At 48.7% G+C, this 138,747-nt stretch overlaps 1 protein-coding gene across 1 annotated transcript; it reads right to left on the reverse strand.

Moving 5' to 3' along the window:
• Positions 1-5,937: 5,937 nt before the first annotated feature.
• IQSEC3 (IQ motif and Sec7 domain ArfGEF 3) lies at positions 5,938-109,139 on the reverse strand. Its single transcript, XM_042993743.1, has 14 exons — positions 108,586-109,139; positions 77,158-77,241; positions 54,995-55,274; positions 42,413-43,542; positions 40,241-40,402; positions 24,461-24,583; positions 23,835-24,001; positions 18,543-18,682; positions 17,297-17,422; positions 15,240-15,339; positions 14,902-15,063; positions 11,980-12,072; positions 9,637-9,686; positions 5,938-6,372 (listed from the first exon to the last, which is right to left on the reverse strand). The coding sequence occupies exons 1-14, from the start codon at positions 109,137-109,139 to the stop codon at positions 5,938-5,940; spliced, it is 3,606 nt and encodes a 1,201-aa protein (XP_042849677.1).
• Positions 109,140-138,747: the final 29,608 nt, after the last annotated feature.

Consider the following 138,747-nt stretch of genomic DNA (forward strand, 5'->3'; position numbering starts at 1 on the left):
TCCATCCATGGCTTCCCTCAAGGTGGCTCCACAAGGACACCATGGGTGGCTGGTAACTGAGTTTCATCCCAGGTGTCATTTGTTGACTGGTGGTGATTCCTGAAAAGCAGTGGTCAATTAGCCACATCCGTCAGGGCTGGGGAAGGAAGGTAGGTTCGCCAAGGTGCACAGTGGTCTTCTGCCTATCCTACTGGATGAGAAATCAACCCTACTACAGTTTTGTGAAATTCACGCTGAGGTCGGAAAAGGTGCCAATCCCAGGGCCTTGTGGGTAATGGGCCATGGAGTCCATGCTGTTATATTTTATTTATTTATTTAATGTTTATCTATTTATTTTTGAGAGAAAGAGAGAGAATACAAGCAGGGGAGGGGCAGAGAGAGAGGGAGACATAGAATCTGAAACAGCCTCCAGGCTCTGAGCTGTCAGTGCAGAGGCCCACGCTGGACTCGAAACCAAGAACCATGAGATCGTGACCTGAGCCCAAGTCGGACACTTAACTGACTGAACCTCCCAGGCACCCCCTATTATATTTTAAATTGCAAACCTGAGTCCCCTTGGTTTGGGGTGACAGGTTAGACAGGGAGGGGGAAGAGTGCTGCCTGTGGGCTCATGGCACCCTGGGGTGGGCTCCTCCCCATCAGGAGTCAGAACCATATGGGAGCCCTGGGTCTGGACAGTAATGCCTGGTGGCAGGACAGCATTTCCTCACTGTGGGTGTTTCTCTTCTGGGGCCTGCACTGGTGGCCTGGGTCCTCCCGCTTCGGCCCAGCCCTTAACGCCACCCCCACCCGGCCTGCCTCTGGAACAGCCTGACAGCCTGCTTTCAACCCACCTCCTTTCCCACTGATTATCATGCCCATCTGTCCGGAGTTTTCCAGGAGAAGCCTAATTTTATTATTTCCTCAGTGTAAGTAGTTCTTCAAATGCATTTAAGTAAGAGATAGTAACAATTTTCATGTAAGTAAATTCATATATTAGGAAATATCTCCGTTTCTGCCTCAAAACACTGGCCATTCAACATTGTGGAGATGGTCTCTGAACTGCTCACCTGCCCTCAGACCTGACCTTGACCTTGTTGAATATGCCTCCCCTCAGAGGCCTTCCTTGACTGTTCACTCTGACACAGCCCTTCCCTGTCACCTCTAGCGTGCCAGCACTCACTATGTGAGAGTAATTGGTCTGTTTGTGTGTGTGACCACTCTGTGTGAGCTCCCGGAGGGCAGGAATTTTGTCCCATTCACTGTGTACCCCCCACCCCCAGGCCGGGGCCTGGTGCATGCTGGGGCTTCGTAGCCTTGTTGACTTTCCCTGGATTCTAGCACTGGCATCTCGTTCTGGTCCATTGCTCTCAGCTACAAGCCTATCCATCCCTGTCTCCCTTATTGGAAACATTCTAAGTCAATGGCTGATGAGTTTGAGTTTCCCCCCAAAGGGTCACTACCAGGGAGAGTCACTGGCCCTGGCTCTCCAGCCCTGTGGCAGATGGATCCAGGGGCCTCTGTTAGAGACAATGGTCTTCCTCTCTTGCTGAGCCAGGAATGGCCGTTCCTTCCAGATGACCTCAGGGGTCGGCAGGCTTGGAGAATGGTGGCTAGCCTGTGTTCTCACACAGCAGCAGCCCTTTTGGCCTTTGGCCCTCTCCCAGGCCTGGGCTGAGTTGGGTCCCCTCAGGGGTGCTCTCGAGGGGCCTGTCCTCAGATTCTTGGGTCAGAGAGTTCCCAGGATGGGACAGGTCCTAGCTGGCCCCAGGCTGCTCCTGGAATTTCCCGTTTCCTGGAAGGAGGGTGGAGGTCATGTTCCTTTCCACTTTTGCAGGGGATAATGGGACCCAACCTGGGGAGCTGTCTGGATTTCAGGGTGTTCAGGGTTCTGGTCACCAGGAGAGCTGGTTGCCCTCTTTGCAGGTGTCCCTGGCCCCACCATCTTGGCTGGTTGCTTTTTTCCCATGGTGCAGTGCCTCTGATGCTTCAGCTTTGCTGGAAGGCTCTCTCCTCTCTCCTCTGCCAGGAGAAATCACTCTCTGTGAAGCCTCTGTCCATGGAGCCTGATGTGAGCACTGCATGTAGCTGTGAATGCTGGCCCAAGCCCCTTGTGTCTCTCCCTAGCCCTGATTTTCTTGTTTTCTCCTGCATTACAGCCACCTTGTCTTCGTCTTATCCTGCCGCCACCAAATCTCAGCATCCCCTCCAGCAACCCACAGATGTTTGCACCCCCACACTCTGTGGTTCCGTGTACCTTCCCTAGTAGTGTTCCCTCAGTCCCTTCACTTGAACCTGGTGCCCTCCACACAGGGCTTGTCAAAGCAGACCTGTGATTGGACAGTCAGGCTTTGGGGGGTTGACCATGGTCAGTGGGACCCTGGGTCCCCAACATGCCCCTGTTCTCCATTGCAGAAAGTCATGCAGGGCAGATGCGGTCCTGGTCCCTTGTCTCTCACTCTACTGAGATGCACACTGCCAGTCATGGGGCCTCCTCCCCCCAAAACTGTTCCGGTCTCCACGGTTAGGTGCTCTCTTACCTGGCTGACAGGTAAGTTGGTGGGGTCAGCGCCCTGGCCCTGCGTCCCCAGCTCTGACCCATCATATGACCCCCCACACCCAAGTCTCCTTTAGTTAAGTTGGGGCTTCCTAACCATGTCCCATGGTGGCACAGAGGTACCTCCTCCTGGGGTGAGGGGTGACATCACTGTGGCCAGAAGAGAGCAGACTGGCAGTCCAGCACTCAAAGACCTCAGGTCGGAGGGCCTCAGAACAGCCTCTGGCTTTGGCCTCTGGACAATCAGACACTCTGATTTAAAGTGGGACTTCCCTCTGAGAGAACAAAACAAATGCAACCAACACAAAATTTGCTCAAGTGACATATTTCAATATAATCTCTAAAACTCTATGAATTGAACAGATAAAATACCTCTGGGCTATTTTGTTACAAAATATTTGCCATTTGGATTAGTCGCTGGGTGCAGCCACCCTGCCTTTCCCTAGAGAGGTTTCTCTCCAGCGGGGTGAAGGGGCATATGCAGGGAGGTGGGGTGCAGCAAGAAGGTATATACAGCAGAACACAGGGACAGATGGACGGATGGTTACCAGGGAAGCCTATTGGACACAAAGACACATTCTGGCAGGCTGTGGGGGCACAGGTGCAGGGGTGGGGGGTGTCAAGGATCTCAGGGGTCAAGGGCTCAGGGCTGATCAATACGTGTGCCCTTGGAGGCAGGCAGGCTTCCAGCTCAAGCTGCCAGGGCGGGTCTTACTCCAGGTGTGGGGTGGGACTTGCCTGAAACCGTGTGGGAAAGGGAGTTGTATTTCCCATTCTTGATTCTGGAGTTGGGGCCAGATGGATAAAATTGAGCAAGGGGCCCAGATCCTCTAAAATAAGGCCTAAAGAGTTGATAAAGTGGGGCCACCCTGGGGTAATCGGACATGTACCCAGGACGCTGTCTGGGGGCCCAGTCAGCCCTCCATTGCCCCCACCATCTTGGGAGCCAGGGGGAGCCGAGTGCATCTGCAGCTGGGCTCACTGGGAGAGCTGGAGGCTCTGCCACGGCTGCTGCCATGGGAGGAGCAGGAGGCTTATCCCAGGTCTTTGGGGATGAGGCTCTGGGGACAGGTCCAGCGGTGGGTCTCAACTTTAGCCTGTTGGCTGATCAGGGGAGGGCGGTTATAGGCAATGGGAACTCTTGCTTCCCCAACAGTGAGCGGGTCCCATTGCACCCCGCTTCAGGCCATCAGGAATTAAAAGGTCCTCATAGCTTGGGCTTGGTGCCACGTGCTGCTGACCCCAGGCTGGTCTGCCTCCTAGGCCAGGCCTCCCAGTGCTGCCACTGCAGTGACGGGGGGGAAGCCCCCACCTGGGAAAGGGGCCCTGAGATGCCTGAGCATCTGGGTCCTCAGAGAGAGGCTCCAGGCACATGCCAGCCCTGAGGCTGGTCCTGACCTGGAAGGTTAGGGCTGTGGCAGAGGTGGGGGGAGGGGCCAGTGTTGGCACGCCCATCAACAGGGAGGTGGGCGCTGTCAGCGAGAAGCACTATGTGAGTAGGTGACAAGGGGATCCGATGGCTGAGACTGTGTCCCTTCTCAGCAGCTCTGGCACTCATGGTCCCCACCCTATGAGCATACTTAGCCGCCTCACAGCCCCTCTTCCTCCCTGCTGCCTACACTCCCTTCCAGCACGGCTTCTCATTTGAGCTTCATCCACTCCCTCCTGAGTCCCCGACTCCTGCGGCCTAGGCCTGCACTTTTTAAGGGTGATCCTTGCCTTGGCCAAGGGCACCAGAGGGGACTGAATCCTTGTGCCCCATCTGTCAGCCAGAGTTCCAAAAGGCTGTGGACTGGAGCCACCTGTTATAGAGAAGACCCAGGACAGGGGCCAGGGCAACAAGGACGGGGGACATTAGCTGGGCAGCCACTGAGGGAGGAGGCAGCAAATTGGTCACAAGTTATGGAAACCAGGCTGACAAAGACACAGCCAGAAATAAACTCACTGGGTGACATCATACTGACGTCTGGGTGACCACACACACACACACACACGCACACGAAACTAGGTCATCTGGAACCTCCTAGAGTGGGGGAGGACTCTGTGCCTCCTAGCTGGCTCAGGGCACTCCCTTTAGGGCACAGGGTAGGCATCAGGAAGAAGCAGATTCACTTTAGACCTGCCCGATATTCACTGCCATCTCTTGGCATGCTTTGATAATGGGCTCCAAGTGGGACAGGATCTTAATGAAGGACAGCAACGAGCTCTTGGCACAGGACTGGAGAGTCCAGCCTGGTTTGGGACAGAACTTCCTTGAAAGGCCTAGGATTGGGGCAGGCTATGCTGCTGCCCCAGGTCTTTGGGGCTGGGCTGCCTGGGTTCCGTGGGGTCTCATAAAAGCTGACCTGGGAGGTCAGCCAGCCCAGCTTGGCTCTCCTTTGCAATTGTGAAGGTGAAGGGGTCTTTTAGCCACTCCTACTGGAGGCAGGTCTGGCACCTTCTGGGGTGGGGGAGGGGGGTCAGGGATTTAAAGGCTGAAGGGCTGGTTTGGGATGGCAGCAGGGGGCGTGCAAGCACCTCTGGACCACCTGCTCCTCTCACCCGTGGATGTGTGCAAACCTCTCCTGGAGGCCACAGAAATCATTCAAGAGGGAGTCTGGACATGGGTCCAAATTCTACCTCTGCTGGCTGCATTTGTCCCTGGGCAAATCACTGCTCCTTCTCCCTGTTTGTACTTCCACATTGGAAGAACCTGTGTGTGTTTAAGTCCACGCCCTGGGCACTTTGCATTGGCCAGGTCATATCTGGGGCTAGAAAACGAAGAAACCCTTTTAAAAGTTGGATTTTATGGATGTAGGACCTCACGATTCCATGGCTCTGCCGACTTGATCTTTCCCTCTTAACCTTTCTCAAAACTTTCCTGAAGTCTGAGCAGCCCTGGGCAGGCAGGGCCCAGCTCCTGAGAAAGCAGGAAAAGGCCCCGGGAGGAGGCAGAGGGTGTGACCAAACTCCTGAGACTGCTGGGCTTTGGGGTGCAGCAGAGGAAGCCTCCTTACCTGGCCTGAGGCCTGGGGCCTAACACACTCAAGACTCAGAAGCCGGTTAGGCCCTCAGCTCTTGCTTTCTTCAGTCCATGGCCCAAGTGGCCAGAGTGGTGGCAGGAGGAAGAGGAGGCCTGGACGTGCCTGGCTGTGTGGGGCCCCAGGAGAGTGAGGTGGTGTCTCCAGATTGGGGGGAAGGGGTGCTCAATGGAGTGAGGAGAGCAGGGTTGGGCGAGGCAAACCCAGGTGCCAAGGATTGGGATTCTCTTTCCAAAATGATGGTGATCAGTGACCAGTAGTGCATCGTGCCAGGGCTTGGGGAGCAGCGAGCAAAGGGGCAGTGGGGGCTGCTGGGTGCAGCCGAGGGCCCCCCAGCGGCCAGCCCTCCTGGGACAGCAGCAGGGTGGGGGGGGGCAGAGTCTACACCAGGCTCCTGGAGCCGCTGGAGTAGCGGCGCCGGTGCAGCAGAGAGCCGGGTGGGCAGTACTGGTGGGGGTGGTTGTAGGGGGGTGGGGGCGGGGGCAGCGGAGGCTGGTGGATGACCTTGACTGGGGAGCCTGGGCCACCCAGGGGTGTGGAGCCACAGGAGTCGGAGGAGGACGAGGTGTAGCAGGAGAGAGCCTGGCTCAGCAGGGGCTCCATGCGGGCCAAGCAGGGCTTGTCCAGGACAATGACCTTGACAATTTGCTGGCATTGCACCAGGGTCCCGGGGGGTGTGGGTGGCAGCGGTGGCAGCGGCGGGGGCTGCTCCCTCAAGGGGCTAGGCTGCGGGTCTGGCAGTGGCACCGGCGCTCCCCTCTCGGCCCCCAGCCCGGGGTTGTGCTGAGACGTTTGAAGCCTGTTGTGAATTGACACCTAGTTTAGAAACAGCCAGAGAAGCATGAAATGTTACAAGACTAATTCCCAGCTGCTAGGACTGGCTACCCTGAGCCTCCCTCCCCACCATTCCTGTCTCCTATGCCCCTTGGAGGCTCCCAGCCCTCACCTGGACCCACCATCTCTCCACCCACCTGGAGGAAACCTGACTGCTGAACCCAAGTGCCGACCCTGGGTGGGGAAGGGAGAGCCCGTCTCCTCACCTGTGAGATGGGCACCTGGGCCAGCTGCCCCTAGGGTTCTGCAGTGCTCTGCGATCACATTTCACAGGCAAACCTCTCTCTGCCTCCCTCTCTACCACCTCTGAGCTTGGAAAACAGGGGAAATGGTCTTTGCCCCCTCCTTGCCTCTCAGAGCTGTGTTGAAGGACAGTCAGTCATCTTTGAGCCTTTCAAGCCCCCTCCTCCGCCCGCTTTGTTAAAGGAGAAGCTTCATTGTTCTGTCGAATTACAAAGGTGCCCAAACCCAAAATGCCAGGGCCCCCTGAATACGTGATCTGGACCTACCGGATCCTCCTGGATCCCCAAGGCCAAAACCATGCATGTGAAAGCAGCCCAGACAGCCAAGGCAAGAGTGTGGTCCCTAGCTGCCTTTCTGGGCCAGCCTGCGTCCCGGTTAAACGTGTCCCGCTGCAGGAGAGGGTACCCAGAAAGGACTCTAATCTTCACCCCCTCTCTCAGCCCCTGGAAGTCACTGTGAACCAGCCTGGCCTCCTCTTGCTGGCAGTGGGAGGTTGAGGAAATGGGAGGAAGGGAGCTAGCACCTTCTGGGAGGGGAGGGGTTAATTCCTCACCCTCCAGCTCCCCAGCCTGTAGGTGCGACATGCCTCAGTCCCCTTCTAACACCTGGCCTTCTGGAGTGGCTGAGATCTTCACCCTGAGGACCCATCCTACTGCCCTTGGGCACCGTCACCCAGGATGGGCTGCCTAGAAGAGCACAGAGGGGGAAATCGATGCTGTAGGGGAGGGGCCTTGATCGCCAGGCCTAGACCAAGATGGCTCAGCTCAAAACTATCTCAGAGACCTAAACCAGCAGATCCTATTGTCGGCAGAAGGTGCAGTCTCTGGGCCTGTGCCCTCCCCTTGGGCTGCTCCACAGTTCCCCAAGCGCCGGCTCCGTCCGCCCCTTCAATATCCACATTGCAGGCTTTGCTCTTCCCTCTCAACCTCCAACCTTGGCAGCATTTTCTAGGCCTGAGATTCCCCCCAATGAAACGAAGGAGCCCCCGAGTCCCTCAGTGCCCTGCCAGGACACAGGGCAGGCACAGGGCATTGTTGGGGCCCACCTTCCTCCTGGGGAGCCCTCTGTGGACCTCATTCTGACAGAAGGCCTCTGCCCCCTGCTGCCAGAGGGCACTGGCTCCTTGCCCCACCTGCATGGATTCTGAGTTATTCCCCACGAGAAAAGTGGCCTGAATGGTGGGCGCAGGCTTTCTGCCCTCCTGCTCCCCCAGACTGTACAGCAGAAGTCTGACCGCCCTAATCCAGATCCCCTGAGCCTGCCTTCTCTTCCCACCTGCCGTGACCCTCCCGCCCACACAGCCCCGCAGCTTTTGGCTCCTCCTCTTCTTCACTTCTCGCTTCCTGATCCCCTCCACTGTCTGCATCTCCCTCATCTCCACCCCAGCCTGGATCCCGTATCTCTAATGGTAAGTGAGCAGCAGGAAGTGACAGCAAAACATTCATTTTGACCCCCTTCTCACCTTCCTGCTGATGAAGGGGAGAGAAAAGAGAGAGAAAGAGAGAGAAAGAAAGAGAGGAGATGGAACATGAGTAGCAGGTCAGAACAGCTCAGAGAAGATGGAGAAGCGCCTGCCAGAGGGGCTCGGCCAGGCAATGACGAGAGAGGGCAGAGGACAAGAGAGCTTGGGGTCCAGCTGAGAGGCCGGGAGCAGCGAGGCTGCCCTCCGTGCAGGGGAGCAGAGGCTGGCAGGGCCCTGGGGCTGGCTGGGGGTGGCAGCCTTGCAGATAGCCACATGGCCCTCTGGCAGGGTGGGAGGGGAGAACGGGCCATCAGGTCACTTGTCCTCCCTGGGCAGGTCAGGCTAAGGCACGGGCACGGCTGGTAGAACAAACCGGAAGGCTGGTAACTTTGTGTGTTTATCTGCAAGGCTAGAGAATGGGCAGCTGCAGGAAGATGGGGAGAAGAGGGGGCAGGGGATGGAATACCCACCCTGGGGGCTTGTCAGCTGCCGGGGCAGGAAGCTCCTCCGTGTAAAGGTGCCTCCTCCAGACACAGGTGTGTGGGGGGTGGGGGCCATGGGGAAAGAGGGAAAACAGGGGCTACCCCTGGGGTGGGCAGGCTCCTCCCTCAGACCTCTAAGTGGGGGCTCCTCCAGCTTGGGGTGGGGCTGGGAAAGGAGGTGTCTGTGTGAGAAGCTAGTAGTCCCTGGAAGCCTGGCAGAGGCGTGGGAGGGGAAGGCTCACTGGGGAGCAGTGGGGGAGGACTGGGCCCCAGCAAAGCTTGTAGGGGCCACTGAATGCCCCCCAGGTGACACTTGGGGGCCTGGCAAGGACCAGCTTCTGTGGCTATGTGGCTTGGGGATGGGCACCCCCCCACACACACGGACAGTCTTCAAATTTACCTGCTCCCCACCCCCAGTGAAATCCCTAGGATGACTCAACCCTGTTCTGCCTCATCAGCTCCTGCACACACCCCTACGCCATGGCCAGCTTTCCAAATGGACCAGCCGGTCCAGGGAGGAGCTCCACCCTCTCAGCTGCCCCCTCCAGTTCTCCACCTGCCCCAAGAGGCGGCTGAGGGCAGGATCCGGGGTGGAAGTGGTCACTGGGGCTGGACTTGAGGGGTGAGTCTCTGGAGGGGCGCAGGCTCCCTCCTATGGAGGATAGGACAACTGAGGAAAAGGGAACAGTGGCTTCCCTGATAGAGCGGGTACTAGGGGGATCAGTGAGCGATCTGCTGGGGGAGTGGGTTGGGGGATGGGTGGGGTCGCTATGGAGGTGGCATGGGCATCTCTGCAGGTGTTGGTCTGGGAGCTCGGCCTCAGAGGGCACTCAGCTGGGGAATGGGCAGAAAGTGCTGTGGCATTATTAGGTGCTGGAACAGTGGCATTACCCATGCTAGCAGTAACTTTTAATTGTATCTCTTGAAATTGGTAAAATGGTGAGTCGGGCTGGGGAGGCATTGATTAATACCTGAGAAGAGAAACAACAGAGACAGTGAGAAGAAGGACAAGCGGGGGTGCACGGAACCACTCACCTGGGCAACCAGGCCTCCACTTACCTCCACCGTGCTCTCCACCGGCTTCTCCCCCAGGGCAGCTTCCCTTTTGGCTTTGAATGCAAAGAGCACAGGGCTCACTCTCCAACCAGCCCGACACAAATCCCTGCCTCTCCCTCCCAGCCCCCACCCCACCCCTCCACCCCCAATACCAAGCATCCTTGCAGTTACACGTTGTGGCCAGAAGACTCTGGGTACCATGCCACTCCTGACGGAGGTGCAGCCCCAGGGCGGGGGCTAGAAGTCGGAGCCCAGTTCTGCCACTTAGCTGTGCGACCTTGGGAGTCCAGCCTAGAAGATCTCTGAGGTTTTTTAAGCAAGCATTACTGAGTCTCAGCAAGCATTGCTCAGTCTTGACAGCCTGAGCCACTGTCAAAGGTTCCCCGGTATGGACTGTGGAAGTTGGTTTTGCGGTGGCATTGGTTCTTGGCTCTCAGAGACACCAGGAGGCTCTGCTGTGTGTTTGTGGGCACTGCACTAATCTGCCTCTTTCAGCCACAGGCACCTTGAGGGAGGGGCCGTGTTCCTTTTGTGTTTCTACCCCTGCTACTTGGCTGAGTGGTGGGGATTCAATGAGCGGGGACCTGTAGAACACTCACCACAGGGCCTGGCATGCTTAGCTTAAGCTTAGCTGATGATGGCTGTGTAACTGCTGCTGGGGCATTCTGACTGGGCCAGCACAGCACCGGGGACCCTGCAGATCTCTAGGGACATCGTGGTAGCTTTTTTTGGCTCAGTCGCTCCTGGCTCCCACCCCTGCCCCCAGCAGGCCACCCAGAGCCCCTCTGTTGGAGCCCCTGTGACTTCTCAACACAGTGTGCATGTGTGTGTGTGTGTGTGTGTGTGTGCTCACGCATGAGCAAGTTCCCTTGCTGTGCTCATCGCCCTGCTTTCTGTAGCACAGAGGGAGCTCTGCCGTTATTTGGAACCTAGGAGAACCCCACTGGGGAGGTGACTGATGGACCAGGCCATGGAGACATGCATCCTGGTCTGATTGGGGGGGTGCAGCTTCCAGAAGAGGCATGCTGGGATGCAGAGTGGGGTGGGGTGTCAAGTGCTTAATCACAACTGAAGTTTGGCTCTGGAGTTTCAACAGCTGTGCAAACAAGCAGCGACTCGTATACTGTGACCTTACAGACATGAAGGGGCCGGCTGAAAAATCAGGCAGGGTGGAGAATTATGACTGCATGATGGCAGGTCAAACCCATACACAGAAGATGATATCAGAGTGAGAATCTCCATGCAGCTAAAACAGCCCCAGGTCTTGTCTGGAAAATGAATCTCATCTCCTAGCTGAGTGACCAGTGCTGTGATGCTGTCTGTCCTGGCATCACGGTGTCATGGCTGTAATTGAGGGTTGGGGACCAGCCTGAAACCCACCGGAGTGTCTCAGCTCAAGCTAATGTCTTGCTGGAACCCTGGTCTTCTAGTGCTTAGCAGGGGACACACAGCAGGCACCCAATAAATGTTGGTTAAGTGAAAGAACAAATGGCTGAATTAATTAATTAGTGAACAGTTCTGATGGTTTGCTGGGGGTTTGTTGGGATGGGAGTTAATTCTCACGCCATCTCTCCCTCTAATTTTTATTTGGGACTGCAGAGTGGGGGTGGAGGTAACTCTTCCCATGCCCCCTGTGGGTGGGGGTAAAGATGAGGGGCAAGAGGTAGAAAGTAGGAAGATGTCCATGGAAGAAATAAGGCAGGTCTAGAAAACGTGGCCAAAGGTGGTAAAAAAAAAAATCTGAGGCTGGCTTGATGTGTCTGGAGTGCATAAGTCAATTTGAAGAAACCATTTGGGAAGTTAGGTTTGGAGGTTTATCTGGGTTTGGGGGCAGGCTGACTCTGGCCTGGGAGAGGACAGCACTCGTGGCTCCTTAGGGAAAGGACTGGACGGGCAGATCAAGATTTCCAGACCCTCCTGGCCACCCTCCTTACCGGGCTCATGCTGCTTCTCTTTACTACACCTGTCACCCCCTCCAGTGAACCGGAGTCCCCAGACAGCCTGGGTGTGGGTGGGAGGGGGTGGGTAGGAGGCTCCCTGACTGGGGTTAGGGCTGTCTTGGCCTGACTCCTCCAGGGAGAATGGTTGTTTTTCACAGGGACCCAGGGCCTCAGGGCAGCATGTAAATCGACACATTCCTCTCACCCCTTCCTTCTCACTCACACCACTAAGGCCCATGAGATTAAGCCTGGAGCTCCTAGCAGAAAGAAATGGCCGTGGGAACAAGTACTTTCCTCACCCCAATTCCCCAGGAACCCCAGGCCGGGGGCAGAGGGTGGCCCCCGTGCAGGCCCAGGGCCATTGTAGGCCTGGGGCCTGGGACAACGGAGCAGAACCAGGGCTCACCTGTAGGCGATCCGTGCTTGGACTGTGGGTCCACCTGTGCCCCGCTGGACTTGAAGGACAGCGTCTTTGCTCCCTGCTGCTTCTCCAGCTCCCCTGCAGGACAGAGAGGCCCGTGAACAGAGAGGAACCCAGCCTCAAGCACAGTGAGGTGGAAGAGGAATGAGGAGAGAACAAGAAGAGGGGGGCTCCCTGACATGCTACAAAGTGTGGCCTGAGTCTGGCACCCCACTTCACAGCTAGAGCCTCGGTTTCTCCATCTCTGTGTGGGGGGAAGCTATTAGCTGCTTGAATGTCAGAGGCAAAAGAGAGGGCGGTGGGCTGCTTGGGTCTGAATCCTGGTTCTGGGGCTTCCTACCTGTGTGGCTTTGGACAATTTACTTAACCTCTCCATGCCTTACCGGAGGGGACAGCGGTGCCCACTTCAAAGTGCTGTTAAGAGGATTACGTGAGGAAATACATCAAAGCCCTTTAGAACGAGGCCTGGCTGGAGGCAGGTGCTCAATAAATATTAGCTTTTATTATAGCAGAAACAAATTACTTAGACCAGTGGACCTCGGTGATGGCTGGTGACAGCCAGCCTGCCCACCTTGTGCCCAGCAGGACAGACCTTCCTCAGGGTTTCCAGAGCTCTCCCAGGGAGGAGATTCCCCACCGAGGGTATCGGTGGGGTGCAGTCCGTGTGGCCAGGGCATCTGTCTTGTCCACAACCTTGACCCCTCTCCCTAGACTGTCAACCTGTTCCTTCTCGTTCTCTCGGCGGTGTTAGAGAAGCGCCAGTTACCATCCTCAGAGGTTTGACGATTATTAAATCACTCCTTCAGTGTCTCTTTTCCAGGAGACATAACTCAAGTTCCTTTGATTAAGGCCACTCTCCTGGGTCCCATTTTCTGTCTCTCTAGTTGTCAGGAAGCCAGGGACACTGGACTGCACACTCCAAACCAGAACAGTTTGTCCTGACTGCTTGAAGTACACCACCAGTCAATACTTGATACTTCTCCTGAATGGGGGGTCATCCCTCCCTGGAAAAGGGCTGTCTTGGCTTTGGAGAAATTAGCATCGTAATTATAAGCACAGAGTCTGAGGACCTTGGTGCGAATCTTGCTTTGTCATGACTGTGTGAACTTGGACAGCTTCCTTAAGCTCTGTTACTCTCCTTATTTGTAAAATGAGGACAATCCTACCTGCCTCACGGAAAATTGTGGCAGGGATTAAACAATATGATAGGTCTGGCATTAAGCCCAGTACCGGGCATGTAACGCATGGTAGCTGTTACTGTTTTCATTTTCTTTTCTACTTCCTTCCCTCCCTGCCTCCCTCACCAGTACTTCATCTTTTCTCAGCTGTTACTTCCAGCCAGACGTGAGGCTCTCTCTCTGCTCCCCTGCCCTCTAGACAGCAGGAGATGATATTCACTCTTGATATACTGCTTCTGGCAATGTCTACTCCTTTGTACTTTGGAAGGGACAGGGATGCCGCTCCCGGGCTGATGGGGGAAAAGGGATCTCTTCCAGCAAGCATGGGGCCCATTGGTGTGCTATGCCTCCCCAGGGCTGTGCAGAGCCATCTGTAACATTTTGACAGTGACAGAAGTGACATTTGAGGGTGTGTCCTTGAGCATGTTCAAGATCAACAGCCAAAGTGGCATCTCTGAGCATCCAGTCCAGCCGTTGAAGAGTCTGTCTGTTATCCTGCTGAGCTCTCGGTTGCCCCCAGAGCGCAGACAAGGGAATGTACACCCCTACCACCCAAGCAGTTACCGAGTTGTACGGTCTGGTCTGGTGGGTTTTTGTTTCAACCGGATTTAGCGGTTTCCTGACGATCTTATACACGGCACGTCTTCTGTCGTTCTCAGAGGAGAAACTACATGAGCCTCAGAATCAGACTCAAACGCAAGTGCCACCTTCTCCACTTCTAATACGCACGCCCTTAAACACATCCCTCAGTGGCCCTGGGTCTCGTCTGTAAACTGCGGACAAGCACCTACCTTGCGACCTCACTGTGAATGCTGTAGGCAAACTGCCTGGCACGTAGTAGGTGTTCCAAAAACGCTGATTAAAAAGCACTGCCCTGTCATGTTGGTCCCCTGCTCCCAAAACTCCCACTGCCTTTCCTATTGCCTAATGCGTTTATATTAATTTAGAACCACTTTCCAACAGAGTGACCGTATAAGGCAGACCTGAAGTCTGTCTGTACTTTCTGGTTTAGTTTCTGAATCCATTCTTACTAAACTTCCCGATAAAGGCGATCTATGCTTAAGCAGCAAAAGCCTGCAAGTGGGCACAGCTTGCAGGCCACTGCCACTCTTTTCCTAAACCACAAAGTAACTGGCAAACCACCCGGACCTACAAAGACCCCTCATAGTTTCTACAATGCCTGAATTGGAACAATCAAGAATCAAGGCATTCCTTAGGGGGAAAAAAAGACAACTCCTAGGTGAGGGATAGTCAGAAAACCAGGCTGGACTCTTCAAAAAGACCATCTCATGAAAAAACAAAGTCGGGGGGACTATGATTCTAGATTAAAAGAGATTAAGGAAAATGACACAACCAGATGTAATGCGTGAATGTGACTGGATCCAGGGGGAGGGGCTGTACAAGGCAGTTCGGTGGGAAGAGAAGCGCCTGGGTCGCCAGGCCTTTTGGGTTTGCCTCCTTGCCTTGGTCGGCTGGCTTGGATGTGTTGCTCAAACACCACAGAGTCCCCTGTTCCAAGGGGCACCCCCACAGCCCCACCGGAGCATGTGCACCTCGCTTTAACTGTGATGGTGCAGTGGGGCCGGGGTGGCCTCGGGATGGCAGGAGTGTCCTCGGCTCACCCCACACTCGCTCCACAGTGGGGCAAGGAGTCAGACTTGTGCCGCAAGCAGCCTGTGTTCCCCGCTGACCCTGAGCCCGCCTGCCCACCCGGCCATCGCGTCCTTACACTCTATCCGGATCTGCTCCAGCTCTGTCACCTCAGCGATGGATTCCTTCAGGTCCTCCACAAACTTCTGCATCTCGTCTGAGCCCAGGGCACAGAAATGCAGCACCTGCTTCTTCTCAGAGCCCGAAAGCGGGGTCACCAGGGTGATGCCATGAGAGTAATCTGGAAAGCAGACCCCAGGCCCCCACGGCCATGAGCAGCAGTGAGTGAGGCAGGAGCCGGCCCAGTGTGGAGAGTTGGATGGGGCTTTTGGGGTGCTTACCCCCTTCCCCCTCCCTGCAGCCTCCAACTTCTCCCCAATACCCTTGGCCACATCTCTGGGGCCGAGGGAGACTCACATTCATTCTCAAAGAGGTGGAACCCCATGCCCAGCAGGCCCACTGACTTGCAGAACGTGTATGTGGAGGAGCTCTTCTTCTTCGGGCAAAGTTTGAGAATCTGTTCAAGAGAGGGAGAGAGACATGCACTGAGTGTGTACACACATGTGTGCACACTCAGGCCCACGAGCACACAGGGACACAGGTGAGCACACACCCAAAAAGAAACATGAACACACGTGCACGCTTATATACTTAGGGTACATTCACACGTTGACATCCACGCATACGTACACACACACACACACACACACATATAACAGGTATATAAATACACATACCGTATCACAATATGGGGTTTCTTGTATTGCATAAAACCCCTCAGTGGCTGTTCCCACTGCACTTAGAAGTGCACATTGCCCGCCTCTCCCCATCTGGTCCCTGCCTCACTCTGGCTTCATGCTCAAGCCCTGCTGTCATCCTTTCCGTGGCCTGAATAGGGCCAGCTTGGTCCTGCTGCAGGCCCTTTGCACATGCTATCCCCATTCCGCACCTCTCCCTGCGGCTCTCTGCATGGCTGGATTGCTCTCATTACTTAGATCTGAACTCAGATGCCGCCTGCTTAGAGATCTCCTTGAGCAGCCCATGGAACAAACAAAAACAAACCAAACCACATTGGCCCTAACCCCAGCCCCTCCTTCCTCCCTATCCCGTCATTGGGTTTCATCGTCTTCACACCACCTTTTTCCCAATTTGATACTATCTGGTTTATTTGTTTCCTTCATTATTTCCTATCTCCCTCCCCAACTAAAATGGAAACTTAGCCAGTTGCTCAGTACTTAAACACTTCTTCAGCACCTTCTCCCAGCTGGGCCCTGGAGGCACAGGAGCACAGAAGCCAGAGAGAGCTGTGCCCCCAGAGTGCCTAACAGAGCTGCGGAGCAAGACCGGTCAGGGGGTAAACCAATGGATTGATCCATAAAGCATAATAAGCAGAAGAAAACCAAAGTGAAGGAATAAATAAGGTAATTCCAGAAACTGACAAGTGTTAAAGAGAATGAAATAGGGAAGGAATAGAAGGTAACTGGGCAGGCTACCTTTTGAGGTGCACAGGGAGGGCCTCTGGGAGGAGGTGATGTTTGAATTGAGACCTGAATGAAGACAGGGAGGTGGCTGGGCAAAGTCTGGCAGGGTGGTGGCAAGAACAAAGGTCTGAGATGGAAGGAGCCTGGCCCTTGGGACTCAGCTCTGGAGACCAAGGTGCCAGCGCAGGCAAGCTGTGGAGTGGAGGGCGGGGAGGGGAGGTCAGAGATCCAGGAGGCCTCCAAGTGGGGGGTGCGGGCTTCCTTTGCCTGGCATGGGAAACATGGCAGATATGAGGCCCGATTTGTACTCTGGAAGGATCACTCTGCTGCTCTGTGCAAGGTGGAGCTCAGGGGTGGATGGTTAGATGTGGGATAATTTTAGAGATAGTGCCACCATGACTCATGGATAGAGAGGATGTGGGAGACGAGGGAAAGACAGAGACCCGATGGTGTTCACTGCTGTTTCCCAGCACTTACAAAAATGCCCGGTACATAGTTGACCCTCATTAAATATTGTGGAATGGATACCTATTCCAAAGAACAAAGAATGAGTACGCCACAGACATGCACACACACATGTGCACACACACACACATGCACGCATCCCCTGGGCCCCAGGCAGCGCAGGCCCCGCTCAGGCCCACCATCCCCCACTGGCTGTGGGACGAGAAGCACACCCCTGTCCTGTCCCGCCCCAGGTTTCCTGTACTGTGGGAGAGGCTCATGATCTGTGATCTGGTTCATTCCCACCATGACTGTGGAACCATAAACAAATCACTTGACCTCTCTGAGCCTCAGCTTCATAACTTACAAAGTAGCCCTATGTGGCTAAGCAACCTCACCCCCCATGATGGGACAGTGTCGTGCAAGAGGAATCAGCCCCTGACTGTGGCATTCTGAGTGAAGTCTCTGAGGCCTTCCCCGCCCCTCTCTGGGGTCAGGGCTAAGGCTGAGCTGGGCAGCAGGTGGCCCCGGCCTGGCCCGTGTACTCACCACCAGCAGGTCGTTGAAGAGGAACACCTCCCTCTGATGCGCGGCCTGCTTCTGCAGCTTGTTGACATCTGTCACCTCAAAGAGCCGGCTGCAGCAGACCAGGCGGCGGTGGGGCACCGACAGCACCTTCAGTGGAGGCAGGAACTTAGGGGAGGAGCCCTGGAGCTCACAGTCCTCCCCACCCCATAGCACCCACTTTCTGGGAAAGCAGATGGAGGCCAAGGCTTCTACTGCAAGGCCTGAACTTGACCCTAACCGTCCTCTCTCCTCACCGGGGCTCTTTCCCTCATCATGCTTCTTGGGGAGCAAGGCTTGGGGAGAAGCGTTCATCACACTGGAGTAAGTGAGATGAAGGCACGGGGAATGGAAATTGAAAAGAGCTTCCAGATTGGTCAAATCTGGTTGCTGTCAACCCCCATGACCCAGGCTGCAGCCTGCAAAGTGGCCCCTTTGTCCCTTTCTCTACCGCACACCCAAATGCAAGTGTGCAAGAGGGAGGGGACTGCAGGGATACCTCAAATCTGCTGTGTGTAAAACAATCTACTGCAGACCTCGGCAAGAAAGGCTCTGGGCAGAAAAGGGCCATCCCTGCAGAGAGAAGCTCAGTGTAGAGCTCAGACGACATCCTCAGACTGCTTCTTAGGCCAGCAATTTAGGGAGGAGAAACTGGAGACAAATACCAGAACCCACTCTGCATGCTTTCAGTTTATGGCATGAAGAGTCTCTGCTGACATATGAATAGTAAACTACAGAGAATCATTGCCAACATGGACCATATTGCCTGCGACACAGGTCACAACTAAGGGGCACACCAGTGGCTTACCACAGTCTAGAGCCTACTTCAGCCTCTTTCCTGTCTTCTATTCAGTAGGATCATCCAGGAAAGCCCAGTATCCATCTCATCCTAAGTCTCCCCATCTGGCCATCCAGATGCTTCAACCCTAGACCACTGGGCAGCCTTTCCCAACATCTCACCTCACCCTTTCTGCTGCCGTAGCTGGTAGCACTGAGGAAGTGAGGTAAGGGAAAACGGAGGGTGCAGTGTATGGCACAGAGTAAGGACTCAATTACTATGAAGTGAGCAAATAATGGAAAAGTGTTCCTGAAAGGGAAGGAGGAGATTGGGAGATGTCAGCTGGTCTTGAGACAAAGGCAGGTGCGAGATGGGGGGGGGGGGGGCGCCTGGCAGCCATGGGAGAGGAAGTGGCTCCCACAGGGTGAGTGCTGTTCTGTGGTGGGCACTTACCGTCTTCATACCCACAATGGACTTCTCCACCTTGGTGACATACGTGACATGGTCCTCATTGGACTTGAGCTCCTTCTGCTGTATCCTTTCATAGATGCCCACCACCAGCTCCCTGGGGATGTCAGCACCGTCATCCACACCTACCAACATGGCAAGGGAAGGGGAGGTGAAGGAGGCAGAGGATGGAGGTGTCAGAGGCCTGCAGCCAGAGAGGGGAAGCCCCCACCAGGCTGATGTTCTGCAGGGGTGGCCTTGATTTTGCCCTGTCACTGTTGCAAAACCTTCAGTGACTGGCTTCCCAGCCCCACTGAATTAAGGACAGACTCCTTAGCCAGGCACCAGAACTACTACAATATGGTCCCAACACACTTTTGCAGTCTCATCTCCTGCTGTTCCATAACCAGAACATCCACTCTCACCTCCCTGGTCTCTTTCCTCATCCTCAAATACAGCCTCCATGTTCCCACGCAGGGCCTCACTTCTGTAGTTCTTCTTGTGCTCTGTGTATTTGTCTACCCCCACCCCACTCCCTGTCCCCCATGAGAACAACTTGAAGGCTGATATTGTCTTTTTTTTTAAGTTTTTTAAAAAAATCTATTTTGAGAAAGGGAGAATCTCAAGCAGGCTCTACACTGACAGCGCAGACCCCAACATGGGGCTTGAACTCACGAACAATGAGACCATGACCTGAGCCAAAACCAAGAGTCGCATGCTTAACTGACAGAACAACCCAGGTGCCGAGCTGATGTTCTGTCTTATTCTCTCTTGGATCTCCTCCCTCTCACACCTAATCCCCGCCCCTGATTAGTTGTTAACTAAGAATATGTGACAAGATTCTTCCCTCACTGGGAGTGTGGGGAGGTGGTGGTGGTTACATGTTAGGTGAAGAGGAGCCAGACAGCCCCCTGTAGCAATGCAGGTAAGGACACTCTACTCCCATCTCCTACTTCATAGTAATAAAACTCCAGGAACAAAAAATACTAGCAGGAAACATACTGACTTGGAAACAAATTCTTTGGGAGGTAGAAAGAGAAGCCATAAAAAATTTCTTCATTCTACCTTTCCTAAATCTTTTTTTAATGACTATATGCTTCTCTTATAAGACAGAAACATTCAAAATAAAGCAACTTTGGCAAGTGTCCTCAAAGGAGATTTCCTACCTAGTGAGATGACATTATACCTTCTATGAGCAACTCTTTGTATCAACCCCGTTTCTTCCACATCTGATCTTGGTTCTTCAAGTCAGGCAAATTAGCCCATGCAGCACCCCTGGGGGCCTAAAAGACATCAGGCTGGGGGCAAGAAAGAGCAGGGACCAGGACTGAACACACAGAGGCTCCCAGCCGGAATGGCAGGTTGCACACCTGTGCTCCTTCTGAATATTCTGGTCAAAGGGAATTTTTTAAAGAGGCATATACACACAAAGAGAAAGAGAATGGGGGAAGAAACAAGGGCACCATATGACCTGGAAAGTGGATGCATGAACAATCCTGAGAAAGTGGAAATTGAAGCCGGCCGAGAAGTTACAAGCTATTCAGCACACCACAGAACCACCAAAGGGCTCTGGAATGGGTGGCAACAGGAATCCCACTTTTAGTGGAGGTCAGGCTGGAAACAGGAAAATAGGTTGATAATAAGTCTAAAAAGGATTTAGATCTCCCTGTCCCTTCCTCTGCTTCAGCAGCGGACTGAAGGTCAGTCCTCTGGAAGAGGTGAACCAGGAACTCTGGGGTGGGGGCACCCAAGCCCAGTCCAAGGTGGGAGTCTGTGCTGAAAACTGGAGCATGGAGTTAATGTCTATGTATTAAGAGACCCTCTCAATCCTTCTTACCCAAAAGATCTTAGACTATTGGCAGCCAGACTCGTACCCTCTGGTCAACAGATCGGACATTTCTCTTCTGGGGAATCAACCAGCACAAGAGAAAAATCTGAAGATACTGCAGTAAGGGTGTCCCAATGAAACAGCTCAGTTTAATCACCGTATGAAAAGGCCCACCACTCAGAACCCCCCACCCATACTCACAGAGTTTTTAATCAGCCTTTTAGCTCACTCTTAAATATTTGATAACAATCAAGTTTCATCAAATATATATGGAAAGTCTACAACACAAGAGAGAAAGAAGTATGGGAAAAACAGAAAAAGGAAGCCAGAAGAAATAGAGGCAAGTAGGGAGTAACCAAAACAAACAGATACCATCAGAGATATATGAGAAGATAGTTGCATCTACAAAACAAGACTAAAATGCTATAAAAGGGGAATATTTACAGAAGAAAAGAGTTATTAAAAATGAAAAATATGACAGCAGAAATGAAAAAATTTGTAGGAAACTCGCAAGATAAAGCCAAGGGACATCTTCAAGAAAGTCCAACCAGAAGATGAATATGGAAAATAGAAAACTGTAAAAATTAGAACATCAAACCAGGAGATCTAACATCTGAATAACATGAGTTCCAGAAAGACAGTACAGAGAAGATGATATCTGCACCCTCATGTTCACTGTAGCATTACTTGTAACAGCCAAGAGATGGAAGAAACCTATGTGTGTATTGAGAGATGATGGATAAAGAAGGTGTGTGTGTGTGTGTGTGTGTGTGTGTGTGTGTGTGTGTATAATGGAATATTAGTCATAAAAGAGAATGAAATCTTGCCATTTACAACAACATGGATGGAGCTAGAGGGTACTATGCTAAGTGAAACAACTCAGAAAGAAAAACACAGTATGATTTCACTTATATGTGGAATCTAAATGCAAAACAAATGGACAAAACAAAATAGAAACAGACTCATAAATACAGAGAACAAACTGTTGGTTGCCGGAGGGGAGGCAGGTTGGGGGTGGGCAAAATAAATGAAGGGGATTAAGAGGTACAAGCTTCCAATTATAAAATAAATTGAGTCATGGGGATATAATAATGTACAGCACAGGAAATACAGTCAATAATACCGTAATAACTTTGTATGGTGACAGATGGTAACCAGACTTATCATGGGGACCATTTCCCAATGTATAAAAATATCAAATCTCTATGACATACACCTGAAACTAATAGGACATCAATTATACTTCAATTTAAAAAAGAACCATAATGAGGCGAAACATCAGGAAAATTTAGAAGACAAAGGAGAAAGAGAAGAGCCTGTACATTTTCAGAGAGAGAGAGAGAGAGAGAGAGAGAGAGAGAAATAATATGAAAAGGTGAGGAATTGGAATGGCAGAGTAGCACTGTCCATTAAAAGACAATGGAGCAATGCCTTCAAAATTTTGAGTTCAGTGTTTCCAATCTGGAATTCTATGCCCAGCCAAACTCCCAATCAAGAGTGAAGGTAGAAAACAAATATCCAGACACACAAGTTCTCAAAAATTTGCGGCCAATGTACCTTTCGTATGGAAGAAAACTAAAAATGAGCCAGCTATGAAATCTAGGATACGGGAACCAAACACAGGAACAAGACAAAAGAGGTGCCCAGATGATGGTGGAGGGAATCCCAGGTGACTGCATGCAGCTGGCCCAGCCACCTGTTGAGATAGGAGCAGAGACTAGAGGCTCTTGGGAGAGAGACCTCAAGAAGAATACCTCTCCGTGTTCCACGTGCAGAGAGGAACTTGACACTTAGGTTGGGGAGTTTGGAGATAAATCAGTGGCAGGCATGTAGACAGTTGAGCAAATGGGAAAAGAACACAAGTATTCACTCCATGGAAAGGAGAAATAGAAAGGGTTTGTAATCATGCTATACTTCAAGACTCAGCTTTGAACTGTGTTTACCTAGTCTTTAATACCATAAACACTGACGTCACAAAAAGAATGCTACAGCTGTAAGAAGATCATGGGGATTCAGGGTAGTTTTAGTGGGGGTGGGTTGGGGAAGGTGGATCAAAGAGGGCTAATGCTCATGTTCTATGAAATTGCTATGGTCTGAATGTCTGTGTTTCCCTTCCCCCTTTCACATGCTGAAATCCTAGCTCCCAAAACTGATAGTATTAGGAGGTGGGGCCTTTAGAAACCAAGTTATAAAGGTGGAGTCCCCGTGAATGGGGTCAGTGCCATGTAAAAAGGACCTCACAGAGCCCACTCCTTCCACCAGGCGAGTGCACTATGAGAAAGCCCCAGCCGGAACCAGGAAGCGGGCTCTCACCAGACACCAAATCTGCCAGAACCTTCATCTTGGGCTTCCTGGCCTCCAGAACTGTGAGAAACACATGTCTGTTTATAAGCTACCCAGCCAGTAGTATTTTGTTATAGCAACCCGAACGGATTAAGATATAAATTAATAGATAATGCTTAACATTTTTAAAAATGAACAAGTAGCAGTGTATAAAAGAAAGCAAAGTATAGATACTATTTCATCCCATCTATATGAAATTCAAGAGCTACACAACTAGTCAATGGGGACGGAAGGTCAGGAGCCTTGGCATTCTGACAGGGGCACTGACTGGGCCGGGACATGAGAGGATGTTCTGGGGCCAGGGGAATGATCTGGAACGAGAGCCGGCTGTGATCACACATGCATATGAACATAAACTTCATCATGCTTTCAGATTTGTACACCTTACAGTTTGCTTTCATAGCAATTTAAAAAAAGGAATAAGAACAAAAAAAAAAAAAAGGAAGAAGAAGCACGTGGTTTCGCGATATAGAAGAAACACGATAAATGGCAAAAAGAACGTTGAGAGTGGCAGAAGAGTGGCGACAGGGGCAGGGACTAATTTTTTTTTTGTAGCAAGCCGTGTAGAATGATTTGACTTTATTAAATGATGTGCATGTATAGCTTTGATTCCTTAAGTGCTAAAGAAGAAAAAAAGCCAGTGAGTTGAGTACACATCACATCCTGCCAGTTTAGCTCTGATCCCTGCTAGGTGGTGCACTATGTCATTTAGAGAAGGACTTGGCTGCTGGGTGCCATGAAATTATCTGCAAGGCTGATGTCCATGGACCCAAGACCTAAAAGCCTCCGTCTGTCGTGCGGTGGGAAGGGCTGGCACACATAGGCGCCAGCTGTGTGGCCGGGGCCTAGAAGTCAACCAATGGAGGACGTTCCACGGAGGGCAAGGGGCATTGCCCAGGGGCCCTTGCCGGTTGATGTAGGGCAGTGGCCATGACTCCTGGAAACTCCCCCAATGCCTGGCATGCAAGCAACTTTTCCAGATGGCTGTGTGTGACTGGGACCACAGAGCAGTGTCCAGTGCCCCTGGCTGCTAGGGTGACAATCTACAGTCAGCTCAGACACAGAATTCACGCTGAACAGAACGGAGCCTGAGCAGCAGCCTCGGCCCTCCTCCCCATCCTCCTTACCTCTCAGGTTTCGGATAAAGTCCTCTAGCATCATCTTCCGGTCGGGCTTGATGTTGGGGCTGTACATGTCGGTGTTGAGGAGGATGATGGCAAAGGCGAGGATGAAGATGGTGTCGGGGTTGTGGAACTGCTGCACCACCTCGGGGTTGCACATGCAGTAGCGCTGGCTGCGGTGGGGACACAAGCGGGGTGCTGAGGCCCTTCTTCCCCTTCCCTGGGCTCCAGAAGTGGGAAGTCGTTGGGGGGACAGATGCCACTTCTCTGAGGGCATCGGGTCCCTGTAGCCTGGCCCTCTTCCCCACTGAGGGGACAGGGCCAGTGTCACACAGCCATGGAGCCCATCACCACACCTAGATGCTCACCAAAGACTTGCTGGTCCATGGGGATGGGTGGGATGCACCCTGTCTACCTGGAGGGCCCCGGCGCTGCTCTAAGCCTAGAGAGCTCAAGGGCTCCTGTCCCTTTTCTTTCCTTCCCTCCTCTGCAGCCAGCCCCCCACCCTTCCCCCCCCCGCCACCAGGAGGGCTTCTCCCAGCCCCAGATGGACCCCCCAGCATCTCTGGTGCCCCACATCCCAGGCGTGTGTTTTGAGGGCTGTGTGAGGGAAGCGGGGATGGGGGTCCTACCTGAAGGCCTCTATGAGTCGCTCTACCTTCTGGGCTTCCCCCTGCACGCGGATGTGGGCCTGGAACTTCCGCAGGGCCTCGTCCAGCTCCATGCTGGAGAAGTCCATCTCGTCCACCACACAGCTGAGGGCAGGTCGGGAGGGGGGGTTCTTGAGGAGAGGTCAGCCCCTAATCCTCTCTCAGCTGGAGGCAGCTGAGGAGTAGGGTGCAAGGTGTAGCCCCCTTTCCCACTGGACCGCCCACCCTGGTGGCCAGGATTCTCCCTCTGGTAACCTAAGAGGACCCTCCCTTACACCATCTTTCCTCCAGCACAAGAGCCCTGGGAGGCAGATGGCTGACTGCTGTCTCCATAGCTAAGAACCGGAGACCCAGAGAGGCCAGGGGGGCTATCCAGAGCCACACAGCCAGAAGGAGGCTGATCTTCCACCTCTAGCTCCCAGCTCGTCTCCTCTCAGCCTCAGAGGGTCTCAGAGTCAGGCAAAGGTTTGAAATAGGAGTAAGTGCAATTTACTTATCTGCTCCTGTCCTGTTAGGAGCCTAGTTTCTCTGCCCATTTGGGCTTCCAGGTGACGGACCCCTCCTCCCGTACCACCCCTCGGGGTCTGCCTCAGGCCAGATGGGAAAGGAGTGAGCTCATCCTAAGCAACCTTGCAGCCAAGGAGCCCTGAGCTCTCAGGGAAGCTGTGGCCTCTGAAGAGTAAATGACAAATCAGCCTAATGTGGGAGGGGAACAGTGTGACAAACACGGCCGGGTTCTGAGCCTGGGCCTACCACTGAATTTTTTGTGTCTTTTGGTGAAGACTCATCTTTTAGAGCCTTGGTTTCTTTTTCTGAGGAGGAAAGAGGTCAGAGTCCTGCTCCCCAAGGGCCCTTCTACCTCTGAAATGCCACCTCTATCTAGCCCTGGAGAGTTTGCATCTGAATGTCTCCCTGCAGTGCCTGGGGAAATGGAGGTGGGGACGTGAGGCAGTGTCATTCCTCCCAGGGCCCCTCCTGTCCTCCTGCTGCCTTGCCCTCCTTTGGGGTGGCCTGTCCCCAGGGCCATGAGCAGCAGGCAGGGATCCAGGTCTGGCCAAGCAGCAGCCCTGATGTGCCTGAGAACTGCAGACGCTCCCACGTGCCACCAGGCTCCCAGAGCCGACTTCCCCCCTTTCTGCACCCGTGCTGTGGTCCAGCCTCCTCTCTCCTGGCCGTTTTATACCCAGCCCCACAATGCCTGCTGGGGTCAGCAGCCCCTCTGCTTCCACAGCCCCGGCCGCCACCGCCACAGGGTCACAGCCTGGTCGCTGCCTGCCTTCCTGCCCAAAAAGGGGAGGCGAGCTCTGGGCTCGAGCCCAATGTGTGGCTTGGTGCCCAGCATACCGGGGGACTCAGAGAACATTTGCCCAGTGACCGTGTGAGCAGAGGGACGAGCCCTAAGCAGGACCCACTTCCTCCATGATGCCAGCGCCTGTGCAAGGCCCACCACCTAGGAGACTCAGAGATCCTGACTCAACCCTGGCTCTGGTGTCAGTTTTTAGAAGGAAGCAATGGGAGACAGCCACACAACAGTGGTCAGGGGCCTGGTGGCCCCTTTCAGGGGGGAACAGGGAGGAGAGAGAATCACTGAGACTTCTAGAAAGGGGAGGCTAGGAGCCCCCCTCTCGGCTCCCACAGGGGAGATGGCCATCTTCAGGCTGGGAGCCCATCCTCCTCATAGTCAAGCCCAGCCTCCTCTCAGACTTGTCTGCCTGGATAGTGAGAGGGAGGGTGGCACTGGGGGACCGAGGCAAGAATGTGGCCCAAGTATGACAAGTGGCAATGTCAGTGTCTGGGTGTTTGAGACAGAAACTGGTGGTAGCAGCCCCCCGGGTCCAGCCTGGGGAGAGGTTACTCTGATTTCTCAGCAGTTCTTATCGTCCTCCCTGAGCACTCCCAGCCTGGCAAGTGAACCTCAGGAGCAGCATCATGGGGCCCACACCCATGTATCCCCTAGCCCAGCACAGCCAGGAGTTATGAATCGTGCATGACCGACCCAGACAGCGAGGCCGTCAGAGGAGGTGAACCAGTGTGGTCCTGCAGCAAGGGGACCAGAGCTAGAGCCGGGGAAGCAAGGATAGGGAGGGAGGAGACAGACATAGAGGCAGTGAGAGACACAGAGGATACAGAGTCAGGTCAGAAAGACCAAGAGAACAGGGACAGAGAGAGAAGGCAAGAGAGACAGAAAAGGAGAGGCAAGGAGGCAAAGAGGAGAGAGAAAGACCCACAAAATGGGGGAGACGGAGACAGAGAACAAGAGACAGAGACGAGGGGAGAGACAGAGACAGAGAGAGGAGAGAGAGGTGGAAAAGGACAGGAGATGGGTGTGGAGGACAGTACAACAGACTGGACAGGGGTGGGTGTTGCTGGGCATGGAGCAGAGGGGCCCCACCCACTCATCCTGGCCCCCGCCTAACTCGTCAAGGCCCAGGGGGAGGGCAGTGGGCCCCAGGCTGGCCAAGCCCGGAGGACCCCAGGATGGCCCCCGGCCCCCCAGCCTGGCGTCCAGCTGCTGCCCAGGACTCGCCCCATCAGCCTGTCCACCGCACCCCTACCTGGCCTCCATATCCCTCAGAGTCTCTGTCCTGTGCCCCCTGTCCCAGTGCTCCAAGGGCGTGACCACCTGAAGCCCGGGCACCGCGGTGGGGGCCACCAAAGGAGGCAGAGGGGCAGTTGGGAGAAAGTAGGATCTGCTCGGCCAAGCACGATGGCCTAGTTTCCAGGCCTTCGCTCAGGTGACACGTAGCCCGCACGCGCGTTCGCTCGCTGGCTCGCTCGGGGCTGCGGCTAAAAGCTCCAGGAATGAGCCCAGAGCCTGAGACTCAGCCAGGTGGAAACGCCAGCGCACAGACTGGGGAGCTCTGAGTGAATCAGTCACCGGCGGGGGGGGGGGGGGGGGGGGGGGGGGGCGGGAAGGACTTCATGGGAGGATGCCTGGGCCGTGGGGCTGAAAGTCTACATCTCAAAGACCCCGTGTGAGAGTTGCAAAGTGGCTTGTTAAAATGCAGCTCCCTGAGCCCCACCCCAGATCTACCCACTCGAATATGTAGAGGCGGAGCCTGGGAATCCGCATTCTTCACAAGCTCTCCAGGTGTTTCTTAAGAACTGAAAGCCAGTAGCTGAGCTGAGTGCAAGGGAAGGAGGCGGGTCCAGCCCAGGTGGAGCCTTTGCAAAGTGAGTCCAGCAACTCACGGGCCACCAGGGCAGCAGCTCAGGGGCACTCGTGCGTCCCTGTCAGGCTCTCAGAGGCTGCTTCTGCAGAGCGGTGAGGGAGGAAAAACGTGGAGACGGATGCCGCGCCCCCTCCACACACATGTGGACACACACATGTATTCCCGCCTTACTCCGTGCAGTTGCCAGCTTGGGGCATCAGTGTTCAATGCGGGCAGTGTCCTGGGGCTCTCAGATCCTGGGGAACAAATCTGAATGTGTTCTGCAAAACCCACAGACAGGAGGGAAAGAGCTGTGTTGAGTGACAGCAGGGCACTACTGTCTCCAAGGAAACAAATGCCTTCCTCTCTGTAGAGTTGGGCTTTGGGCCAGGTGACCTCTCAGGACTGCCCCCGCTCTCTGAGAAGGGCCCAGAAGCAGAACAGACAGAGGGCTCCCGGACAGCAGGCGGCCACAGCACCATTTCTGGCTGGCTTTGGAATAGAGCTGGCAATGACCGATGACCGACTGCTTCTCTCCCTCCTCCCAGCGAACCACTGTATACCTTCCTGGTGGGGCCTGTGGTCTGGGCTGAGGCTGTGCTCTCTCCTGACAGGCCTGTCCCGGCAGCCCCTCACCTCAGGGGCCTCTGACATCCTGCAATCATCCACAACTCTTTTGCTCCTCCACTCAGCCTGATTCTCTTTTCTCTCCCGAGGTACAAGCCCAGGCTGCACCGTGACCCAGTCCCTGCTCCTCTTCTCTCACTCTTTCCCACGGCTTCTCTTATTATTATTTTTTTAATGTTTATTTTATTTTTGAGACAGAGAGAGACAGAGTGCGAGTGGGGGAGGGGCAGAGAGAGAGGGAGACACAGAATCTGAAGCAGGCTCCAGGCTCTGAGCTGCCAGCACAGAGCCTGACGCGGGGCTCCAACCCACAGACCGTGAGATCATGACCTGAGCCTAAGTCAGGCGCTCAATCGACTGAGCCATCCAGGCTCCGCCCCCCTCCCCTCGCCGCCCCCCCCCCCAACCCACGGCTTCTCCTATTTTGTTGTGTCTACCAGTATGTAAAATCTCCTCTTCCCCATCTTTCTTTGACACCCTGCAATTGTGGTGGGGAGCAGATTGTTTGACAGTTTTCCAAATCCACCCTGTGGCCTCTACCCAGGACAGCCAAGGACATCAGTCCCTCTTTGATCATTTTTAAGGTGAAAAACATCACATGTTTCTGGGTTGTCTTTTCTGGTGTATAATCTCCCCATTTTGCAGAAGGCGAAACTGAGACCACAAAGGGGCTTGCGCCAGGCTTCCTGCTCTTGTGAGGCCTCTTCCCCCAGGGGCCGTCTCCACTTCAACGGGGGTCCAACACTAGCGGGGGAAGCGCCCTCTGTGCTCATGTTACTGAGGATTGTCACTAAGTGCACCCTGACTTCATCTTCTCTCTCCATCCTGTGCGATATTAACCATTATCCTGTTATTTTGTATTACATGTGAAGAAACCAGCTCACAAAAGAGCTGCTCCTGCAGGGGGAGCTGCACACATCACATGCCTTGCTGGCATCTCCTGGGCCAGGCAAGCCTGCCTCCTTCCCCATCTAGTGTTGATGCCCTGGGGGCAGCTGTCTTACCCTGATGCCTGGCTGGAGCCAGTGAGGGGCCAAGGGGAGGGACAACTGGGCACCATCATGGTCACAGTCACGTGCTGGGAGTCACTTCACTATTGGCAGTCAGCACAGAAGCTGTGGGGCCATCCCTCAGTTTCAGAGCTGGCCTGGGCACCCAGAAGCCACAGCAGGGAGCAATCCCCAACCCCTTTCCTTCCCCCTTCCCCTCTCTGGTGCTTTCTCTGGCCCCTGGTGGTGACTTTTTTCTTTCTCCCCTCCCTCCCTCCCTTCTTTCCTTCCTTCCTTCCTTCCTTCCTTCCTTCCTTCCTTTCTTCTTTCCAACAAACATGCATTTCCTCCTGTATGCAAGACGCTGTGCTTGGGACCTGGTGTAAGTGACAAACAACACAAACACAGACCCTTTCCTGGTGAGAGAGAAACATTATACACAGAGTCAAAAATAATCATTTCATTGTAATTGTGGCGAATCCTATGTAGGCAAAGGACAGGCTTCCGTGAGAGGACAAAATATGTATTTCATATTTTGGAAAGGCCCCTTTACGGACATGACATTGAGCTGAGACCTGAATGATGAGGAGCTGACCAAGGGAAAGGGAAGGGTGGGGGAGCTTTCAGGCAGAGGGGGGAAAGCATATGCTAAGGCCCTGTGGTAGGAAAGAACTTCCAAGGACCTAGAAAGGTCAATGAGTCTGCAATGCAGAGAGTAAAGGGGACAATGGAGAGTGGCAGGCTGTGGGGCTAGAGAGGCAGGCAGGGGTTTGACCAGACAGAGCTCTGTGAGTCACAAGAGGATTTCGGAGTTTAGCCTGAATACAACAGGAGACAATAGGATATGATCAGAGGAGTGATACGAGCCAGTTTGTTTTATGAAGATTTCTCTGGCTACTGGGGGAGAATGAGTGGAAAAGGGATGGCAGGGAACAAGAATGAAGCAGGGGCCCTGTTAGGATGCTACTGCCAAGGCCCAAGTTAGGGCTGATGGAGCCTAGGCTAAGGTGGAGACCAAGTGGATGGGCGATCTGAGATACATCCTCGAGGAAGAACTGATGGGAGCGGGCAATGGAGGGAAGGTGGGAGGTGAGGAAAAGAGGAGTCAATGGTGAGTCTCCAAGCCCTGGCTTGAGCACCTGAGGGCCTGGTGGTGCTATTTTTTATGCCAAGTCCATGATGGGATGGACACATATGCTGAAGGAGAGACCGAGACTGCAGATTTGGACACGTTATGTCTGAGATGCTCTTTCCTGGAGTACCAATTTAGTATCTACTAAACCATCGTCCTTAGCACCCAAAGTCTTGTCTTTCCTATTTTACAAATTATAACCCTGCCTGGACCCTTCTTTGCCTCCAGTCACTACCCCTTGCCTCTACTCTTCTTTGGAGCCAAACTGCTAGGTGGTCCCTATGCCTGCTGTCTCCACATCCTCAATCCCATTCACCTTTCAATCCGCTCCAGCCAAGCATCTACCTCCAGCATTCCACGGAAACTTTGCTTGTCAAGGCCACGCTGGCCGACATGTTGCAAGTCCAATGGCACCAGCTTTTCATCCCAGCAGCCTCTGGGCAGCACCGACATGCTAATCATTCCCTTCTTGAAACACTCCTCTCTCTTGCTTCCCTCACACCACCCTCCCCTAGGTTGACTCTTTCCTCCCTGAAGGTGCACCTCCTTCATGAAGGGCCTCCTGCTGCACCTCTATCTTAGGACTAGACACCAGGCTCCTTTTCCCCTCTTTTTCTTAAATGACTTTTTAAAAGTTTATTTATTTATTTTGAGAGGGAGAGACACACGGGAGGGGCAGAGAGAGAGAGACAGAGAGAGAGAGAGAGAGAGAGAGAGAGAGAGAGAGAGAGGGAGAGGGAGAGAGGTTAGAATCCCAAGCAGACTCCACACAGCAGAGAGCATGATGCAGGGCTCGAACTCATGAACTGTGACATCATGACCTGAGCCAAACCGGTAACCATCTGAGCCACCCAGGCACTCCTCCCTTCCTGCTCTTAACAACCTCTCTCTAGGTGGCCTTACCCAATTCGCTGGCTCTGAATGTCCCCTTCGACAGCTCTTAAGTGTTTCTCTCTTGTGATGCATTCACCCTTTTAATTTTTTTAAAAATTTTTTTTAACGTTTATTTTTTTTTTTGAGACAGAGAGAGATAGAGCATGAACGGGGGAGGGTCAGAGAGAGGGAGACACAGAATCTGAGACAGGCTCCAGGCTCCGAGCTGTCAGCACAGAGCCCGACATGGGGCTTGAACTCACGGACCGCAAGATCATGACCTGAGCCAAAGTTGGCCGCTTAACCGACTGAGCCACCCAGGTGCCCCCACCCTTTTAATTTTATTATTAGTCACGACTAGTTAATTCTTTTTGGTTGATCTGTATTGTTTATAAAAGACAACGTTGCTGAGTCCAGAGGGCACACGTAAACCATAGACTCTGCATTTGATTGGAAGTTGACCAACACACTTCTGAGTGCCTTGGTTGCTGAATTCCCCTGGGCGCTCTGGTCTGAATGGCAGTCACGGGGGCAACACTCACAAGACCACAGGTTGTGCTGGCATCTCTTGCAGGGAAGTCAGGCTGCCCGCATTTCACCTTTCAGCTGCTATTTAATATTTTAACATGTTCTCAGTAAATACCTGACACTGTCTGATTTGAGGAATTCTTCAGATGAAATGTCCCCAAACCCAGCATCTCCCCTCCCAAACTGAATAATACATGCATGTTTATTTGGTATAATTTCACAAATTACCCTAGAGAGCCTGAGAGCACAAATATATTCACATGCAAAGACTGTTCCAAATCCTTAACAGCTCAGGAGGCTGTTTGCTGCGATCTGGCTGCCTCTGCTCTCCTCCAGCCTGTCACCTGCCTCACCATGTCTCCAGGCTCCGAGGACTCCTCCTGCCTGGGCCACTGCCCAGGCTAAGGGTCTCCTCCTTCCTCAAATTTCTCCCCACGACTGTGACTGCAGTAGCCTCCCTAACTGGCCTCCCTGCCTCCAAGTCATGTTCCAGAACAATCCTTCCAGGACACCCATTTGGTCCTGCCACTCACTCCTTTGTTTATATTTTTCAAGGGCTTTCCACATCCCTAGCATGAAGCCCAAGTTTCTCAGCCGAGCAAGCAAGGCCCTGTTAGCCACTCAGCTTCTGCCCCTTTCACGTACCGCCTCCCCTCCTGCAGTCTGGCTCTCAAGCCTACATGCTTTTGCACACAGTGTTCTTTCTTCTTGCCGCCCAACCCCTACCTGGAGGTCCCTGTTGAGCGATCCGTCTCTCTAGGAGTCCCCCTCGACCTCCATGCTATCCCAGACAGGCGTCTGTCCACCAGTGCAGGTGTCTCCTGTGTCATAACATTTACCTGCCTGTCTTCCCACTCGGCTCTGTGCTCTTTCCGGCACAGGCAGTTCTTTTCCCCTCTGCATGTCTGGCGCACATACGAATTCAATAACTGTTCCCGGGATGAATGAATGCGTGAGTGAGAGACCAGCTGGGTGAATGAATGGGACCTTGAGCATGTGCTCGGCTGGGGAGGGAGCCCAGGGGCCTGAGCTTCTGGGAGCTCTGCCCGGCGGTCCAGGATTGCCAGGCCTGCTTTGCCAAGGTCATCTGGAGCTCACCCCGAGACTGGACGGAGCTGCCCATGAAATGGCCCTGCAGATTCCAGACCGTGGGCGGTGAAGCAGGGTGGAGTACATGTGCTTCCCACTTCCTTCAGCCTCACGTGCAGGTGAGTGAGTGATGAGAGCCAGGGCTAACTGGTGCCCATTAAACCGCTTCCAACCGAGCACGGCTGCACCTGCCCAGGGAGGTGCCGCTGCGGATCCGCAAATGAGTGAATCAGGGGAGCAAAGCTTCTGTCCAGGCCTCCCTCTCTCTCTGCCCTGTGGCAAGTACCTCACAGGGGCTGGGCAAGCAGAAGCACAGATGTTCCCTGCGTCTGCATACACAGGTACGATCTGGCATAAAATTGTTTGTTAATACTGATCAATGCGTGGAGTCAGTGTGTTGCAGGGAAATGAAGCGTCATACACGACTGTGATCAAAATGAATTTCGTCATCTCAATTTTTTTAAACGATAGCAAGACAGCGTCTGGCAGACAAAGGAACTGACTGGGAGCTGAAAATAGGTAATGATAGCAGCAGGGATTTTTAATTGGCCAGAAGAGACAGCAAAGATCTGGAAGGTGAGGCGCACGCAGGCTGAGGCTCGGCAGAGGTGCATGTGCTGCAGACGGCGGTGGGGCGGGAGGGTCCGGGTGGGGGCACTGGCCCTCGGGGAGGAGACTAAGCCCGGGTTTCAGGATTAGGATGGAAAATGAAACCGCCTACTGCCATGGGATATAGGAACCTTGGTTTTATTTCTGCAGTTCTTGGCTCATACAATTCAATTAAAAATATCCCCATCCACCAGAGAGTTATTTTTGTTAGGCACAACTCATAACATGCCCAACAAAGGTCAAGGCTTTTTGGAAAAGTGCAACGTGGCTCAGAAAATAGAGCAGAAGGGAGCTGACGCAAGAGGACCTGCCAGCGTCCCTGACGGTGACATGGGAACAAAGAAAAATCTCGTCGGGGAGGGCCCCAGAAGGGATGGCCGCCAGTCACACCTTGAGGACTCAGGAACCAAAAGAACGAAGTTTAAACTACCCAAGTGAATTAGAAGTCAATGTGGATGTCTGAGGTGATTCTCCCTTTGCTCGGCCTGGGGCAGCATCCCTGTCTGCTGGGGGTTCTCGAACTTGAGTGGGCATTAGAGCCCCCTGGCAGGCTTGTTAACCCACAGTTGCTGCCCCCAGAGTTCTGACTGAGCGGGTCTGGGCCGGAGTCTGAGAACTGACATTGCTAACAGCTTTTCAGGTGGTGATGCTGCTGCTGGCGTTCCGGGGACCACACTTGGAGAACCACTGCTCTGTGCCATTAACAGTGGGTGGAATGAGAAGTCAGCTGTTGGTGTCAGACACCCTTGGGGTTGAATCTGGCTCCCATCATTTAGCCTTTTTCAGTTCAGGTCCCTTAGCCTCTCCATGCCTCCCTTTTTCCATCTACAGAATGGAGCAGACAACTATAACATCTAGTGGGCAGGTGGTTATGAGTTTTGAAAGAGACATTTTATTATATAAAGTGCCTGGTCTGTAACAGAGCTTAGGAAATGACAGTTTTCATTAGGCACCTGGAGACCAAGTCTGAGTTGACATATCAAGTAAGTGAGGTTGAAGTCCATTCTAGCATAGGTATTAAGACCTTTCCCTCATGAACAGTTCCATCTGCCTGAAATTCCATCTCTAGACATTCATCTGACTCCTTAAAATGTCCATCTATCAGGGAGAGGGGAAACTGGTTCTAGCTCAGACCTCTTGAGATTTTATGAATCAGTTTCTCAGTCCCGCTTTCTTTTCAGATGAGCAGAGTGAGCAAAGGTGAGTCAAGGGACGGGATAGTACCTGATTTCATTCAATCTGCCACTGGCCAGGGGATTAGTCATTTCTTCTCTCCCGGCCTCAGTTTCTGCCCGGGTGAGATGAGACGGCTGGACCAGCAGGCCGTGCAAGGGGTCTTCCAGCACTACATTTCACTACTGGGGTCTGACAAAAACTACAAGGCATTTGGACCACACGTCCCTTGAGATAAGGCACAGGGGAGGGCGGCTTGGGTTATAGAACCATTGTGCCTGCCATCATTGATCTCAGCCATTGGTTAGCTCTGTGATTGTGGGCAAGCTACCTAACATCTCTGTTCCTCTGCTCCCACGTTTGGCACAGATCAACGGCACTCACCTCACAGAGCTGCTGTGAAGACGGAATGAGATTTTGCATGTATGGGTCTTGGCGCAGTGCCTGCTGGCACACAGCGAATGCTTGATAGATGTGAGCTGTCAGTGTTATGTCTCACAGCCTGCTCAGTCGCAGCTGGCCCTCCTAAAAACCCCAGGAGAATGTAATCTCAGGAAGCCCCTTTCCTAGAATCCTGCTCCCTGGAAATCCCACTTCAACGAGTGGTGGGTTGAAGCCACACCTGAGAATCGCATAGGGATGTCAAGAGCCCTCCAGAGCTAGGACCCGAGCTATCAGGAAGGGGCTGGGTGGTAGGTCTTTGTATGAAAGCCCAAGTTAGATGCTAACATGACCAAGCCAAAGGGAGTCTCCACTCTGGACTTGTTCACCCCATGCTTGGGGTCCAAAAATCTCCACTATAGGAGTAAGTGGGTCTGAAATGTTCATGACTCTTTATTGTTAAGGAAAATCTCTCATCTGTCAGTGTGTGTGTGTGTGTGTATGATGGGGGTGGGGGGGGCAAGGGGGAAGGGCACTGGAGAGGTGAGGGGTCAAGATCATAAACTTAAAGACTTCACTTTCAGAAGAGACTCCCACCTTCCATCCCCCTGGGCGGCCGCAGTGTCAAACTTTCAAAGCAGTGGAAATAACCCCAAAGTCTATCCCTGCCTACCCGGGGCCTCTTCCACCCTCCTCCAGACCCACAGGGGTCTGCATGGGCCCCAGCTTCCTCTCTCCTTCAGTGGAATTCTTCAGAAATAAAGTAACCATTCTGAGGTTACACGTGACACAATGGGCAGGATATTCTCAAGTAATTTCTTCCTAGCCATGAAAGGCTAGAGCCTTCCAGCCTGTTGAGTTTGACAGACAATCTGTCTTCATTTCTGAATGTCCCCTAAGAAGAACAAATCTGTTACACTCTGGCCAACACATTTCCAAGGAAATGAAATAATGCAGTCTGACTAAAATGTCAAACTCTAATATTGAACAAAAGATGGGAGTAGACACAGTGAGAGAAAGAACACCCAGGAAACTCTTCTGGTAACCCAACCCAAGAGCTGCCCTTCGCACACTGCTATGGAAAGGACAGACACTGCTGCCCTTCATGTGTATGTGATTCACATTGGAAAAGATCACCCAGCCCAGAAAAGAGACCACTCACAGCCAGCGTGGAACATTCCCCCGTCCACTGGCCTTCAAACCTGCTGAAGCGAACATTTCAGAAGGGAAATAGAGCAGAGTCAAATTTCCCAGCCATGTGAAAACAGAGAGAAAAGCTTCCAGCACCAACGGATCCTAACCCCATCTGATGTCTGGCTCCCTCTGCTAAGCCAACACTGCCCCTCTCTCCTCCGCATCAGAGGGGGCTTCCCCAGAGTGCAGGATGGTCCCCAAAGGAGCTCTCCCTTCCCCAGCAAGCTTCAGCATGTTCTCGTTGTCCGGGGAATAGACCTGATCCCAAACCAGACATGGGGTAGTCTGAGGTTTCCCTGGCCAGGGTGGGGAGGTGTTCAATGCCTTGTGTTTTCAAGTGGGAGAAATAATAACAGAAATAGCTAATATTTATAAACAACTTCCTAAGCATCAGTCACTGACTTAAGCACTTTACATGCATTTAAAAATTTTAACTCATATGACATGGGTAATATTTTTCCCATTTGACAAGTGAGGAAACAGGCTGGTTTCTCCTTTAAAAACAAACCAAAGCTGGGGTGCCTGGATGGCTCAGTCGGTTAAGCATCCAACTCTTAATTTCCATTCAAGTCATGATCTCAACATTCATGAGATCGAGTCCCACATCAGGCTCTGTGCTGACAGTGCAGAGACTGCTTGGGATTCTCTGTCTCTCCTTTTTTCCCTCTGCCCCTCCCACTCACTCTCTCTCTCTCTCAGAATAAATAAATAAACTTAAAAAAATAAGATTAAAAAACCCCAAAACTTTCCTAGGTAACCAGTGGAATGGATGTGGCCCTTTGAGCTCAGAATGTCTTCTATTATTATCTGATAAATCCTGGTTAAATACATTCCTTCTTGGAGTGTATCTTCCATGGAAACAGGGTACTAAGCAGTGAAGAGATCAGCTTCCAAGGGCACCAAGGGTCAGATTCTGGAGGCAATGTCACCACATCAGATGTAGGTGCTCAGACATAAGTCAGCACCTGAGGTGGATTCTGCTCAGCCCCTTCTCTCTTGCCTTCCTCCACAGGCCCACAAGCAGTTGGTCGTGGTGGGGGTCCCACCCCATCCCCTACTAGAAGCCTCCACCCTCTCCTCTTCTTGCCTGGCTGCATCTTGGAGAGTGCTGGGGCTGGGGCTGTCTCAGTCTCCAAGGGGTTGGGTGATTTATGTCCTTTTATTCAGCAAGCAGCTTTGTACAGAACGGACGCGACATGCTGAATGTCACCAGGCGGGGGCAGGGAAGCTGTGTGGAATCCCAATGAAGCCTTTTCAGCCTGAGCGAAATGGCACTGGTGACTTTGTTACTGTGTGTTTTCTCTGGTGGGAGGAAGGAAGAGGTAGCAGACCCTGAGAGGGTGCAGGATAGCTGGCTTGGGTGGCAGGGAAACCCTCCGAACCCCAACGTCTGGCTCCCCGGCGAGTGCCTGCCCTTTCCTGGCTCTCCATCTCCTGTGGGCGCCCCACAGGAGACAAGCCAGCCGGTCAGCAACGCGCACTTGGGTGAAGAGGCTCCTTTCTGTGGAGCTCTTAACGTGTAGCGGCTGAGCGTGCCAGGGTCTCAGCACCAGGGGCCTGCATGGCTGCAGAACAAAACACGAGGGGCTGAGGCACCCACTGGGGCAGACTAGGGCTCTGGTCTGCACTCCACTCTCCTGAAACCACAATGCCTGCTGGAGGTTCCTTGGCCCTTTGTCTCCTTTCCATACTCCTCTCCTCTCTCCCCTTGACACCTGGGTCTGTAAGTTCCCCCCAGCCCACAGCCAAGCCTATTCCTCACTGCCCCCATCCCACATTCCCATGGGTGCCCAGCTCAGCCCCATTCCCAACACGGAGTAGGCACTCAACATCTGTGGAACGAATGGAGAACTCTGGTCCCCCAGCACTGCTCTGGAGCTTGCGGGCTGCTCTGGGATGAGCTGGTAGCATGACAAAGCATGACCTGGATGTTTAGGGCAAACAATTCTGCATGATCCCAGTGTGCTACAAAGGCCCTGAGGAGTGGGAAAGACCACAGATTCACAGGAGTCGAAGGGACCTCTGGGAGCACACAGCCCGACCCTCCCACTTTACAGGTGAGGAAACTGAGGCCCAGGGGAGGCCTCCCAGCATGGGAGGATCAGAGCCAGGGTTCAGAGCAAGCCCTCTCAGGCCCGGCTTTCTCCTGCCACCACACACTGCCCTCTCATCCAGAGCCAGATCCCCACCTCAGCTGCTAGCCGGGTCCCCAGCTTGGGCTGCAGTGCTAATCTGTCTCCAGCCGGCACACTCAGTCTCCCGGGGAGGATGGTAATCAGTTTGCACTGTGCTGTGGAGGCACCACTGGGGCTGGAGGAAAAGCATGTGTTCCTAGCACTCCAGGTCACTGTGGGCCTAGCAGGTCAGAATTTCAGGGCCAGACACACAGGGACTGGGGAAGGCAGAAGAGACAGCAGTCAGTCAGGGCCTGTGCCCCCAGAGCAGAGAGACAAAGCAGGGTCACCCAGGGGTGGGGCAGCTGGGAAGAACTAAACAATGAGGCATAGCCCCCCCCCCATGCCCCCTCCTAGGGAACAGAGGAGTAGAACGGGGACAAATAGCCAATGAAAAGGCCAGAGAGATGAACCAGATGGGAGAAAACACGGTGAGGAAGGAGACAAAGAAAACCTGATCTTTCTCCTCTTTCTATCATTTCCTCAGGGCATCCCCTCAGGGCCCCCTGCATAGCAGAGGTAGTGGTGGGGAGGAAGGGGAGCCCAAGGGAGAGGGAGAGGAAAGGAGGGGGAGAAGGAAACCCTGCACACCTATCAGTTTACTTTTCTTTGCAGGCACTCAGATCATCTTAAGACCTAATGGAGGGGGGCGGGGTCTGAATGTCCAAAGCTGCAGAGAGAGGCAGGACCTGGGTTCAGTCAACTAAGGGGCATCCGGGGATTTCAAGGTCCCTCAGCTGGGTCCAAGCCCCTGCTCTTTGGACTGTACTCAGTGAAACAACTACCAGTGAATTTAGAAATGTGATAGGGATTCCAGAGGACAACTGGTCTACCCCTCATAATCCAAACCCTCCACTCTACAGGCGTGGAAATGCAGGCCCAGAGAGCAGGGACTTGTAGAAAGACACAGCACCAAAACTCCTTCATAAACAGAAGCCATGTCTCTGAGCTCCCACTCCAGGGACACGGACAACCCTGCCAGTCAGCCCATGCTCCCAAACCCTTGAGCAGGAGCCCCCTGCCCCCATGTAGCAGGCCCTTGTTGTTCTGAGAGCAAGTACAAAGGAAAGAGGTCTCTCAGTAATACTTCTGAGGAAACACTTCTGCTGACTACCCAAGAGATAGGGGGGAAGTGGGGCGAGGGGGGGGGCTTCTTACATCATGGTGACCTTCAAGAAGGAAGTGAGCTTAAGGAGACTGGATCAGGCTTCATGGGGCCTCACCCTCTCTTTGCCAGGGAGAGGTGGCTCCAAGGCCCCAGGGATGCCACCCCATGCCCTGTGGCTCCCGGGGTGGCGAGTGTGAAGAGACTCTCATGTGCTCAAGCCTCCACATGAACAAAGCTGAACGCAGCAGTCCCCTCATCCTGCCCCTATCTATTGATCTTGGTGGTAAATATATCTTTACAGAATCACTCTATTTCTTGCTCTAAAAACCCTCAGTCTAACTTCTTTTTTCTGCCTCCTGTTTGCCTCCACCAATATGACACTGAGTCCATTTGGGGAGCAGACCAGCCTCTGGGGGCTTGGAGGCGGGGCAGATGCCCGCTAGAGGGTGGGCTGAGGCCTTTCACCAGGCAGAGATGGCCCCAGTGCAGACATAGTCCCCTTCTTTTCCAGACTCACTCTCTTGCCCCCTGAGGGTAATGGTCTCCTTTGACCATTCCTGTACCCCTGGTTCCTTCAATGGTACCCTGCCAGAGGACGCTCAGTAAATGTCTGCAGGACTTTGGAGGGGGAAACAGAGGCTGGTCAAGATTGGGCCAAGACTCCAGGGGTCCTGCTCACTCCCCTGCATCCTAGGGGACCCTAGGTGGATGGGCCAGGGAGAGGGGCACTCACTCCAGCACATCGCGGTTGAACTGCTTCTTGCTGTTGCCCAGGAACTCCCCGATCATCTGCCGGCTGAGGCCCTTGCGCTGGAGCAGGAAGTGGGCCACTCCAATGGGGGTGTCAGGGATGAAGCCTCGGGAGATCAGGAACTGGATGCCTTTGTCCGGGTTTCTAGGGGTGCGGGTAGAGGTGGGAAGAAGGAGTAGAGAGTGAGCCAAGGCCATCCATGACTACTTTCTTCCAGCCCATGGAGCCCATAAAGGTGCCTGGAGGTTTCTGGGAAGAATTCCTATGAAATGCTAGGATTCCTTCCACTGCAGAGGGGCTCTGGATCCAAAGCACCTCTCTCCAGAGCCTCACCTTCCTGCACACCGCCCCCCCCCCACCACACACACACACCCAGGAGTGAAGGTAGCATGGGGAGGGAAGGGGTTGGAGGAGGTTTGGCCAAAATGAGTGAATTCCAGAACAGGTGGAGAGGTGTTCTTCTGTGTTCCCTGAGGGCCCTGAGTCCTGCCACCAAAGCCCTTCCTCCCTGTCTGTATTCTGTTGTCTATACTCAGTTCCCAGCCTGGAATCTGGAAGGAGGGTGAGACTGAGGGACTGAGGTGAGCTCTCCTACCACACTGTCCATAGTGTCCATAGACTCCTGCTCTCCACCATTTACTTTCTCAGGCTCCAGTCTCTACATGTGGGTGTGGGTGCCATGTCTTCAGGCAAATGTACTCACAGTGTGGTCTGCACATCCATGCTGTTCCCTGAACTGTGTCTTATTGGTTCAGGAGAAGACAAGTACAGAGAGAGAGGGTAAGCATTTAGAACCTTTTATAGCACTTTGACATTTTCAGGATAACCAAGCATGTGATTGTTTTTCTAGCAGTTCATTTTTATTGCATTTTACAGAAGTATCAGCCCACAATATGTCAGGTAAAAACCCAAACTGGTCCTTCACCACAGATAGTTTGAGAAGCACTATCTTGAGGGGTCGCAGTTATCTGTGTGCATGTGAGCGTGCACGCAGAAGTCGTGCTGTGGAGGTGTGAGGGTGGGGGCTGGGTTCACCAGGGGGCAGCCTGACTTGGAGGAAAGAATGATGGACCAGCAGCCAGACCGGCCTGAAGCTCACCGGCTACGTCACTGTCACCGTGTGCAACTCGCCTGACCTGTGTGAGCCTGTTTCTTTTCTATAAGATGGCACAGTAATGCTACCTGTAGATATTGTTCAGAAGTTAGCAAGATGTCTTATGCAAGGTGAGCCATGAACAGGCGCTATTCCCTCTAGAATACAAGCTTCTTGAGACTGGGGGATGCGTCCTACCTGTCTTTGTGGTCGCCATGTCATGGCACTCAATAGATAACAGCTGAGTGAATAGATGCACGTCCATGTGGCTGGAAGGGGTGTTCTATTTCCTGGCTCAGGGCTCTGAAGGAAGGGGTGAATGGAGGGTGGAGATGAGTGAACCTATACTTGAGGCTTCCATGGGAGCAACATGTGCTTGCCACCAGCTGTATACATTCTAGTTGCTAGGACAGTTTTGACTGGGTGTCTGGCTGGGGATGCCATTTTTCTGCTTCCGTTCTCCTGTTCTCTTTCTGTCCCCCCTCTGTTTGCTTCACCCCAGCTTCCTTGTCTCCCCCTTTTATCCATGTCCCTCTCCTGCCTTTAATCTGTATTCCTTATTCTAGGTCTCTCCTCTCCCACCCCACTGGCCTTTGGTCACTGCCTTCTCACCCATCCTCTCCTGTCTCCTTGACATCATCCCCAGAAGATAATGCTGTTTCCCTAACTCCGGTCCTACCTGAATGATTTCTGCTCAATCCTCATACGACCGGTACTATTATTCACTGAATACTGTATTTTTTTTTAAATTCTCTCGCTTTTCAAGTCCTAGCTTCATCGTAAGCAGTAATAGTGGTGAAAGCACGGGGCTTGATGTGTCGTTTTGTCCCTAATCCTTAAAATACATTTGTGACAATGGAAAATAGAACGTGTATTCCTACACAGTGTCTCAAGGAGCAGGCACGGCACACAAACGCCACGTGAGGGGAGGGAACTGGGAGGATGAGGACAATTACCTGGCTCCCTGCTCACCTTTACAGGTCCTCCCCCTCCCGCCCCCGTCCCCGCCTCTCCTTTGCGGCCTGGGAGTCCCTTGAGCTCCAGGGCCGGTGCTCACTCACATGTTGAAGAGGTTGAGGCCGATGCGATAGAGCCGTTTGCGCAGCGTGTCTGTGGAGAGCGTGGGCGACTTGCAGCTGGCGGGGTTCTCGCAGTGGTAGCGCGGCAGGCTCAGGATCATGGCCTGCAGGGCCTCCTTGGAGGCTGAGGCCGATGCTTCCGAGCCCGACTTGGCCGACTTGGTGGACGTGCTGCTGCTACTCAGCTGCTCCGAGTTGTCGCCGGCCTCGGCCTCCGTCTCCTTCCCCGCCTCCCCGGCCTCCTCCTCCTCTGCCTCTGCCTCCGAGACCGCTACCGCGGCCCCCTCCACCACGGCCTGGGCAGCCCCAGGTGGGTGCGCGCCCAAGGCGGCGCTGGCTCCGGCCTCTGCGCCCGTGTTCTCGGCGGGAGCACCCCCCTGACCCGCGGTGGGGGCCTCGGGGGGCTCCTGCCCCGGGGCTTCGCCCTGCTCCGCTTTGCCCGCCGCCGCGGGCTCTGCCGGGGCCTGGGCGGTCTGCGCGCCCAAGCAGTTGGCCACCGACAGAGCCGTGGCGGAGGAGACAGAGATGTTCTGGTTGGCGATCTGCACGGTGACATCCCGGAAAGCCATCATGAGGGTGCTGCTGTGGCCCTGGGGCAGGCCGGCGACCTCGGCGGCCTCTTCCCCGGGCGCCGGGCGGGCGCTATTGAGCTCCCGCATCTCGGCCTCCAGGCCCGGTGGCCCCGCGCCCGCGTGCAGGGCCTGGTGGAGTTGGTAAGCGCCGCTCTCTTGCAGGGAGCACATGGTCTTGAGGCTCCAGGTGCTCAGGGCGTCGTCGATGGACTTGGCCAGGGACTGCACCTGCTCGGTGAAGGAGTCCTCCAGCTCGGTGAGCGTGCCCGCGAAGGTGGGCGGCAGGGAGGGCGAGCGCACCAGCGGCAGCCCCATGAGGCCGTAGCCCTCCATGAGCGCCTTCTCGGCCGCCAGGCTCTCGGCCGTGGGCGCCCGCACCTTGCGCAGGGAGATCCGCCGCGGCAGGCGGCTCTCCAGGAGGGAGTTGCGGATCTTCTCAAAGTTCTTGCTGAGCTGGTACTGGCGGAAGGCGGTTTGGATGGTGCAAGCGGCGCGCCGGGACACAAGGTGGCCCCCGTACTTGTGTTCTAGCATTTCAATCTGCGAAAAGAACCAGAGAGGAAGAGCGCAGTTAGGACTGGGAGTCACCGACTAAGCTTTGGCGAGGCCCGGCAGTGCACAGCTGGCGGGTACGGAGGGGCCAAGTCTGAGAACTCCCAGCGTGTCATGGATACTTGCCAAGATTCCTAGAGAGGTAGGATGTGGGACTGGCTTCCAGGGATTGGCCCTGTCCTGGGGGCAGGGGACAGGTGTGTTACTTCTGCTTGTTGTGGTGGTTACTTATTTTTTTTAATTTACTTTTTTAAATGTTTATTTATTTTTGAGGGAGAGAGAAAGAGAGAGAGAGAGAGAGAGAGAGAGAGAGAGAGAGAGAGAGAACGCATGGGGAAAGCAGAGAGAGAGGGAGACAAGCCGAAGCTGCCTTTAGGCTCTGAGCTGTCAGCACAGAGCCTGAGGCGGGGCTCAAACTCGTGAGCTGTGAGATCATGACCTGAGCCAAAGTCAAAGGCTTAACTGACTGAGCCACCCAGGAGCCCCTGTGGTAGTCATTTTTAAATGCTCATATCAGAGATGCGTATGGAAACACTTTTGGGTGACACACGTGTTATCTTGAATTTGTATTAAAATACTTCACCAAAAAAAAAAAAATGGAACTGTTAGATGAAACAATGTTAATGGTAGTTATCTGGGAGTTTACTACAGTATTCTTTCTACTTGTGTGTACATTTAAAATAATAAAATAATACAAAATTAAAAATTAAAAAGAAATGCTAAAAAAAACCCCAACTTGCTGCTACACCTTATTCACCTGCTTTCTTCCTCAGCATTCACATCAGTGCATTGCGGAAATCCCCGACCCTGGGATCATCATAACGGTTGGGACTGGGGTTTGATTAACGCTGTGTTCCTAGCACCCAGCCCTAGGGCTGGCACATAGTAGATGCTAACTAGATGAGATATGAGCAACCAATAATATTTCACCATGTTTCCCAGGGTCATGGAATGGGACAGATAGAAAGGCTAATTTTGTCCCTCAGTACCATGCTTCAACCTGCCTCCTGTTGAAGGAGGCTCACCAGGGACGGCAGCTGGAGTGACTGCCTCTCACAATGCCAGCAATTTCCTGGGCTCCTTCCCTGTGGGTGCCCCCCACCGCTGGACCAGCAGAGGCACCCTTCTAGACCAGAAAATCTCATAGATACAACCCCAAACCCCAGGGACAATCCCAGGTAAAAGGAGATGACCTCAATCTTGCCTTCAGCTCTTCCGTCTTGCCATTCAGGGCCCTTCCCAACCCCAAACCTAGTGGCATTATGCTGTCTCTCTTCCCAAATCCAGCTGTCCTCTTGGAAGATAGTTGGGAAACTTCAGCTTATTGAGGTTTGAGTGGCCAATAAGGCCTCCTGTATGGCTCCCCTCAGAAGTGTTTGCATGTCACGAGGTACAAGGCCTTAAGCAGAATGTCTTCATGATCCTCATATTAAAGGGCTTTCAAGGTACTCTTAAAACTCACACCAAGTGTATTAGTTAGCTATAGCTGCATAACAAATTATCACAAGCTCAGCAGCTTAAAACAATACCCACTTATTTTTTCATAGTTCTGTACATTAGTAGTCTGGGCATGGCTCAACTGGGTTCTGTGCTTGAGATCTCACCTGGAAAAAATCAAATGTCAGCTGGGACTGCAGTCTCACACAAGGTTCAGGGTCCTCTTTCAAGCTCATTGCTGTTGGCAGAGTTCAGTTTCCTGAGATTCTAAGACTGAGGTCCTCACTTACAGATGCCTGCTGTTCCTGGCCACACAGTAGTTTGGCCATTCAGGGCCAACCAGAGGAGTGGCTCTGAGGCTTCACCTCCTTTTAAAGGGTTCACTTGATTAGGTCAGGCCACCCAGAATGATTTCCTTTGGATTTGGTCAAGGTCAACTGCATGGTAACCTAATGACAGAGTGATATCCTATTATACCCCCTAGTCCCATCCCCACTCAAGGGAAGGGAACAATACAGGATGTGCACATCAGGGGGCAAGAATCTCGGAGAGGGGCATCAGGAATCTGGGGGACCATCAGGATTCTGCCTATGGGGTTTTATCACGTACCCAGGATCTCCAGAGAAACATAGAAATTTCTGACATCTCAGAGGCATTTCATCACTGCTTTTGCAGAAATCATGTCAGAGGGGAGAGAGCTCAGCTCAGTCTCCCTGCAGAACCCTGCCAGGCTCCCTGAGATCTGGAATGGAGATTGGCCTTGACTAGGCAGGAGAGCACTCCAAGGGGGAAGTTATAGAGAGTGAGGGAAACTGACCACTTAACTTTCTCCTTCCGTCAATTTCTGTCACACTCTTATCCCTCCTCAAGTCCCATGAGAAACTGACACCAGGGAGGAATTCATATTTCTTTCCCACCTGGCCTATTCACATTTCAAGGGAAACCTTAGACCCAAAAGCATTCTCTTCAGGTTATGAGATGCCATTGGCAACAGAGGGAAGGTATGAAATCCCATTGCCTGAAATGTTTCCAGAATGGTAAAGATGTCTATCCCCCTGGCACAGTATCATCCTATCTGGAGGCAGAAGGCTGGCTGAACTAACCCTAGGAGACTTCTACTAGCCAATGTCCCCAGTGTCACCCAAGCAGAGAAGAAAACAAGATTTTAAATATCTTGAATCTGGTTCATCAAATCTTCCACTATACTGTAAGTCCCATGAAGGCAGATACTTTGCCATGTTTACTGCTTTATCCCCAGTGCTTAGAGAATGCTCAGCACATAGGAGGCCTTCAAGGAATATTTATTGAATGGATTAAAGACTTAATTGCAAAGTTATCTTTGTGACTCTCAAAAACCACCCTAACTAACCCATAACTTTCTTTTCCTGGAGCGGATGCATTTCACTTGTGTTTCCAAACTCCACTGTGTCACTGGCCCCTTTCCACCTGCCTACAGACCCTCTCAGATCTCCCCAGGCTAAATCATAACTCCTCTTGACTCCCCAGCTCTGGGGCACTAGCCCAATATCTTTCTTTCTGTTTTCCACCAAACCTCTTGGAACACTAGTCTACACCCTCTGCCTCACTCCATGAGCAAATGGCAAATGGCTGATCCAAGTTTATATGCCCTGAGCCCCCAGCATCAGTCTTCTGCTCCCACTGGTTTTCTAAAATGACTCTTATGAAGGTAACCAGAGACCTTTCTTCATGAAACCTGAGGGTCCATCCTCAACCTTCCTCCTCCCTCTTTTCTGCAGCTCTTCGTATTTTTATCACCTTGAAACTCGGACCTCGGCTCTCATGACCCAGTCTACCTTGGTTTGCCTGCTTCCATACAGCACTTCCATACTATATTCTGACCTCAAAATCCTTAAGCATGCCAGTTACAAGTCATATGAGTGCCATCTTCCATTCTGCAGAGACATTTGAATTATTTTCCCATGCACTTCTGGACATCTTCCATGACTTTTACATTGGAGGTCATTAGAGCAGCCTCCAGTAGCTGATAATTAACAACTAATTAAGAGGGAAACTATCTCTGGCAGAGCCTTTGTGGCAACACTACAGTTGTCCTGCAGGCTAGTATCTTCTCACCTCCTGTGTGACAAACTTGTCCACTATCATAACTTCACTGTACTTTAATCGGCTGATGAACAAGCCTTAGGGGAGATAATCAGCCCCAGATCTGCTTCTTCTCTGCTGGTTGGCCTTGGACAAGTTTCCTAACATCTCCAACTCTCAGTTTTCTTATCTGTTATGAAGCTAATCCTGCAGACTCTGTAGCTTGTTATGAGAATTGAATCATTTCATATGAACTTGTCACATAATCAGTGTGCAGTAAGTGGTAGCTATTTGATGACAATGATGATTCGGTGAATGACTCTCAAATTTCAATTCCTAAGCTTGATCCTAGATCCCTCTGTTCACCTATACAAAGCCACTGCCTTGCCCCACCTCCCCGAATCAGCTCTCAATGATTTCTTTATTTACCTTACAGCACTTTGGCTGTTATGCTATCCAGTCTGGGAACCTTGTATTTGTCCATGCATCCTCCTTTGCCCACCTTCTGCATTTGTCAGCCTCCAAGCCTTTATTCCACAACCTGCCCCACCCCCAAAACCTTTTGCATCATCCTGACCTTTCCACCAAACTGTTGCCACATGGGGCTCTCTTCGACTCCCCACTTGGACCACCCTGGCAGCCTCCCCACTGCCTCCCTGCTCCCTTCTCACACCCACCATCCATCCTACACTACATTACCCTGATGAAGGCTCTTGAGGAGCAGATGTGAATACAGACGTTCAGCTGCTTGAGAGCATTGCCCCAAATAAGTATATAAATGCTTCCTGCTGGCCTTCTGACCCTGAGCAATCTGGCCTCAGCCTACCTCCCGTTTTCTACTACTACACCAAGCCTCTGTACATGCTGGCTCGACCCCTGCTCCTCCCCCAGCCCACACTAGGCTTTCCTGCTCTGAGCATTTGCTCAGCCTTGTCCTTCAGCCCATGATGTTGTCTCCTTTCTTCAGGACCTGCCTCAAATGGGCATCCTCTGTGAAGCCTCCTCAGTTCCCCAACCAGACAGGGATCTTACCACTTTAGGTGCCTGTGGAGAACGTTGTTTCTCACTTGTCTTGGATGCCCAGTTTTCTCCACTAATCTTTGTGATATTTAACTAACCCACCCTTCCTTCTCTCCACACCCCCTACCCTGACTCCAACAGAGCATCAGTTATTCGAGGCCCCTGATCTATGGACAGCACCTAGCCCAGAGCCTGGCAAGGACCAAGTGCTCACTATGATATTTGAATTCAGTTGTTGGATCTTCTCCATTTGTTCCAGTGCATTTAACACAACCATCTCCCATTTATTCCAGCCTCGTGCCTGCTGCAACCCCAGCCTGCACTGTCCCCCACTGTTTCTTTCCATCCTTCGCAGCCACCCTCCATGCTCTCTGTATTCCCATGGACTGTACCTTACAGGAAGGATGGTATTATCTGTCTCTACATTCTTGGTGCCCAGTGTTGAGCCAGAGCCATGGGGCTTAATAAATGTTTGCGGACATGAACTAAACTGAACTCTGTCCTATGTCCCAGGGCAAATAAAAATCTAGGCTCTCTTCCGGATCCGGGCTTGGAGTCAAATGCTCCATCCTCCCCCTCCCCCACAACTCTCTCAGACACATACATATACAATTTCCCTCCCACAGGGCTCGGGAACTTGGCAGCGTCCCAGGTCAGTTCTGTCCACCCAGCCTGGCCCTCCCAACAACCCTAACCCTTTTCTTTCTTTTTTTTTTTTTTTCAACGTTTATTTTTGAGACAGAGAGAGACAGAGCATGAACGGGGGAGGGTCAGAGAGAGGGAGACACAGAATCCAAAACAGGCTCAAGGCTCTGAGCTGTCAGCACAGAGCCCGACGCGGGGCTTGAACTCACGGACCGCGAGATCATGACTTGAGCCGAAGTCGGCCGCCCAACCGACTGAGCCACCCAGGCGCCCCTAACCCTTTTCTTAACCAAGGCCAGGTCAGAGAGCTAAGAGAGTTGGATATGGGGGGAGGGTGGTCCCCAGGGTGGGGAGGGGTCTTTGGGCCCACAGGCCTAAGAACAGCTCATCTCACTTCTCCCTAAACCCCATGAATCATGGGTAATTGTAGCCTCGCTTCCTCCCAAGAGAGCAATCTCTCTGCTTCTGCCAGAAGAAGCAGTGGAGGGGGGCTCAGGGGGTTCTGTCTGCCTAACGAGCCTCTCAGTGTTAATTAGAACATGCTCCCTCTTTTCAGGTTGCTGCAGCAGCTGAGCCTGAGAAGGGCCGCTGAGAGATGGTCGCCAAGTCAGGGTGAGGGAGGAAGAGCAGCTAGCTGGGGGGCTGCAGTGCTGGGGAATGAGGGAGCCAGGCCGGGGTGGGGGTGGCTTTCACATGTGAGCAAGGATTTCCTCTGATCCAAGATTTCCCAGCTGAGAATGCTAAAGCATTACATGGAATGAGGCTGCAGAACTTGGCAAGGGAAGACTTACATGAGGCTTAGGAGCAGACAGTCTAGGGTAGGGAGAGAGGAGCTTGAAGATGCTAAGGGCCGCCCCAAGAGAAGCCGGCCTGCACTGGGCAGGCTGTGAGCCCCGCGTCTTCCCTGTGTGCCCACCTCCCTGTCCAACTGTCCAAAATACAGCAAGCATTCAACACAGCAGGGCACTGAGGCCTGCCTAAGAGCAGGGCTGCTCTTGGGAACCTCTTCTGACTACAGCCAGCTAGGGGTAGGGGGGTACGACGGCTCAGCTACTCCTGGATCACAGAGACTGTCTCAGGTAGAGCTGCTGCGGGGAGCCTGATTTGAACCCCGGGTTGGGCTTCTTGCTGTCTCCAGTGCTCCCACAGAACCCTGTGCACTGCTTCCTTGGAACCTACCCCTTCACTGGGATGAGGAGGCTGTGGAAGACTCTGGATAAAATCAAGGACTGTGGAGTCCCAGTCTTGGCTGCACCAGGAATGCACACCTAGGGATGTGTCTTTGGGCAGGTTACTTAATATTGCTAAGCCGTGATTTTCTCATTCTTAAAATGGAGATAGTAGTAGTACCTAGCTCACTGGGATATTATGCAGGTCTGGGGAGATATTGCATGGAAAATGTCTGGCATATATAGTTAATGCTATTAGTGCTAGCTAGTACTGGTTACGAGTCAGTGCCCATCTCTGGAATGTGCTCCCTGACAACTGTGCCTGTGTCTTTTGTATTGTGGTGTCCCAAGCCTTGCACAGAACAGCAATGCAATTCTGTTCCCTGAACCGGATGCAAGTGAACAGGACTATCCTTGATGAGCATTGCCTTCACCATCATGCTCTGGGGGTTGGTCCTCAGGTGCCCTCCATGCCCTGGTGGGATTCTTGCCTTCAGAGGAGAAAGGAGCCTTAGATATTCTGGTACAATCCCTCATTTCACAGGTGAAGAAACTGAAACCCAGAGAATTGGAAACATGACCACCCTAACCCTAACCCTAATCTCTCCCCTTGAAGGTATCCCCTGGTGAGGCTGGACCCTGAGGCTTAGGTATGGGAGATCTGTTGTGGAAGGGTCTGCTCTCCAAAAAGAGAACATAGTTTCCACCCAGGACCTGACTTGGGTGGGGGGCAGGGCCTGGATGCTACTGACCGTAGCTGCATGGTCCCCTGGCTTGGACAGCATACACAGTGATGCCATTTGGACATCCCACATGAGCTCCAGTGGGCTGCTCCTCAACGGTGGCACAGAACAGGATACAAACTCCCTAGAGAACCTGAATGAATTTGGAAACCACTCGGGTGCCCTATGTATCCTTGCCACACCACTTTTCTAAAGAATCCTCCAAAGGAATCTACATGCTCCCTCCTTGTCCCCCTAGGTTGTAGCCCCGGGCTCACTGTGAGATGAAGTGAGGGAGCTGAGGGCAGAGGGAATGGAGGATGGAAAAGCTGTCCCAGAGAAGCTGGCACTTTTTCCCACTGTGATTGTGGGGCGAGGCCCTGGGGGCTGGGAGAACAGGGAAACCCAGAGGCAGGTTTCTTTCTTTCTTTCTTTCTTTCTTTCTTTCTTTCTTTCTTTCTTTCTTTCTTTCTCTCATGTGTTCCCCCAGTACAGAGCATGTCCTAGGCACCAGGGACTGTGCTGTGTGGGGAAACAAAGGTGAGCAAGAGTAGCATTATCACCTAACACAGAACCCTAGGGAGTGCTCACTCCTCACACAGACCATGAAGTAACTGGCTGCTCCGAAGGTATTCTGTGCACAATCCGCTCAACTGTGTGACAGCCCTGAGAATGACATAGTCCTTGCCTGTACGAGTGGGACAGCTACCAGATGGCATGGAGTCAGCAGTGGAGCACGCAGTAAAAGCACACACCCAGGCTTGGGGATGCTGACCTGAGACATGAAGTATGAGTAGAGATCACCCAGATGAAGTGTGATGGCGGACAGGTGGTGAGTATTCCCAGCAGAAGAAATAAAATATGGCAAGGCCCAGAGGCAAACCATAGCACAGAGATCTGGAGAAAGGTGAGTGGGATGGCAGGAACCCTGCATGGCAGTGGGGCAGGATGTGGGGTTGTGTCAGATGGTAGAAGAACCAGGAGAAATCTGTCCTACACACAGTGAGGAGCCATGGAAGGCTTTCACACAGCAAAATACCATCATCTGATGTGCTGTCTATAAAGAGGGCTCAGCTACAGGGTGGAGATCAGGTTAGGAGAGGCACAGCTCCAAGTAGGGGAACCTGTGGGGGTTTCCCCAGGGGCTCAGGTGAGAAGTGATGGTGGCCTAGCCTGGGGTGGGGGCAGTGGGGTTGGCAGGAGAGGGTAGAATTTGGGAAATAGTTAAGAAGTAGCATCAGTGGGCTTGGGGATGGAGCAGATCTTGGGGGGGGAGGGGTGTGGGGACAGAAAGGAGCCACAGGCAGTGCCTGAGATTCTGGACTGGCTGATGGAGCAGGCCTGGCAGGTTGGTGGACTGGGGAGATAATGATTGCCCAAGATCTTTCTAGTGTAAGTACTATAGGATTTGCACAACTGGTGGAGATGACAGAATCAGATACTAAATCCTAGATCTTAAAGAAACCTATAGCAAAGTCAGGTCCGGGACCCAGGCTTCATTTGCCTCTCCCCCTTCAGGTCACTAATTTAGTATTTTCCCCTTTCCATCCCTGAGCATATCTTCTTCATGCCAGGGACAGTGTCAGGCATGATATAATGATGGGGATATAATGATGAATAATGAGTTATGGGCCCTGCCTTCTAGGAGGTGTCAAGTCAACAGGGAATGATGATACAGGGCTGAAGGGCAATGACAGTACCCCCTAGGTACTAGGGGATTTCTGGGAAGGGGCATCCAATGCAGCCTTGGGAGGGCAGGGAAAGCTGCCAGGGAGGAGGAGGGAGAACAAATTGAGGCCGAGTGCCAAGTGAGGGGGGGAGCAGGAACGTTAGTGGTAGAGGCACAGAGAACAGCGTGTATGAAGCCCCAAAGAGTTAAGAGACAACTGAGGCCTGGAGAACCTAAGCAACTTGTTCAAGATCACACAGTTCATTTGCAGAAGAGACAGGAGTTGAGCTCAGTCGCTTATAAACGTGTGTCGTGTTTTTAATCACTTTTCTCTAGCCCCCTCACTTTTTGCCCTCTTCCTTCTGCCCCCAGCTTATGCTTGGCCTAGAGAGATACATGAGCCAGAGGAGATGCGCTATTCCCTGAAGCTGCATTCACTCAGCATAAAGGTGCCTGTCACACCCTCAACTTTCCCGCCCCACCCCTGCTGGCTTGACATGCAAACCCATCTCTCAGAATGGTGTCTACTATAAAAAGGCCCATGATGCCAATCAGAAGCCTGTATCGCTCTCCATATGCCACCTAGTCAGTCAGAATTAAACTAACTCTCCTGCCTAAGCTGAAGTACAGTTTTCTTTTGGTATTAGTCACCAGATATTCGTTAAATTGCACTGCAATTTTGGGGGGGGCAAGTAGGGAGCACTTTTTTCTCTTTGTTACCCCACTCTCTTATTGCTTTGCACATCATAGTTGTTCAAAAATTATTCACTCAGAGGGCTGTTACTATGTTCAAGAAACTCTGCTAGATGCTGGGGGAAGGGTACAAAGATGGGTAAGACATGATCTCTGTCCTCAAGGAGCATAGTCATGTGGAATTGAGAATACTTCTTATCTGGGCCAACTGACCACCCACATCACACTTAGTGTTCCAGATGGACTGTCTTCCAGCCCCTGCCTGGGCATTCCCGGTAACACAGAACTCACTACCTCACAAGCAGGACTTTCTATATTTTTAACAGCTCTAATTGTTAATTGAGCTAAAAGCTTCCTTTTCTGTAGCTTTCATACGTTAGTACCACTATTTTTGACTGGAATGATAGAAAATATATCAAATCCGTTTTTCACATGCCAGCTCTTCCATATTTAAAACTTGTTTTCACGTCTACAATTTCTCCATATGACTCCAGCCAATCCTATTTTCCTTCTTAGGAGAACCTTGGAACCCTCACGATTCTTACTTCTGTCTTAAATGAAGCCCCAAGAACCAAGGACAGGCTCCAGACAGGCCCTGACCAGAAACCAGTGTGGGGCTCCAGCCAGCTGCTCCCCTATACTGAGGCTTATCCACCCTCCTGTGAAGGCTGCTATACTCACTTCTCTGGCAGCCATTTCACTGGTTATTGATTCATCTTGAGCTTACAGTCAGCCGAAGCCACAAGTTCTCTCTCCCAGGACCAAGCCTGCCTATCTTATACTAATGCTGTGGGCTTTTCAAAGCTAAGAGCAGAACTTTAGCTCTTTCCCTGCTTCATTTAGACTTTTGCATTTAAATCTTTATGTCTGGATGAGATTTCTACAAAATCTTGGATTCTATCACCAAGGTATTAGCTGTTGCCTTTAGCTTTGTGTCACTAGAAAGTAGTGCCTTGTCAAAAATGGTTGAACTGAACAGGACCAAGGACAGTGCACCGCTCAAGGCACCAGGAAACGGCATGGATGGAAAAACCAACGTTTTTTGAGAATTCTGTTTGAAAACAACCCACCTGACTATATTGTCATCCGATTCACTTCCTATCTTGTCCACATATATATCATGGGAGATTTTGTTAAATACTTTACTGAAAACCAGATGTTCCACCTCCAGCCGACCTTGATGCTGAAGGAAAGAAATGAAGTTGGTTTGGCCTGATTCAGTCTTAGTGACCTTTCTACTAGCTTTCCTTCCCCAAACCCACTTTGTCCATGGAGTTAAGAATGTTTCTTTAAAACCTACACATTTGGAGATGATTCAAGGTCTAATTCCCAATTTCAAACCAGTGCCCGGAGTGCTTAACTGGCATTCCCAGTCACAGACTTAACTAGAGCAAGACCAAGGGGTGGATCCTATGTCTATGGCTCCAAGTTCAATGCTCTTTCTTAACAAAATTCAGTCATGATATCTTTCTCTAAGCATATGCACATGAGTATACACACACACACACACACACACACACACAAATGGAATTTGTTCTCCAATAGGGGACTTTGGTTTATCTTGGGAATCCTCAGTCTACCCAGAGGAGACCACCATCTTTGCATCTCATTTGAACCTAAGTGTGCCTACACATGGGGCTTGCTACTTGGACATGTGAGTGGGCTATCTCTTCTAAGCAGCAGTGGAAGTAGGGGCTTCCCCAGAGAACAGTGGGCCACCTGCTTAGACATTTGTGAGGGCAATTTAGGCATCCTGCACATGGCAAGAGGAGCAGACCTCTGGACACGCTGCCTAAGGGACAGGCATTGCAAGGGTGTGGCCCAGGCCCTGTTAAGGCTGCTTGCCTGACAAACTGGGCTACAGGGATGGGCAGAACACTTAGCTCAATTTGGAAGAACTAGTGGCAAAAGAGGCGTGCCTACAGCACAGCAGAGGTGGGCCCAAGTGGGGAGATACCCTGGATAGCCCCCGAAGGCAGGGCCCCTTCACCACCCTCCCCGCCCCCCTTGGAGGCCCTGGGTACCTGTTTATTCTTTAGGTCAAGGGAGAGCTCGTAATCGGAGGCGTTAGGGGCGTGGGAGCAGAGCGCCGTCGCCAAGGCAGGCTGCTGCCGGCCGGGGGAGGCCGCGCGGTGGGAGCCAGCCCTCGGGGAGGCACCCCCCGCCCCCGGCCGCTCCTCCTCCTCCTGCAGCTCCTGGGCTTGAGCCTTCGGGGCATGGGCACTGGGTCTGCCGGCTGCCACCGCCGCCGCTGCCACCACGGAGTCCTCCATGCCCCCACCGGCCTGGGCACAGGAGCCATCGCTGTGAACAAAAGGCAACGGTGCTCGGTTGGGGGGGAGCGGGACAGGGTGCATGTGGGTGTGGGGGTGAGGAGAGAGACTGGGCACTCTGGCCTGGCCTTTCAGGCAGCGATGGGCCTTCCTAGTGGTGGGGGCTTGGGGGTGCCTCCTGAAGTCACCTCTAGGGAGGGGCTACCTTGGCAGGGAAGAGCTTCAGGCAAGGAAGAGAGCCTGAATTTGGAGAGGGTATCCCAGGCAGAGGAAAGGAGCAGCTATGATCAGAGCTCATGAACCTCTGCTTGCTTAGAACCTCTGCTCTGCAGTACAGCAGAGTAGGTAGGAGTAGACTTCCTGGGTTGGAATCTGGACTCTGACTCTTATTAGTTATGGGAACCTGAACAGGCTGCTTAACCTCATTGTACCTCTGTTTTCCCATCTATAAAATGGGCACAGTAATAGTACCTACTTCATAAGGATGTTGGAAGGCTTACATTAGCTAAAGTTAAGACAGTGCCTGGCTCAGGGTCCTTGCTAAATGTAAGTGTTAACTATCATCATTATCAGTGGTCTGGTTCCCTGGCCAGTGGCTTAGGCAGCTGGAAAGAAGCTGATCCACACACTGAACCAGCTCCATCTTTATGCTGCCCAAATGACTGTGGGGAAGGTGTGATGCTTACAGGCCTGGTCTGAGCATAAAGCCCCTCCAGGCCAGGCGGACACCAGCTTTTTAGGACTGGGTCTGTGAAGAGAAGGGTGGTTGCTCTGCTGGGTCTAGGGGAAGATCTGTCTTTGGCTCCTGGCCTCTCCTCCCCTCCCATGGAGCCCCCAGGAGGCTGAGCCATAGCTGCTGCCCACCTCCTTACCCTAAGGAGATACCTGCTAACTGGAGCCATCATACCCCAGCCTGCCCTGGGGAATTAATACACTCAGGTTGCTCCCCTCCCTGGCCAGTCTCCTAGTTCCATCCTTCCCTCAAGGCCAAGTGCTAAGCCACCTGTCCATAAAGCCTTCCCAAGCAACTCCAGCTTTGACCGCTCCATTTGCTAGCACACTAGGAGCTGCACTTAGAGAGTCTATCTCTATTTCCCAGGAGCAGAAGCATCGTGGCTACAGCACGGGCTCAAATCCATACTCTACCACCGTGTGGCTTCAGTTAAGTTGCTTTTCCTCTGAGCCCATCTCTGGCTTCCTCATTTGTATGGTGGAGGTACTAGTACCTATTTTATCAGGTTATGGTGAGGGCAGAGGAGTCAGTATATATACGGTGTTTAGCACACTGCCTGGCACAGAATAAGTGCTCAGTCAGTGTTAACTCATGCCCCCCATCTATCGCCTCTTAGAGTCCAGGACCTATATTCTATTTTATTCCTGCTCCCCAGTTAATGCTGGGCAGATGATCAGTGCTCAGTTAATACTTGTTGATGGATGAATTGAAGGGAGAGCAAGAGTCAAGGGACAACAGACAGAGATAGAAGATCAGGACTAGAAGGGACCCTAATGTCACCTAGTCCAGCCCTCCAATCTCCCTTTCTTATAGAAGGTGGGGTGACCCTGGCCCAAGAGCCAGGCAATACTTAGGGTTTCTTTCCTTTATAGTTTTGCCTCCATGTAAGGTGCCCCCAAATCAACAGGCAAAAAAGAGACCTCTTCGTGTTGCTTTCACCCAACTTTGGAACCTCCTGGTACTAGAATAACCAAGGATGAGTGGCGAACCCTTCCACTCAATCTCCATCTATCCTCCCCATACTCCTGGCCTCATTGCTCCCATAAAGGAGAGCGCATTGGCTGGCCCTAGCAACAAGGAGCCCCAAACTCCCTAAGGAAACCCTCTATATGCATGATTCTTTCCTCCATCACTTTCTGTATGGCCATTAATCGAGTTGTATAGTTGGATGAGCTCTAGTTATCTGATATGGTTTTTTTTTTCACCAGTTTTCACTGGTTGAAGATCTGACTGCAACTCATCTTGTCATAAGACTTACCCATTCTTCCCATAGGGCACACAGATATAGCCCTTCCTTCTCCTATCACAACCTGCCTCCAGGGCCTGGGGGGCACCATTCAGTCTCATACATACATCTCTTCTCCAGACTGTTCTTGGTGCTGATGCCCAAGCCTCTTCACCCTAAAAGGTTTTCCAGAATCTTTAGAGAACTGGTGGCTACTCAGGACTACAAACACCTTTAAAAATATCCCTATGCTTTCTTTTACTGTGGGAGTCTGCTTGGCAAGAGGTTCTGGAGGAGTTGATGCCCCCCAATAACAATACTCAACCAGTGATGATGAAGGCAGGTGAATAAATACTCTGGCCTCTCATCCCTTGAGCAGAATAACTCCAAGGCACATTCCATGCCATTTCCCAAAAATGCCCAGTGGCCAAAGCCATGACCTGATCATTAATGAACATGTATTGGCTTCCTTCTCTTCTGTGTCTCATCCCCCACCCCCACACTGGCATTTCTTGGAGTCACCTTATCCCAAATAAACTACTTGTGTTAAACCAAAACAGACTTTAAAAATAGCCTTCTTTGTGGTCCACCCCTCTGAATATAGACAGACTCCAAGGCCTTATCTCCTGAACTCATTCATAGGGCCTGGGAGTTAGGAGACCCCTCACTGTCATCTCTAGCACATGCACATACATGCATGCATGCATGCACGTACACACACACACACACACACACACACACCCCAACACACACACAGACACACACACACACACACACACACACCAACGCATACACTGATGCATACATAATGCTTCTAACTAGCTCTGTGGCTTGGGTAATTTGTTCATCCTTCTGTGTCAGTTTTCCTTACTTGTCACATGATGAGAACTTACTTATCTCTAAGCTTGGAATTCTGGAAGCTTGGATTCCAGTGCCAAAGCCAGTCCACCAAGGCCCACCAGCCCCAAGGTTCCAGACTGTCTGGCTGATGGAACCAACTCTGCCTTTGCCCACCTCTATGCAAAGGGATCTGAGAGACTATGACACCCCCCCCAACCCGAGTATATGATGAAAAGTATTAGAAAGAGGACTTTGTCCTTGCCTTCCCTCCTTAGACTTCTCCACTCACTTGTGTGGTATAAAGTAGCTATGGGAGACTCAGAACTAATGTCATCAATATGGCAAAGTTTAAGATTATACAGTACAGAGAAAAGAACATGGGCTTTGGTGTCAGGAAAACCTGGGTTAGAATCCTCTTTCTGCTACTTATTATGTGAACTTGGGCAAGTTGCCTAACCTCCTTGTGCCTCTATTTCCACAAAACAGGCATCCTAACTCCTTTGCAAGGTTGCTGTGAGGAATAAATATAGCTTGCAAAGAACTTAGTACAGTGCCTGGCACACAGTAGTCCTTGATAAATGATGACCACAGTGGTGGCAGTATTTGGAGCTGGAAACCTACAGCATGGAGTCTCAAAGGAATTCCCAGAAAAACAGCATGGAGAATTTCTATGTGGAAGGAGAAGGGGTTCTCAACATTTAGCCCTCCTCAACCTTCACAAAACAAACAGTAATGTTTCTCCATCATAGCTCATGGTCTTTCCCAGACCTCCAGACTAACTCCCATGGTCTTTAGGGAGAGAAGCAAAGGCCAATTGGCTTACAGAGGCTTCCTCCCACCCTTGTTCTCCACCCACTGGAGCAACAACACAGTGAAGGACCTTGGTGTTGGGGATCACAAATCATGGGATCCATCACCTCTGACGAATCCATACACATCTACCACCTACAGGAAGTCTCCTTGGCTGTACCAGTCACAATATGAGGTATGCCCTAGGCAGACATTTGTCCAATGCTCCTTGTGTGGATCTGTGTTGTAGTCACTTTTCAGGGAGCTGTAGAGGACTGAGTACTTAAAACTTCTCATCAAAAGAATGTTCCCAGCCTCTCTTTCCCTCTCTGTACCCCATCTATAAAAATGGGCCAGTGAAAGAGTTTAGAATATTCATCCTAGCTGTTGCAGCTAGAAGGCCATATACTTCAACTTAGAGATCACCTACTTCAATCCCAGTCTCTTATGGAACCGTAAGCCCATTGTTCCAATGCCCAGAACATCACACTTTGCAAGACACAGGCTGTGTCCCCTTGAGTGTCTAGAGTTTACTGGGCTGACCTGACATCATGAAGCTGCTGTCCCCAGTGGGTCATATTTCAGGCAGCCTGGCACTTGGACAGGAATCATGTGAATGGTATTCACTCCATGACCTGCATAGATTCTTGTAAGGAGAAGAGAGGGAGAGGAGGGGGGAGAGAGGCTGGTGATGTTAGCTATCTTGGGCTCATTATCCAGCTGTACAGAAACAGATTCCTTGAATGGCAGCCCACTAGCCTAGAGAAACTTAGTGTGACTGATGACATAAAGGAGATGCTAGTCATAAGAATCTTTCCTGGGTTGGGACACCCACTTGAGAAGGGAAAAAGAATGTAGGTGGCACCAAAACAAGAGGGTTCTGAGAAGGCTTTGGTGGCACCCATATGACATTAGACCAATAAACATACAAGGACTCAGGCCATGAATGGGGGTTATTCCACACATGAGAAAAAGACAGGATTTGAGCATGGCAAATGAAAGTCTTTGAGAAATTGGGGGAATAGCAGTTGCTCAGAGGAATACTACATGTGCCCAAGACCAGAATGACCTGTGTGTTGGGACTGAACATCACATCAAAGAGTGTCACCTACGTGGGAAGCTGAGGGATGTGCTTGGAGGGATGATAGGGGCCCAGAGAGCATGGCATATATATGACTCCCCTGGAGTTCTAGTGACCACTCCATCCTATCATTGCTGCTATCAAAGCTGATTTCATAAAATGTACATACTTTAATGCCAATACTTTGCTCAAAACCCATCAGTGACTTCCCAATACTCCTGAGATGAGGTCCACCAGCGTGGACTTTGAAGCACTTGTGATCTTACTACAACCTCCCCTTCCAGCCACATTTCCACCAAGTGATCCACCCACTCTGTGCACACTGAAGTTCTCCCCAAATCTGCCAAGCCCTCTCAGACCACTATGTCTCTCAATAACCTTCTTCTGCCTTGAGATGTTTTCTCTCCATGATCCTAATCTCCCACCCCCATTTTCTCTGCTTTGTCAACTCTTTCAGGACGCACTCATTGCCCCTGGGAAGAATCAGTCCCACCCTCCAATGTGCTCTCATAATTCTTGGCACTCGCCTCTATTTCAGCAATGACCACTTTGTGTTCTAATTATTCATTGATGTGTCTCTCTCTGTTAGACTATGCCATGTACACCTTTTTATCACCAGTGCAATCACAGCGGGCTGGCTCATAAGACATGTTTAATAAATGTTAAATGAAAAGATAGATGGCTGGACAGGTCGATGGATGGACATCATTTAATCTCTACTACTTTCCCAAGGGCAGAGGTACTGAGGTAGGGTCAGTGATGCACCACCCAGACTCTCCTTCAAGGAATGACTTGTTGCCCAGCTCTGGGAGACTGCCCTCTGCTGTCAGCCCCTTCAGCTCCTTCAGGGAGTGTCTCAAAGGCAGTGTCTCCTTGGCCCAAAGTCACGTCCTTCCCAGAGCTGTCGGAATCCAGTGACTGATTGCGGCGGGGATATAAAGGCTCAGCCATTGTTACTTAACATGGGGCAAGTTTGGTAGGTCATTCTCCCTTCAGAGCTCACCTGGGACTGGCTGAGCATTTTGTTGGACTTCTGTCACTTGGACTTTTTCTTTTGCCCCGTGCTATGTTCCTGCCCTCCTTTCCGTTTGTGTTGATCCCAAGCACATCCTCTAGGAAACATTCAGCACCCTCAACTCAGAGTCTGCTTCCCAGAGAACCAAATCAGTGACATAACCAGCTTTTCTTTCTTCTTCCTTCTTCTCCAGACAGCAAAGATTACCTGGGTCTGCCTGCCCACACACCTGTAGAACCTTTCCCGTTTCCCAACAACTTTGAAACACCTTGAAAGAACTCTGGGCTCTCTTTCCAGAAAAATGCACATGATTTCATACATGCCAAATTTTACCTTCACATTCTGAGGCCTTAGAGACTCCATAGACCCAGGCTAAAAACACTATTCTGGAGACATGATCACAGATTATCTGCCATACGCTGAAGACTGTGCCAAGGGCCATAGGCAGCTCTGGTCGTACAGACAAAGTGTTTGGCTACCACCCACCTGAGAGCTTTCAGACACTGTTTACTGTTATCCTAGCACTGACGGCATCCTTGTTCACAAGTAAGAGAGCCTGAGTGGAGTGAGGCCCCTGGTTCTGCAACTTGTTCGTTAGCTGACTTGGGCAAGATACCTAACTTTTCTGTACCTCAGTTTGCTCATTTTCAAAGTGGGGATGTGAATATCTCCTTTCAAAGAGAGTGAGAAAGGTAAAATTAATTCATAGATAGGCTGGTATGCTGACCACAATGGGAAATATGGCCTCTTTTTTTTTAAGTTTATTTATTTATTTGGGGGGGGGGGAAGTGCACCCATGAGTGGGGGAGGGGTAGAGAGAGAGAGGGAGAGAGAATCCCAAGCAGGCTCTGTGCTGTCAGCACACAGCCGGATTCAGGGCTCAGTCTCAGCAACCATGAGATCGTGACTTGAGACAAAATCAAGAATTGGATGCTTAACTGACTGAGCCACCCAAGTGTCCTGGAAATACAGCCTTTCTATGCACCTGGCAGGACCCTGTGCTCACACAGCCTCTGCCAGGGAGCTGACTCAGGTCAGTGAGTGTCCTCCCTGGGCTCCCAGGCAAGGCCATGTCGCCCCCTGCCAGGAGCTGGAAGGATGGAGGTAACTGGAGAACTGTGCAAGAGCCAGGAGAGGGCACTTAGGTCCATGCTGCCCTACCGGAGGCTGGCTTGAGTGATGGCCTTTGGCATGAAGGTGGAGAAAGGAATGAGGAGGCACCTAGAGGCCCACCTCCTGAGGGGCTTGTTGGTGTTGGTGCTGGTGGGTGGCCGAGGGAGGCTGTTTTCCCATCTGTGCAAGACTAAAGCAGTGATTACTAGAGACCTTGCTAGGAGGGTTTGGGGGGGCTAAAGGATTCCTCATGTGGGAAGAATCTCCAGAAGTCCTGACCAATTGCACTACATTAGCCCAAACTCTGCCAGCCTTTCTTTTTTTTTTTTCAAGCTTATTTTTGAGAGAGAGAGAGAGGGAAAGAGAGAGAGTGAGGCGGGGGGGGGCAGAGAGAGGGAGACAGAGAATCCGAAGCAGGGTCCAGGCTCTGAGCTGTCAGTGCAGAGCCCAATGCGGAGCTTGAACCCACAACCTGGTGAGATCATGACCTGAGCCAAAGTCAGATGCTTAACCAACTGATCCACCCAGGTGCCCCTGCCTGCCTTTCTTAAAGTGCTTTTGGGACAAAGAAACTAGGCATTTTGCAGAAAAAAGCTAACAACATGGCTCACATCTGGAGACTTTTCAGCCTTTACTAAAACACTTCCTTATCTCCCATGTCTGAATCAATAAGGTGATCGTAGATGGTCAGAAGAAAGGCACCAAGCAAGGAAAGCCAAGCATCTTCTGGGTCCCAGATAGTACTGGGGAAATCTGAGGTGAACAGAGGGCCAGTGCTGGAAACAGAGTCGCTCTGTACTCATTCTAAGGACAGGCTAGAAAATGCTACTCCAGGTGGTGGAAGGAACACTGGGCTGTGAGTCAAGGTCCAATCTGGCTTCTGCCTGCAGCATTTGGTATAACCTTGGGCATGCCACTTCTCTCTGGACCTCTGTCTCATCATGAAATGGACAGTCTCTGCAAAATGCTTTGACATCTGGAAGGAAGGAGAGGCTCAGCTTTCTCCATTTCTCCTTTCCTCTCCATGGGCCCCAGGCCCACACTGCACCATCCCTGCCCAGTGGCTGGGCTCTGGCTCCTCTGCCCTCAACACCCAAGGACACAGCATAAGCCTCCCTTTACTTCCTTTACGTCATTTAATCCATGGCAGCACCTGCCCCAGCCCATGGCTCCTTGACCTCCATTATCCAAGCTGGAAGCCAGGTCTCAGAATAGAAACCCCTGGAGGAGGGCAGCTGTGGCTTTCTGGGTTCATCCACTTGCAGAAACTGCCCTGGATTCATTGACTGTGACAGATGCTTCTCCTTCCCCTTTCCCAAGGGCCCTGAGAGAGTAAGTGATGCTCTCTCTTGTCAGCTCCTTGGAGACTCTGGGCTTTGGTCTCATAGCTGTTCCAAAAAAGTGCTGGCTGGTTTGCTTTGTCTTTAGGGGTTTCCTGTCAAAGGAACCACAGTCCTCTGGACTTGTGCCTTCCCCATATCCAGGCCCACAGTACCGTGGTGCGCACTCAAGGATGGTCACAGAAGCAGCCCAGGCAGACTGTCCCCAGATGTCCAGTGTGGGCATCAGCCTCCCCTACTCAGCCCACCCCACAAGGGAACAGCAGCACCTGGGCACATCAGAACCTGCTGTGCTCCAGGGAAATCTCATCTAGAAGTTTCCTCTGGACACCTCCCTCACAGGCTCCTAAACTGAGCACACTGATTAATGCCATCTTCTTGCCACTGGAATCCTAATATTTTGAGCATTTTATTTTCTCACAAATAGGCATAGATCTGGTAACAAAACCAGGCTCTAAGGACATCCTACCTGCTTTCTGCCCCTTCCCTGACACACAGCACACAATTTCACAAATGCATGTTTCTCTAAGCCCAGACACAGAACTCACTATACCCCTAAATGCACCTCAGATTTCTTCACCGTTTATGTCTGCTTGTGTTATCGTCCCTAAGAGAAGACATTTCCCATGCCTGACATCCTCATGGCACCCAACCCTGCAAGGAAGCTCCAGAAACACTGCCTTTAAAACCATCTCTGGACACACAGCCTAAAGTCGTCACACAGCCAGTGCAGGCAACACTTCGTATTTACAGCCTGGTGAAACTCTGGATTTTATTTAATTTTTTCTCTTATTATGAGCCATTTTACATATGGAAATATGAGTGACATATGTATAAAGTGTAAAGAAAAATCTTCACTTGTACCCAGCTCAAGAAATGGCACATTAGAAGCCTTTGACACCTCACATATTCCTTCTCCTCTTAAGGAATCTTTGTCCTGAATTTGTGTTTATTATTTCCTGCTTTTCCTTGGGGGCAAATTTCTTCCTTGTCCTTACATAAGTGGCAGTGGCTGCTTTTGCAGCAGCACCAAGCCTGCATAGTGTGCTCACGGGGCAGGTCCGGGAACACTCGAGATCTTGCAGACCCCACACAGGTCAGGAGGTCCTTCTCCAAGGGCAATGGCCTGCAACTCCATGCTGGCAGGACAGAAAAGATGGCAGGGATCTGGCCGCAGCTGAGCTGCACCCATTGTCTCAGCAAGGAAGACTTTTAGGAAAGAAAATGGACTCATTCTTTAAGGACCTATTCCCCCGCCCCACCACCACCACCATGGTCTAGGTATGTTACCATGGGCCACGGTGACTCTCAGGAGCCACATAAGTGATGCTGGGAGAGGTGTACTCAAGAAAGACATCAGCCCATGAGCCAGCTGGGAGCCAGGTCCAAGGTGTGAGTGCTTTGGGGTCCCTGAGAGGAGGGAACACAGGAGGCCACAGGCAATGTTGGCCAGTGCACAGATGGGGACAGCGCTGCAGCAGGTAGGACTCCATGCCAGACGGCCTGGCTTTGCACGCTCGCTCTGCCATCGACTTGCTGTGTGACCTTGGGCAAGTTGCTTAACCTTGTGCCTCGCTTTCTTCTCTATGGGAGAATTAAGGTAGAGAATTAAGGTGTGTAAAATGCTCAGTAAGCCCTATATAATGAACAACTATCTTTTTCCTTTTTAGGATTTCCAATATGCTATTCTGTTCAAACAAGAAAACAAAAAAGCAAAAACCTCATTCTGTTTCCGAATATGAAAAGGTAGGAAGGAAGTGACTTCAGAATAAAGAACAGTCCTTAACTTGAACTATCTTTCTCTCACGTTCTTGTGAGAGAGTTCTTTAAATGGAAAAGTAGTGCTCTTTTCTGCACAGCATAATTTCTGAAGCTCTGAGTTACAGACGATGCCAAGAGAATCCTGCCAGGATGTATAAGGGCTGGGAGGCAGCAGGATATAACGAGTGGGAGATGAAGAACCAGACTGACCATGGTTTAAAATCTAACAACTCACTTGTTGTGTGGCCTTGGCTAGTTCCCTAACTTTTCGGAGCCTGTTTCCTCTTCTGTTGGGAGAGTTGACAAAACAATGTCCATAAAGCTTCTGGGACCTACTGATGCCCTGTAAATGTAGGTTTCCTTCTTTCATCTGGGCATGTGGCACTTCCTCACCTTCTGGCTCAAGAGCGATGACTCCCTGGAGAGCAAAGACCTCATCTAATCCTTCTTGGGTCCCTCTGAGGGATGGTGATGATCGCAACACACACACTACATCCCAGAGGCTGGGCCACGCCCAGCTATTTTGTTTCCTCATGGCTATAAAGTCCCTTTATTCCATCCTCCTCCTGTCCCACTCAGATCGGCCCTACCTCACCCCAGCAGAGCAGATTTTTTTTGGATCTTGAGCTATTTCCAGGGAAAGACATTCTCCCAGCTCCTCACAGACTCAATTTCACCACAAGCCAGGGAAAAGGTCTCCGATGGCCTACAGGTGTCTGTGGCAGTCAGGTGTGTGCTGACCCCAAACAGGAGTCTTGTGACACAAGAGATGGAAATGGCAAATGCCCAGTAGTGTAGGACGCTGCTCTGGCCATCCATCCAGTTTCTACGGAACAAGATTATTGACCTATTTCCTTTCAGTCACCTTCATTATCTTTTGCTTTCCGACTTGAAGTTCTTCCTAATGTCTAGCTTCAGTCGTTCTTGCTACCGAAGAAACCTTCACAAGCTCACAAGTATCAGAATGGCTGTGCTATTTTCTACATGTCTGCGGGTTTCACACGTCTCTCCAAACGTGTTTAGGATGAAGGGACAATGCATGGCACACTGGCTTTGGGAAGAAGCCTCAGAGATCCCAGCTTGGGGAACCACCCACCCCTCCAGGCAGGGCAGGGGTCAGTGCCAGGCCATAAACCTTTCCCTGAAAGGGTTCAACCGTTTCCTCCTTTTTAAATAAAAAAATTTTTAATCTTTATTTATTTTTGAAAGAGAGAGTGTGATCAGGGGAGGAGCAGAGAGACAGGGAGACACAGAATCCGAAGCAGGCCCCAGGCCCTGAGCTGTCAGCACAGAGCTCGACGTGGGGCTCAAACTCACCAACCATGAGATCATGACCTGAGCTGAAGTTGTACACTCAACCGACTGAGCCACCCAGATGCTCCCATTTCCTCCTCTTAAGAGAACAAACTGTCAGCTGGCAAGAATTTTCTGATAAAATGCCTCTGCTCTTAATCTCATCCTAGCCTGCACTGTGACAGCCTGGTGCTGGGTGAAATCATTTCCTCTCCTGCCCTGATGTCTAGAAAATCTCCTCTCTGGGCCTGTTGGCCCTACTGGATTGGCATTCATCTGGGTCTCTAGCTTCTTTGATCTTTTCCCCAAATTGGTCCCTTAATTCTGAGAGTCTCTCTTTCATTCAGATATTGGGCTCTTTCCAGCAGCCTATGTCCCAGGCTAGGCTTGAATAGAAACATCTGAAAGATGCCTCCTTCTCCATGCCCATCACCTGCCATCCAAAGGAGGGACTAGACCCTCTTTCTGAAGGGCATGTCTCAATGACTCTGAACAACATTCCAGGTAGTGTGTCCCCTCCTACTTGCCATACCAGGGGCTCTGCCATTAGACCCTCATCTCCTAAAGTAGTCAGCCCATTCTTTCTAAACATTTCCTAGTCATACCTGAGTTTCTAGTCCCCTTCTCTGGGACTCCTGGATCTTGATTGATTTCTCCCTCTCTGCTCCTGAAAAATCCAGTTTTCAAATAGCACTTACTGAGTGCTTCCTATATGCCAAGCACCTTTCCAGGAATCATCTCATTTAACCCCCTCAACCACTGTAAGAGGTAACTGCTCCTGCTATCCCCATTTTACAGGTAAGCAAATTGAGGATTAGAAGGTTTATGTAATTTAACCAAGGTCACAGAGTTTGTAAGTTGCCACGCCAGGATTTAGACCTGGATTTGAGTTGCTCTGTCTGTGTTCTCAACCGCTCCACATTCTAGTACTTCCTTGAAGTCTTCCTGAATTTATCTTCGAGCCCAGGGTACTATTTTACTACCTCCCCACTTCTCAGATCTTCCTGTCCAACCTAGAAGGGCATCCACAAAACTCATCTGGCACACCCCTCTGCACTTGGAGAAGAAAAGAGACTCTCATATTTTTAAGTTCGTTATTAATCAGTAATTGTGAGTATCCTGTTCACCGGTATCATTGCTCATTATGAATTAATAAATTCATAGTAATATACAAGTCTCTTATAATGCTGTTTCTGGTGAGCCAGGTCCCCTGAAATCTGAGGACCTCAGGGTCACCTAATCGCTTCTCCAAACCTGCCAACCTGCAGCCTAGACGTGGAACATGGGAACCACGCTGAGATCCTGCCAGTCTGTGTGGGTGGTGGAGCATGGTCGAGGCAGCGCAAACAGTGACAGGCAGGAAGCAGGCCTTAATGCCCCCCATTTGTTGCAGCCCCTCTCTTTATGCGGGCTTGTTTTGATCTCTGTCAGCTTCTTTGGAACCTGAACAAGTTGCTTCTTTCCCCTATTTCCCCAGCTGGAAAACGGACACAGTAATTCTTGCCCCTGTGGCCTTTAACAGGTTTGTGGTGAGGATCAGATGGGTGAATGGTTGGGAAGGAGTTTTACAACCCGGAGCATCCTGTACACATGTTAGTTAAGGTTATGACCAGCTTTCCACCGAAACTTCCTTCATTTTCCATCATTTCTGTCCTTGGAATGAAGGAAGCTGCATGCATGGCAGAAGGGAAGCGGGTATCGGGCTCTTTCCTGGAGCATCCCGGGGGACAAAGTCCAGCGCCCAGGCAGCACAGGCCCTTGGATGCGGGGAGTGGGGCGAGGACCAGGGAAAATGACAGAAGGTGGTTGTGAGAGCCTGGACGACCCAGAGCGAGGTGAGGCTTTCCTCCTTTTGAAAATTCCCTTTTGTGTTTTAACAATCAGTAGAATGGAGAAAGAACCCGTGCACCAGCCCACTTGACGCTTCTCCTTTCTTATGTGTGCTCGCACGAGTTTGGATGTTGCCGTTCCCATCTGCTTCTTGGGTCCACTGTCCCCCATGTTCCTGTCATGCCACTTGCCCTTTGTTTTGCTTTGTAAATGCTCCCGGGTACTCCTGCTGCCACGGCCCAAGGCAGAGTGTCTTCTTACAGAATTACTGCCACAGGGACACTGGACATTAGACGGTTCACCCCCTAATGTAGTAGCTGGGGAAACTGAGGCATGGAGCTGGTGGTAGAAAGCCCCAGCTCTTCAGGAAGCCTGAGTTCTAGACCCTGTTGGGCTGGGAGAGCTGGGAGAGCTCGGGCAAGGCACCTTCCTCCGGTCCTCAGTCTCCTATCTGTGTGATAAAGAGTGGTGTATCACTTGGGTCCCTTCCAGCCAGAAACCCTCCGGTTCAAAAGCAATAGCTCCTGCTAGCTCTTCTGCCTGTCAGGGACAGCATCATATGCCAGTCTTCCTTCACAGACAGCTGTCTTTCCTGGTTTTTGTTTTTGTTTTCTTTTTGTGGTTTTTTAATCATCATATACACACATACACACACACACACAAAATCTCTAAGAATCTCCTTTCTTAAGCTATTCCAAGGCCTCTGTCAAAGGCAGTAGAATCGGTAAGAACGCCTTGTCTGATTAAACCACTTGCTGCAGACTATGATGATCTCCTCTCTTTTGGTTTGATGAAACAGATTTAAAGCCCTTTTTGTCATATATCAGAAACACTCACTGAAATCATAAATTATTGTCATGGTCATGTTATTGGTTGAAAGACAAATGAATGGGTGAAGATGACTTTTCAGAGGAGAAAACAAACCCAAACCAAAAAGGCTTAAGAGTGAGGTTAGAAAAATCTCTAGGCTTGGGGCGCCTTGGTGGCTCAGTCGGTTGGGTGGCTGACTACAGCTCAGGTTATGGTCTCACGGTCTGTGAGTTCGAGCTCTGTGTCGGGCTCTGTCCTGAGCCCTCAGAGCCTGAAGCCTGATTCCGATTCTGTGTCTCCCTCTCTCTCTGCCCCTTCCCTGCTTTCTCTCAGTCTCTCTCTCTCTCTCTCTCTCTCTCAAAAATAATAAACAATAAAAAAAATTTTAAAAAAATTAAAATCTCCAGGCTTGCAAAGAGAGGTTACTCTTTCTGGGAATGAAAAAAAAAGGAATACCCAAAAGACTCAAACAAGAAGTTTCTGGGAAATGAAAAAAAGAATCTCTTTCCCTAAATTGGACAAAACTGTGCATTAATGAACACCAGCGGAACAGAGATGGTTAGATGTTCCTTGTGGTGGCTTTCATTTTGTTGTTCTGGGAGTAGTATACTTAGTTATGTTTATTTCTTTAAATAATAAAGCCTGAAGCTTTTTCTCCCCCTGAAAATATTCTCCCAGTTATTCCTGTCTTCAGCTTGGTTGCTCTGATGTGTTTACCTCCAGGTGCCTAGAGTCCTCAAAGCCTCATTTGTAGGGTGGAGGGCCAGCCTTCACCGTCGCTGACCCACAAACCAGGCTTTCTTTGAGGAGCCCCCTCTAAGCAGCCCCCTTCCTGTGGCAGGAGAAGTAAGAGCCTGCTGTTCACTCCCCCACCATGCTTTCACTTCCTGTGCTTGAGAACACCACCCCCCCCCCCCCCCCCCCCCCCCCCCCCCCCCCCCCCCCCCCCCCCCCCCCCGCTTCTTTGGTCACCTGACTGGCGGCAGCACCTGCAAAAGATACTTCGTTCAAATCCTAGTTCCGCCCTTTGCCAGGGATATGGCCCTTAGACAAGCCATTCATCAGCTCTGATCCTCACTCTGTCCTCGAACCTGGGACTGAAAGCAGTTCATGAACCTTTGGTGGGAATTAAGTAAGCTAATATCTGTCTAGCACGTAGCAAGGGCTCACTAGCTGACAGCCAGTGTTCTCTTTCCCTCTCTCATGGGTAAGGGACACAGAATAGAAATAATAGACTGAAGAGGAATTCTCTAATCATCTCTCAACACACTGCTGACAGAAAGCTGTCTGTCCTAACTCACAGCTCTTTGAAGGTGGGCCCAAGCCTGGCCTCATTCACATGACACAGACCCAGCCCAGGCCTGTGGACAGGGAAGTTTGAAAATGCCCTTTGGTGACAACGGAGGTCTCATGAAGAGACTGGTCTTAGAGGATCACTGGGTGGGAAAAATACATGAGGAAATCGGCCTGGGCAAATACTTGACTCCAAACACAAGTTTCACATTGCAGCTGAGGAAAACTCACTGAACAGAAAGCCAAAAACCATGACAAGACAAAGCTTTCCTAATACTCTCTGGAACTGGGGGTATGGGTGTGGGGGCCATCCCCTAGCAGGGTATCAAAGTATTCTGACATCTATTTTGTCTTTTGTGCCTCCTGAGTCTGGCAGGGAAGACACAGATGGGACAAAAAGCATGGACATGAAGGGACAGGCCACGTGGTTGGTCAGGGAACAGGTTTCTCTAGCTCCAGGACCAAATTCTTCTGCCATTGCCTGTGGTTATCCTCAGGTGTAAAGCCCAGCTGAGGCAGATTCTGCCGTAACTACACAGAAATCCTCAGGACACTGATGAGCAAACCTAACCTGCTCAGAAAGCCCAAATAAGAAGGAGCAGCCCCGCCCCTCCCCCTGCTGTTTGCCACTTGAGTCCAGGTTTGCTGTGTTCTGGGCCAGACTGATGTCCTCAATCCTCAGGAATCCCACCTGGGCCCCACAATCAGGAGATGATCCATTCCAGGGCAGGTCATCATGGGAACTGTCAGAGCACTGTGTTAGGTCACATGATCCCAACCCTTGCCAAGGCCTTTGGGAATTACCCGCTGGACGCTGAGGAGACCAGACAACTTCCCCTTGGCCTTGTCTGCTGCCCACTGCCTTCCTGTTGTGCCGAGGCAGAGACCCCAGAGCCTAGGGGCTGGGCAGCTTAGGTGGGCCAACCCTCCAGCCCCACTCAGGCCTAGAAGGGAAGCGTGTCTTCTCTGTGCTTCTCTAGGGAAGAGGGGACAGAGTTCCGCAGTCCCAGAATGAGTCCCTACCCTCTCCACTGCGGGTGGGGCAGGATTCCCGGCAGCCTCGGAGCCAGAGCTGGGGATGTGACTGATGGAGCTGGCGCGTGATGCCGAGTCTCCCTAGCCCAGCTGTTTGAAGACTAAACTGTATCGATTGAGAATTTAATTGCTCCGTAATCGCTGAGTAAACACTGGCTGGTCCATTGATCATGCCCCAGGCCAGCTGGGGAGAGCCAAGAGGCGGGACAGAGGCGCCAGCGATGCGAACGAAGGGCTCTCCCAGACAGCATCCTTGGAAGGAAATCCCTTCCTCAAGGATATAGTACGGAGTGCAGCCTCCAGCAGAGCTCACGGCCACCCACCGCACAGTCTGCGGGCTGGTTAGCAGTGCAGACCAGCGCCAGGAAAGGATGGGGGCTTCGGAGGGGCTGCTTAGGGCGGGAGGTTCTCTCTGGACACCATATACTAAGTGGGAAGTGCAGGCTACAAAATCTTTTTTTTTTTTAATAGGGGGAAAAAAATACAGTGCTTAGAAAAATAAAACCCTGGAAGGTTGCACCCTAATATATTGACAGTGGTTAATTCTATATAACTGGATTCAATTATTTTCTTCTTTATATTTCTGTATTTTCCACATTTCCAACAACTAGCAAGTATAACTTATAATCAGAGAAAATAGATGTTATTTAAGATCAAAAGAAATGCCTAGAAGGGTTTCTCCTGTGCTCTGGAAGAAAGAAAGAAAGAAAGAAAGAAAGAAAGAAAGAAAAAGAAAAAACCCTAGCAGCAGCTCTGTGGAAAGTGGTTGCATTTTGGAGTTAGACCTGAGTTCACCTTCCAGTTCCAGAACTGATTAGCAAGGTCCTTCTCTCCATCTCAGATTCCTTATCTAAAACTTTGAATAACAGCTATCTCACAGAATTGAGATAAAATACTCAGAGTGCTTAGTGCAACATACCTGGCATGTTCAAGAAATATTAGTGTCTCTTCCATCCTGGAGGAAGGCTGGGCAGGTAGGACCGAATACCAGGGGTGAGTCATTGAGTTCACTGGGGCCCAGAGTACCTTCTTCCCCAGGGCTCCCCAGGGGAGGGAGTTGTTCTGTTTCCTCCCTATGCTTCCCCTAGCTGAGCCGCCACCCCACCCTTACAAGCCTCCTCTCATTACACTAATAGAAGGCAATCTTCCTCCACTCGGCCCCATTGCCACCCACAGAGACAAATGGGCTGCCATTCTGTTGGATGCTGCGTGGTGGCTGGCCAGTTCCAGGGTCATTGTCAGGGAGAGCGTGAGAGGGAGGAGAGGGATGGAACTGGAAGTAGGGCTGCAATTACTAGCCTATTCAGCTCCCTAGAATAAAGCCCTTGTCATTAGCTAGCAGCAGGAGGAGGTAGGGAAGGGGGAAGAAAGAGCCTGGCACACACTTACTGCACCCGGCTCTGGGTTCCACGCCGCCCCCCACCCAGCTCTCACCTGAGGGCCTAAGTGCCCTGGTAAGCACAGAGGGTTTGCCTGGGCCGGGGGGGGGGGGGGGGGGGGGGGGGGGGGGGGGGGGGGGGGGGGGGGGGTTGGGAGGTGTGTGTGTGAACCCAGGCCCATTCCCGGGTGGTCTCACCATCCCCTCAGAGGCCTCTGCCAGCCCCATAACTACTCCATTGCCCCCCAGTCCCTGATGCCACCCCTTGGCTCCTTTCTTACAGAAACCCAGCTTCCAGACTTGCTCAACTTTGGGTGTTCCCACCTCCTGGGGTATCACTCCCTGGCAGGCTCCACATCCCAAGGTAGAGTTTCTCCTGACCCCATCCTTCAAGGCTTCTCTTCAGGTGGCTGGGGCAGGTTGTCCTAGCAACGCCCACCCTCCAACCCAGGGCTGGGGCTTATCGGTCTCTTGGGGAGGGGGGAGGGTTTCTCCTGGCGCCTTAGTCTCTCCTCTGGGCTGAGGGTTTGCCTCAGGCTGTGGCGGCTCCTCTCCACTGGTCTGACCAATGGGGCTGTGGGTGATCAGCTGCCGTGAGGCCTCCATGGGATTCGTCCAGAGTTCTTAAGAAAGGGATTCTTGCTAAGTCCCACAGCTTGGAGTGGGGCAGGGAGAGGACAGACCCTTCAAGTTGGGCTGATCTTGATCACCACTGGCTTCAGCTGGGGTGCAGAAGAAGAATGTCAGGGAGCCAGCTCTGAGGTCACACACCAAAGGTCCCAGTGACCCTGAGACCTGATCAATTGGCTTAGGTTTCTTATTGGGGTCTCCTGTGCAGACCAATGGGCTTATCCCCAGAAGATTCAGAGGCTGATTGGGCTGGAGCCTGGCTGAGCTGGTGGGAAGCCAGACTGACAAGAGCCTAGCTTGTCTCAGAGCCCTGCAGCCCAGCCCAGGATCTCCCAGGGTGGCCCAGAGGGCTTTGTGACCCACCAACCCCACGCTAGCCCTCAGCCCAATCTCTGACTTTGGCAGGTTCTCACAGAGAAATTCCTGGGGAGGTGTAGGCTATGCTCTGTGGAGGTGGGGCACCTGGTTAAAGGAAAGTGATAAGGGGGTGTAAAGGGGTCACAAATAGGGTTAGGAGCAAGGATGTGGGGGTCTAATGGGAGAAAACGTTCTTAGGATGCAATCCCCCCAGGAAGCCAGGAACAGACAGACTGACTGACACATACGTTGTTGGACTGTCAGAAAACATCCAGAGGACCTCCTCCCAGAGAAGCCGAGAAACTGACATCAGAAATAGACAGACAGTGAGGCAGAAATACACTCTAGGAAACTACAAATGAAACAGAACAACTTGGAATAATTGGGAACAGAGGCAGACAACAGCTGAAGGTCTGGACCAACTGGGCGTAAGTCTCCCTGTCCCACCCAGAGGGGAGGGCTGCAGGAGGGTAGTCCCTCCATAACCGAACATCCCCCTACCCTCCCTCCCAGAGCACCTCTGTCCCCCACCTTGGCACCTGCCTTTTCAAGGGAAAACTAAGATAATAGATTTCCTACCCTCCCACTCCAAATCTTGAGAAAGAGGCCCATTCCCTTGGCAGCCATGATGGGGGAGCACCCCTCCCCTGCCCCACATACACTTGTCACTCTCTCCCACATGGCACACCAGGCCCCCCCCATCCCTTCCCACCAGGGTCCAGGGCCACAGGGCAGGTGGGCAGGCAGAGGGGTGTGGGCATGAGAAGGAATAAGAGGGCTGAGAAGTGAGAGAAAGGATGACCATGGAAAATCCAAGGAAGGATTCCTGTTGCCACACCCCTAGGACTGAGCTTGAGGGCACCCTGTCATCCATCTTCGCTGATGCCTTGTGCTTGGGTAGTAGCAATTAAATGCTTACTGAATGGAGCTGGATTGACGGGGTGGGAGGCAGACTAGACAGCCCTTCTCCCCGCCTGCCAAGGAGGAGATTTTTAGGAAGAAGACTCAGCTGTGTGTCTGAACAGTGACAGCCCATCGGAAGGAACCAGGACCCTCTGTCTCTTTCCTCGAAGATCATCCTGATGCCACTCTGCTCTCTGTCCTCTTTTCTCTTCTCTCCTGCCCTCACATTTTCCCATTTCTGTCTACTTCCAGTTTCCAGGTGAGCCATTTCCAATTTGGAAATTGGAAACTAGATGGGGAGATCCTCCAGAACGCAAGTGGCCTTACTTGTTCTTATGTCCCCGGGCACAGAACTTGACTCACAGACCACCCAGGGCATGGGCACAGCGCTCGGTCCCTCTCTTTGCCTTCCATGATCCTACCTGGTCACCCTCGGAACAAGCACACCTCCCTCAGCCCTGGACTGAAGGATCCCAAAGTGCCGCTTGCTTTGGCCTGACTCTGACACCTCAGAGTCCTGCCTACACCCAGGCCCTGACTTCCCTTTAAGGGAACATGAGTAGTGATGCCTTTCAGGGGTGATTTTGTGTCTTTGTGTCAATAGCTACCATCTCTGATGCCTACCTAGTGCTCTCCAAGGAATAAAGGAGGAAAGATCATGGAATCACTCAGTCTCAAACAAGGAAATGGTGAGCGGTAGGAGTGACATGCCTTCAGGGCAAGTCTGGGCGCTGGTACTTTCTGGCCACGTGATTATAGGCAGGGCCCTTGAGTGCTCTGAAACGTACTCTGCTCTCAAATAAGACAGGGACAAGAAAGCCTGGTCTAACCTCGCTGAGCAGCTGAAAGACCCAATGAGATTATGCGTCAGTGTTACTTTCCTGACAGACCACCCTCTTGGGAAATTGAAGCCCAGGGGAGCTGAGCAACTTGCCCAAGTTCATCCCAACAACAGGAGACTGTAGATGAGGCCAAGTTCAGGCCAGAATCCAAGTATCTTGACTCCCAGTGACATAAGAAATAAGTAAAAAAAGAGAGAGAAATGTGCAGAACTAAGAAGAATTGGTGGAAAGAGAACAAAGCGTGACCAAGGCCCAGGGATGTAGACACAGGAGAGGAATTTGATGTGGGCCAGAAGGAGAGAGGTGAGGCAGAGAGACAGGTGAAGGTGGAAGACAGACAGAAGCACAGAAGTGCAAGGAGGAGGGGCCACAAAATGGGAGGTGGAGGGGAGAGGGACCGAGTTCAGCTACTCAGAGTGACTCTCATTTCTCCTACCCTAGCTGAGGAAATGATCTGCGTGGCACAGAATTATTTACCTACGCTTATGTTCCAGGGGAGTGTAGAGCTTAAGAAACCCAAAGAACTCACTGAGCACCTGTTCAGGCGGCTGTTAGGTGTTAGTCCCACAATGTAAGACGTCTGCAGCAAACAGCTGTGGAGAAGAGGGGCCACGTTGTGGGAAGCAGGCGGTGCCCACAGCCTTGCAGCGTTTCTGTATCCATTCAGCACTTTGTTACTCACCACCCTTCCCGTGCAGGCTTTGCAAACGTGATGATAATTCCGCACAGAAACTTAGAGGTGGAGGTACTCCACATTAAAAGGAAAAGTTTATAGTACACGTAAAAGCTAAACAAATAGGTTTTGTGACGATGATGACTACTCCCTACGGAAGACCGCTATGTTGTTGGCATTATTGGAGAGACCCCAAATATGTGCTGTAAAATTCACATTTTCTGTCTGATTAGATTGGCATGCTGGGCCCGTTCCATCAAATATATGTATATATATCTAAGTTTTATTACCCTAAGATGTCATCAGTGACTAGGAAGTGATCTGATATTTTGCTACTTAAAATAGTTAAATTAATTTAAAATTCTTTAATTAAAAAAATTAATAAATGAGAAAGGGACTATGACTAACCCACAACAAGATGAAGCGGGCCTGGGACAGTGAGACCAACCCCTGACTCAACATTCTCCCCCTTCCTTCCCAGGTCAACAGCTAACTCAGTGCAGGTTGAAAAGCCTGACAATTAAAACTCAGTCATCTTGGCTCTTTTATGGGAGGAGAAAGATTAGAAAGAAAAGAATAAATCTTTGCTACCATAGAAAAGGCAGGCACAACCCTGGACTGAGCACCTGCTTAGTGCCAGACACCCTACCACGTGATTATATATTCTGTGTATAATCCAACTAACTTCCCTTGATTTCTAAAAAGATGATATTTTATGTAGGCTCTTTAGGGGAAGGAGCCTAAGTTTGGCATTTGAACATTAGGGTATAATGGCCTCCAGAGTTGGGAATGGCTCATCTGGGGACCAGAGGAAGGCAAGAGCAATAGAAGGCATGAGGCAGGAGGTAAAAACAGACAGACAAAAACACAGGACTCAGAGGAAGAGGCCGAATGGCGCTGTGCAGTGTGCTTTGCTTCGAGGGGAAGGACAGTGGGGGTGGGGAAGGGAGGACGGCCACCAATGCATTCCCACCTTTGGGAGGCCAAGTCGGAGCAGGCGGGCTTCTGCTCGGCATCAGCAGCTGGGCAGCAGAACTGGTGCAGCACGGTCTCATTCCTGAGGGCAGAGCAAGAGGGAAAAGGTCAGGGGCGGCCTTGACACGTTGGGCCCAGCTGGCACTGACACATCCCCCACCACCTGACCTGAGAACCCTTCAACCTGTGTTAACATTACTCCAGGGAGGAGCTTCTGGCTCTTCTCCAACACGCAGTAGGCCCAGTTCAAACATCACCTCCTGCTTGCAGTCCCCAGACCTCCCATCAACCACCTCCTCCTCCTCCTTCTGAGCACCCCCCATCCCCGGCCCTGTCCTCTGCATAGGATGTACCATTTATTCAGCCCTCCCGTTTATCATTATAGTTCTTTATGACCCCGTTCCCTACTATGATCTGGCAAGGCCAAACTAGGTCTATTCACCCATCGTGCACAGAACTGTATGCAGGGAATGTGTTTAAGCTGATCGTATGCGAAGGTAGAAAGCACTCATACAGAGATTTTAGGGTTGCTGGCTGAAAATCCAAGGCACGGTGCTTGATGAGGGATTTGTTTGATGCAAATGAAAACGCTAACCCGGAGGCGGAGATAGAAATTCCAGTGCCAACTCTACAGCTAGCCAGCTGTGTGATACCTCATCACCTTTTCCAGGCCGCAATTTACTTACTAATGAAGTAAATGAGTTGAACCAGAGAAGTGGTTCTCAACCCTAGCTGCTTATTAGAATCACCAGGAGCTTTAAAAACCATCAATGCCTGGGCCCTAACCCCCAGGGACTGATTCACTTGGTCTGGACTTTTATAAGGTCCAGGACTTTTTATAAGGACTTTTTATAAGGTCCCAGGTGATTCAAAAGGTAGTCAGAATTGAGAGCCATTAGACTAGATGATTTTCAAGGTGACTTCCATCTCTAAAACTCTGTGATTCTAATATCTACTTTGAGCCACCTTGGGATTTAACAGTAAAATTAATTTTGGATGAAGGTATGCTGACATGTGGTCTTCTCTCCCTTAGCAAGCATTCACCATCATGGAGTCAGAGAATGACAGACCTGGGAGGGCCCCCAAAGATTTCCCAAAAGACATTTTTAAAACTTCCTTTAGCCTCAGAACACTTTGTCCAAACCCAATCTTTCCTGGAAGCCCATTTTGTAAAACAACGAAGGTGGTCCCTCTATGGTCAGGGAATTGGAGGTCTATGCCTCCTTGATCTGCTGGTCCCAGTCTTGGTAGCCACCTCCCATGTGTCTCTTGGGGGCCCCAGGATTATAAGAGCATAGATTAGAAACTGCTGTGTTTGGGGTGCCTAATGGTTAAGCATCTGACTACAGCTCAGGTCATGATCTCATGGTTTGTGAGTTCGAGTCCCACCTTGGGTGAACACAAGCCCGGCTTTAGGTGAACAGAGCCCAGCTTCAAGTAAGCTGGAGCCCCGCTTCAGGTGAACATGAGTCCCACTTTGGGTAAAATATGAACCCCGCTTTGGGTAAGCCGGGCTTCTCTCTCCCTCTCTCTCTGCCCCTCATGGGATCCTCTCTCTCTCTCTACCCCTTGCTCACTTGCTGTCACTTGTGCCCTCTCTCTCTCTCTCTCTCAAGAAAGAAAGAAAGAGAGAAAGAAAGAAACTGCTGAGTTTATCTCTTTTCATGGAAGAAAATAATGTTGGAGCCTACCTTAATCTGACAAAAATAATTCCAGAAAGATTTCATGCTTAAGTGAGAAAACATAAAACAAGGGAAGATTTACAAGGAAACTTAGGAATACAGTTTATGTGTTGCGGAGACTTCAAAACAAAACAGGAAATTGAAACGCCATTAAGAAAGAGAAACATATCTGACTACATACAATGAAAACATCTTGTATGGAAAAAGATACTCTCATAAGCCAAACAACAAATGATAGAGTGGGAAAATATATCTGCAACACATATGACAGAAGGCCATATCCTTCTGACAGAAGGCCTTCATATCCTACATTGAGATCCCACAAATTCATAATGCAAAGACAGACCCAGTAGAAAAAATGGGCAAAGATTAGGAATCCCAGTTGACAGAAGAGGAAATCCAAAGCGCTGGTAAATAGATGGAAAGATGCTCTACCTTACTAGTCAATAAGGAAGTGCAAATTAAAGCAGCACTGAGATGCCATTTCCCAACCACCATACTGGCAAACATTCAAAAGACTAGTTACGCTAAGTGCTGGTGTGAATGTGGGGAGAAACATGCCCTTGTCTCCCACCTGTGTGGTTGTGAAGTTTTACAGCTGTTTTGGAAATGAAAAAGAACTCATGTAGGGCACCTGTGGGGCTCAGTCGGTTGAGCTTCTGACTCTTGATTCCGGCTCATGTCATGATCTCATGGTCATGAGATCAAGCCCCACGTCAGGCTCTGAGCTGAGTGTGGACCCAGCTTAAGATTCTCTCTCTCTCTCTCTCTCTCTCTCTCTCTCTCTCTCTAAAGGGTTAGTATTCAAAATCTATAAGGAACTTAGCAAACTCAACACCAAAAAAACAAAACAAATAATCCAGAGAAGAAATGGGCAGAAGACATAAATAGACACTTTTCCAAAGAAGACATCCAGATGGTCACAGACACGTGAAAAGATGCTCAACATCATTCATCATCAGAGAAATACAAATCAAAACCACAATGAGATACACCTCACACCAGTCAGAGTGGCTAAAATTATCAACTCAGGAAATAACAGATGTTGACTAGGATGTGGAGAAAGGGGAACCCTTTTGCACTGCTGGTGGGAATGCAAACTGGTGCAGCCACTCTGGAAGACAGTGTGGAGGTTCCTCAAAAAGTTGAAAATAGAACTAGCCTACAACCCAGCAGTTGCACTACTAGGAATTTATCCAAATGATACAACAATGCTGATTCAAAGGGTCACATGCACCCCAATGTTTACAGCAGCACTATCAACAATAGCCAAAGTATGGAAAGAGCCCAAATGTCCACTGACTGATGAATGGATAAAGAAGATGTGGAATATATATATACAGTGGAGTATTATTCAGCGATCAAAAAGAATAAAATCTTGCCATTTGCAGCAAAGTGAGTGGAACTAGAGGGTATTATGCTAAGCAAAATAAGTCAGTCAGAGAAAGACAAACATCATATGACTTCACCTGTGTGGAATTTGAGAAAGATAACAGATAAACATAGGAGAAGGCAAAGAAGATAAAAACAGAGAGGGAGGCAAATCATAAAAGACTCTTAAATACAGAGAACAAACTGAGGGTTGCTAGAAGGCAGATGGGTGGGGGGATGGGCTAAATGGGTGATGGGCATTAAGGAGGGCACTTGTTGGGATGAGCACTGGGTGTTGTATGTAAGTGATGAATCACTGGGTTCTACTCCTGAAACCAATACTACACTGTATGTTAACTAACTTGAATTTAAATAAATAAATTTTTTAAAAAAATTCTCTCTTTCTCTCCCCCTCTCCCCACCCCACTGCTTGCTCTCTGTCTCTGTCTCTGTCTCTCTCTCTAAAAAAAAAAAAAAAGAGCACATGTCTTCTGACCTGGCAATCCCACCTCTGTAATTTTATACCCTAGAAATGTAAGTAACCTGTTCACAAAAGTATTTGTACAAAATGTTGTGGCAGCATTGTTTTCAGTGGGGGAAACAAAACAACTGGAAATAACCCGAGTCCCCACCAATCAGGGCATGGTTGAATGAATTGGGATAGCTTCATTTATACCAGGGAGTTGTGCACTGTACCTCTATATGGAATTATGTGTGATATCTCTTGGCCTGGATGGATTTCCACACGTATGGCTAAATGAGAAAAGGAAGCTTCAGAGAAGCATATGTAGTTTTGTAAAATAAACAAGGACCCCTCTCCCTCAAATTCCTATTCTATACATTGTGCTCTATTTCTATACGAGTGCATATATAACTAAGCTGTTCACACTGGCTACCTCAGCAAGAAGGCACTGGGACAACGTAGGCAAAAAATGGAAAAGGAAAAAATATGTTTGGTGTAATGTTAGCTGAAAATGTTAAATATAAATTCCTACTCATGATATTACTGTAAATACATTAAAATTGGATATGTACCTGAACAAGGACTAGAAAGTTTCAGGAACCTACACAAATATTAATGTCATTTCAGGACAGATCATGGACATTTTTATCTTGGGTTTGTGTTAATTTAATAAATTATTGCTTATGGATTACATATAATCTATAGATTATGGACTAATAATTAATGTAACTAATCTAGTTTTGTAAAAAGGCAATAAGGAAAATAATTGAATCTGACCCCTCATTTCCCAAATGAGAAAATTGAGGCATGGAGTGGGGAAGTAATTTGTCTAGAGTAGTTCCCTGACCAAAGTCCCAGCTCCGTCTTCCAGACACCCTCATCTCCCTCACTCCAGCCCTTGGTTCCTGGGGCAAATCAGAGTGTTTAGGGAATTGTCTGGATCTCAAATGTCTGATTATAGCCCCTAGGAATGAGGAGAAGGGGGAGGAGGAGGAAGGAGACAGGGAAGAAACCAGAAGGGCTCAGAGCCATCACCCAAGTATGCAGGTATGGCAGAGAACGTACCCCCCAACCCCAGTTCCTGCCACCAGGTGTACCTGTGCCCTGGGGGTCAGGTTCGGAATTTCAGCAAATGTCCCCGAGATCCTCGGCAAAGAGGCAGAGTGTGTTCACCACTCAGGGCACTGGCACTTAGCTAGGAGCTAATTAAAGCTTTAGCCAGGGCCAGGCCCTCGAAATTCTGGGACACTGTACACCTATCACTTCCCACATCTATATCCAGTTTGAGACTCAGGATTCCACTGCATGGCCATAAAAATGGTAGAGTAGTTTGGAGGAACTAATGGTGTGTACAACATCACAGTAAGTAGAGGCATGAAGAAGGGGGACTCCCAGTAGGAGAATCAAGGAGGCAAAACCAGGATCCCAGAGGGGCAACTTTGAACGAGGAACCCCCTCCTCTCCTTCATTGAGGTGAACACAGCAGATCTAACCACCAGGGAACCTCTCCAAAGGAGATTCCTTGAGTTCCAGGAAAAGGCAGAAATCATAAAATCATTTCCCGTCACTTCCCTGACACCTACCCCTCCTGGTACCATCATCACAAGGGCTGGCAGAGCCTGAAGACTGAGCTCCTTTAATTTTTTTCACTGTCTCTTAATTTTTTCACCTCCTCCAGGAAGTCTTCTCTATCTAAACATGAGGAATAGGAGGAAAAGGTCACTCCCTTGCTCAGAGGTCACTCCTATTCCTGAGGGGTGGGAGAGGCTGAATAGCCAAAACAACTTTGAAAAACAAGAACAGGGCGCCTGGGTGGCTCAGTCAGTTGGGCGTCTGACTTCAGCTCAGGTCATGATCTTGTGGTTCGTGAGCTTGAGCCCTGTGTCAGGTTCTGTGCTGGCAGCTCAGTCTGGAGCCTGCTTTGGATTCTGTGTCTCCCTCTCTCTCTGCCCCTCCCCTCTCATGCTCTGTCTCCTTCTTTCTCTCTCAAAAATAAACGTTAAAACATTTTAAAATAAAATAAAATTAACCTCATACCTTGTGCCATATTTATATATAAATTAATACAAAATGGAATATAGACCTAAAGTAGCAGATACCATTTAAAACTTCTCAAAGAAAACACAGGAGAAAATGTGTATCTTAGAGTATGCAGAGATTTCCTAGCTAGGACACAAATAGCACAGATCATAAGAAAAAAATTAATAAATTAGACTTCATCAAAATAAATATTCTCTTTGAAAGACACTGTTTAAAAAATGAATAATCCTTACAACTTAATAATAAGATCAACAACCTTATGGAAAAAAATGTACAAAAGATTTAAAATAGATACTCTGCCAAAGAAAATATACTAATGAAGTGGCTAGTTATTAGGGAAATGCACATTAAAACCTCCATGAGAAACCATTCCACACTCACCAGAATTAGTAAAATTTAAAAGTCTGAAAATAGCAAGTGTTGACAAGAGTGTGGAGCACCTGGAACTCTCACACACGTCTTTCTGGTGGAAATGTAAAATGGTGCAACACTTCAGAAAGCACTCTGGCAGTTTCTTACAAAGTTAAACATGCACTTACCACATGACCCTGTAATCACATTCCTAGGTATTTACCCAAGATAAATATAAACATAGATTGATAAAAACTATTCATAGCACCAAACGTTCACAGCAGTAAAATAAAACTGGGAATTCTATACATGTACATTCAATTAATCTTTGACAAAGGTGCAAAGAATGCACAACGGGGGAAAGAGGGTCTCTTCAACAAATGGTGTTGAGAAAAGTGGATATCCACATGCAAAATAATGGATTTGGATCTGTATCTTACTGTACACAAAAGCAGCTCAAAGTGGATGAAAGATTTAAACATAAGACCTGAAACCATAAAACTCCTAGAAGGAAAAAAACACCGGGGGAAGATTCACGACATTGGCCTTGGCAATTGTTTCATGGATAGGACAACTAAACCACAGGCAACAAAAACAGAAATACACAAGTAGGACTACATTAAGCCAGAAAGGAAACAACAGAGTGAAATGGTAACATACGGAATGGGAGAAAATATTTGCAAACCATGTATCAGATAAGCAATTTATTTCCCAAATATATAAGAAAGTCCTACAACTCAAGAGCAAAAAAAATTAATAATAATTCAATTAAAAATGAGCTGAGTTTTTACCTGAGTGAAACATTCCTCCAAAGAAGACAAACAAAAGGCCAACAGGTATATGAAAAGATGCTCAATGTGACTCATTACCAGGGAAATACAAATCAAAACCACAATGAGGTATCACCTCACCCGTTATGATGGCTATCATCAAAACATATGTATATGACAAGTGTTGAGGAGGATGTGTAGAAATTGGAATCTTTGTACACTGTTGGTGAGAATGCAAAATGTTGCTATGGAAAACAGTATGGAGGTTTCTCAAAAAATTAAAAATAGAACTATCATATGATCCAGAAATCCCACTTCTGGGTATTTATCCAAAAGAACTGAAATCAGGATCTTGAAGTGATATTAGCACCCCAATATTCAATGCAATACTATTCACAATAGCCAAGATTATAAGCAATCTAAGTGTCCATCAATGAATAAATGGATAAAGAAAATGTGGTATATACATACAATAGAATACTATTCAGACTTAAAAAGAAGGAAATCCTATAATACATGACCACATTGATGAACCTGGAAGACATTAAGTAAAATAAGTCAGTCAGAAAGACAAATACAGCATGATCCCACTTATGGAAGGTAACTAAAATAGTCAAACTCATAAAATCAGAGACTAGAATGGTGGTTACCAGGGGCTGGGGAAGAGGGGGAAATGGGAAATTGCTAACCAGTGGGCATAGTTTTGATTACACATGATGAGTAAGTTCTAGAGATCTGCTGTACAACATTGTGCCTGTAGTTAACAAGGCTATATTGTACATTTAAAAACTGAAGACAGTAGGTCTCATGTTAAGTGTTCTTACCAGAGTAAAATAAAATACAATGAATAAAGTTAAACACCATATTTTGGTTTGAATATCCATGTCTTAAACCATGTGACTAAAATGAGTGGTTCCCACTTTGGGAGCATCTGCACCTTGGCCAGAGGAGTAGGAGGGAGTAGAACTGGCCCAGAGTTAATACAAGGAGGGCACAGGTACATGTCCTCACCAAGCACTGTCTATAAATTCAGGAAATGATCTATCCTGCACACATATGGTCCAGGTGTTCTAAATGTACGTAGAGCCAGTTTTTATCAATAAAATAAAAATACATGTTTTATAAAAAACCAGCAACAACCTAAATGTTCATTAACCAGTAAATGCACATTGTGGTATATCTATACAATGGAATACTATTCAGCAATAAAATGAACAAGCTTACTCATATGTGCACCAACGTGGATGAATTTCAAAAGAGCATCATACTAAATGGAGGAAGCTGGACACAAAAGTCTACACACTGTATGACTTCCATTTGTATGACTTCTTAGAAAGAGCAACATAACAACAGTGACATCAGATCAGTCTCAGTGATAAGGGAGGGAGACAGTGAACTGCAAAAGGGAACAAGGGGTCCTCGGGGTGAGGGAAATGTTCTATAGCTTCATTGAGGTCATGGTTGCAGAACTGTAGACGGTTTGTCTAAACCCATACACTTAAAGTCAGTGAATTTCATTGTATGTAATTGTGCCTTAATACAGCTGATGTTTTTAAGACTGAAATCTTTTTCTCCCCCTTCTCACTTCTTGATACTTCATCAAGAGGCTTTAGAATAATTTCTTTTCTAACTTTCTTCCTCCCATTGCCCCCAGATCACCTAATTATTAACCCCCCTCCAAGCAGCAATAAAAAACACCGGATTTTTCCTTTCCTTCAACCGCTAGATTGGATTTTCAGAGACCAGATGGCTCATGACTGAGCCAAAGGAGTCCAGGGGGCCAGAAACTAGGACAATGAGAAACTGGGGGTGGGGATGGTTGAATGGGGGAAATTTTGGAGCTGGGCCTGGGGCCGAGAGCCCCTGAGAAGTGCAGCGGTAACAGTGCTGAGCTGGAGACCCAGCTCCCCTTTCAAAACTGTGGGCCCTCTGGAAGGTGAAGTCATGGTAAATGAGGCTCTTATTCTTGCCCTGTTTATGTCACTGAATTATAGGGATTCAATAAGACTTTGAATGTGAAACTGCCTTGGGAGAAACATAATAAACCCTGCACAGATGCAAAATCTTATAATGACTATTATTGATATTATTAGTCCTCGTCACTGAGGAACTCAGCAACCACAGCACTATTGCAAGCAGAGACCTACCAGGGTGCCATCTTGACTTCCTCTTCCTGGGCCCCCACTCCCTCTTCCAGGCATGGGGGCAACGAACGAAGGGGTAGATTTTCTTTGCTCATTGGTGCAATCTGCCACTGCACAGTCTTCCATGGAAGGCTTTGGAAAGATCTTAGTAAGGCAAGTGCTTACAGATGATCCAGCAGCCAGGGGCAGAGAAAGGAAGTGGCTTGTAGTTACTTACATGTGGATTTTGCAAGTTTTTCACTCAATTCAAACGAGAAACAGTGGACCCCATCTCCCTTCACATCTCCTTAAAAAGGCATCAGGGTATTCTCTTCCTAACAGAAAGGGTCACCTCTCCTCCTTACTCTCCCCCACAGAGCTCAGAGCCAATAACACTCCATAACTGCTTGCTTGTTCATTTACTCATTGAGCACTTCCTGCCTGCTAGAAACTTGATGTACGATAACCATGAAATGATGGACTGGAGAGGTAGATATTATTATTCCCATTTTACAGATGAATAGAGAAATTTAGTAACATGGTCAAAGTCACACCGCTAGGAAGATGTTGAGGTAGAACTTGAACCCAGGCCTGGTTCCAGCCCCCAAGTTATTTTACTGCCACGGAAAGAGCTGGAGATGTGCAATCAGCCAAATAGGAGGCCTGGGTGCGAGTTCCAGAAAGACGGCTAGCTGTGTGGTTTGGGCAAGTCACTTGAGCTCTCTGAGCTTCTCCCCTTATCTGTGAAACCCATGACCTCACTGCGTTGCTTTGAGTGTCGTAAGAGGTAACCGGCACAACAAGCTCCTTGTGCATGAGGCAGACTGAAGGCCACACGGGGGTGGGGCCGCTCATTGTTATGGCCTCCTGACTGCAGCTCCACCTCCCAGCCCATCTCTCAGACCACCACAGTGCCCTTCTGAAAAAGTGTTTTCATTTCGTGGAGGTGGCAGGCACAGGGGAAAGACCTTGGCTTGGAATCAGGAGGACTTGGACGTACATAGCTCCTTTGCCATTTACTAAGCTTTGTGACTTTGGGAAAGTCTCTTAACCATTCTGAACATCTTCCTTTATCACTCAAATGGACATCATAATAGTAGTACCTCACTGGATAGTTGAAGGAACTCAATGAGAAAATATACTTTAGGAATTTCGCCCATAGCCCACAGTAGTGTATAATAAATGGCAGTCGCTCCATTCTTGAATTAGTTGTTCCGTTTTCCAGCCAAATGGCCAACTCTGGGCCCTGTGTGTGTCTATATCCCTATGCACGTGCACAGGGCCTGCCACTGATTACCTGTTCATTGCCTGCTAAACTGACAGCAGAGTCAGCCTGGGTATAGTCACCATGTTTTACATGAGGTCCTCAGGCCTGATTCATCTTGCAGCTCAAAGGGTGTGCCCTTTTGCCAAACTCTCCCTATTTTCACCAGCCCCCGCCCTTGGCAATCACCGTGCTACTCTTGAGTTTGACTTTTTTTTTTTTTTTAAGATTCCATGCATAAGTGATACCATGCATTATTTGTCTTTCTCTGTCTGGCTTATGTCACTCAGTGTAATACCCTCAAGGTCCATCCATGTCGTCTTAAATGACAGGATTCCCTTCTTTCTCATGGCTGAATAATATTTCAGTGTATATCTACAGCACACTCTTTATTCATTCGTTGATGGACACTTAGGCTGTTTCCCTATCTTGGCTCCTATAAATAATGCTGCAATGAACAGGGGAATGCAGATATTTCTTTCAGATTCAGTTTTAGTTTCCTTCAAGTAAATACCCAACGTGGGATCGCTGGATCATATGGTAGTTCTATCTTTAAGATTTTGAGAAAATGCTGTTTTCCATGGTGGCTGCAGCTGATACCCCACCAACAGTGCACAGGGCCCCCTTTCCACCCTCAACCTCACCCACACTTGTTATTTCTTGCCTCTTTGATGATGGCCATCCTAACAGCTATGAGGTGATGGGATACATTGGGGATTTGATGTCCATATCTCCGATGACTAGTGATGCCAAGCATTTTTCTAATGTACCTGTTGGCTATTTGTATGTCTTCTTTGGAAAATGTCTATTCAGGTCCTTTGCCCATTTTTTAGCCAGATGTTTGGGGATCTTTTCTATTGAGTTCCTTATAGATTTTGGATATTAACCCCTCATCAGACGTATGTTTGGCAAGTATTTTCTCCCACTCTGTAGGTTGCCTTTTCACTCTGTTGAGGGTTTTCTTTGCTGTGCAGAAGCGTTTTAGTCTGATGTGATCCCACTTGGTTATTTTTGCTGGTGTTGCCTTGTGCAGTCCTCATCAGTCACCTTCACCACAGTGATGGGCACACAGTGCTGCTGTCTCTTCCCTTCTTTACAGCACTTCACAGTTTATACAGCATTTTCTTACCTATCTTTTACCCTTTGTACCACCTTGTGAGTTAGAGCCAGTTATTCCCCTTTGCGGATGAGGAACAGAGATGTTACCTGGTTTCCCTGAGGTCACACAGCCAGTAAGGGGGGGAATGAGTATTGAACTGAGGTCCTCGGGTCCTAGGAGTGCACCGGCATGGAGCAGTGAGGGAGCCACATACTCTAGGGAAGAATTCCATCAAGACCCCTTAAACTACAGGAAGTAGCATGGTCCCATGGAAAGCAAGCAGGCTGGAGGTTTGGGAAGACATACATTCAGGCCCTACCTTTCCACTGGGATGGCTGTGAGATCTTGGGCAGATCATCTGACCTTCTTCTGCCTCAGATTTTCAGCTGTGAGGAGGGAGGATCATAAAGGAAGCTACCTCATAGGGTTATTGTGAAGATCAAACAAAATAACCCATGTCATGCTAGTGCAATGCTTAGCAGAGAGCAGAGTCAAAATCGATGTCCATACCATGCACCGATACGGGGACCATGCACCAATACAGGCCACGGCAAGTCCAGAGTCCAGAGTCTGGTTTTGCTACTTTCTAGTTAATAGGTTGGCCTCCCGGAGCCTCAGTTTCCTTACCTGTAAAATAGGACGCTAATGGCATCTACCTCAAGGGTTAGCATGAGGATTCAATGAACCAATATATCTAAAGAGCTCAGAAGTGTGCCTGGCCACGTCAATATGCCCCTGCTCTCCCTAGATCCAGAATTCCTCTCTCCCAGCCCTGGAGTTGCATGCAAAGTCTTGCAATAACAGCCCCTATCCATCTCTGAATTATATCATTAGGAAACAGAGTGAAATGCATGGACACCTCCACCAGAGATCCCAGGCTGCCTGGATCTCCAGATCTCGAGGTTCCACCCACCCTCCAGGGCCCAGCACCCAGACCTCTGCAAAGCCTTCCCCCGTTGCTGCCGTGCCTGCACCCCAGCCCTGCTGGCCTCAGCTCCTGCCCCTGCCTGAGCTGGACCCTCTTATCTCTGGATTCCCACGCCAGCCTCCTTCCAACCCCAGTAGGCCGCACCATCAATTTTTTCCACGCTGCGTCACCAGTGTTTATGTATACGCCTTTCCCTATACTAGAGTGAGTTCTCCAGGGCAGAGCAGCGCCTGGGACCAATTAGCCTCTCCATCCAGGATGGCATGCAGTCTGGCTCGTGGCATGCAGTATATATCATTTGCTGACTCAATGTGTGAATAAAGTCCCTATTACCAAGGGTGCTGGAGAAAAATGGGGAATTAAACATGCACATTCGTGAAATGTGTACATATGTCAACAAAAGCCCAAGTACATGCCACAGAGACCTGTCCACCATTATTATCAAATGTGCAGCTGTACAAAGCCCTTTCCAGACATTGCCTCAATTTAATCCTCATTTTACAGATGAGGAGGCTCAGAGAGACAGGATACTTGCTTAATATCACACAGCCTTGGCATCAACGTGGCACTCTGGTGGAAGCCTAACTCAGACCAGGAAAGTCGGTCTCTCACTTGAGTGTGACAGGGGACCCCAACCTCCTCCTCCCTCCACGCAGCAGGAAGCTCAGGGCCTCAGGCATGAGGGCTTCCTCTGAGCCCCTGAGCTTCCTGCTGCCCTCTCTCCTTCCTGCCCAGCACAGTGGCCCTGCCAGCAACCCCCGAGCAGTTCAGTCGCCTATCTTGAAGCCTACTTGTTTGAAGTCCAGCCGTCTTTGTAGGGAGCCAGCCAGCAGAACTCCCGGTGCCAGGCTGGGCGGCTCAGCAGGAATTACAGAGCCAGGCGCTCGGCTGCATCCCGCCAGCTCCTCTCATGAGAGATCTCTCTATTACCTGGCAGACAGGTGCCTGGCTACAGGGGACAGCCAGCTTGAGAGGACGGATCGGAGCCACCGAGCCCATGCCAGCCACAGAGGCTGCCTCACACCACATCCTGCCTCGTACCAGAGAAGCGCACCTACACAGTGTTACTCACCCACCCTTAGTCAATTGTGGGCATTCACTGCTTTTTCCAGGAACGGTGAAGGCAGATCCTGGTCAATAACAATGGCTGCATTTGTCAGTGTTTCTGATTTACCGTAACATTTTTGAGTGCCCTATGAATAATCCCAGTGAATAATGGTAGTAAAAATAATTATACTATGTAATTATAATAATAATTAATATTAATATTAATGCCATGTACCTGACGAGGAAATTAAGGCCAAGGGAGGTTTGATGACTCCTGAGACACAGCTAAGACTCCAGCCCCATGCCCCGCCACTGCTGTCTACTGCATCCTGGCACTCGCTTCTGCCTTGCCCTACAAGCCCAAGGCAGGCATCGCAGGAGAGATGGCCTCTGGGCTGTGACAGCAAGAGCCTTGATCTTGCCCTCTATAGCATAGTCAGATTTGGAGTTAGACAGAAACATAAAACCCCATCCAGCCAATCCCCAATCTTGTACCTCAACTACCTCCTAGCCACCTGCCCTGCTCATGTGCTGCAACCCAATTCACAAACCCACAGAAACACCCACTGCTTCTGGGAACCAGCTACACACTAACACTCAGTGTGCTTACAGACACTTGCTTGGGAGTGCAGAGATTCATACACACATAAATATACATGCATGCTCCTCATTGCACACACACATATGTGCACACACTCCCTAACACTCACACCTCATTTTGTGAACACACCCACAACTCTCACAAAAATGCACATGTTTCCTAAATATACTCCAAGTCTCACACTCAATAGAAACTCCCCAAACCTATGCACACACAAACCTATGCACACACAAAACGCGAATGCACATGCATTCACTCTTGCGTATGTAGACACACATATACATATATACATATTTTCACATACAACTCTGCATGTGCAGTCATGTGCGTGCACACACACACACACCACAGAGCCCAAGGATTTTCTAGCCCCTACATGAACCCTCCTGACCATGTGGGTCCTGGAAGGATATGATGTTCCATGGGGACCTACAAATCATCCATCTGTGGCTATGTGTGGGTGGCATTCTGCCAGTCCTCTAGCCTAGTCCTGTGTGGCATGGCAGAGATGAGTGGGCCAAAGGCCAAGTTCAGAGCTGCAGCAACACAAACAACTGTCACATGGGCATGGTGCCACCAACCTTTTTGTCCCTGAACATTGAGCCAGGTTCCCCATCAGGACTTGCCTAGGGGAAGGGCTTCTCATGCTGCAGAGGACTCCCCTAGAGTGGGGATGGCTATGTCAGGGTACGAGAGGCTAAAGCTTGCATGGGAATCTTGAAGACACCACCTTACTGTGTGACCTTGGGTGGGCCACCTTAACCTCTCTGAGCCTCAGTTATCACACCTGTGAAATAGGGATAATAATACCTTCCCGTCAGGGGTGTGTGGATAAAATGAGGTGGTAGATGGACATAAAGGCCGAGCACATAGCAGAAATTAGCACACGGATATTGAAAGAAAGACGGAATAAATGATTGAATAGCAGATGATTGGGAATGGCATTCTAGGGCTCTCTCTGCTGAACTGCTCTCCCTCTTCTGCCCTTTGAACTCCCAACTCAGTTTTCCACAGTAGTGCACCCTTCCCTGTTCAAAGTTCCACCCCCATGTCTTCCCATTTGTCTCTCACCCCCCAGACTCCTCTGGAAGCCCCATCTGACCCTCCAACCCCATCTCTCCCACCCCCTTCCCTTCTTTTATTTTTTGAATACATCCATGTCTTCCAGCCCCAGGGCCTTTGCACAGAATGTTTTCCCTTCAGGTCTTCACATGGCTCTGCCCCTAGCTTTATTTAATCTCTAGGTGAGGTCTTGCCTAGCAAAACTACCCCCCCCCCCAGTCATCCCCTTATTATCCCTTAGAGTCCTTATGAGTTTATATGCACACACATATGGTCATTTTCTTGTTTAATACCTGTCTTCTCTTGAATATGAGCTCCGTGATGGCAGAGTCTTTGTCTGACTGTGAATTCCCAGCACCTGCAGCAGAGCCTGACACACAGTAGGAGCCCAATAAATATTTGCTAAATGAATATACAGATATGACTCCAGCCCTTGAGGCAACTAAATAAGATTTTTCCATCCCTAAGTAACAATAATGTGCTCAGCTCCCCTCTCTCCACCTTCCTCTTTCCTATACAGCATAGTTCATTATCTTTTAATATTTTCCCAGCCCCCAGCTAGTCTAATTATTCACAGCACTCATGTGAATATTTGTGTATATGTGTTGATAAATGAGTGTGCTTGGGCCGATCTATTCTAATGGTTCTTAAGCAGGGAGCAGCATCAGAATCCTGAGAGTTTCATTTAAAAAACCTTTGGCTGCCCTCCCTCCACTAACCGCCTTGTGAATGACAGTCTCCAGGGCGGAGTCAGGGGCGAGTGCATCTCTTAGCCATCTGGATACCTGTTACTGCATCATCTGCAGGAAGGCAGTGGAGAGCAGAGGTGAAGATACCAACTGCTGGAATCACACTGCCTGGGTCTGGGTGTGGACACCACCTCATGACGGTTGCTTGCCCTAGGACAACTTACCTTAACTCTTTGGCCTCACCCCCCACTGTAGCAGTCATCAGCACATATACAAGGATAAGTCTGTAAAGCACTTAACCTGGTGCCTAGCCCATAGCAAGCACATGACAAAATGTTCACTTTCATTAAATTATTGTGGCTTCCCTCTAGGTAGTGATGCGGTCTTCCTCAGTTTCCCTACAGGGCTCAGCTAAGGGCCATTCTGTGGCAGATGGTCAGCAAGTATAGTCGCCTGTTGTATGATGGAAACAAATGTGTGATTTCTCCCACCTTCCAGAGCGGTCTTCTGTCTTAAACCCATGTCCCCCTCCAGTTATCAACCCATTACTTTACTCTTCCTTATAAGAAAATTCATCAAAGACTTTTCTATACTCACTGTCTACTGTTCCTCTTGTTCTGTCAACCTTTAAAGTTCTTAGTAGGGAAATTTCAAACATACATTTTACCAATCTTTTACCCCAATAGTTTTTGCAGGAGTATTTTATTTTATTTTATTTTTGAGGGGAAGGGACAGAGAGACGGGGAGAGAGAGAATCCCAAGCAAGTTCCATGTCCAGAGCAGAGCGCAACACAGGGTTCAATCTCATGACTGTGAGATCATGATTTGAGCCGAAATCAAGTCAGACTCCTAACCGACTGAGCCACCCAGGAGCCCCAGCTGGCGGACTTTAAAGCATACCCCAGAAATAATATCATTTTAGACAGAATGTATTTCTAACAAATAAGAACTTTAAAAAAGATACAATAAGAGGATCATTATTATACCTAACTAAATGAATAATAATTCTCCATTATCTGTGTTCAAATTTCCCTGTTTGCCTTAAAAATGTCTTTTTAGAGTTGTTTGGCCTAAATTAGGACCTACTCAAGTTCCACACCTCACATTTGGTTGATTTGTCTCTTTTCCCTTCTTCCTTACACCCACACTAATCAAGCTCCCCCGTGGTGCTACCAAAGCTATGCTTTTCAAGGTCACTGATTACCTCAATACTGTGAAGGCTGACGGCAGTTCTCGTCTCTCACCCTACTCCAGGGCTTGCCTCCACCTTCCTACCCTCCTGGTTGAAACACCTCTGTGCTAGGACACCGCACACTTCTCCAGCCTTTCTCTTGAAACTGGCATGCTCCAAGGCTCCATCCCTAGTCCTCTTTAGTATTTTCTTGCTTCTTGGGGATGTCATCCAGTCTTAGGGCTTTCAAAGCCATCCCAAATTTATACATCCAGTCCGTTCCAAATGCCTACTAATTGTCTCCACTTGGGCGTCTACATCCCAAACTTAACATGTCTGAGACTTCACCTTTCGTCTCTCCCTGTCCAGACTTCCCCATCTCCTCCTTCCAATAACTTTGGCCCAAACTCTTGGACTCACCCTCAAATCCTCTTTCTCTCACACACCGCATTGATCCTTCGGGAAATACTGCTGGTTCGACTGCGTGTCACCACCGTCACTGCTCCTACCCCAGGTTCACACCACTTCCATCTCTCGATTGGACCTTACCACAATGTCCTGCCTGTGTCCTTGCTTCTGGCTTTCTTCCTCTTCAGGCTATTCTCAACTGAAACTCAACCCAGCAGCCAAGGTTCCTTTTAACCCAGTTTTTCTGAAAGTAAAAGCCAAACTCATCACAATGCACGTCAAGACCCTATCAGTGTTTCTCAACAAGAAACATTGGTATTTGGTGGCCCCTGGGTAGCTCAGCCGGTTAAGCATCCGACTCTTGGTTTGGGCTGGGGTCACGATCTCACAGTTCTTGGGTTTGAGCCCTGCATTAGGCCCTGCGCTGAGGGCGTGGAGCCTGCTTGGAAATGTCTCTCTTCCTCTCTCTCTGCCCCTCCCCCACTTGTGCTGTCCCTGCCTCTCTCAAGATAAACTTTAAAGAAAAAAAAAGAAACATTGGTGTTTTGGGCAGGAACATACTTCACCATGGCAACAGTCTTGTGCACTATAGGATGTTAAGTGTATTCCTTGCCCCTCAGCACTTCCCCATCAACCCTGTCAGCCATTGTAACAACTAGAAGATCCCCACACATTTCCAAATAGCCTGATGGATCCCAGGTGAGCATCTCTTCCAGGATTTGCTGCACCCCTGCACTCTCCCACCTTCCCCACACCCCACCAACATTTCCGATGTTGCCTCAGACTACTCTCCCTGCAGTCCTTCTGCTCCTGTCTTACTTGAACAACCAGGTGGTTTCTCTCACCAGGACTCTGCCTCTGCTGTGAGTGCTCACCCCACCCCCCAACCCGATGGCACAGAATCCCCTCCTCCGGCCTTTTGCTCAGGTCTTATCTTCTCAGGGAGGCCTTCCCAGGGTCCCCTGTTTGAAATTGTAAACCCCCTTACTCCCAGGTCCCCTTCTCCATTTTATTTTTCTCCAGAACACCCCTCCCTGTATGGTTTCATTCTTAATCTTGCTTAGTTTTTAGTCTGTCAGCTTCACAAAGGGAGTTGAGGATATTTTGTTCACTACTGTACCCCAGTGCCTGGAACAGTAGTAACTGGCACACAGTAGACAATCAAATATTTGTTAAGTGAAAGAACACACATGCCATGAATATACACTTATGTAGAGAAGAAAACAAGCACTTTTAAACCAAGGAATAAAGAATTGATTTCATACTTTGCAAGGACTGGAGTATACTCAGTCAGGGGTGGGAGGTAGGGAGAGTGGTGATGAGAACCTCAGTTTCTTCCTCTTATCAGTCCAGGAAGACTTCCTGAAGGAGGTGGGGCTTTAGGACTCACCTTCAGCTCATATGAAGGAGATTATAACACCCTGGCAGCTCTCCTAATCCTGATGGCCGTAGGCAACAAAGGGAGCCAAGCTAAAAGAGTGGTGAAGACTTTTCAGGTAAGGAAGTACACTTCCTGAATCTTATTTCCACCGCGATTTACCAATGTCTGCAGGAGACTACAGCAGCTGATGGAGGTCCAAGTTGAAATAGCCCTCCTAGGTAATGTGTGCCTACCCACCCACCTCTCAGAAAAACACACCCCAAAGAATTACACAGAAGCAGGCTACCCAGAGCTTGCCTTCCAAACTTCAGCAGACAAGAAGAAAGAATTCAGATTCGCAGCCATGCAATGGCATATTTTACAGCTATTATAAAAGAATAAGGTGGCTCTTTTTATATTGAATATGGAAGGATCACCAAATGGATATTAGGCAGAGGAAGCAAGGTGCAGAACAGCATACAGCTTACTGTCATTTGTGTAAAAAGAAACACACACACATAAACACAAATATATACAAACATTTATGTATGTGTGTGTGTGTATTTGCTTGAATCTACATGGACTATCCGTGGAAGGACTCATGGGAAGCTGCTAACAGTAGTTTTTGGGGGTGGCGATGGGGATGAAGGGTTGGAAACAGGGTGGGGAGACACTTCACTATCAACTCCTGCATTTTTTAATTTTGTGCTATGTATTATTTATTTGAAAAGCGTAATTTAAATTTAAGTTTCTTAATGTTTATTTTGAGAGAGAGAGAGAGAGAGAGAGAGAGAGAATGAATGGGGGAGGGGCAGAGAGAGAGAGACAGAATCTGAAGCAGGCTCCAGGCTCTGAGCTGTCAGCACAGAGCCTGATGCAGGGCCCCAACTCAGCAACCCGACAGATCGATAGTGACCTCAGCCCAAATCTGACACTTAAGTGACTGAGTTACCCAGGAGCCCCAAGGGCAATTTAAATTTTAAAAAGAGCACAAATAAATTAACAAAATGAAAACCAACAGGGCCAGGTGAAACGTTCAGCATTTTTGGTGTTAAAACGAAAGCCACTTGCACAAGTACAGGCCACCAGAAGTCTGAGGACAGAGTCCTTCAGCCCTCGCTGACCTCACTTGATAGGTCCCACTTGTGGCCAGGGGCTGAGAAAGCCAGTGGGTTCCCAGGTGCCATCCAAAGCTGGGCAGGATCCAGAACCTGCCCTGCTGGTACAGGGTGGGGAGGGGCTCCCTGTGCCCAGGCTGGTCTGCCCATACCTCCTGGGCTAAGGACTCATTCCTGGCTCCTGTGTTCTAGAAAGCAGTGATGAGGTGGCCACACAGAGTGACCCACGAAGCCACGTGGAGCAGGAAGTGGTAGGCTTAGGTGTGTTCTTCTGAAAGAAAAAAAAAAAAAAAAAGACAGGCGTGGGGGGTGGGTGTGGATCATGGACAGGAAGGCAAGGAAAGGAAGAGATGACCCTTCTTCAAATGTTTGAGGGATTGTGAAGGAGAAGTCGTCCTGTTCTGCACCCTCTGGAAGCCACAGGGAGGTAAGGAAGAGCGCTCTACTTTCGAAAACCACTTTCTGACTCCAAAGGTCCTAAAATAACAGCAATTATTATGCTCTTTTGAGTCCTTACTGTGTGCCAGGCGCTTGCCTTGCTTGGTGCTTTATTGGCATTTCCTCTTAATTTCCACAGCAATCCTATGAAGTTAGGACTATCCCTATCCGCATTTACAGATACGAAAACCAAGCCTGTCGCTACTGAGTATAAGCTCATGACGGAGTCAGGATTCAAACCTAGTGCTACAAATGAAGCCATATGCTTCATCATAGGTTGGGCCAGAATCCCAAGATTATGTGGTCCTATAAAGCACAAATATAAACACGGGAAGCTAAGTTACAGCCGGGATTCTCTCGCCGACATGTCTTGGGTACACGGGAAGCTAGGGGAGGTGGATGCTGTGTAGATGTCGGACCTCGGTGACACCATCCGGATCCCTGAAGCCGCCCCCGCCTTCTGCCCTTCAAAGGGGATCCACTCACACCAGCCTGGGCTGGGGCCTACGGAGGGAGGCCTGGGAAAGGATCCGCACCCTTGTGCGGAGCAGTCATGGTGTGGGGCGGGGGGGAGCCGGCGGGGCCGCGGTCGGCGGCAGCAGGAGCAGCAGCGGCCGCACGGTGACGCAGCACGGAGGCCCCCCGACCTCCCCCTCGGCTCCCGGGAAGGCGCGGGCGGCGGTGGCGCCGGGGGCGCTCCCAGACGCCGTGGGCGGGCGGCGGCGCGCTCGCCGGGCTGAGTCGGAGGGGGCCGCGGGGCGGAGAGATACCGAGGGGAACGGTCACACTCGAGAGACTGGCGGGGGCGCGGGGAGAGGGGACCAGGGAGAGGGGCAGGGCGGCCTCAGGCGGAGGCCGGCAGCGCGAGCGCGGCCAGGCCCCCGGAAGGCGGGCGGGGGCGCCGCGGGCCGGGCCGAGCCCGAACGCACAGGTGCCAAGGCTGCGCCTCCGGAGCCGGTGACTCAGCGGCGCCGCGCCGGGCGGGGGAGGGCTGGGGGCGCGGGGCGCGTGCGCACGGGAGGCGGGGGGCGCGCGGCTTCCCCCGGCCGGGGTGCCCGCCCCCGCGGGGGAGCGCAGAGCTCGGCGCGGGGCGGGGCGCGGCGCGGGGGCCGGAGGTTCCATCCTGCTGTCAGCAGCTCGCCAAGCCGCCCACGCAGCCGAAAGCCCGGCGGCACGCGCCCTCCCCATGGAGAAGCCCCCGGGGAAGCGGCCAGAGGAGGAAGGGCTTTCCCCAGGCTTTCCGAGCGAGTTCGGGGGGCAGAGGTTCCTGATTCCTGAGCTCTCCCCTCCAGCTGCTCCCGGTTTTCATGCAAAATCCAGAGGGAGCCCGGTGGAAATTCCTTGGGCACTTACAGCTGGTAGCCTCTGCAGCATTCACCTCGTACCTCCCCGACCTGCAGGGAACGCCCTACACTGCAGGGGTCTCATTTTTCTTCTTGAAAGGGAGAGTGAATTCAGTCTCCCTCTATCCCCCTTCCTGAGCTCCCTTCCTAAGGCTCTTATCATTTGGAAGCCACTTTTCACGTGTGAGCGAGGTCCTTCGTGCTGCAGCAACCTCCTAACAGCTCTCGTTTTTGTGGACTTGGCGAATCGAGGGGAGACAGAGTTGAAGAGCTGAGCAAAGAGTGATTGTCCCCTTTGATCAAAGAAAAAACCAAGGCCCAGAGAAGGGGAAGGATTTGCACCAAGCTTATACTTGGGGTCTGTGAGGGTGGGCACAGCATTCAGAACTCAGGGGTCCTGACTTCGCGGTCAGAGTCCAGCCTGCTTCTGGAATACCCTTGGGCCCTCGGCCCTCCCTGATTGCCTCTTAGCATTTAAGTAGCCCCAAGAATGTCAAAGATGCCAAATAAGCCGGTTCGGAAGCATCCAGGGTATCTCTGTAAAGACCAGACTGTGCACAGGAAATACTGAAACTAGACACAAGCAAGAGATTCCCAACTGCTTTGCAGAGTTTGTGTTGCTGTTGCTGCTTTAAAATAATCACTGGGTTGAACTGATGTGTTGAATGAAAATCGTGGTGCATTGGAATCATTTATCAAGGAAGAAATCGTGGAATTCCCTTGCCTCTCTGCCTGGGATGGGGAGTGTATTCCTGGTTGGAGGCAGGGAGGCAGCTGGTTTGACCTGATGGCTCCAAAGCCCTGAGAGGTCATGTGGTGCCAGGTCCTGGCCGAAGCTACCCAAAGTCAGGTTCAGGGAAAACCACAGGGCAGCTTTCCATGTATCACACCGCTGCAGGCTACTTGAACTTCCAAACGCGGTACCTCAATAGAGAGTCTCAGATCCCCAACCCCTGCACTTGCCCACCCTCCAGACAGCCTTCCTCCCAGGAGCTCACAGCCTTTGGAGGCCAGGTCTCTTTCACACCTGCAACAGAGTGAGGGAGTGGAGGCATTATAGACTCGCCCCATTTTACAGAGGGGAAGACCCAGCAGAAACTGGCTAGCCAAGAGAGATGAAGTAAGTCATGCAGAGAAAGGAGATAGAACCCAGAGTTCTGACAGTATGACCAGAGCGGGGTGTCCTGGGGAAGTGGGAGGAAGACCCGCTGAGTTCTGCTGTGAGACCTGCATGTCTTTATATGGTGTCCATTGTGATCCACTTCCCCCAGCCCAAGTAACCCACTCACCCATGCACAACTGCACCCACTCAGTCCCGCAAGCACGTCCACACCTTATACACATCCACTCACCCTCCCTGCAGTGTCCTGACATTTCCATCAACACAGCTGATACTGCCTGGTAGAGAAATAGGAGTAAAGAGGCCTGGAGCTTGAGACTGGTTCCCATTGCATTCTCCTGGCCAGAATCCAGCTCTCTCTTCTCTTTCCACCTGGACACATGGCCACAGTTTGGGTTTCCTTTCTCTCCCATCATCATAGACCTTTTGCCTATTTCTTATATAACCTTCTGACGAGGCCAAGGGCAGATCAGGGGGGTGGTGTGAGTGGCCCTGAGATGAAACACTCAAAGGGCTTTCTCATGCTTAACTCTTAACACAGCTTCCCAGGCTCAGGACCAGACTGGTCTGGGGTCAGAGGCTGGGGGCAGTGGGAGGGGAGGCTTCTCCATGCTCATGGATAGCTATGGGGGTGGGCTCTATTAGCTGGGAGGAGCCCTCATATGCCTCTCACTCCCCAACTGGCCTTAAGAGCTAAGCCACTGATCTAGGTTCTCACGCATACTAACTGCAGAAACTGGGCTATTGGGCTTAACTACAACCTACTTCCCCTGTGGGGCCTCCCCTCCAGTTGAGATCTTCTTCAGCTCTGACACCATACCCTTGCCTCCCTCAACTCTGCAACTGCTGAGCCGGCCTGGATCGTACATATTAAGAGCTTATTTATTCAGGCAGTATTCATCAAGAACCTACGAGATGTTGAGGTAGCCTCTCATCCCCCATTTGTTCCAGGCCCATGAAGTACCAACCTCTCCTTCCTGTTTAACCCTTCCTGTCCACAGGTTCCCACTGCATAGCAAACCCCAATAGAGTTGCCAACTAAAAAAGTATTTTAAGATCCTAAAAAGGATCAAAAGAGATTACCAAGTGTCAGGATGCTCCTTAAGTTCCTGCCTTATGACTTGCACATGAAGCTCACTGAGAAAGTATCCCTCTACGACCCAGATAATTACTTTTCCAAGACACGCCAGTGCAGGAGTGCCATGGGTTCCCCTACCCCTTCGCTTGCCAGATCCAGGCAAAGCAGTGCTGGTTCCCTGAAAAATACAGCAGAGCTGAAAATCATTTAGGCTTTCAACAGCCTCCCCCATGAGCCCTTCAACTTTTGTGAGCCTCATGCCTGGTCCCTTAGTCAATCGGTGCCACCATGGCATCCTCCTTCCTTATCAAATCAGCTCTTGGACACTGCTCAAGTAAAACCTCTTTCATGCTGAAGTGTGAAGGCTGATATAGCTAAATGTGTTGTTTTTCTCCTATCCTAGGAGAATTTGCATTTTAACAAGGGGGATAACCTTGAAGTATCGTAAGGAATCTCTAATTGTGGAGTTGTTGGCACAGGCAAGCTAGTCTGAAGGCAGAGACCTCCCTGGGTCCCCTGAGTCGCCATAGGTTTGGCCTTGTACGCCCACAGCCCATTACCGTATAGTGTCAGGAGAACCAGATGATGAGTTCTAGGCCCAGTTCTGCCACTGACGTATCTGGAAGCATCAGTCACCTCTCGGGCCACAGTTTTCTCATTTGCCAAATGAGAAGTTTGGACCAAAGGACTTTTTAGTACCTTTCCAGCTCTGACTCCCCCTAAGGGCAGGAGGACCCTGATCCAGCTCCTAAAGCCCTCCAGCCCCTACAGCTGTGGCCAGAGGGAATGGCCTGATGCCAGCACAGAGTGTGGGCAGGGACTTGGACAAGACTGCATGGCCTCTGTCCACAGTAGCCTGCCTGCCTGCTGGTGACAAAAGGTACCACTCAGCACATACACTGGTCCTGCAGAGTTACATAACCCTCCCAGATGGGATATTCCAAACAAAAAGCAACAGCATAACAGCCCATGCCCCCACGGTGCCCAGGGCCACACATAGCAGGCTTTGCCTGTGGTGGCCTCACAGTCACAACCACCCTGGGATGGAATTTCAGAAGCCCACTCTCTTTTCTGTTTATTTGTTTGCTTGTTTGTTTCTTTGTTTCTCCTAGATGCTATTTCATCTAAGAAAGTTCTCTTTTCTCTAGGCTTGATCAGAGAAAGTAGAGCCCTCCCCCAGCTCCCTGCCTTTCCCCTCAACCACCACCCCAAATCCCACAACACATCAGACTCTCCTTTTCTCAGTCAATCTCTGCTGTTGTTTGCAACTTTTTGACCTCAGAGGTAAGCAAAGAGCAGGTCTACCCTTCCATCCCCAGGATGGAAGAATTTGGAAGAATGGATATAGCTTTCATTCCAGGGAAGTTGCAAGCATTCTCCTGGTTCAGATTCCATTCCCCTCACCCTTTACTTTAATCCTTGACAAGTTCATATACTAGATGAGACTGTGGTTTCCCCACTTAGAAAATGGGCAAGGTCATTCTTATCACCATGGGGCACTGGGTGATAATTCAGATCCCTTTGATTTCCTTAGGAGAAGTGCAAATAATCTTACAATGATGCAACAGAAGACACTTAGTTGAGTTTAAGGAAGTATTTCCCAACTATAAAGTCATGGGACCTCATCACGGATCACCAAGGGTTAGAGGATTTGTCCTGCTTGGCTGCATTTCAGGGTAAGCTCCACATTCTCATATCTGCAATAGCTTGGGTATGCATTGTCCAAAGGTAGAGGGGTAGATGAGAAAAGGGCACAGGTGGAAAGCAGGCTTGGAAGGATGGAGGAATCCTGAACTTGGATTCTAGTCTTTCACTGTGGTCTGACTGTGGATGGGCCCTAGGCCCTGGTTTCTTTATCTGTAGAAATACTACAATGTATTGAGCACTTACTATGTGTCCTGAACAGTACTAACAAATGATACTATTTAACTTTTAAATTTTACAACAACTCTTCAATGTATATATTACTTCTCATTTTATAAATGAAAAAAAAGAGGCTTAAAGAGGGCAAATAATGAATGTAAAGTCTCATAGATGTTAGAGCAGGATTCATACCCAGATATGCTTAATTTCAAAGCCCATGTTCTTTTTGAAAATTTTTTTGTAAATGTTTATTTTGAGAGAGCGCAGAGGAGGGACAGAGAGAGAGGGAGACAGAATCCCAAGCAGGCTCTGCATCGTCAACATGGAGCCAGATGCGGAGCTCAAACCCACAAATTGTGAGATCATGACCTGAGCCAAAATCAAAAGTCGGACACTTAACCGACTGAGCCACCCAGGTGCCCCACAAAGGCCATGTTCTTAACCACCTAGGTCTTGAAAATTCTGTGATTCTGTGGTTTCCTTAAGTTCTTTTTAGCCTGAAAAACCTAATTTCTCCCTCATTCTATTCCTGATCTTTGTTTGTTTGTTTGTTTGTTTGTTAATGCCCATGTTCCTTGAAATGGAGGTGACCACCTTCCTCATGGAAACAAGAAACCCTTTCCAGCCTGTATGAGAACCTACACTTTGTGCTTTTCCAGAAGCAGAAAAAGAAGGTGCTGCAGTCGCCCAAGCCTTGGAAATCCTGCCAGATGGCCTTGCATTTGGGGATCTGCCAGGCGCAATGAGAGTGTCCCCAGGACTTCTTATAAGAACCCCCTTACTAAGCAGCTGCTTAGTGTTCAGGGCCATGGAGAGTCCGTTTGGGCCCCAGTGAAAATTTTTGAGGGTCCCCAACAAGGTCAGTTTGTCTAAAAATCTTTACACAGGATTTAAATTCAGGATCCAAGTCTCTTTCTGGACCACAGGTCCTACTGCTGATCCCACCTTTCCCCTCCTTTCCCATATCAGCCTCACTTTCATCAGCTCTCCACCCAGACCTGACCCCATCTGCCTTTTCTCGTAAGTGACCTTTGAAACTCAGGCTGCACAGATATTTGCTGAATCAGCAGAACCAACTGCTGCTCCTCTTGCTTGGTTTCAGGCCAATAGGAAAATGTTCCAGGATGTCTTTGTATGGGGCCCTTATGGTGCTAACTCTGTGGGCCTGGGAAGGGCTTGGGGATATGGAAGGACAGAGCAGGATGGAGCAAGGCACAGAGAGCTTGTGAGCAGGACAGAGCCCAGTGGGTTTTCCCTGAAGCAGGGGTAACTTGTTTCTCTTGAATTGTGTTCTTTTTGGATGAAAAACTAGAAAGAGCAGTGGTCTGGGCTCTTGTACAAGCAGGGGACAGAGGATCTTTATAAGTGCCTACTTTGTGCCGGCTTCTAGGTGAGCAAAAAGACACACACTCCTTCCTCTTGGTGAGCCTTCACTCTGGCCCCATTTTCCAGCTGACCGGCAAGAAGTCCTCTTCTTGCTGGGGGTAGAGGAAGAAAAGGAGGATATGCAGTTTGGTGAGCACTGACCTTCTCGTTGCTTCCCCAGCAAAGCAGGCCTTCCAGCTACAGGTAGACAAGGACTCTGAGTATCAAGGCCCTTCTTACTCTGTTGAAAGGGTTTAGCCTAGTAGGAGGTGATTAGGGTAGGGGGGACTGTACTTTTAGGGGATGGGATGATGTTCATATGCAATACAGGTATCTCTGTGAATTGAATCTTCAAGGCTGTGTCCTCCTTCCAGCTACCCTTGGCTCTTACTCTTCCTGACATAAACCCTTGACTCCAACCAAGATAACCTTCTCTCTGGGCTCTCAATATGATTTATATGCTCCCCCTTTTCACCCTGTTCTCTTCTGATAGAGGGTGGCTCTAGGCAGCAGCAATCTGCTTATATTTGTTTAGATATTTCTCGATATATGTCTCATGTATGTTGAACAAGGTCTATTTGCTTCTTTCCTGTTTTTCCCCAGCACAGGGTGTACAGTTTTGAATGGACTGGACACTAGATAAAATACAGCTGACTGACTGACAGACCTTCACAGTCTCTTAATAGCTCTCAGAATGGGCCAGACTTGAGCTGCCATCTCCAGGAGGACAACCCTGACTCAGTAGGAGCAGAGACACCTGCTCCAATCAGCATTTTAGACAACAGGCTAAGAAGCACATCTAATGACTTTCTAACTATCCTTCAGCCTCCAGTCAGTATGATACCATGGAGCTCAAAAATTGACCTAAGATTTATTTCATGCTTAAAGGATGGGAGTAGAGGAGTCTTCCCTGGGCAGCTTACGTGGAACCAACAGATAGATAGAAGGAAGAAAATATGGGAGAGAGAAAGAGTTTGAGGGGAGAGAAGAAAGAGGAAAGAGAGAAGGAAGGACAAAGAGAAAGGAAAAAGTGGCGAGGAAGAGAAAGTATAAAAGGAAGACAAAGGACGAAGGAAGAGAAGAGAGGACAGGGGTTACTACTGAGCCACCCAGACTTCATGGCTACTTGGAGGTGGGGAGTAGGAGCTGAATTTGATTCACAATTCAGGAATCTTACCCAGCCTCCAGTAATCCTCTGCTTAAGGGTTGGGGAACACGGGAAAGCCCTGGGATCCACTGGCTCTAAATGCATGGCTGGGTGGGTGTGCAAGCATGTGCTCAGACAGAGGAGCTGTGGTCACACTGAAGCAGTAGCCTCAAGGGAGGGTCATGTGCTTCCATGGCAAGAAGTAGACTTTGCCAGATCAGGCTAAGGCTCTGACTCCAGCCAGGAAAAGGGATAATCAATTCTGTAGATGCTGTGAGCCTTGATTGAAAAAATAAAGAGGAGGAAGCTAGATCACTGCTTTCATTAAGAGGCAAAAACAGTGGGGGCTGGAGCTTAGCAAGAGCCAGGAAGCATGCAGAGAAAGAACATTAACCCCTCCAGCATCTTTCTTCCATGGTATGTCTGCACTCACCCCCTCATCATTGCTTCCTTGGCCTAACCTCCAGGGCCACCACCTTCCCATCTCCCTCAGCGGAGAAGGGAGAGAGGCCAGGCTGCATATTAATGCAGATCTGATGACAATTAAACGATCCATCATTTCTTGGTTCCAGGTTCCCCAAGGCTCTTGCCTCTCCTGGATTTGGGCAGGAAGAGGAGTTCTGAGGATAAGAGACAAACCGTGTGGGAAGATAATGCATCTAACACAATGCCTGGGCCCTTGTAACCCGCACTCAAGCCTCAGCAACCTCACCAGGGCTGCATTCTTACTATAACGAGGCCAGAGAAGGACAAATAAAAAATGAGAAAAGATTTCAGTAAAATTATGATCCAAAGACCTCATCTGCCATACCGTCTTCCTACTTCAGCACGCCCAGTAGAGAACTGATTCAGCAGGGAGCTCCCCAGGAGAAACACCAGGGAGAGGGCTGCTGGCTCTGCTCTTCTCCTCATCTCACCCTATCCATAAAGATCTCTCTCTCTCTCTCTCTCTCTCTCTCTCTCTCTCTCTCTGCCTGCTGGCTGCATCTAGCCCTGCACCATCGAGAGGTATGGGCAGGGGATGACAGCCATACAAAATGGGGGTCACGGGTAGAAAGCAAGGTGGGGCCAAACACGTAGTCAGCAACAATGATTTATTCCTGAGGTTCTGTGGGGGTGGAGGGGGACTTAGGTTGAAGTTAGGCAAAACCGTGGAAAGAAATGAGTGGCACAAAAGGCACAAAAGGCATTCAGCCAGCCAAGATGTCCATGATTCACACCCAAAGGGAGAGAGTTGCAGGGAGGAGGTAAGGCGTTCTCTCTAAGTATCTTGGTATCCAGCCTCAGAGAGAGCAGAGGGAAAAGCTGGAGGATCTGGAGAAAGGAAGGAGCCACTTGTGGTATTAACCTTTTATTGCCTGGCACAACTTTCTAAGGTAAAGATTTTTAACAACTTCCACTCTCCTCCACCATTCTAATTACTTCTTATTTTTGTTTTGCTCCTATGGGAAGCAAAAGCAGGACAAAGGAGAAGAAAAGATGAGGACACTATGGTTTGTCTCTGGTTTTGACTTGTGAGGCTGGATAGGAATCCAAGTGATTCCTAAATCCCTGGTTTCCTAGCAAGAGCACCTGGGAAGGAGAGTTTGGGCTCTCTAAGCTACTTTGGGGACCACAGTAAAGTCCTTCTCCAAGAAAAATTAACTAAATCATTCTTGCTCATGCTTCCCTGAAGGGATGAAAAGAAAGTGTGAAAGAGAAGGGAGATATCAAAGGGCATGAGGAGAAGAATCAGGTGAAGAACGATAATTACCAGGAAACTGTGGCTGCCCCCAGGGAAATGAATGGACTAGTTCTTCCCCCCCCCCCCCCTTTTGGGGGAAAAGCCAGGCAATACCTTGTAAGAATGTTGTCTTTTGTTGAACCATGGGCACTGAGGGAAAACTGACTTTCTGCTTTTTATGCCAGATAAGGAAAGAAAACCATGAAACTGAAGGAAGAGCAAATGGGCCATTGAGGGACCCGGGGAAGAAAGCCGCATTTTCTTGGGGCCTGAATCAAGTGCTATACGTCTGCCAAGCCAGATCATCCTGGATCTTCACCCCTAAGAGCCCATGGTTCCAGTCAAATCTACCCCGTGAGCTAACATATCCTGACCCAACTTCTCTAACTATGTAGATGTGAGGAGAAAATGAGTTTTTAAGGAATACATCAAATCTTCACAAGTATCTGCAGACCTAAAACATGCTGAGACTGGATGAAGGTGGGATTCTTGGCTCTCCTCCTTCCTCTCCCCACCCCGCTCTTCCTTTAGCATCACCATTGTCAGGGGCAGGTGCTGACTAGGTACTGATTTCCCCTGAGCTGTTCTTCCATGCAGTTCTCCCATCACCTGTATAATCAGAGGAAGGAAGCTGATATGTCACGGCCTTTCCAGTACAGAGGTGGGAATATTCCAGTCCTCTTTCATCTCTTCTTCCCATGTCCCTAGTTCACAGACACTGAAAGTAAAGAGCTTGAGGTTCTAGAGTCCCTCCCTGGGGTTATGAGTCTATCTCTCTCAGGAGCCAACATGAGGATTCCTATTATCACCAGATAACCAAGCAGAAACAAGATTTGCAGTCACCAGCCATAACAGAAAGATTTAAACATCCAAATACCAACAATTCCTTTTGTCAACTATCCCTTTCATCATTGTTCCCTTTCCACAATTGCCAACCACCCTACACAGAAATCCTCCTTGAGTCAGAGGAAAAAGCTATAGCCAGATTGAGACCTCAGGCTATAACACAGTCCTCCACTGGCTTGGTGGGATGTGTCTTTGCACCCCTTTAGTTCTATGGGGATTCAGAAGAAAGATGCCCACTCAGGTCAGAGCAGAGTAAGCTTCCCCCAAAGAGCCACTCCTGGCTTTGACTCCCACTGCATCACTTAAAGAACCAGACTCGTTCCTCTGGGAAATGCTTTCTCTCGCCCTTTATCTTCCTCTACCTCCAGCTCCCCTGCCTTCTCACATCATACCTGCTTTTCAACTGTATCCCCTGCATCCTAAATTTTCTCAGATTCCAATTCTACGCTGCCTAGACCCTAGCCGTTTTAAAGCTCTTAACATGTCTCTTTGGCAAGCCTCTGTCTTTTTCATATCTCACTCTCCATTCAAATAATTTTACTACCCAAACTCCCTTCCAAATTTTTCCTAACTTAAAAAAATTCAACTGTTCTTTTTTCTTTGGTTTAATTTTCGCCAAAACTTCCTTCCAATCTTTTCCTCTTTAAAACCTCTTTAAAACCGGTATCCCCAATAACTTAAAACCCATTTCTTTCCTCCTTTGCCCCCAGTAATGGTCTGGATGCTCTCTTTTGCTCCAGCATCCCCTCAGCCCTCTCAAACACTGATATCAATCCCTCCTTTCCCCCAAATCTCCTTGACACACTTCTACCTCCAAGCATCTGCTCATCTCTTCACTTCAGGTTACTCTAGTCCTTCAGACTCTTAGGTGCACCTGGTTTCCCCCTTATCTCCTCCTTTTACCCATTTGCTTCCCTGTCTGTCACAACAGTCCCCATCCCTTCTTCCCCACTCACTCGGGTCTCCTGCTCAGGACGCCCTTGCCGAGGGCGGCGGGGGATTTGTGCTGAAGGAGGGTTCCAGCGGCAGTGCAACAACTCGGGGGACGCTCCTTCTCCTTGTCGGCGACGGCCCCGGGCGCCACTGGGTGCTGGTGGGGAGACTGGGGTGCGTGAGCCCTGCTGCTGGGGCCCGGCTGGGGCTGCACCAGGAGCTGTCCGTGGTGCTGAAGCGGTGGCTGCTCCGGCGCAGGCTGCGGCGCGGCGGGCGAGAGCTGTCCGTGATTCTGGAGCGGTTCCTGGGGCCCAGCGGCGGCGGCGGCGGCTGTGGCCGGGGTGACGGGCAGCGGGGCTGGCGACGGAGGGACGAGCCCGGGCGGAGGCTGGGCTTGCAGCAGCTGCTGGTGCTCCCACAGGCTGCGGTTCTCGGCGCTTAGCTCGTCCAGCCGCCGCTCCAGCTCGTCGATGCGCTGGCGCTGGGTGTGGATGAGGCTCTGCTGGTTCTGCACGATGGCCGTGAGCTCCTTGAGATAGAGCACGGCACGCACCGGGTTCTCCAGCAGGCTCTCCATGCCGCCCGCCGCCGCCTGCGCCCTGCCTGCGCCTCGGCGGGCGGCGGGGAGCGTGAGGGCGCGCAGGAGCCGAGCAGCCCCAGCGATCCGCTCACCTCCCTCTCCAGCGGGCCCAGCCTCCCTCCCAGCCGCCGGCGCCGCGTCACGGCCACACAGACATTCACACACGCACCGAGGGGCGGGACCGCGGCGCCAGGGCCCACCCACCCACCCTCCCACCTCCGGGCTTCGTGAGGAGTCTCGGCCTCCTGCAGGGCTGACAGGAGAAAAGGGAGACGACTGAGGGAGTCGGGCGAGGGGTGGGGGTGGCGCGGGGGCAGCATAAACGAGAGACTGGAGATAGATAAATCAGGGGAGAAAAGGAAAGCGGCTGAGGTAGATGTACCTGTGCTGTGAGAGTGTGGTGGGACGGGTAGGAAAAGAGAAGCAGATAAGGAAAGAGGGAAAGAAGAGGGAGACTGAGAGAATGTTGGGGGGCGGGGGAGAGAGAAAGTGGCAAAAGGAAAGAGAAATGTATTTAAAACGAGGAAGTCATGGGACTCTGAGAGGTCATGATTTCTGTTTCCTATGTCCAGCCATCCCAGAGGTTAGGGGTCATCTTAAACACCTTCTGGAATGCATGGGTTGCTTAGTAGGTTAAGCCTTGACTTTTGCTTTCGCCCAGGTCATGATCTCACAGCTCGTGAGATGGAGCCCTGCGTTGGGCTCTGCGCTGAGAGCAGGGAGCCTGCTAGAGATTGTCTCCTCTCTCTACTCCTTCCCCGCTCTCTCTCTCTCTTAAAATAAATAAATAAACATAAAAAGTATTTTTTAAAAATTTGAAGAAGACCTTCTGAGGAGAAGCCACACTTGTGCCTTTTGTACTAAACAATCTATTCTCTTGGGGAATTCCCTGAGACACAAAAGTCATAGAACTATAGGGGACCCTAGAGAACATCCAGTCCTTCATTCAGCCAAGAGGAAACTTAGGGTGAGAAGTCTGTTTATGCTGGGTGTTCTCTGGGAATGAGACCTCAGGACAATTTTGGCCACTCTAATATGAACATGAACTAAATATACCAAACCCTGTGTGTCATAGGTTCATGCTTCCAGAAACTTCTGAAGAGATTATTCTGTGTGAAAAACAATTATGGGGGCACCAGAGTGGCTCAGTCAGTTGAGCAGCTGACACTTGATTTTGGCTAAGGTCATGATCTCACGGTTCATGAGATCGAGCCCCACATTGGGCTCTGTGCTGACAGTGTGGAGCCTGCTTGGGATTCTCTCTCTCTCTCTCTCTCTCTCTCTCTCTCTCTCTCTCTCTTTCTCTCTCAAAATAAATGAATTAATTAAAAAAAGAAAAACATTTATGAAATGCATCCTCCTAACAAACACTGAGCTAGGTGGTGGTAAGATCAAGATGACTAGGACGGAATCTTTGGCTTCTTGAAGCTTACAATTAAGTAGGTGAAACAGGTAGTAAATACTTAATTTTGATATATGATGGTGGTTGTATGTTATAAGATAGAGATATGCCCAGAGTGCTACAGGAGCCCAACAGCTTGGAGTATCTAGGAAAGTTTCTTGCAGAAAGTAACACTTAAAGTGGAAAGGATTTTCCAGAAAGGGGGAACAGAATGAGCAAAAGATCAGAGATATGAATCAGCATGAACTGAATAATTCATAAATTACTACAACAAATGTACATAAAACACCCATTAATTGCTAAGTAATGTACTAGGAACTATGCAGGCTATACCTAGCATAGATAATAAATTTATGGTTTCTATAATCAAGGAGATTATAATCAAATACAATAGATATGGTGTGCACATGAACAACTAAAATACAAATCAAAATTTCTGTGAGAGCTCTTCAAGCCAAGTGCCATAGGAGCTCAGGGGAGGAATAGATTGTGTTTGACTATGGTGATCTGATCAGGAAGAGGTGTTATTCAGCTAAGCTATGAAGGATGGAAAAGATTGCAACAGGTAGACAGAACAGGGGAGCGGGGCAGAAGATGGAGAAGATATGTGAGACAGCAGGAAGGACTCAGGAATGAAATAGAGCACTTTAATCTAATTTGGCAGAGAAATGACCTTTTCCTCTGGGCTATAAGTGCTCTTAGCATATCTGTTACTGTACTGCTCTACTCTCCACACAGGTTGTGTTCCCCCAAGGTAGGCCTATCTGTGAATACCATGTGTCCAGTGAGCTGGGCCAGCCAAGCCCATCTGGTGCCAGACTTGAATGACCTTATGGGAAAGGATATGTGCTCTGCAAATATATTGGTTTCTCTGCACCTGCAGTATGTTTTTATTTTGCTTTCCTCCCATTTATTTTCCTAGGAAATTTTCTTTTGTAAAGAATGAAGGAAGGAGGCTTATCTACAGCTGAGCCAACAGTTGGCAGAACAGAGTACCAGGGAGGATCCTTTGGTAATGATCCCCCAAGTAAAGAATGGGAGTTGAGGGATAGAACGAGGGTACCCAAAAACTGAAACACTTTTCTTCTGAATTTTCTTTGCTTGTCTAGTTGATTTGTTCTTCATGAGTTGGGTGCTCATAGAGACAATACTATTTCTATAAGTAAAACAGCCTGCATTATTATCCATAGGACTTGTTGGAAATGCAGATTTCTGGGCCCCATGTTAGTCCTGCTGTGTTGGAATCACTAGGGATGTGATTCATTTTTTAATTTTAATTTTTTTCTTTTTTTAAAAAATCCACTTTATTGAGTTACAGCTTGCATGTAATAATATGCACCCACTTTGAATGCACAGTTCAATGAGTTTTGACAAACATATACACCCATGTAATCAAAATTAACATCATTTTAAAAAGTAACCTCATGCCCCTTTGCAGTCAATTGCTTTTATCCTCAGTCCTGGTCTACCATTCATCTGCTTTTTGCCAAGATAAATTAGTTTTGCCTGTTCTAGAATTTCTTGTAAATGGCAATCATAGAGTATATACTCTTTTGTGTTTGTTTTTTTGTGCTCAGCATAATGCTTTTGAGGTTCATTTATTCTGTTATGCTATCAATAGTGTGTTCCTTTTTATTTATGAGTGGTCTTATATGGTATGGATAAACCATAATTTATCTATTCACCTGAAAATGGACATTTTGGTTGTTTCTAGGTTTTGGTTATTTTGAATAAAGCTGTCTTTGTGTGAACATATGTTTTATTGGGAGGAAAAACCTAGAATTGGAATTACTGAGTCATATACTAAATATATATCTAACTTAATAAGAAACTCAAATTGTTTTCCAAAGTGGTTGTACTATTTTTTATTTTCACCAGAAATGTATGAGAGGTTCAGGTGTTTTTGCATCCTCACTAACACTTGGTAATTTTAGCCTTTTAAAACTTTATCACTTTGAGTGAGTAGTAGCTTTAAAATGGTTTTAATAGATATTTTTCTGACTAAAGCTGTTGGGCATCTTCTCATGTGCTTATTAGCCATTTAACTATTTTGTCTGCCTACTCTTTCTATTGAATTGTTTCTCTTATGTATTGAGTTGTAAGAGTTCTTTATATATTCTGGAAAGCAGTCTTAGTCAGATGTGTACATTACAAATATTTTCCCTAGTCAGTATCTTCCTTTTAATTTTCTTAACATTGTCTTTTGAAGAACAAAGGTTTTTATTTTGATGAAGAAAAACATTTGAAAAAGAAAAACATTTTCTTTTATACTTCATATTTTTTGTGTCCTATCTAAATTTTTTTTTGCCTGTCCCAAGGCCAAAAACATGTTCTTCTGTATTCTCTTCTAGAAGTTTTATCATTTTTGCTTTTAAGTTTAGGTCTGTGATCTATTTCAGGTTAATTTTTGTGTTTGCTATGAAGAGTCAAAGTTCATTTCTTCCTTAAATGTTTGATATAATTCATCATTGAAGCCAAACCTGGAGGGTTTTTTGTGAGTAGATTTTTAACTACAAATTCAAGTTCTTTAATAGATACAGAGCCATTCAACCAATAAGTTTCTTTGTGTATCCATTTTGGTAATTTGTGCCTCTAGTAGGGAGAATGGCCACCCAAAGATGTCTCTGTCTTAGTCCCCAAAACCTGTGAATGTGCTACCTTACATGGCAAAAGCAACTTTAAATATGTGATTAAATTAATGATCTTGAAATAGAAAGATTATCCAAGATTATCTGGATGGGTCCAATTTAATCACAAGAGTCTTTGTAATGGGGCCGTGAGAGTGTCAGAAAGGAGATGTGACAACAGAAGCAGATGTCAGAATGGGGCAGATGCTATCTTGGGAGAAGAATCCAGAAAATGCAGGTGGCATATAAAAGCTAGAAAAGGGAGGGAAACAGATTCTTCTCCAGAGCCTCCAGAAAGAATGCAATCCCACCAATATCTCAATTTTAGCTAGGTGAAATGCATTTTGGACTTCTGACTTCTGGAACTGTAAGATAATAAATTTGTGAGATAATAAATTTGCTTTAAGTCACTATGTTTGTCATAATCCAACAGCAGCAATAAGAAATGAATACAAGTGTCTTTCAAGAATGTATCAATTTCATTTGAGTTGTCAAACTTGTTGGCACAAAGTTGTTTATAATATGTTCCTATTAGCCTTTTAATGTCTGTTGGCTGTGTAGTGATGGCTCCTGTTTCATTCCTGATATTGATAATTTGGGTATTTTTAAAAGTCAGTCTGGCTAGATATTTATCCATTTTTATATTTTCATATAACCAGTGTTTGGTGTCACTGATTTTTCTTTATTGTTTGTCCATTTGCTATTTCATTGATTTGCTCTCATGTTTCTTTTTTCTTTTTTCTACCTACTTTTGTTTCCATTTACTTTTTCAAAAAAATTTTTTGATGTTTATTTATATTTGACAGAGAGAGACAGAGACAGAGACAGAAATTGAGTGGGGGAGAGGCAGAGAGACAGAGACAGAATCTGAAGCAGGATCCAGGCTCTGATCTGTGAGCTGTGAGTACAGAGCCCAATGTGGGGCTTGAACTCACAAACCATGAGGTCATGACCTTAGCCAATGTCAGACACTTAACTGACTGAGCCACCCAGGCAACCCTCCATTTGCTTTTTTAAAACGAGCTTCTTAAGATGCAAGCTTAGATTATTGACTTTAAGTCTTTCTTCTTTTTCAGTGTAAGTATTTAAAGCTCTAAAGTTCTCACCAGGAACTGTTTTATCTGTATCCTAAATTTTTCTTATTTATTCAGTGCAAAATATTTTTTAAATTTCTTTTCATATCTTCAAATCTTTCTATTATTCATTTCTAATTTAATTCTTTTATGGTCGGAGAACATATCCATAGGAGTTCAATCTTTTAAAATTTATTGAAAATTTTGGAACTTTTATATGGTCTAATTTATGGTCTATTTTGATGAATGTCTGTGTGCAATTGTCTGATAGCCACTCCAGCTTTCTCATTTAAAAAATTCTTTTAAACATTTATTCATTTTTGAGAGACAGAGCGCAAGCCGGGGTGGGGCAGAGAGAGAGAGAGAAAGAATCTGAAGCAGGCTTTAGGCTCTAAGCCGTCTGCATAAAGCCCGACATGGGGCTCAAATTCATGAGTCGTGAGATCATGATCTGAGCCAAAGTTAGACACTTAACTGACTGAGCCACCCAGGCGCCCCACAGCTTTCTCATTATTAATGTTTGCATGTGTGGTGGGCAGAAAAATGGCTTCCAAAAATGTCCATATACTGTCCCAGGAACCTGTAATTATGTTACCCTACATGACAAAAGAGATTTTGCAGATGCCATTAAAATTAAGGACCCTGAGATTGAGGAGATTGTCCTGGATTTTGCTCTGGGCACACCTGTGCCCAACATAACCACATGATTCCTTAAAGGCAGAAAATCATTTGTGGTTGTGGTCACAGAGAGATATGACTACAAAAGAATGGTCAGGGTAGTGTGATGTGAGAAGGACTAGACCTGCTTTGCTTGCTTTGAAGATGGAGGAAGGGACCATAAGCTAAGGACTATGAGTGGTCTCCAGAAGATGGAAAAGGCAAGCTAACTGATTCTCTCCTTGAGTTTTCAAAAAGGAATGCAGCCTTGCTGACACCTTCATTTTAGCCTAGTAAGACCCATGTTAAATTTCTAACTTACAGAACTGTAAGATAATAAATTTGGACGGCCACAGAAACACAATACAGCATGTTACACCCCCCCCCAATTCTTTTACTTTTAATCTATCTATATCTTCAAATTTAAAGTATTTTTTCTTATAAATAACATGTATTTGGACTGGCTTTTTAAAAATCCAGCCTGACAAACTGTTTTTTAATTGGCATGCTTAGATCATTTGCATTTAATTTAATTATCAATATGGTTAGATTTATATCTACTGTATTGCTATTTTATTATGTGTTTCTTTTGTTCTTAGTTCTTTTTCATCTTTTTCCTGCCTTCATTTAGCTTGCATATTTTCTGGTACTCCATTTCATCTCTACTCGTGGCTTGTTGACACTACCTGCTCATTTATTTATTTAGTCATTGCTCTAGAGTTTACAATATTTGTTGTTTAAATTCCCATGATGTACTGATCTCACAGTCCATGAGTTCGAGCCCCACGTCGGGCTCTGTGCTGGCAACTCAGAGCCTGGAGCCTGTTTCAGATTCTGTGTCTCCCTCTCTCTCTGCCCCTCCCCTGTTCATGCTCTGTCTCTCTCTGTCTCAAAAATAAATAAGCGTTAAAAAAAAAATTTTTTTTTAATAAATTCCCATTGTGTCCAAATATTGTATTTCACATATAATGTAAAAACATTACAACAGTTTGTTTCTATTTCTCTCACCCTCTGTGCTACTATTGTCATAGATTTACTTCTATATTTATTATAAATTCCACAATATATTGCTATCATTTTTACCTTAAGTCAATTATCTTTTAAAAACTTTTTAAAATTTTAATATCTTTTTAATTTACTCATACATATGCCATTTTGGCCACTTGCATTTCTTTATAGATTCAAGTTTCCATTTGGTATCATTATCCTTCCATCTCAAGAACTTTAACATATTGTATAGTTGTATAGTCAGGTCTGTTGGTGACACATGCTGTTATGTTGCTGTTTTTTTGTTTTTGTTTTTGTTTTTGTTTTTGTTTTTTGCCAGGCAAATTATTTATGTCTCCTCAATTGTTGAAAATTTCTTTTTCATGGATATAGAGTTTTTGACTTTGATTTTTTTTTTTCCCAGCACTTTAAAGATATTGTTCCAGTGTCTTTTGGCTTACATTTTGTGGTAAGAAGTCAGTGATCATTCTTTTTGTTTTTTTTTTAAGTTTACTTATTTTTGAGGGATAGAGACAGAGCATGGGGAAGGGAGAGGCAGAGAGAGGGAGACACAGAATCCAAAGCAGGCCCCAGGCTCCATGCTGTCAGCACAGAGCCTGACACAAGGCTCGAACTCACAAACTGTGAGATCATGACTGGAGCCTTCAAGTTGGAGGCTTAACCAACTGAGCCACCCAGGCACTCCAGGGATCATTGGATATGATGATCATTGTTATCATCTAATCATTGTTATAATCTAATCATTGTTATAATCTAATATAAGGAGAAGAAAAATCAATAGAAACAACATGTGAAATGAAAGACAGGTGAAATTAGCAAAGATTTAAAAATATCTGTCATAAATATGTGTAAGTATTTAAAGAAATACAATGAATACAATGAGGAGGGAAGTGAAAAATATAAAAAAATAAGTGGAACTTCTAGAGGTAAAAATACAATATTTGAAATGAAGGTTTTACTCGGGAGGCATTAACAGGTTTCTTAAAATCAATAAACTTAAAGATAGAGCCGCAAAAATTATCTAACCTGATCAATGTTGATCCACAGATTAGTGGGGCTCAATTTTTTGTGTGTGTTTTTTCTGTCTATGCTTCAGTTTAGATAGCTTCACTTCTAGAAGTTTCATTTGGCTCTTTTTTATATATTCCATTTCTCATCTCATTATGTTTATGTTTTCTTCTAGTTTGAAGTCTTATTTTCCTGCCTCTTCACATATCTAGTGATTTTTTCATTCTAAGCTGGACGGTTTGAATGTGAGTTTATTGAGTGCTGAATTTTGTTGTTTTCCTTTAAACAGTGTTGGACTTTGTTTTTGCAGGTAGTTGTTACTTGTGGACCCACTCAATCCTCTCAAAACTTGTTTTAAGCTTTGTATAAGGCAAGTCTAAGAGTAATCATTACTCTTGTCTAATTTATCCTTACTACTATGATGTGATCATTCTACCAACTGATTGAACAGCATCAAGGTATTTGCAGTCTGGCTGTTCAGAACTCTAATCTTTTCCAGTCTGTCTGAGCCCTGAAATTATTCACCTTAAACCCCCACAGTCATTAATTACTCAGTCACATAGAGTTTCACTCTGTGTATGTATGGCTTAGCAGACTCAAGAAGGCTATCTGCAGATTCCTGGAGCTCTTTCTTTATGTAACTCTCTCTTCTCTAGTACTCTGCCCTATAGATTCCAGCCACCCCAGCCTCCTCCACTCTCTGTGTCCTCAACTCAGAGAGACCATCATGTCCTGCTTTGGCTCTCTCTCCCTGTCCTACAATCTTGAAAGTTTCTCTAGGCAGTGAGCCAAGGTGATTGTAGGGCTCACCTAGTTTGTTTTCCTTGTCTCAAGAATCATAATCCTGTGCTGATAGTTTTCCAATGTCTGGAAATTGGATTTCAAATATATGTTTATACTGGAATATAACAATTTTCTAATTGTTGAGAGTAGGAGGGCAAGTGCAGTCCTAATTTTTGGCTTCTGTCCTTAAATAACTGGCCAGAAAAAAAATTTTTTAACTGGCCAGAAGCCAAAAAACTACATTTTTAACAAGTACTCAGGTGATTCTGTTGTACTCTAAATGTGGAGGACTCCTGGACTAGAGGGAAATAAAAGTAATGCCTTACTTTTGTGTGGCACTTTCCAGGTTGCAAGAACTCTTCATATGCATTATCATCATTTGATCCTCACATCCACCCTCTGAGGAATGCAGGGTCAGGATTATGATTCCCCTCTTAGGACACAAAATTTGAGGCCCAAGGATGCTGTGACTTTTCTGAAGCAGGATGGTTGTTAGATGGGACAGCTGCAGCTGGAACTTTGTCTTCAGACCCTAATGCACAGACTCATCTCTCATACATTGTGAGAAGTGAGGAACCTTGGATGAGACAGGCCTAAGAGTGAGCTTGGGATTACCCTTCCCTGAGTCATGCCATGTGTTTTCTCTCCAGTGCTCAGACTGTTCTTTCTCTGCCACTGCATTCTAGACTATCTTCCAGCATTATGTTCTGTCACTTCCAGGTAGGTTCCAGTCAAACTGGACCATTTACTCCTCCCCAAATCCAATAACACTCTTCTTTCTTGTACTTTCTACTCTGGCTAACGTGGCTTCCTCACCCTGAATCCCCGCATATCTAAATCCTGTCCCACCAAGTCTCAGTAAAAATGCCATTTACACCATGAGTATCTTCCATTTCCTCTTCTTTCTTTAGATTCTCAAAACACCTTATTATGTGTCTCTTTCTGGCATTCACTACTCTGTTATATAGCTATCTGTATAGGTGTCTTCTCCTCCTGGACTGCAATCTTGTGGAGGGCAAAAATTAGTGGCTTATAAATCTGAACACCCACCTCACATCTGCACTAATCCCAGGGCCTAGAGCACAATGGATGTTCAAATAATATGTTTAATGAATGAAGAAGTGCAGTTGGGGAGAAGATAATGACCAATTATGCTTACTTGTAGGGAAGAATTCCTAAAAGAGATGTCTCTCCTTTGAAATGACATGGTGGGACCTTGGTTAAATTGTGTGTTGTGCGTGTACTTGTCTACATGTATACGTAAACAACAATAAAAACGTATAAAAACAGACTGTAGAACAAAGTCATTTCTAGATTTCCTCTTAACTTTGACATATACATTTGTAAAGTCCTAATTCTAGGGCAGTTTTATGGGAGCAGAAGGGATATTTATGAGGTCTTTGATGATCAATGTCTCATTGCAGGAATAGCAAGGCATTTGGTTTTTCTGGTCCAGGGTACCTCTCTCCTTCCCCACCTACCTGACAAAAACAGAGGGTGTTGTCATGGCTGGTGACAAATCCTCTCCTATAAGCACAGAAGGCCCACAGATTTCACACCTCACTCTGACTGGACAATTCTCCAGATGGGCAGGTGGGGCTGGGGGGAGGGGGTCGAAAGTGGCAGTATTGCTCTTGTCCAGAAGACTTGATGGATTCTTAACAACTGGACAGGGCACTCAGGATCATTTCATCCAACCCTCTGCCTCCGGCAGAAGAGCAACTAAGCCCCACAGACAAGAAGTTCTCCTGGCTCACATATATTTCTTATGTATTCTGTTGCCAGGGATAGAAATACATTAGGCTATCAGCCTACAGGGAAGTAAAGTAAATATGGTCTCTCCTTATGACCTTTTGGATCTGTTTTCACAGGTGTTGCCTTGTTGTATGATAATAGTGATGATAATTCTAGCCAACATTTGTACTTCACTTTATGCTTTTAAGTATCTCTGGGCCTTGGTTTCCTCAACTATAAAGTGGAAATAATAACCAAATGTGTATCATAGGTTATTTTAAGGATAAGTAAACAGTGCATGTGCTGTGCAATAACACATATTCATTTTATTTGATTGACAGTGAGTGGTGAGCAAGATATGCATGTTTTTCAGATGTGGCAAACGAGGCTTAGAGAGGGTGGGTAGTTTTCTTGAAGTTACACAGCCAGTCAAGGCAGAAGCACGACTAGAACCCAAGTCTCCCATTCTAAGCTCCTACCCCTTTTCCTTTGCACCACATATTAGGACATCCAACGTGGAGACAATACTTTGGGGGAGTGTTGATCAGCAATGACCTTATGCTGTATGTGTGATTAAATGAAATAAAGGATATGAAGCACTTAGAACAATGTCTGGCACAGAGCATGTGTCCAATAAAAATCAGCTTTATTACTAAGTAATTAACGCTATATTATGTATAAAGTACTTTTACAGATACATGATCTCATTTAGTCTGCACAATATGCCTATGGAATATTTTTATTAACCCGATTTTACAGGAAAGGGAACAGGGGCACAAAGAAATAGTGACAAGGCTAGTAAATAACAGAGCCAGAAATCCCCCTTCAGACAAAGCTGTTCTGGTTTTTTTTTTCAGCCAGGGCTTCCTTTAAATGCAGCCTGAGAGGTGACTTTTTCCACATCTCACATAGCAAAGATCACTTGAGGAGATGCCGTTCATGGTACGGGCCTCAGAAGAAGTCTCTGAGGCCTTCTTGCTATCAGCTTTTGGGCTAGGGAAGCCCTATTCATCCCTAGTTGCCCACCTGATGGATTATGCTAGTCCTGCCAGGTTCTGAGACATTGTGGAGGCCTCCCAAGATTTCTGGCTTGAACAGACCCCTCATACCCTGCTCTCCCAAGATACCATTTTCTTGGGGCTTCTCTGGATTTAAGAATGAAATAGAGTCATGGAAAAGAACATAGGTTCTGGAAAAGGCAGATGTGGGTTTGAACCCTCATTCTTCTTTTTCCAATCAATGTGACCTTGGGGAAGTTATCTAACTGGTCTGAATCTCTATGCAATGGGTATCGTGGGGTTGTTGTAGTAGGACAATATCAGGTACAGAGTAAATGCTTAATAGTTTTTAGCATTTAGGAGTGGCCCCTGGAGTCAGAAAACTGATTTTACCCCTCTGGTCATGGCACGTGTGTGAGTCACTCTCTCTGAGCTTCCCATCGTCATCTGTGAAATGGGTCAATGTTGGTATTCCCTGAGCTCATGACTATGAATGCTCTTATGAACTGGAAAGTAGTGAACAAATTGTTAGGGCAGTAAACCAAATGGAATCCGTGGGCTCAGCAGAAGGTAGGAACACCCTTCCCTTATTGTTGCCTATCTCTAGCCCCAGTAAATGGACTGTCTTAAATTTGGAGAAGGTCACAGCCTCTATGACAAGCACATTGAGACAATCCAGAAAGACCTACAGTGAGAAGGGCATAGAAATAATTTTCCTCCTTCTTTGAGGGGGACTTTTGTGGGGTGTCACTGAAAATACTTGAGGGGCACCTAGGTGGTTCAGTTGGTTAAGCGTCTGACTTCAGCTCACATCATGATCTCATGGTTCATGGATTCAAGCCCTGCAATGGGCTTTATGCTGACAGCTCAGAGCCTGGAGGCTGCTTCAGATCCCCTGTCCCCCTTTCTCTCTGCTCCTCTCCCACTTGTGTGCTCGCTCTCACTCTCACTCTCTCAAAAATAAATAAATGAACTTAAAAAAAGAGAGAGAATACTTGAGAAAGCTTCGAGTTGGAGCTGCAGGTCTAGAATCCTGGTTACTGGTTTTAATCTGTTCTCTCTGCTCCTGATAAGCTTCCAGAGCTGGGGCCAAGGTGTGCCATTCTCTGGACCTCAGGAGTCCCACAGTAGAGTGAGGAGGTAGAGGTTGAGTCACTGGATCTAGGAGAAAGGACCTGGGAGCTCACTGACCCTAGCACACCCTTACACCCAAATGCAAGCATCCCCACCACATCATTCCTGGTCACCAGTCTCTGCCCAAATTTTCCCACAACAGAGTCTCTGCATCACAAGATGGTTAATTTTAGGATGGCAAAATGGCTAGGAAGATATTTCTTCTATTGAGCTGTGATATGCTTTCCTTTCCCTTTCTCCCACTGGTCTGAGTTCAGCCCTCTGAAGTTTCACTATACAAGTCAATCCCTAAACCCCTTCCAGCTCTATTTTCCCTGGAGAACAGGGGAGATAAGAAAGAAGGAAGGAGGGGGGAAGCCAGATCCAAACTGCCTGAGCTTTCTTACATAGCCTCTGTCTACACACAAGCTGTGGGTGTCATGTTTGACAAATTGTTTTAAAATATTCTCTGTTTCTGATTGCTGCCAACTCTTTCTCACCCCCAACCCACAGAAATTGCTCTAAGAATGACCCAGGAAGTGGGAAGCACCCCACCCTTTAGGGCTTCTCCAGTTTGAATGGTGATGTTCAGTAGTTTTCAAATTTTTATTATTTTTTTAAATAATTTTTTCAGCAGAATCCTTTTTATCATATAAACTCTTACACAGAAATCAGATGAATGAGTGGATGGATTGATAGATGGATGGATGGATGCATTGGCGGATTGGTGGGTGGATGGATGGGCAGGTAGTTAGATAAAACGGGAAGAGTGTGGTTAAGTAAGTATACTCTAGGGCCAGGGTTCAAATCCCTGCTCTGTCATTTACTAGCTATGTGACCCTGAGCAAGTCATTTAATTTAGATCCGCAGTTTCCTTATCTGAAAATGGGTAAAATACATCTTATAGGAATATTGTGATGACTAAATGAGTTAATGCACATAAGGCACTTAACACCTGGGGCCATAAGTACTCAGTAAGTGTCTGCCATTATTATTGTTGTTGTCATTGTTGTTGTTGTTGTTGTTGTTGTTACCACTGACTGAAGTTGGGGAGACTCTCCCTTCTCCTAACCAGTGAAATTTTTGAGACATTGCAGGTTCTGGGAACTGCTTGTAGGTAACTTATCTAGTTAATTTTCTCATCTGACAGAGGAGAAAACAAGGCCCAGGAAGGAAATATCAGTTGCTTAAGGTCACACAACCGAGTGTGTAGAGTAAAGCCAGATCTGGAGCTGAGGTCTTCTACCTCTTGGCCTTTACAGTTCTCAGAGATCTTCCTTCATAGGCCAAACTTTGGACCAGAAGTCAAGGCCAGAGACAATCTGAGCATCCCCCAGCAGCCTGTGAGTCTAACCTTGGCTGAGCTTCTGTGCTTCCCATCCCCTCCAGGATGGGTCTGAGAGGTCCCCTGCTAATGAAGGAGCATCTTCAGCTCTCTCTTGGAGCCAGGGTGGAGGCTGAAAGGGAGGGGAGGAAGTGGATGAAGGCAGTGAGCTGTGAAGCTTAATTCACACTTAGGCCATGTCATAAGAGCACAGGCTACAAGATGTTACATGCTGTATGTGCAAAGTGCAGTGATTAATTGACAGGCGAGACTTGTCAAGCTTTCTCTGCCCCCTCACTCCCTTTTCTCTTATTCCACTTGAAATATTAGAGGAAGTGTCTCTCCCCAAGACAGGGAATTCCAGGCAGTGGTGCCCATCTGAAGTTTGCCTTGACTCTCCAAGGTAGTAGAAGAGGGAGGTCCTTAATTTTTATCAAAACCAAAGGAACTGTCTCTTGTATCAGGTGACAACCCTTCATTCATTCATGTAATGCATATTTATTGAGCACTATATAAGTATGTTAAGAAGGACTACCTTCATTAGAGTGTGATCTGTGCAGCCACGGGGTCCTGTGCCTGAGACTTGCACTAAGTATGATGCTCTGCTGTCCCCATCCTGAAGTCATTAATGATGACAACTTGAAATTTGTGTTTTCTAACTGAAGTCCAGTGGGACAATGGAGCATGCACATAGACAGAGGACATGTATGAATGTCTGCCATTCCTTGCCACCCCATTCCCATTCAGCCTTTTCAGTGCCCCGGGAGCCCAGATTTCTGGTGAACCCACGCTATGGGCAGAGCACAAGGAAGGGATGTCCATGACTGATGAGCAGGGACACCCAAAAACCTGAGAGGCCATGCTTTCCATTCAAACCAGAACTTACACTGTACACAGAAAGAAAGCAATGACATTTGAGGATACACAAATGACCAAGGGAGCCTATGAAATCCTTTCCAACTGTTGTTACATCCCTATATTAGCCCACACTTAGGCTAAAAATGGTTACATACAAGGAGGGGGTGACCTATAGCTCTTTTTCCTTTCAGACCTGACTTACTCATCAGCAACTCAAAGGTAGAGCATGCGGGTAGAATGTGAGTGTGTCAAAAAGTGAAATAAAAACATTGGAGTTTGTTTTGTGCAGCATTTCCATTGTTCTGTAAGAATGAAATTCATACACATGCACAAGCTACGAAATGTGAATCATGTAATTCTGGTGATTTTAAATATGAGTTAAATGCTCATATTTCCATTTAAAATTTACATCATATAATATAAAGATAAATGGTAATATTATAATAATAGCTTAAATTATTTTCTTTTATTTTTTTTAAATTTTAATGTTTATTTTGAGAGATAAAGAGAGCAATCAGAGAGGGGCAGAGAGAGAGAGAGAGAGAGAGAGAGAGAGAGAGAATCCCAAACAGGCTCCATGCTGTCAGCACAGAGCCCCATGCAGGGCTCAAACTCACAAACTGTGAGATCATGACCTGAGCCAAAATCAAGAGTCAAGCGCTTAACTGACTGAGCCACCCAAGTGCCCCAATAACTTAAATTATTATTAAACTTAAAATGACATTAACTAGAAAGTTAAAATGCCATATATATTTATAAGCTGAGAAATGCTAAGTAAGAAAATTATAGTGTTCTCTAAGGGCATATAGTAGTAGGACTTCATCTAGCCTCAGAATTAGGGGACACTTCTCTGAGGAAGTGATGTCTGAACTGAAGAATAAGCAGGTGTTAGTGAGGTGAAGAAAAGGAAAGAGTGTTCCAGACAGAGGGGACAGCATGTGCAAAGGCCCTGAGATAGGAGAAAGCCTGGCATAGTAGCTAAAAGAAAACTTATAAATCACATTAAAGAATTTATCTTTATCCTAGAAATTATGGGAAGGCATTAGGAATCTAAACATGAGAGTAATGTGATCAAATCTGTGTTTTAAAAAGGTCTGACACTAAGTGTCATATGTTAGAACAGCCTGAATGGAGGAAGATTCCTTAGAAAGGAGGCTCTTGGGGCGCCTGGGTGGCTCAGTCGGTTAAGCGGCCGACTTCGGCTCAGGTCATGATCTCGCGGTCCGTGAGTTCAAGCCCCGCATCGGGCTCTGTGCTGACAGATCAGAGCCTGGAGCCTGTTTCAGATTCTGTGTCTCCCTCTCCCTGACCCTCCCCCGTTCATGCTTTGTCTCTCTCTGTCTCAAAAATAAATAAACGTTAAAAAAATTAAAAAAAAAAAAAAAGAAAGGAGGCTCTTGCTGTAACTGGGTAAGAGATGGTGGCATAGACTGTAGTGGGGATAGAGAGATTGAATGTGCTAAGAGATAGGCAGAAAGAAAAGAGACGGAGCTGTTGGGGTCCGGAGAATAGAGGAGGAGAGATATCAGGAATGACCCCTAAGTGTCTGGTCTGTGCCACTGTGTGGAAAGTGAGGCTATTTCTAAAAGACGTTTCAGTTGGGGGACCAAGGTTGGAGAGTGAAGGAAGAGTAGGGGAGAAGGTCGTGAGTTTACCTTTTTGTTCAGCAGAGGTCTCTTTGAAACATCTAAGCAGAAGCATCAAGAATACCCTGGGCATATCTATCCAGAGCCCAGAAGTGCGTTTGGACAGAAGCAAACTGGCTAATAAAAAATTTCAGCCACTCAAAAGGCTAGAATAGGCACTTTACAAAACAGATTATCCAGACAGCCGGAAAGTACATAGAAAGTACTCGGTATTAGGGCACCTTTTGGGCTCAGTCGGCAAAGCATCCGACTCTTAATCTCAGGGTTGTGAGTTCAAGCCCTGTGTTGGGCTCTGTGCTGGGTGTGAAGCCTATTTAAAGAAAAAAAAAAGTGCTCGGTATCATTAGTCATTAAAGAAATGCAAAATGAAGACCACAGTGAGAGGCCATTTCACTACAAGGGCCAAAACTTTAAGAAATTGACAAAACAAAATTTTAGTCAGGATGTGGAATGACCAGAGCTCTGGTACGTTATTGGCAGACATGTAAAATTGTACGACCATCTTGGAAAACAGTAAGGCAGTTTCTTCAAAAGTTAAACAGACAACCCAGCAATTGCACTCCTTGATATTTACCCAAGAGAAATAAAACATTTGTCCTCTCAAAGACTTGAAAAATAATGTTCATTGCAGCTTTATTCATAACAGCCCAAAATGGAAACAACTCAAATGTGCAGCGATTGATGGATGAACAAATCGTGCTATATCCATAAATACTGATTTTAACAAAAAGAAACAAACTACAGGTACCTGTAACAATGTGGATGAATGTCAAAAATATTAAGCTTAGTGAAAGATGTAACAGAGTGCATACGTATAATTCAATCTACGTGACATTCTAGAACAGGCAAAAATTATTGTTAGTGATGGACATCAGGTCAGTGGTATGGGAGGGGGAGCGGGGTGGATTGACTGACATGTGGTAGGAGGGCACAGATTTGGGAGTGGATGAGACTGCTCTATATCTTGATTGTGGTGGTGGTTACTTGACCACACGCATGTGTCAGAACTCAGAACTGGACACTGAAAACGGGAGAGCTTTACTTATGTGAATTATGCTTTAGTAAAAAAAAAAAATTTTTTTTAATTGAAGTCACAAGTATTGATAAGATTCACTTAAGTGAAGAGGATAGAGAGAGAAAAAGAGAACCTGCGGCCGCTAATCTTATCAACGGGTAAGAGGTATGGTCGACCCCATCTTAACTATGAGGAAAACGGGGCTCAGAGAAGTGAAGTGACTTCCCCAAGATCACACAGCTACTAAGTAGTAAAACTGAGGCCTGGAGCCAAGCTATCTGGTATTAAGGAACATGTTCTTTCCAGTCTGCCCCATCCAGAGTCCTGGGTCATGGGCTGAGCATAATGACAGCCCAGAGAATAGGACCCCAAGTCCTATTCTTTGAGGAAGACAGGCAGCAGCCGGAGGGCTGGGCCTGGATCTGAAAAACAATGTGGAAGAATGGAGAAGATTGCACACTCAGGTGGAGGGGATGGGGATCACCGTGAGGATGGCCTTCTGCCATATTCTCTCTGTCAGTCATCACTGTGTCCAAGGGAAGCCCTAGCAAGATGACAGGCCGGGGTTGGGGGTTCTTCCTGGGCCCGCCGCACACCCAGAAGCCACCGTGAGATCTGCTCCAGGGGAACCATCGTCTCCTGCCCTCATCTTCCGGGGATTTCAACATGGCCACAGACAACACTTCACACTTTCCAACTCCAGAAGCATGTGCTAAGGACAACTACATTCAAAGCTCTTTCCTGGGGCTCATTGATCAGTCCCAGCCCTGGTGATGTGCTCTCTCCTGGACAGTGACCATGGCCACATGATGTCTCACTCTGCCTCCTATCCTGCCCTTGCTCACCACTCCCCATACCACCACCAGAGGGGGTTCCCAAAGGAAGTTGTGTCACTACCTTCTTACAACATTTTCAATGGTTTCCCATTGCCTCGGCAGTACTTTGTAAAACTCGGGCAGTAGTGGGTCATGAAATCAATGTAATGGGTCATTTAAAAATATGAAATCAAAGGGATGCCTGGGTGGCTCAGTCAGTTAAGCATCTGACTCTTGGTTTCAGGTCAGGTCATGATCTCACAGTTTTGGAGATCGAGCCCTGTGTCAGGCTTTACACTGAAAGCATGGAATCTGCTTGGGATTCTCTCTCTCCCTCTTTCTCTGCCTCTTCCCCACTTACACTCTCTCTCTCAAAATAAATAAATAAACGTAAAAAAAGAAAGTAAATAGAACAGAAAAGAAAGTAGAGTATATAACATGTGCTAAGGTTAGATACTATCTCTTGAAATTTCTGATTCAGTTAGGTCTATCTATACATAGATGTATATATTTATGTACTGACCAGAGATATAACATGGATTTCTTGCTGTGGATTACAATCAAAAGGTCTAAAAGCCTAAAAAATATTGGTACAATGGGACAGCAATTACCTTTCCTGTCTCTCACTATGTGTATAGGCTCCCATATCCTATATTCTACCCAAACCAGGACATTCCTCCAAACACTATCCCTCTTCATGCTTACATAGCTTGGCTCACATCCCTTCCTCAATCTTTACCTTTCCATCCCTCCCTTTGCCTATTGTGATTCTGTTTGACAAAACACCTCTGAAATACTCACCCTTCTCCCCAATCAGGGCTCATCACATATTCCTCTGTTCCCATAGTACATTTTACACCTCTCTTTCGTGTTTTTCATTCTGCTTGAATAAAGCTTAATTCAAATGTCAGTTTCTCCCAATTGCCTTGAGTTTTGAGCGCATATCTAATCCATCTTTGTTTTCCTCTGCAACTAACATAGTGTCTGGCACATTGAAATTGCTAGGGAAATGCTTATTTGATTGAACTGAATCCTCAAAAAACCCACTGAGGTGGGTTATTATTTCTATTTTGCACATAAAGAAAGTGGGACTCTGAGAAGTTAGGTAACTTTCTCAAAGTCACACAGCTCGATTAGGAGAGGAACAGGTTCATCGATTTTCCCACAATGCAGTCCTGACCTCTGGCTGTGACTGGTCTCTGAAGTGTAGACCCCAGTGCAGATGCCTCCGTCACCGACCTGGCTGGGAAGAAGTTGGAGCAAAGCATTCCCCATGCACAGGAATTACTTCAGTCCATTACTTCAGTCCATGTACACACATTCTCCACAGATTGACTGAAGCTCCCCCATAGACCACAACCAGCTCTGGGGTCTGGAGAGGGGTGTGCTGCCTCACAGAGGCTGGGCTTGGAGGAGGCTGAGAAAGGCAGGAAGAGGGGCAGCAGAGGGAGCAGAAGGGAGGGACTGAGAAACCCAAGAGAAGAAGATAAAGAAGAGAGGAAACAAGAGAGAAGGAGGGACAGAGAGTCAAAGAGGAAGTCAGGCAGAAGGAGGAAGGAAGAAGAGAGAAGGAAGTGTAGAGGAAGACGGACAGAGGAAGGCCTGTGGAGGGCCCTGTGGTTTCTCCAGTTGCCTGCCTGTCTGGCCAGCTCCCAGAGGGCCCTGTTCCTCTGTGGGTCAGGGCTTCTTGCCTTTTCATGTGTCTACATGGGGCCTCTAGCATCCGGCAAATGCAGCGCCCTCATCTTCTCTGTCTGGTCAGAAAGTGACCCGCCTTCAGCTCAGTGGATAACATCAGCTTCTCTTCAGGTGGACAAAGCTTGACCAGGACATGGGGCACTTTGGTGGCAGAGCTGGATTTGAACTCACAGCTGCTGTGGGTTAACCCCTCCTAGGGAAGCTTTCCTGGTAAGCCACTTCTTCAACTGTGGACTGTGAGTCAGGAGAGTGCCTTTCTGGTTCCTAGATCTGGAATAAAATAAACGAGTGACCTTAGTCAACTTTACTGACTTCTCTGGATCTGGGTGTTCGCATGTGTGTACAATGGGTCAGATGACAGGCCTATCCATCACTGCCAACCACTTACTAGGTGTTAATCCCTGGACATGCTTCAAGTAATTCGGTGTTTATAGCCATTGCTATTTTATAGGACATAGGGATAGACCCACAGTCAGCTCCAACTTGCAGGATCAGATTTTCTATAATAGGGAGTATGTCCAGGGAAAGTATGTTAGAAGTTAGACTCAATAGAAATCTACCAGCTAGAAAATGTCCTCCAGCCTTACAGTCTCTTCCTCTTCATTATCCCAACCATCCCCAACATCCACGAATCCCTACGGTTCATTTATTTTCTCTCCTAGTACTTAATGAGCACATCCCATGATCTGGGAATGCTACAGTAAAAAATAAAACGAGCAAAAATGATGATAAAAAAACATTGGAGAAAAATAAAGAAAGGGAGGTAGGGAGTGTTGGGGACAGGTAGAGGTGTGCTACAATTTTTAAAGCGTGACAAAGGAAGACCTCACTGCAATGGTGAAATTTAGGCAATAATCTGAATGAGGCAAAAGAGTGAGTCATGTATTTATGTCCAGGAAGGGCATCCAGAAGAGGGAGAGCAAGTGCCAAGACAGGACACAGGTGTTTCCTGGTGGTTTTGAAGACCAGCAAGGGACCATGTGGCTATGGTAGAGAGAACCTGGGGCCCAGTGGCACTCCTGCCCTGAGAAGGTGAGGGAGGCTCAGACTGAGAAGGGGCTGTAGGCTGTATCAGTGCTGTATTGCCGGGTTGCACAAATGTAGCAGCTTCAAACGACACACACCGTCTCACAACTTCTGCAGGCTGGAAGTCTGGGCACAGCTTAACTGGATTCCCTGTAAGGTTGCAGTCAAAGTTTTGGGCAAAGCTGGGTTCTTTTTTTTTTTTTTAATGTTTATTCATTTTTTGAAAGAGAGAGAGGTGGGGGAGGGGCAGAGAGAGAGGGAGACACAGGATCGAAAGCAGGCTCCAGGCCCTGTCAGCACAGAGCCTGACACAGGGCTTGAACTCATGAATCACGAAATTGTGACCTGAACCGAAGTCGGACGCTCAACCGACTGAGCCCCCCAGGCGCCCCAGAGCTGGGTTCTTATATAGGGTTCAACTAAGGGAGGATCTGCTTCCAAGCTCATGTGGCAGCATTCAGTTGCTTGCAGACTGCTGAATGGAAGCCCTCAGTCAACTGGATATCTACTGGAGGCATCTCTTAGCTCCTTACTGCGTGGCCCTCACCATATGGCAGCTCCCAACAAGGCATCCTGCTTCTTCAAAGACAGCAAGGGAGTCAGGGCCCTGGCAAGACAGGTGTAGAATCTTATGTAACATAATCATGGATGCATAATCACATATAAACTGTCACCTTTAGTGAACTTTATCAATTAGAAGCAAGGCACAGGTCCTGCGCATATACCTGAGAAAAGGGGATTATGCAATGGTGTGACTACAAAGAGGTGGGGGTCATGGGGGTCACCTCAGAGTCTGTCCACTTTGCCCTCTGTCCCCCAGTGACTCATGTCCATCACATTTGCAAAATAAATTCATGCTCTCCCCCCCAAGATCAAAGTCCAGAAACTCATCTAAAGCAGGTTAAGTATAGATGAGCTTCCTTTAGGTGTTCCTCTTACTTGACTTGTAAAACGAAAGATAAAAGTTATCTGCCTCTGGGGTGCCTGGGTGGCTCAGTTGGTTAAGCATCCAACTCTTCGTTTTGGCTCAGGTCATGATCTCACAGTTCGTAGGTTTGAGCCCCTCATCGGGCTCTGTGCTGACATCTCAGAGCCTGCTTGGGATTCTCTCTCTCTCCCTCTCTCTCTCTGCCCCTCCCCTGCTTGTGCTCTCTCTCTCTCTCAAAATAAATAAACTTTAATAAAAAACCAAGTTATCTGCCTCCATAAACATAACAATGGTGGGATAACAGCTACTGACATTCTTGTTCAAAAAAGGGTAATGTAGGAGGTACAAAGGAATCACTGGTCCACAGCAGTTCTGAAATCCAGATAAGCAAATGTTGGGTGTTCCCTGATTAGGTTTTAAGACCTGAGAATAATCCATGTTTCTTGGCTCTGCTTTCTGGGTACTGTCCTCTGGGCCATCCTTCCTTTCTCATGAAAGTTCATACGCATTTGCTTCTGAATAGGTTTTTTTTTTTTAAGTTTATTTATTTATTTTGAGGGAGGAGGGGCAAAGGAAGAGGGAGCGAGAGAATCCCAAGCAGGCTCCACGCTCAGCATACAGCCTGTTTCCAGCTCAATCTCACAAACCATGAGATCATGACCTGAGCCAACCTACTGGGGCACGCAGATACCCCATGTACCTGAGTAGTTTTATGAGCTTTTTTTCTCGCCAGCAGAATTTGGAAGACCCTACAGCCCCCTCTCATTTTGCACTCTATCCCTTACAGTTCAAGCTGGCGGTGCACTTGCTGAAACAGCTTTCTCAAAAACTTTGTGTGTCTTCTGCGGATTTCAGTGGGGTTTATTCCATTAGGCAAAAGCTATATCCCAGATCTTTGCGAGATAAGCCCTTCTCTACCCAGCTCCTGCTCAGATGGCCATGGGATAACTCACTTAAGCTTCCTCAAGGCCCCATGGTTAGATTAAAAGGTTCTGGGAGGCACATCCTTAATCTCTTGAAACAGTCCTTTGTGTGACTCAATACTACTCTGATCCTTTGATCTTCATGATGTTCTAACAAAAGATGGTGTCCTCACACCTTCTGCCTTTTTTCTAAACCGGTGTTTATTCCATGTGCATGGAGGTCATTTCTTAATTTTAGCACCTTTTGCTATGTAAGGAGGCCGAGAATTTTCCAAATCGAGTCCTGACATTCAACAGTTTTTAAACCATTTTCCACCTCAACTTATCTCTCTGCTCTCACATTTTACTAGAAGCAGCTAGAAGCAACCTGGCAGCACCTCAGTGTTGTGCTTGTTAATCTCAGCTATATTAACCAATTTATCACTTACATGTTCTATTTTCCACAGAGCTGCAGGAGACAATGTTTGTAAACTTTCTGCTGCTACCTAATGAGGACCCCTTCCTCCAGTTGCTATCAATAAAATCCTCACTTCCTTTTAATCCTCACTGGCAAGCCCTCCAAGTCCACACTGCTGCCAACAATCAAATCAAGGCAATCCTGGCTCCTTCTACCACCTCCTCAAAATTTCTCCCAGCTCTGCCCACCACACCCTTCCAAAGCCACTCCCATATTCCTCCCTTTTTTTGTTACTGCAGCATCCCCATTCCAGCACCAAAATCAGTATTCCTTGTTTATTGCTGTGCAATAACTTTACCACAAACTTAGAGGCTATAAACACCACACATTTATTATCTCACAGTTTTTGGAAGGCAGAAGTCTGGGCTTGAGTGAACTGGGTCCTCTGTAAGGCAGCAGGAAAGATGTCCCCAGAGACAGGAAGGAAACCAGTGGTTTGCGGGAGGGGGGAGGCTGGGCAGGGGAGGAGAGAATGGGTAATGACCTCTGATGGGATGGATATAGAGTTTCCAGTGTGATGAAAATATTTTGGAACTAGACAGTGGTGATCGTTGCCCAATTTTCTAAATATACTATATACCCACTGGATTTTATACCTTAAAAGGGCTAATTATATGGTATATTATATATTTTTAAAAATTATTTCTTAAAATATTTTATTTTTATTTTTGAGAGAGAGAGAGAGAGAGAGAGAGAGAGCGTGAGCAAGGGAGGGGCAAAGAGAGAGGAGGATAGAGGATCCGAAGCAGGTCCCACACCTATAGAAGCGAGCCAGATGCAGGGCTCGAACCCACCAACTGAGAGATCATGACCTGAGCCGATGTTGGCGCCCTTGTGAATTATATCTTAATTAAAAACAGAAAGTGTTGTCCAGGGCTGGGTTCTCATCGGGGCCTGAATGGAGAAGGATCTGCTTCCAAGCTCACATGGCAGCATTCAGTTCCTTGCAGGCTGCTGGATGGAAATGGAAGGGCTCAGTTCTTGTGGAAGCAGACCGGAGGCTGCCTCAGCTCCTTGCTGCCCAGCCCTGTCGACCCTCTCCATATGGCAGCTTGTAACACAGCAGCCCACTTCTTCAAAGGCAGCCAGGGCTTGCCCCTGTCAACATGTTATTACAATTTTGTATTCTTATATAATGTAATCAGGTACATGTAGTCACTCCTGTCCTGTCACCTTTGCTGTATTCTCTTGGTTAGAAGCAAGTCACAGGTTCTGTCCACGCTCAAGGGGCAGGAGTTGCACAGGGCATGAACACCAGGCAGTGGGGATCATGGGAGTCACCTCAGAGGCTGTTCCCACATAGGCGATTTTAAGGGTCTAGGGCTTTACTCTCAGATAAGGGTTTTGAACCAAGGAATCACATGACCTACCATGTTTCAAAAGGACACCTCTGGCTGCCATGTTGAGAACAGACTGAAGGTGTCAAGAGTGGAAGCAGAAGACCAGTTAGAAAGCTACTGCAAAAAAAAAAAAAAAAAATCCAGATGAAAGATGGGCTAGGAGGCTGTTATTAGATTGACACAGACACGGTCCTCTTCCACTTCCTAGGGCTCCCTGGAACTTCCCCAGGGGATGAGGACAGTCCTCCCCAAGCAGGCTCTGGCCCCTCTGCCTCCCGTCTCTCAGGGCCCATCCTCCTCTTTCCTTAAGGTCTCTTAAGCCCAGCACACACTGGTTAGTCCACTGAAGCGAACAGCAATTGGACTGTCATTCCATCTGTCAGCAAAATATTTGCTAAATGTCACTTGTAACTACGGTGTGATGTTAATACTGTGCCTACAAGGAGGAAGAAGCAATGATCCATGTGCTGGAAAAGCTTGTGGCCCAGTAATGGTTAGGCCACTATAGGTGGGACACGCTCTGCCAGCACATGAACAAAGAATGGGGGAGGAGGCCACAGCGGCACTGAGGGGTATGGATCTAGGGGTATAGAGGTACCCAAGCCTCAGGATATAAACTAACAGACACAGCCCGCCTCCTGAAACGCATTTTTTAAAAAGATTTTTTTAAATTTATTTATTTATTTTTGAAAGAGAGCGAGCGAGCCGTGGAGGGGCAGCGATAAGGGGAGACACAGAATCCAAAGCAGGCTCCAGGCTCTGAGCTGTCAGCACAGAGCCTGGCACAGGGCTCGAACTCACGAACCAAGAGATCATGACCTGAGCTGAAGTCGGATGCTTAATGGACTGAGCCACCCAGGTGCCCCTTGAAACACATTTTTAACATAGCCACATCAAGCTGTCTCTGTTCTCCCTTCTCCCCCACCACCCTGCTCCTACCACCAGGCTATCTTCGGCCCTGTCCTAGAAAGCCTTCTGCCCTTCTTTACTAATTTTTCTCTTCCGTCTGAAGCCAGAGTTAACAGCCTTTACATCTGGGGAGGAGCTGTTCAATAGAAATATAATGTGAGTTAGGGCGCCTGGGTGGCTCAGTCAGTTAGGCATCTGACTTTGCTCAGGTCATGATCTCATGGTTCGTGGGTTTGAGCCCCACATCGGACTCTGTGCTGACAGCTCAGAGCCTGGAGCCTGCTTCGAATTCTGTGTCTCCCTCTCTCGCTGCCCCTCCCCTACTTGCTCCCTGTCTTTCTCTCTCTCAAAAAAAAAAAAAAAAAAAAAACATTAAAAATTAAAAAAAAAAAAGAAATATAATGTGAGCAAAATGTGTGACTTTGAAGCTTCTAGTAGCCACATTTTTTAAAGGTTTTTAAAAGTGAAATTAATTTTGGGGCACCTGCCTGACTCAGTTGGTGGAGCATGCAACTCTGGATTCTTGGAGTTGTGAGTTTGAGCCCCATGTTGGGCTTAGAGATTACTTAGAAAAAAAATTGGGGGAAGAAAAAGTGAAATTATTTATATAATCTGTATATCTAAACTTATATTAAAAATTATAAACGATAACTTGAAAATTTTCTTTTCTCATGTTAAGTCCCAAGAGTTTATTGGTATTTTATACTTATGCCACATTTCAGTTGGCATCCTCAATTTTTATTGGAAATACACAGTCTGTATTTAGATTCCACAAAGTTTAGGTTGAAAAAGTAAATTCACATACCCAAGTTGTCTCACACATTATTTAAGTTTTCCAATAACTGAATCCATTTTAAAATTAATTTTTAAGTTACTTAAAATTCAGTGCATTAACAGTTCAGTTCCTTAGTGGCACACACAAGCCACATTTCAAGTGCTCAATGCCCACAAATGACTGCTGTCTACCAGAGCATAGGCCTCTGCAGTCTGGGCCCCAGATCTACCACTCAGCTTCTGCTTTCTCCAATCACCCAGATTTACCCAGACCCTCCTGTCCTCAGCATGTCCACCCAAACATTGAAACAACAGCCTCCCTTCCCCCCTGCACCCCCATCTCCAACCTGCGGGAGCCACCCATGACTCATACCCAATCTCTGGCTCCCCTAGCCCACTTTTTACCTGGTCCTTCTATCTGGATTATCATTTCTATGCATAAACGTGAGCTTACCAGAAGGCCAATTTGCATAGTGATTAAGCGGATTCACACACTTTCAGGATCAGGAGTATTCTCCCTATACTGAATTGGGCTCCAGAAAATTGGGACTTGCCTTCTTTGTCATCTACTGGAGAAGACAGGATTTCAGAAGAAAGAAAGCTGCCAGAGCCTGAATGGTAGTTGAGGGGGCAGGAAAGGTGGGTGCCTTGGGTGTGTGTGGGTGGGGAGAGGACATTTCACATATGGTTTATTGTGTCAGAATGACTTGGTTGTTAAATAAGTACTTTAAGGGATTATTTCATCTTTCATACTTTAAAATTTTTTATAATTTAAGTTATTCCCCCCCACCCCCCACCGCTGGATTTTTTTTCAAGCTTCAGATCTCTGCCTGGAATTGTCTTTATTTGCATAATCTCACCTCTGAGGATTTAGCTCCACCCCTTAGGCCCCCCTTCTCGCAGTGCCCCATGCAGAACCTCTGCTGGGTATTCACCTTCCCTAGTCTTCCTACTTTGGGCAGCCACCCTGCTCTGGCCTTCTCCTCCCTGGGGATGAGCCTGGCTGTGCAGCCTGCTGCTGAGAGGCTGGGATAATCCTCCCTGAGCTATTTCAAGGATTAGTCCTGCTGCCCTATGTCCAGCTCCCACACAAGTGGGATTCCAGAGCTGTGGACACTGTGCCAGGAAAGGAGGGGTGCAGCTCCTGTAATGCAGATCCATGCAGGGCAGGGCACCAGGGTCCAGGGTGCAATTTCTTAGAGCCTGTCGTGATATGTGGAGTTCAGTGAGATGGACACTGGCAGCCTGTGACCATAAGTATGACTGTGAGTCTAAGAGCTGGAGACATGACAGCCCAAAACTCTGGGACCTCAATCTGTGCCTTGAAACACACACACACACACACACACACACACACACACACACACACACACCTCCCTGTCTCTCCATCACTTTCACCCACCAGCCTCATTATTACTTTCATAGACAGCACTTTTGCCTTCGTGAGGACCTTACTTCGTAAAAAAATATTAAAAATTAGGTTTTATGACTATATTGGCATATAGATGAATATATTAATATATATTAAAATATCTTCCTGAATCTACGGTTCATTTTTCTCTTCTGATTTTAATTAAAATATTTTTGTGGTCCCTTGAAAGTATTGTTACTGTGCTTGGTGGATAAGTTGGCCTTGCCTCTGGTCCCACTTACATTCCCCTCTCTCTTTTCGCTGGTGAGGAAGGTCTCCATTTTCAAAGGAAAGGCACAGAGAGTTCTGAGCCCAAAATGACTCACTCGAATACCTTACAGCTCTCCTACCACCCTCAATTCTGGCTTCTTCTACAGTATTGGTTGATAGGAGCACTACCTCTTTGGGCTCAGAGAGGGGCACTGAAGCTCCCTGTCCCCTCTGTCTGAAAATGGGGACCTTCCTCACCTGGAAGAGCCAGGTGCGGCCCCAAGAAGAACACATCCATGGTTTCATGAAGTCCTTCCTGCCCCTGCTGCCACTGATTATAGGTAAGTCTGAGCAATTCTGAGGGAGCCCAGTTTTGGCATCAGAATGAGATGGCTTTTTCCAGACCCAATGGCTATGGTCCCAAGGTTTTGACACATGCTGGCTCAAGTCCAGACTCTTTACTAGGACACATGAGACCCTCTTCGAGAGGTAATATAATATAGTGGATGAGAGTGCTTATTAAGAGGTGGATCTGTCTGACCTTGGACAAGTTCTTAAACCTCTCAAAGTCTCATTTTTCTCCAATACTTCATGGGGATGATGGGAATATTTTCCTCACCAGATTCTTGTAAGTATTCAATATTGTACATGTACTTATGTTTTGCATACAATAAAGCTCTAAGCATTTTCTAGGAAATAGGATTGTTATGCAAGACAAATAAACATAGACCATCTCCCACCTCTTCTCCACAACTCAGATGCGCCACATAACTGAGAGTATATATGTAAAGTACCAAGTGTATTGCCTGGCATGGAGTAGGAGCTCCCAAAATGGTACCCAGTATTGTGGCCTGGTTCCCACTTACTTCTCAGTCTCATCCCCACCCCTCTCTGTCTTGAACTTCGGTGACATCAAACTGCTTATGGTCTTGTCTCCTATTTCCTATTCCGCTCCCAAGTGTACATTTTCTCACATCCTGATCATTGTTGCACAAACTGGCTACCTCTTTCTCTGGGGAGAATAGATAGACTGTATTTCCCAGCCTCCTCTGCAGTTACATGTGGCCACTTGAACAAGCCCTAGCCAATGGAATATGAGTAAGAGCGTTATATGCTGCTTCCAGGCCTGTTCCTCCAAACCACCCACGTATTCTTCATGTTCTTTCTCCCCTTCTAAGGAAAGTTGCAAATTTGAAAGCCCTAGGTTGAAGATGGCAGAGCCAAAGGCGGAAAGCCCCCGTGTCCCTGAGTTAAAACATGAAGGAAAACCAGGCAACTGATTTGGACGTTCCATTAATTAGTGAGACGTTATGTAAATTGCGGTTTGTTGCAGTAGCTAGGCTTACCTTAATTGATATACTCCTGCTGTTCGTGCCCCTGGAATGCCTTTAACTCCACCCTGCTTCACCGGAGTAACTCCTACTTACCCTCTAAACTTCATCTCTGGCATCACATGCTATAGAAAGACTTCCCTGGGCAATCCCCAACTCCCAGAATGAGCTCTAGGTCACTCTAGCAGACACTGCACAGTTGACTGCCCTCTGTTCGTTCTCCCATTCTTCCTGGTACAATCTCAGTTTTGTTCAGGACAGTAATGTACCCAGTGAAAAATACCCACTTCTCAAGACTCCCTTGGAATTAGCAGAGCATACGATCCAGTCCTGGCCAATAAAATGTAAGAGGAAGTTGCTGGATAGAGATTCTTAGGGAAGCTTTCAAAAAATGGAACAGACATGCCTGGGTGGCTCATTCGGTTGAGCAGCTGACTTTGGCTCAGGTAATGATCTCATGGCTGGTGAGTTCAAGCCCCACATTAGGCTCACTGCTGTCAGCTCAGGGCCTGCTTTGGATCCTCTGTCCCCCTCCCT

This window comes from Panthera tigris, chromosome B4, assembly GCF_018350195.1.
Source record: "Panthera tigris isolate Pti1 chromosome B4, P.tigris_Pti1_mat1.1, whole genome shotgun sequence".
Taxonomy (NCBI): Eukaryota; Metazoa; Chordata; class Mammalia; order Carnivora; family Felidae; genus Panthera; species Panthera tigris.

What these genes read in the sequence shown, in the direction of transcription:
- IQSEC3 (XM_042993743.1), bottom strand. Translation starts at nt 109,139, where the DNA reads ATGGAGAGCCTGCTGGAGAACCCGGTGCGTGCCGTGCTCTATCTCAAG. An exon ending in GTCCTGAGCAGGAGACCCGA is followed by an intron (nt 77,242 to 108,585) that starts GTGAGTGGGGAA and finishes CTCTGCCCTCAG; the next exon opens with GAATGAGACCGTGCTGCACC. An exon ending in CTTTATCCGAAACCTGAGAG is followed by an intron (nt 18,683 to 23,834) that starts GTAAGGAGGATG and finishes CCATGTTGGTAG; the next exon opens with GTGTGGATGACGGTGCTGAC.